The sequence below is a fragment of the Euprymna scolopes genome, chromosome 1, assembly GCF_053919585.1.
Source record: "Euprymna scolopes isolate OS-2025 chromosome 1, ASM5391958v1, whole genome shotgun sequence".
NCBI lineage: Eukaryota > Metazoa > Mollusca > Cephalopoda > Sepiida > Sepiolidae > Euprymna > Euprymna scolopes.
Window position 1 is genome coordinate 122,663,751 of NC_136482.1, and position 144,179 is coordinate 122,807,929.

The following is a 144,179-nucleotide window of genomic DNA, read 5'->3' on the forward strand; positions in this document are numbered from 1 at the left end:
ACATATAAAATGAATAAAACTTTGGAACTTAGAATGCGGCTGTATCCTTATCCATATATATATATATATATATATATATATATATATATATATGATAATGTGTGTGTGCGTGTGAGGACACTTCTCAATCTATATACTCGACAAAGTTTTGATATACAGTCTTGAAATTTGGCATATAGGGAAAACTATATATGTGGAAAACTTTTTAAGCAGTTTTCATCCGGGGGGGGGGCTGCTTAGGGGTCAAAATTGAAAAATTGGTATGTGAGGGCGTCATTGGATTTTTATCTGTTCGTCAACTGTTTCATGAATGTGCATGCTGAATTGTTTACATGACAGATTATTTAGTTTAAGAATAAGTAGGTTTGAAAACTCTTTTTAAAGATCATGTCAAGCTGGCTTAATAGTTATCATACTTGACTCACTCTTTAGGTTTCGGTTTCAATCTCAGCTCTAGTATTTTTTTTTTTTTTTTACTTACAAGAAGTGAATTGTTTAGAAAAAAATAATACTTGCATACACATATCTCGGTTTCTTTCCAGCTGTTTTTTTTTTTTTTACTTTATATTTATTTTAAGGAATTCAATCTTATTTAATTTCAATACTTATGGTATTTCTGTTTATCATACATAAGAATTCTGCATTAACAAAAATATAATATGCATATTTTACAACCAGGCAATGCCAGGCGGTCTGCTAGTATATATCTAAAATGGTAAAGCGTAAGTAACGTTATAGTTTTATTTCAAGATAATAAACGTTACATGGGAGAAATATGCAAGTATAATACAGAAACTATTTTTTCTTTCAACATAGACATTATGTTTATTTGAAGTTTTGTGTGCTCTTCAACTGTAACGATACTTTAACAATGGCAGCTCGGTTTTATTTCTAAAATGTAACAATGCTATAAAAATATGCAAGTTGCTCTTTCGAATGACACATGAAATAAAAGAAATGCTTAAGTGTCAATGAAGTTACGAACAGATGAAAATATCTAGTTATTTACGGCAGACCATGTTTTCTGGTGAAATTACACTTTAATAGCATTGACTATCCTTGTATTTTCATAGCAATTTTTGTCTTCTAATTTCTTACACAATGTAAATTCAAATCACCAAGAATGTAATGCACAGCTAACTTGTTTAATAGTTTTCAAAAAATTAGCTTGAGTTAAGTGAACCACTCAAAAGATAATTCAGCAAAGATTAAAAGTACAAGAATATTTTTTTTTTCTAAAAAGATAAGCTTAGTCAATCAAACTTTCTTACAAACCAGTTTCACAATTATATTTTATTGCTTATTTTGTAAATAACCGATATATATTTTTTAATGATAATCTTCGCTTTTTAGAGGGAGATTTCCCTCTCACTTTCCCCTCTGTACATCGCTTCTCTTTCTCTCTCTCCTCTTCATTATCCTCTACCTATTCCTTCCTCCCTTCTTTTTTTCTATCCTTTTCCCCTTGTTTCTTATGGATTAAATAGTAGAATGGACTAAACTCACAATTCTTGGTTTATGACTAGTGACGAAGAACGATAACTCCGCTTATTCTGACATTGTTTCTTGTTAGTCTGGATTTCTCCTTGTAATTGAATCCAATAAATCCTAGTTCTGCACTACACTATAGATTACCTTAAGGGGCTACCCAACCCCTTTACCAGGTCTATAGTATTTTGACCCTTTTATGGTAGCTATTCAGAATGTTTTTGTTGTTTTTATTTTCAGCTATTATTTTATTAGTTCATATTCATTTCATCCAGTAAATCGTCATTATCCCTCGTTTTCAAACAAATGTCAAGACAATGGCTAAGTGATTAATGACACAAACTGAAAACCTGAGCACCTGGTTCAAATCCAGTTCATTCCACAGAAACACTTTTATCTAATCAATACTTAACCGCATGTCTTACCTCCTGGAGATAATACTTGTAAAGTTATTTGTATACCCTAAGTCTTCCCCTTTCTCATTTTTTGGGTTTTTTTATCGGAGACTTATGTTATATTTGCATAAAAACCTAAACGTTTTTATTATCCTTTCAGGTTATGGTCACATTGCTCCAAAGACAAGATGGGGTCGGATAATAACCATGATTTATGCCATCTTTGGGATACCACTAACAATTCTTTGTCTCTCAATCATTGGTTCATCAATGGCTAGTGTTTTTAAATTTATTTACAAAAACTTTTGCTTCGGACTTTATCGGCAGTGTTGTCGCTTCAAGGCATATCTTGATTCCGACGAAGGGATACCATTGGATGCTGCAACAGCAGCAGCAGCCGCTGTTCCAAATGTCTTGGTTGCAGCTGGCGTGGCAGCAGCTGTGGAAGAAGCAAACATTGCTGCACAGACTGGATTTCCATCAGAAAAAACTGTCATCTTGGAAAACAAGAAAGATATATGGACAGGACGTGGACCTTGTACGGAAGGTGGCGAATACCGTAGAAATAGCAGTTACATGAGGTCAATCCCAGGCCGGGGCGAAGAGGAATGCTTGGAAAGAGCATACATGTCAGCAATTTCCCAGCCTGAGGACAGTGAGATTATAATGGAAAACTTAATTGCTAAAGAGGGAGATGAAGAGTTAATACAACGAGAAATTGGACATGATGAGCACCTTTCTGAAAACAGCAACGATGGCGTAATAAGAGTTCCGGTCATTGTAAGCTTACTTGTGTTTGCTGCATATATTTTCCTCGGCGCTTTCCTTTTCTCCTTGTGGGAAAAAGATTGGGATTATTTGGTTGGCTCATACTTTTGTTTTATTACTCTTAGCACAATAGGCTTTGGAGATGTTGTGCCCGGTTCCTCGGGGGATTCTTGGGCAAGTGCCAAGAAACAGGCGATCTGTTCCATTTATCTTCTCTTTGGAATGGCCATGACTGTCATGTGTATTAAGTTAATGCAGCAAGAGGTACGCTTAAAGTTCACTAATTTGGGACGAAAAATGGGACTTATTGACACAGACGATGATGAAGAAACACGCATGCGGAAAGGAAGAAAACAAAGAGAATGGACAGAAATTGAAGAAAATATATCTGGATGTAAAACTGAGAATAATGTTACAAGCTTATAGTTTGCATACATATATATATATATATATATATATTATTTATATATTATTTATACAAACATTGACTACATATGTATGTATATGTTTCAATTGAGATTTCTTTCAAAATCCAACATCGCCAATCCAAATTCTTGACTAAATTAGAATTGGTTTAATCAAGATCGTAGCTTGAGGATGTTAGATTTCAAAAGAAATAGGAAATTAAATATGTATGCATATATGTAGTCAATATTATTTGTATAAAAAAAATTATACTGAATTACTGCTCTACTTGTTGTTAAGAGCTTTTATAAACATTGGATTAACGTTTAGGAAACCAGAGGCATACAATCACACACACACTAATATATAAGAATAATTGTAATCTGTTGGGTCATCCAATGAGCTCAGTTCGGATTCTTTTATTCTGGAGAAAGTGAGTTTCCAAATGAATTTAAATCTTTAAAAAATATATATCAAAAATAATCTGAGAAATATCAATATAAAGGGAGTGGGAGAAACATCCTCACTCTCTCTATTTATTTTTCTCTTTAACTATTGGTTTAATCGTTGTGATGATATTCTCTATTGATTATAATGGACTATAGCCACCATTTAATTTATAGTCGGTTTTATTATCATTGATTGCATATAAACATACAGACGCGAAATTGTAATTAAAATGAAATAAAAGCAGTGTCAAAGAGCATTAAAATAACTGAATAATAACAAATTGAAACTTATGAGAGATTAGTTGGTGAGTACATTTCAAATTTCAGTTGATTAAAACAATTAAATCAATGTCTATTAACTGGAAAGATTTCATTTATCGGCTGGAGAACTTTTTAAATATTGATTTTTCTTACACGCTGATGAAGCCCAAGTTTGTGCAAATTATAATTTGATGAACAATCATATTCTTTCTTATACGCCAACACTAAGGCTGAAACAATTGTACACAATGTTGTGACCAATAAAAGAAAAGCTTTCCAAAAATGAGGAAATACCTGTGTATCTTTAATGAAAATATTTATATCTCTAGTATTGCACTATTGAGCTATCTAAATGAGAATTTTGCTATCTATAATATAAATCTCACCTGTCTGATTAAATGTATGTATGTATATAAGTTTGTATGTCTACCTAAAACTTTCGACAGAGGTGAGGGATTTTCATGAGATCAATATCGTTTTGAAGCTTGAGTCTTTGGATGACAAATATAGAAAAATTGGCTAAAAAAATTAATTCTTTCACACTCAACTGGGCACTTTTCTACAAGGAGGGGGGGTCACTTTTTTTTGTCAATATTTTCGAAAGTCATCCCCTCTTTTCGATTGATTAGCCTTAATTTAAACCGTTGCCACTTCCGGTTTGGCAATGGATGCAACTGCAAAGACATCACGTTTTTTTCCTCCTTTGTGGTACAGGTTCGAGCCTGCCTACCTACCACCACTTTTTTCGTTTTTTTTTTTTGCTCAACGCACGCCTCCAAACACCCGAGCAACACTGGGAACCCAGGCTAGTTTATTTATATGTAATCAATGTCCCAAGTAGTTAAATTACTTATAAACATATTAGCTTTATATATATATATATATATATATATATATATATATATATATATATATGTGTGTGTGTGTTTGTGTTTGTAAAAATAAAAGTGGTCATCCACTATTTTTTTTTTTTTTTTAAATAAACAAACTTATGCAAATTTTTCAATAGCAATATATTATATTAAGGAAACTTCCATTTCTTACCTGTTACATATATATTCTTTGTGATAAAAACAAATGTTAAGAATTTTTAATAAAAAAATAAACTTTCACCTGTAAAAAAAGAAAAGTGGTCAATTCAATTTTTGAATCCAAACTCCAATAAATGCAAGATATTTTCAAATAATTAATTATACATCATGGGGAAACATCATTCTGGTTAAATTAAAGGTGAAATTATAGGCATGAAAAGGGCTGGAAAATCACTAAGTATTTCCAGGTTTCTAAAACTTCCATTCTCTACTGTTCCAAAAATGATAAAAAAGCATGAAAAATATGGCATCAGCAGTCACTTAGGTGGAAATGGAAGGCCAAAAAAGCTGTCAAGTAATGTAATCTTTTTTTAAATAAGGAAATTTCTATATATTTTTTAATTGGAATTCATTAGGGAGATGAGTAATATTTCTTTATTGCGGATTATTATCCTCATCTCAACAACTAATAAAGATGAGGATAATAGTCCACAATAAATAAATTAAGGAAATTTCTACTGATAAATCTTCATCATTTAGAAAATTATGTATTTATGGCTGATTTAGTGTCGGTTTTAATTTTGAAGATTTTATTGCTAATTTTCGATTTTATTATTATTGCCCACAAGTCTTTTATGAGATTGCAATCCAGTGATTGTGCTGGACAGCTTTCGATGGTCACGGAATTTTCTCTAAAAAAGATATAATTTGTAAGACTGTTAGTTGGTTTGGGATTGCTGTCCTGGACTAAAATGAACTCGGATAGTGGCAATGTACCAAATTTTGTTAAGGAATTAAACAAGAAAGAACTTAGCATGTTGCATTAAATAGGTTGCATCCATTTTAACAACTATGCAAGCTGATTCTCAGACACCATAATATCAAGAACAGATCCAAACCATAATAGACCGTCCTTCAAATTTTACATTTCCACAGATATTTTTTGGGATTAGCTTGCCATGTTTTGTTTCCATCAGCATTATAGAGATTAAATTGAGATAAATCACTGAATATCATGGTTTTAGTTTCATCCTCTTCCATTTTTTATCTATCTTTTGCTTGCCTCACACCATTATTAATGTTGTGGTCTTAATGTTTTTAGAATGGATGCCAAGTATAAACCAGTATCATTTAAATAGGTTCTAATAGTGTAAAGAAAACACTAAACATTCTGTTCTAGTATTTTTGCTAATTTTATACACAATGCAATAATTATCGGCAGAGATTTCCTTATTTAGAAATTTGACATTATTACTTGTCAGCTTTTTTGGCAATCCTAAGTGACAGGGGATACCATATTTTTCATGTTTTCTTGTAAATTTTTTAACAATCTTTAATTAATTCATTAAATAAAATAAAATATTAAATAAATACGGTTATAAATATATAATAGCTCACATTGAATTAAAATTAAGATTCTTTTTTAGAATAACAATGAAAATAAACAATAGAAAAAAAAAAAGAACAATATTGTTTTTGCCAGCAAGACAACTCATCTGACAATTTATAGTATAGTAAAATGTATAGTTATAGTACTCAAAAAGCAGCAGCCGGAACTAGCAACCCTCCTTACAAAGTTGTTCAAGCATTTCCTAAAGGAGAAATGCTTCCTAACACCTTGGAAAACCTCATTGGTTCGTCCAGTATTTTAAAATACAGGAAATCAGTGTTCAGCATCTCCATACAAAACATCTAGCCTTCTATGCATCGTAAGTTGAATCTGTGTTTAATAGAGTTGTCAAGCACCTCAGCAAACACAAGCTACTCAGTGACAAGCAATATGGCTTCCATCCTGCAAGATCTACAGACTGTAATCTAATGAACAATAACTGAAGCTATCGATATAGATTCATTTCTAGAAAAATAACTTGACATATCAAAGGCATTTGATATGGTTTGGTATAAAGATCTACTTTACAATATTTCTAGCTATGAAATATCTGGAAATGTCTTTTCAACCATTGAATCTTTTCTCTCCAATAGGTTTATACAAGTAGTTCTTGATGGGACCTCAAGGATCTATTCTGGGCCTAACTTTCTTCCTTTAATGATCTCCCACATCACATTCTGGTTTATTCTTCAGCATATATGCAGACCCCACTATGATTTATGGCAACACTTCAATGGTCAATAATGTCCAAAGTCTCTCTCCTCTGATCTTGAACAAGTGGTGTTATGGGACAAAACGGTGGCTGGTCAATTTTAAAATCAAATATCTATCTTTTAACAAACAATGTTCTGTCCCACATTTGGCCCCAATTGATTTGAACGGCTCGTCTTGGAGAAGCTCTCGGTTGCAACATAATTCCAGATTTGATTATCACTACTGATCTGAAATTGAAGACTTACACTAAATCCGTTGCCAAAGTTGCTGGAAAAATGGTTGCGTCATTCTATCGCTCCAGACACAATTCTCTACTTGTACAAGAGCCAAATATGTCCTATACGAAGTACTGTCGTCACATCTGGGGAGGTGTAACTCAGAGCACCTTATCCTGCCTTGACAGCATTCAAAACTAGCTCTGAAACATAGTAAAGGATGCCCTTTTCTCCTCTCTACAATCTCTTTCCCACAGAAAAGACGTTGTGAACCTGTCTCTACTTTATCGTTACTTTCATGGCAGGTGCTCATCTGATCTTCAATCTATGGTGCCCCCTACCCTGCATAATTTTTACAAAAAGCACTCTTCTAGTTACAACCACTATCAACAATTTCATGCACTCTCTACCTGTGACAAAACCTAAACACAAATTCTGTGAACAAAACTCCTTTCCTAGAATTGCCCGCCTGTGGAACTGTTTTGCTACCCTGCTGAATACAACAACCTATCCTTTCTCCACGTTAAAAAACGACCCTGGTGTCTAACTCTGTCCCGTGGGGAGGCATAGTAAATAGGTGTACAACAACCTATGCTTAAATTGACTCGATTTTAGCATTTCTTGGCATTCGAGCGGAGATCAGAGTGTAGTATTTTCCTAATCACTGAGCATTCGGTTTCTGACTGTCATTCCTCAGCCTTTCAGGTAAATTCTTTAACTTCTTAGCTAGTCCAGTGAGTGAGCAGTCTCCATCCCCTCATCCTTACCTGCCAATAGAAAGCCTCTAAGATGCTCACTCTACATATTTTTTTATTTTTTCATCCCAGAAAGACATTACCCACCCTCCAAACTTCACCCCGTTTTTTTTCATCTCCTCATTTAGATGTTATTACCACTACTATTTAGAGATTGACCTGCATGTGATGTGTATGGTTCAGAACTAACCAGAAATCAGCAGGAAGTCTATTTTTTGGAAAGAGTTGGGAAAGTCTTAGTAATCAATTTCTTATTCTTCACACTTCTTTCCAATAAAATTATTGTATATAGACATATGTATATTTATAGAGAATTACATTTTGAACTATTTGGGAAATTTTTAAGTAGGACAGCCCAAAAGTAAATGTGGTACTGTGGTGACTGAAGATTCTAATTAAAAGTTGGATAGAGTGTTTTAGTCATTGTGACAAACAATACCCATTTCCCCCAAAGTTTGAAATGGCTTTGTGCTTAGTTTATGATGTAAATTCTCATACTTTCTGCAAATAAATATTTCAAAGTATTTTTTCATTGTGACTGGGATTTTATCTTCTAGTCACAATTCAACAGGTTAGCTGTCTTTAGATTTTATTCTGTGCAGGTTTCTCGGCATTTTTTTATACAAGGTCATTGATCTGAGGTAGACAACTCCATTTTACTAAGAGATTCATTCATTTTTTTCATCTCATAATTTAGGACGCTAAAACTGATATTTTTATTAAATCAAAAACAGAAACCTTCGGTTATTTTTTAATGTAACAAAGTTGACAACATTAATAATACAAAATGTAGTCTGTACTATTAAGAGTCTTTTTTGTTATCATGTTACAATTTACGATGCTAAAACCAACAATATTTTCATTAGATGAAAACATTTGAAAAAGAAAAAGTTGCGGCAACTTTTTCTATATTTTTTTTTTGACTACATTACAAAAAAATGAAAATGCGACGATAGAGGAATTATTTTTTCATCTCATAATTTAGGATGCTACAACCAACAATATTTTTATTAAGTCAAAACATCAAAAAAAGAAAGCTGCAGCTTTTTTTTTTTAATGTAACAAAGGTGATAATATTAATAAGACAAAACGTAGTCTTCATGCGACTCTTAAGAGAATTGTTTTTGTTTTCATATCACAATTAACGACGCTAAAACAATGGTATTTTCATTAGATGAAAAAATTTGAAAAAGAAAGTTGCGGCAAATTTTCTATTTTTTTAACTACATTTTTATTAAAAAGTAAATATTATGGTGAGAGTCTATAAAAAATTAGTCCTTAAGCTTAAAACCCAAAAGAAATGGAATTTTTACGACTACGTTTTTTTTTTTGTTTTTGTTTTTTTTTTACGTTTTAAATAAATTTGTGAAAATGAAGGAAAATGCAACAATAGTTGTAGAGGAAATTATGAATTTAACAAAAACCTCTTTAATAAAACAAGGATGAAACTTTTTTAAAGCTGTGGCAATTTTTTTTTTTTTTTTACTATAACATTATAATATTAATAACACCAACATCTAGTTTTAGCATTACAAAAAACCCCAAAGTAACAACTCTATGTTAGAATGACCTGGTCAACCAAATTACATTTCAAGCCAGATCACACACAGCACCCAAGGACCTATGATCCCCCACCCTACTGATTTGGGCCATGAAAGCAAAAAAGGAATCACAGTTTTATGTTAAAAACTAGACGTTGCTGTTATAAATATTATAAGATTTGTTCAGTAAAAAAAAAAAAAAAAAAAGCTGCAGCAGCTTTTTTTTTTTTTTCATTCTTGTTTTACTAAAAAGTTTTGTTAAAAACAATTATACTTTCCTTTTTAATTAAAACAAAAAGGAGTCGAATAAATGTAGAAAAAAGTTGCAACTTTCTGTTTCAAATGTTTTCATCTAATGAAAATATTGTTGGTTTTAGCATCGTAAATTGTGACATGAAAACAAAAACGATTCTCTTAATAGTCGCATAAAGACTACGTTTTGTATTATTAATGTTATCAACTTTATTAGATTAAAAAATAACCATCGAAGGCTTCTTTTTTTGAGTTTTTGATTTAATAAAAATATTGTTAGTTTAAGCATCCTAAATTAGGAGATGAAAAAAAATGAACAAATCTCTTAGTAAATTGGGGTTGTCTCCCTCAGTTCAATGACCTTGTATAAAAAAGCGCCGATTTCTCAAATCACTTGCTTCAAAGCTTTCCTTGCCGGCTAAACAATTTGTGATTAAAGCATCCATGCTTTTTCACAAGAATTTTTTTTTTTCCAGATAGTATCCTCCGTTATAAAGAGCTAGATATCTCTTACATAAAAAAAACCTTGCATCTAATTTTGCCCCCAAAGGGAGGTGAGTAGACAAGGAGTCCATCTTAGTCATATTGCAAAAAACATGTAAAAACATTAAACAAGTTTTGATTTACATAAAAAATGGCTTTATTTGCTCTTTTATGAGACGTGTGAGAAAATATATTTAGAAAAATGAAAGGTATGGTCATATCATGTCACTCGTCGTGGGGTTGAGATGTTGAAAGAAAAAGACAAGTCCTCATCCGTCCTGGGCAACGATGATGACAGCTGCGAATTATCCATTTCCACAGGGTTCACAGTGTTTGATGTGAATACAGCTTGCATGATACCATAGCCAAGTGTAACAATGACCAATGTGAAGATGTAACTGGGAAAGCCAAATCCGTAGGAACCATAAAGGATCAGGTATAAAATCAGCAGATGAAGAAGCGTTTGGTAGCTGGCAAGGAAGCGTAAACTTAAATGCGGGATCGTTGAGGTCGCCGAGATGCGTAACCGGTTTGGAGATTGGTAATCCCGATAACGGAGAGGTGGACTAAGATATACACGGGAGAGGCGGCCCAAAAAGTCTGGTCTATAATACAATGTGTGGATGGTTGACGCACACTGCAGGAAAAGAAAGAGAAAACATTGATAGAATGTGCGATATATATATATATATATATTGATTGAGATTGCCGGACTGACTTCCTCATCTTGGTTGGTATTGTCACAACGTTTCGGCCGTTTTGCCCTCCGGCCTTCGTCAGGTGTTTTGTATCGAACTGTGGAACCGTTTGTTAGGAGTCTCGAACCCAACCCTTTATTATTATTACGGGGGTACCGTGTTCGGACTCCAGCTAGGCTGAGGAAGGCCGGAGGGCAAAACGGCCAAAACGTTGTGACAATAAAAACCAAGATGAGGAAGTCAGTTCGAGAATCTTAATCAATGAAAACACCTCATCTCAAAAATACAGACAATTACAATATAGATATATATATATATATATATATATATAGGCAATAATAATAAATAGTGATATAAAAATATTGTTATTGCCACTTAAAACCAAGGATTCATCTTCTAGAATGCATAATAAGCAGTCATACAAGGCATAAAGCGATATTTCAGCCTCTGCTGTTGAAAACAAAATTATTCAAGTTACTGTAGATATTATGTCGATTTGACATTGTATAGTTTAAATTCTATTCTTTCCCATATAATTTGATGTTGGCCAAGAAACTGTATACCAGGTGCAGAGTTCAAGGTGACTTTTCAACTGGGTTGGAATTTTTGACTGGCAGTAATTATCATTTTCCTACACTGCAGATTGCATAATCATGTACACTATTGTCTGTAGCTATAGCTAATGATAATATATCATATATATATATAATTATTTAGTATAAGTGTGACACAGAATAGTCAATATTCTAAAATAGATACTACTTTTTACATATATTCTGAATCCGTTACATTAATTCTGGAGCATATTTGCTGCCCACTTAAATGGTAGCTTCGCTTTATTTGGGTAGAAAATAAATTATTGTCTTGGTCATTTTCACAATCTGTCAATCGACATAACTTATTTCTGGTACATCTTTTCAAACTCATCGGATTTTTTGGTTGAACATGAGAACCTATACAGAATTTTAAATTAACCTCCTTATTTAACCTTCAACACATCAATGACTGTCACTTAACGTTTTTATCCTATGCATGATAGATTAAATAAAGGGTTCAGTTCAAAAAAATTCTGTTTTAGTTCTACTATTTTGAACAGATGGACCAGAAGAAAGACATGCATATATATATATATATATATATATATATATATATATATATAAAAAGAAAAAAAAAGATGTAAATAGTCTGAATAATTCAAAGAACAAACAAACAAAAACACTACTTTCTTCAAGGCACTCCACACTATGACATCGGTAACAAACTCCTAATTATTATAAACTTTGACAACTGGCCAATTTATTACTCACTGATGTTGGAGTCTCAGTAGGAGAGTAGGGTGAATGACAAAAATGTTAATTCTCTGACAATTCATTTGACTAAGCAAAAAACTATAAAGCAAAATATGTAATACTGACAACGTTTCAAAACCTAAGCTCTATTTTTTATATACTAAAATAAAATTATGCCATATGCAAAATATTAAGTTGGAACATACATAACACTTTTGATCGAAAAAACAGAAAATTGTAAATTAATAAGCAATTATCCAATCAAACCCATTTGAAATATTTGGCATAATAGTAAGAGTTAGTTTGCTAATGGGCTGGTCAACAAGGGTTCAATCCTTGGTTGAGTCATATCAAAGACTTAAAAATGGTACTTGATGCCCTCATGCTAAACACCCTCCATTTCAAGGAGAGAATCAAGGGCAAGTGGAGAAATCATAGGAATGGAGTAGTGCACTTCCTACATCTTGCTGTAGCAGCTAATGAAAAGAGAACCTTTGGGTTGCCCTCTACTATAGTCGGCTACTTAAATTGGTTTGAAACAATAATGTTTTGCAAAGTCTGATTATAACCACTGTTATCGGTTTAATATCAAACCAAACACAATGTACAAAGTATGAAACTGTTGTGGACTTGTGGCATAGGAGGCAATGCTTGTTCCTCTCGCGTTCGGTTGTCACCATTTTGTGGTGGTGGTGCAAAATAGGGAAAATGAATTGTCTCGAGGAAGAAACGAACGACGTGTTAAATTGAATTAAACGAACAGGAATTTCTTTCGTGAAAGAAACAAATGAAAGAAAAGGGTACCACACGTGTTTAGATTGGCGTGCGTCTCTCGCTGTTAACTGGTGAGAAAGAGTCTATAGTTTGCCGTGCATCTCTCATTGTTAGCTGGTCAGAGGGAAAGTTTATTGTTGTAGAGAGAGAGAGAGTTTGTGTGTGTACGAGTGTTTCGTTCAAACACATCCATTCCATTTTCAAATAACGAAGTCACCATCTTCCTGTAGAAATAATGGATGTTTTTAAGTATAACTTTGTTCATGTTCGCGCGGGTGTAACCATCGTTTGTTGCGAGATTGGTATTATAGAAGGAAAAAGGAAATGTGTTTTCATCTCACGTTCGGGTCACTATTGTTTGTTCGCGCGTGGGAAAAGAAGTGAGTAATATAGTAGAAATGAGAATGATAGTCCAGCGTGTAGACAAAGGATAGAGGGTTGACATCAGTTAAACTGTGCGCCATGTTAGCCGTTAGCTACGTGGTGGTGTTCTCTGGCACAAGTAGTAGATAGAGAGAGAAAGAGTGATAATGTGTACATACGGTCTGTTAGCTTTTTGTCCCACATAGTAGCAAGTGGTGTAAGGTGCGCGCGTGCCGAAACGGTGGCGGCTAGTGCGCCGACTACTCACCTCGGGAGGCTAGTCTGAAAAGGGTTGGAACAGCTCGTCTCTACCTTTTATAGGTGTTTCCGGTGTGTCTTTTGTGCATGTGTGGATTTCCTTTGAAAGGAAGTGACATCGTCCTTGTGTGAGCACATGTGTGTACGTTAGCGTGTGTGTATATACACGTGAATGTGAGTGTATGTACGCGAACGTGAATATATGCATGCGTGTGGACGTGTGCGCGTATGTATGCGACAAGTGATATAGCTTGAAATGTGAACGTGTTTTTGTGTGAGACTAAGAAAGGCTCGCGCAAAACTTAACACATTTATTAAACAAATTTAAAAACTGGATGCACAACGATTGTTGTTCTGCAAGACACATTTGTTTGCATCTCCAAGTGTGATAGCGAACCTTGTGTCCAAAGGGAGATAACTTTTCAGGGAGTGCAAGGGAGATAACTCTTGCATATTTTTAGGTTGAGAATTTAACATAAGGATTAAAAAATGAGATCTAACAGAACTTTGAAGACTTGGTGATTAGAAATTCATGTCTTCTCGATTGCTAACCGTTTTTGCTGCATATTTAGAGCTCATACTGCTGGAGGGGTAATTTATTGGAGGTTAAATACAGGGTAGGGTGGGTGCTGCAAATTTATTTTCCAGTTTCTAAACTTAGGCCACAATGACTATGGATGAGCAATGAAAATCAAAGTATTTTTAACCAAAAAATGAATACCGTTCATCCTTGAATAAAAAAATTAACCCAAGTTCGAGACTTATTTAATCTTGGTGAAATTGTCAGTGTTAATTAATAAAGGAATGTTAATCATTCAAACACTACCGTGTTTGAATATAAGGTGAAGTGGCAGTTTTAGTCATTTAGAACCACTTTAAAGCTTCACTGTTCACTCATTTTTTGACCAAATTTCAAACAAATATTGCAGTTTATAGATCACCTTCTCAGCTATATTGTGAAAAAAATTTTCAATTTTCGTTCAGTAAAAGAAAAGTTATGATTAATTTTCTGGTGTTAAAAATCGTAAAAATATGTAAGAAGGTGTGCAACGCTTTTTATGACTGGTTTCCATAGCAACCATGTCGCTTCAGCAACTACTGTTGCTACTAATTCGAAAAGAGAAGTAACAAGTGAAACAGAAAGCATGAAAGGGAAATAATTAAGGGTGATTTTATTGAAAGCAGACGAGTGTCGTATATTGTTATTGCATATGTGTTTATGGGGGCTAAAAAAATAAGACTGAAATCAAACAAAGAACAAGTAAATTTATTGGAAGCCTGGAAAAATCATGGATTAGAACAAAAAAATATTGCACCATTAAGAATTTTTTTTTTCATTCAATTTATAACATTGTTACAGGGAAAGGCTGTCCCCTTTCCATGTAAATAAGAAGAATATTAAATAAGTGGAAAGGAGATTAGGATAAGCCTAGAATCGAACCCTGTAGGCAAAGTTAAGAAATGGAATGTAAGAAATTAAGGCTATTGTTAATTCTTTTAGAAATCGAAATGTTAAATATGTCAGTAAAAGAATGAAAAATGAAAATTTAAAATATATTGTTAAAAAATAGGTTAGGTTAAAAAGTATGCTAGGAGAGGAGTCTTTTGTTTGCAGAAGTGTGTTTTAGACAAACACATGCATAACCACATGAAATTAGTCACGCTTAAAAAACACATTTCTGACGTCATAGACAAAGGACAATTCTCCATTGTCTATGACGTCAGAAGTGTGTTTTACAAGGACAATTCTTCATATAGTTCTATGGGTTCGTCAGTCAGTTAGAACTAGTGAGAGAGAGAGCAAGAGAGCCAGAGAGTTGGTCAGTTAATCCCTTAGAGGCGAAGGGGTAGAAGATTAACCATATAGATACAAGTGAATTCCTGACGTTCATCGACCAACCGATCAGATGAATAAAGCAATCAAGTTTTTTTAAGTGTTGTCTCGTGTCGTCATTAAGTTACGACAGAAAAAGGTAATGTGTTTATCATCTATAACAAACTTTGTAAACCTTTCGATGTTATGTATCCCCTCTATCATCATAAGTGAAGTATCTCCCTCTCCTTTAATATGCGTTAAAAGAACTTGTACGCATCTCCAGTCAGTATATATATGAAGTCCTAAGCATCACAGAACTGTATAAATGTCTCGCTCTCCATCATCATCATCAAAATCGTTACCTCAATTTTATATGCACCCATTATATTAGTCCGCGTCATCTTCTCTATATGTCCCTAGCTACACAACAACATTATATAATCAATTTTTAATGCTGCAATATTTTAACTTATAAATGTATTATATTTTTTATTAGAATATCTTGTCCTTTTCTTTTCCAGCTTTAACAATTAGTCCTTTACTTTTCCATGTTTAAGCTTAACCATATTACTTTTCATGCTCACATTTTTCTATTGTAATATAAAGTTTTTATTTTCTAAAGAAAATACAACAGAATTTTCAAATTAAATTATTTTACACCCTCCTTACATTCCAATTATGTGTCGACTATGGATATACAATCATTTTATTCATATAAAATGATTGTATACACAGTGACCAGTTTTACTAAGATGTAACATTGTGAACACACAATTAAAAATGACACTTAAAAATCAAATTAAAATGTTTAAAAAAAAAAAAAAAAAGAAAACGGTTCAATGTCATATTAGCTGCCTTTATAACATTATTATATTTACATTTGCATATTCAGGGCGATATCTCTTTGTAAAAGAAGACATATTTTATTTTCGAATTGAAAGGGGTGGAGGGGTAATATAACTTAAGTGCCCCTCCCTCAATGTTTTCAAACAAAATAAACATTTTTTTTTATCAACATTCATTTACTAATTAATACTGAAATTTACATTAAAATCAATTAGCAGTATTCATTATTTTTGATTAAAGCAAATCATTTTACTTTTATTTCCGATCACTAGAGAAATAATGAAGCCCAGAAACCATGCCACGTTGAACTCATGTATGATTCTTTTCTTTAGTTCCTTTACTATCCATTATTTTGATGATGATGATGATGATGATGATGATGATGATGATGGCAACCGTCTGTCTTGCAAGGAAAATGGCTTTCTGTATCTGATGCACTGCAGTGTCTGCTGTAGCTATACAATTGAAACTGGATTTGCCTTCCCAGCTGCAGACTTGAGTGGATGATAAGGAGACCTAGGTTTGTCAGTTACCAGAGTCTCCCTCTCAACATAGAAGACAAAGCCCAATGGAAAGGCAAGCCAATATGGTCAGAGCCAGCATAGCTGCAGGGCTTCACCATCCACCTATTGGGACTCTAAAACAGATTTATTCTTTGCCTTGCCTAAGGCATCCACAAGCCAGTAAAACTATTTTCCTATATATTGGATATATGTGTGTGTGTGTGTGTGTGTGTGTGTGTGTGTGTGTGTGTGTGTTGCTTTTTTTTTTTTTTTTTTTTTGTACTTTGAGATGCTGAGATATGGTTGCGGTTGAAACAACAAAGCTTTACAAAGTTCTCGATTGTTGGCAAACACTTTCAATAATTCATCAACGAATTTGAGGTATTTTTCTAGATTAATTATGATGATATAAAACAACTATAGAGTTACATACCTGACACGTTTAATAAACTCAAACTACTATTGAAATATTTTATTAGATTTTCCTTACTTTTCCTTTTTCTTGGTTTAGTTGTTTTGTTTTGCAGCATATCAACCTTTTTCAGAAGTAAATAATGCTGAATCCAGTAATTTGGGGAAAAGATTTTATGCTTTAAGTTGTTTTTATTTAAATTTTTTTTTTTTTTTTTTTACATATGAATTCATGGAGGTTGCTTTGGTTGTTTTGTTTTATGGCAGATCAACCCTTTTCAGATTATTTTAAATCTGAATCCAATCATTTGGGAAAAAGATTCAATACTTCAAGTTCTTTATAGTTTAAAATATTCATGGTATTTGGTTTGCTTATTTTGGTATAGGAAAACTGTTTTGTTTTGAACTTTGCACATATCAAATTATACCTACAACAAAGCAATGAAAAATGTTATATTGATCTTTATTTACATACGTTGAATTTTGACTCTTTCTACCTTTGTTTGGAATATGAGATGTCAAAGTGTCTAATCCATTGGAATATATTATAATAAAAATTGCCTAAAAAATATATATTTTAACCCTTCCTATATACACTTATTTTTTTTTTCAGATTTTATACACGAATGATAAGTTTTCAAACTTTTTCAAATAAACAATGAAAACAAAAGCTTGTTAAATAATTTTTTTTTCTTCTATAGAGATAACTTTGAAAAACCTCAGAACTTTTCTACATACTCGTTTGAATTTATTAAACTTGCAAAGTACGTAACTTTACATTTGTTTTATGATTTTACCTTCTATAATAATCTCATATCCCCAATATTGGTAGTGTACCATTCTTATAACAAAAAAATACATAATCTAATAGTCTGAAAGTAACAAATAGAGAGACACACATCTTTGATGTTTCTACATGAAGTGTGTTTTTCTTGTTTACTCACCTGAGTGTTAATGTGACAACAGATGCTATAAAGGATCCGCACGAGGAAAGCATTCTCATAAGTTCGGATTGGTTGCAGATCCGGATCTCCTTGATATTTCACATCAACTTTTCGCAGGTTGTTCATGATCTGAAATAGAAATTTATTAAATAAGAAAAAAAAAAGTTGTCATCTCAATTAATACATGTTTATTAATTTGTGTAGACCTATCGCACAACAGATTACTATAACAATGTACAAATACATCAACTTGATTGTAGATGCTTGTACTACATGAAACTATACACTAACCCAGTACTATAATATCTTGACAATGCGAAATAATCTAAGGCTTGATGGATAACATGTGCTTAGGGTACCAACAACAAAAAAAAAATTGTGAATGCAGTAGAACCCCGGGATACGGTGACCCTACAACACGTTTTTTTCAGGTTATGATGTGGAATACAATGTTTTTCCGGCCCCTGATTATGGTATTTGCCCTGCCTTACGGTGTTATTTATAATGTTATTTGATTATATACATGTGTATTATACTATATTTTGTTACTAATTTTTAATATGTACTGTATAAAACTTTGCTTAGGCCCCACCATATAATGATTTCACCTTACAATTCCAACCCCAGAACGGATTAATGTTGTATCCCAGGGTTCTACTGTAATAGATGTCCATAGGCTGTTAAATCTTTTAAAATTTATACATATATATAAATTATGTTGAAAAACACTTTTGCAAGGGTTTAAAATATATTACCCGGAAAGGAAACACAAATAGGTTATAGTCCTTATTCCACAGAGTTTCAAAGAATGTAAGGATTCTTCTCTTCATGGAAAAGAAACTAGCAAGCAAAAAATATGTGTGTGGCTCAGAGACTAAGAAAATTAGGGTAGAGTTGTTTTGGTTTTGATTCTAGCTGATGGCAACCAATATACATACATATATATATATATATATATATATATATATATATATATATATATATTGGTTGCCATCAACTAGAATCAATATATATATAGTTTTGATGTCACTACTATATATTATGTTTCATATAGTAATCAATTGAGAATTGTCTCTATAATAATAAATATGTAATCTATATGAACTAAAATATCAAATTCAAGTGTATCTTATGACCGGGCAACATCAGGTGGCCTACTAGTTCAAAAAATGAAAAGAAAGAAAAAACTGTATAATATCCATATCAGTGACAAAACAAAAAATATCATATTCCAAAAATTGAGTAAATTGATCAAATAGTTATATTTTTATATAAGATAACAAATTTTAGGAGCATTCAAGGATGTCTTACAGATAATCTTGCCGACAATTTTGAAAAATATCTCAAAGAACAAGGCGTGTAACTTGACAATAATTCATACTTACTAGATTTAGCTTTTAATGCCTACAGATTCCCATTAATCACTTAAAAATGATATCCTTAAAAAATAAAACTACTTAATTGATTTGATTTTTGGAATATGATATTTCTGTTTCTCCACAGGTGCGTGTATCAGATTTTCTTTATTTTTTTTTTCTTTAACATAAGTGGAATTCTGAATAAGAACTGTTCCTACCAGCAGTTCTTTGGAGTCAGAACATAATCCTACTTCAAGAAGAAATAACATGGCTGCAAGATGATTACATACAGTTTATATTAATGTAACATGCTTATATTTTCTATTAAATATTAAATTCTTTTCAATGTAAAGGCATCACACATGTGTAAGCAAACCAAAATAAATTGTTTGGGACTAATTTCCCAACCTTATTTCCTTTACACATTAAACTCTGTAAATATTTTGCAATGATATCAAAGTAGTTTGAATTAATAAAATAGGAAGCTGTAGTGGATTTTACTGATATCTGATCATAAAATTTTACATCATTTTACAGAAAAAAACTATACTTTTGTGAAATTAATATATATAGCAAACTAAAAATGAAATTTGGAATATGATGATTTACGTTTTGCGAAATATATATACAGGGTGTGCAAAAAGTCATTAAAGGGTTGAAAATCTTTGTCATTTTAACATTAATGATTATTTTTTTTCTCTATTTAAGAAATTTTACAGATAATGTTTCGACTCAAAGAGCTTAATTGACAGCATTTTCATGTAAGAGATAGCTCAAGTTACAACACAATTCGAAACATTGTGCGCCAATTTAAAGACCAAGGATCTGTATTTGATCTTTTGCGATATGGCAGACCTCAAAATGTCATCACAAATGAAAATAGGGAAAGAGTGCGAGAGAGCGTGGAGCAGGATCCTGAAACACCAATTCAACGACGTTCCACACAACTTGGAATATGTTGAAGTTCGCTACACAATATTCTGCACAGTTTAAAACTCTTTATAAAGTGCAACTTGTTCAACACTTGAAGCCTGAAGATTTCCAAACAGGGGTTCAATATCCAGTTCAATTGCAAGAACTTGTCTAAAATGACCCCAATTTTCTACAAATGTAGATTATGTCAGATGAAGCCCATTTTCATTTGAATGGATTCATTAACAAACAAAATTACAGATTTTGAGGCTCTGAAAATTCAAGGGCAATTCATCAAAAGCAGTTGCATCCCATAAAGTGCACTGTGTTGTGAGCAGTAATGGAGGAGACGATTATTGGACCTTATTTTTTTGAAGATCAAGTCACTGTTACTGGAGAGAGATACCGGACTATGATTAAAGACTTCCTGTGCCCACAAATTCAAAATAGGCTTGGATTATGGTTCCAACAAGATGGAGCAATGGCACATGACGAAAGACACCATAGAGCTTCCCAGGCAACAACATTATCTCTAGTTATGGCAATGTCAAATGGCCACTATGTTCTCCAGACCTGACTAGCCCCGACTTTTTCTTGTGGGATATTTGAAAGAAAAAGTCTATGTTCGCAAACCCTAAACCCTGCAGAATTGAAAGAAGACATTAGAAACACAAAATAAGGGAGTTAAATCGCAATCCAGAGATTCTGCAATCTGTCATAAATAATGTTTTGGAAAGAGCACATCTTTTATGAATGAATTGTTATTTTAATTGACTTCATAGGATTTATTCCATATTCAAGTCTTTCATCAGCTTCTTTTCTCTTTCAATTGCAAGCTTTGAATCATAAATTCACTATGCTAAAATTTGCAAACACAGGCGACTTTCTTCACTGCCTTCAAAATATTTTATGTAATGTTAATCTTTTGTCACGTCTTATTTATATAATAGATGAAAATCTTCAAATGCCTACTTCAGCCTACATGCAATTGTAATTATTATAATAGATTTGGCACTTACCTGGTACCTGCCAAGTTCTGTGAGACGTTTTCCTTCAGGTGTATCTTTCATATCAGGGTTATTGTATTTTCTTGAAGGGCTCTTTCGATAATCAAAGGCAGCAGGATCATTGTTGTTAATGCTTTTGTTCAGCATAAATTCTGGAGTTGAAATCTAAATAAAAGTTATTTTTTTGTTTTAATAATAAAAATATAGATAAACATCCAAGAAAATAAATTTGAAAACATTTTTCATAGCAAACTTCTTAATTTCCTTTTTTACTAGTATTTCAGATATTTTGGGCAGCTATGACACAATCATGTTGGCACACCGGTTCTTGCCAGATCACCGAAGTTAAGCAATGTTGAGCCTGGCCAGTACCAGATGGGAAGGTGTGGTGCTGTATGTATCAGGAGGTAAAATACCAGGTTGAGAAACTGGCACGGTCTATCCTTCTCTCGCGGGTAGATGGAACTCTTAAGCCGTGGTAGGCACCCCGTCTAGTGATAGCATGACAATAAAAAATACTCTTGATAGCCCTGGTGAAGCATCAAGTATTCAGCTACCAACAAGATTCGAATTACACTACAAACTCGTGTAGTGAGTTCAATCTTGGCTATGGCCATGCTGGATGGTTTGACAGAATGAAACTTGATAGCCTCCACTCAGCTTGACATTATGCGGCAACATGAATTACAAACAATTACATTAAGAACATTGCTAAGGCTGCTGCAAAGAAAGTGAACTCTCTTTACCGTGCTAGATAATTACTCACATCTGAGAGTATCCTGTATCTCTCCAAAGCCACCATTTGCCTATGCATGGAGTATTGTTGCCACATCTAGGTTAGTGTATCTGCTACTAGTCTTTTTGTCTTAGATCTAACAGATCCCACACTATCAACCAAGCTCCAACTCCTGCCCAACACTACAATGTTACATCCATGTTTTACAAATGCTTGAATGGAATGTGTTCTGATGAACTCATAGTACTTGTGCCCTCTTAACGTACATACTCCGACTAACCCGTCAAGCAGTAAAATCTCACTCCTATTCCAATAGTTTCTTTCCTCAGATTGCTAGACTTTGAAATTCCTGTTCTATTTCCTGCTTCCCTGAATGTACTAACCTGCAGAAGTTTAAATGTAATGTGAACAAACATTTCACTGCTTAACTTCCTCTCTTAGTCCCGTGTAAACCTGACTTCAAATAGTAGACCCTTATATTCCAAATGGCAATATGCCTTGTTTGTGGCAAATAAGAGCTAAAAAATGCATTTAATATTGACATTTAGCGCTGACTGGATATGTCAGCTTACACAATAAATTTGCTAGTTTCAAATAGTAGCCCCTTACGTCTAAGTGGCAATGTGCCTTGTTTGGATGAACGTGAATAATTAAAAAAAAAGCAGCTAGTAATGCATAAGACTAGACTTTTTGCCTATTATAAATGGGCAAAACTTATAACCCGTTGATTTAAAAAAAAAATTTTTTATACCAAATTAATGTTTGAATATGGTTAAATTTGTGCTTAATTTCAGATTAAATACTAATCCTAATCCCTAACTGTGCATCGAACAGATATTGTTATATTTAGTTCACTGCACCTTATAATAACAAAGATCCATACAAAATTTTAACTAGATCAGACGAGTAGTTTCTAAGAAAAAGTGGAAAGGAGAGGCAGACAAGGAGAAATATACATTAAGAAGAAAAACAAGCAATAAAAAACATTGTTATAACCTGGAAGATTGTTTGAAGATTGATCTCAACATTTTCAAGATATTCTTTGGTCTTGTAATTCAAATCAGGCTCATTTGTATCGAATGTTGGGGAGTCAATCGTGAAGAAAGTAACAATTTTTGACCAAACAGATGGCAGTTTGAACTGCGAAGGTTTCTCCAATTCTTCCGCCTCAATCACCTTGTTTTTCGATTGATTCACATTAATTAACAACTTGCGGATCTAAAAAAAAGAAAAAGAACATAACCCCTTTTCTGAAAAACCAATAAGAAATCATTTTTTTTTATTATAATGTATAGAGACTTTTCTAAAGTCAAGAAAAATATGCTTGGATTGTGGAGAGAGCAATGAGTGCTTGATTTGATGTTTCTCTTACGAGCATATCAACCCTTTTGGGGTTATCTAATGCTGAAGAGACTGATTTCATTTATTTATTGTCTGAGTAGTATTTCTTTTATTTTTTTTAATCTTAATGTGATTATTGCAATTTGAACGGTGTTAGTTGTATGTTATAAGCATGTTTTTTTTTCTTTTCATTTATATTTTATTGTATATTTTTGTTGCTTTTAAAACTCTAGGAGGGTGTTAAGTTCTACTTTGTGGAAGAGGTCTTTTATGTTGTTTTCTAGGTAATATTTTAGCTAATTTGTTGGAGATTTTTGCAATCTATTAGAATATGTTTTACAATATAGGATTCTTGACATGGAATACAAATTGGAGCTTTTATGGTCTGGGATGTTCCACAAACACAAATGAAACAACAAATAAGATAAGCAGAGATAATTTTAAACTGAATAAAAATTTATTCTCATCCAATTTTAGTTTAGATAAATTTTAGGATAAAAACATAACAAATGAATAAGATGTGTTTCATTGTTTCAACCCATTTTTAAGTTATTCCATGCCCAATAGAGTAATTTTGGAAAAAACATTTTATACTTCAATTTTTTATATCTTCAAACATTTTTATAGTGTTTTGTTTGATTGTTTTGTTTTATGGCATAATGCAGAATCCAGTATTTTTGGAAAAAGGTTTTATGCTTCAAGTTCTTTATATCTACAAATATATATTCATAATGTTGTTTGTTTTAGATGAAAATATTTGTATCTTTTGCTTAAGACTTTACAGAACATGATTGAGTTTTGCAAAGAGAAAGAAAAAAAAACATCAATGCTTGGTACAGCCTGATCTGGTAGCAGCAGCCATGAATAAGAAATGAAGATAATGCAGGGAGCATCATGAAGTTTGTAGTGAAAATGGAATAAATTAATTAGCACAAAAGAGATAAACATGATATTGTAATCACTGAAATTGAACTTGTCCTTGGAAAATCTATCAACACGAATATGTATGTATATATATATATATATATATATATATATATATATATATATATAATCATTCACATACAGTACTGTTTCGCTGTATCATAGCTCATCAATGTGGCTAGACAGGCAACTACATCATGCCATGATCGAAACCCGATCGCCCGTAGGACAGTCCAGGCTTCTAACCATTACGCTAATTGGCTACTGCTGTGTGGGCTGTGAATTAACAATGTTTTGACATTGTGCGAAACACCTAAGCTCGATTTGTTTACACAAAGAGCAATTTGTATATTTTGGCAGCAAGTCATTATTCAAGCACGTCTAATTGAACACGACAGACTTATTCTTTCATCCGATTTTTCTGGATATCTTTTCGATTTGCTGAGCGGTCTTTTTTATTTCAATCAGCATGTTGTACAAAATGGCGCCCAAAATTAGACAAAGGAATGTTTTATTGTCTCTTGGGTGGAGCAATTCTTGGAATAAAAAAGTGATCAAAAAAGAGCTGACAAAACAAATAACTATCATAACGAAAATTATCCAGTTGAGAATATTAAATGTAGTTGTCCCAAGCAAAATTTAGCAGTATCAATCCAATCAGATAAGCATTGAATTGTAAAGAATTACAGATAAAAATAGAGTATTAATCCAGTCATGATCAGCAGTAGTCATCCTCTTGTGTCAAGATGAAAAGCTACAACTGAAAAATTCCAAGCAATTCGGTATATTTTATACACTGATTCTGGTACCGGATATGTTCATTTTTTATCATCCCTGTATACAAATATAATCGTCCAAATATTTGTGAGAATACCCAGTACAACAATGCCAAAAATATTGAAACATTGTCTCTTACCAAACAGCTACTTTTGGAGAAGCACATTTTTCACCACATTAAAAAACAACCTAGTATCTAATTCTGCACTTATAGAGAGACAAATAAATAGGGATACTGCACAATGAAAAACTTACTCATTAAGCACAGCATGGTGTATAACAACTGACATCCAATCAATCAGAATGCATGCAGTCCTTGCAGCATCCAACTACGTTCCACATTGTACATTTTTAACATCACCATTTGGTGCCATCATAGGATTACAAGATTATTGTAATTATTGTTGAAAAGTGGGTTTATCATATATAGCAGCTCATTTCATTTTAACTAACATGAATGCCATCACTGCAGGGATGGCTGCTACTAACATGGTCACCACTAACATAACAATCATCATTTACCACAGTTCCAACCAAAGTCATTCACTTTTGGTCAGACTTTTTGTAAATACACAGTCACAAAATTGTACTATTTGGGATTTTATCAGAAGAATGTACTTTTGTATGGCATAATTATTATAAGATACTAATAGACTTGAATCAGCTGAGCTAGCTCATTTCAAATAAATTGAATGATGACCAACCAAGCATGGCAGTTCAATGTCAATGCTTCAATTAGTGACATCTTATCCAACTTTTCATGAAGTCTCCTGTCCAGATTCAATTCAATCTTCCTCTGAAATCATCAAATTTGAGTTTGTCTTTAAGTCTCATATTATACATACATTGTAACATTATTGTATCATTTCTCGTCATGCAACTCATGTCCTTAACTCTCACTGGCCAACATCTATGTATGTTAGTTCTTGCTATTATACTAGCATATCTTCTACTCTATGCTCTAATGACATCATTAAGGTAAGAAATCTTTTAAACAACCTAAATAGCCTTGCACTCCAAATATAATTTTTTTTCTTTTTTTTTTTTTTTACATAGGCATCACCACTTATCAAGGCCAAGAAGCCACTCGAGGATAAGGGTTAAAGAGTGGAACGTCTCATTAAGAACTTGTTTACATTAGACTTGAAGACAACCATATTGTAGTCAGCTGGAAAGCAGGAGAACGGAAGACAATTCCACAGGCGTGCAGTTCTAAGAAAGAAGCTTTGTTCATGTAATCTACGTTTAGGCTTAGGCATAGATAAAGAGTGGGGGGGGGAATTATTGATAGTGGTTTCAGGTAGACAAGTGTTTCTTGTGAAAGTTTGGCCGGGGGGGGGGGACAGAGTTCTCATCCATTTTAATTGTCTTACACTTCTTGCAAACAAACTGGTTACCCCATCTCAACTCACCAGTAATTCAAGGTGGCATGACATGTTTTTTTGAGCACTTTAAAAATATTTTTTACTCTAAGAATAATAAATTGACTCAAACGTAGAGTGTAAATAGATAAAAATTATATTTAAAAAAAAGATAAATCAGCATACTCAATCTTTATCCCAAAAGCAGTATTTTTACAGTAATACGTTTTTTGACAGTATATTGTACATTTAATCATTACTTTCCAAGACCACATAAAAAAAAAGAAAACGGAAAGCCATACCATGTCAACAGTGTAGCGTTCAAACAAAGGTACATATTGGAATCCTGGTCGCTCGAGCTCAGATATCTGTAAATTGAGGGCTGCATTCATCTTGTGGTCAGCAGCCAGGTAACTACCGCTTAGATTCCTGCCAGTGCCAACTGGCCCAAGAGATGGTTGACACATTTCAAGTTCAGCTGAAAACAAAAACTTTCATGCTTTATGTATAATCTTTAGGAAACTTTAAACAAAGTCACAAATCCCAATGTCATTGGGCCAAATAGTTGGGATCAATAAAAAAGAATATCTAAATAAAACGATAGTTATACAGTTAGGCAGATTGTTGGCAAATTATAAAACTAGCAAAACCTCAGTGAAAATCCTGCAATTGTATACTTTATCTATTGTATATATTTTTTTTTTTTTTTTTTTTTAATTACATTTTCACCCCAAACAAGGCAAATTGCCACTTTGGTGTAGGGGGGCTACTATCAGGGGCAACAACTACTGGGGTACTATGTAGGGATTTGGGCAGCAAGGTGTCGGTTCATGTTACACTTGAACTTCTGCACGTCAGTACTGTTGGGGAAGCAGGGACCTGGAATGGAATTCCAGAGTCTAGCGGTTCTGGGGAAGAAACTATTGGAGTAAAAAGATCTTTTACATCTAGGGATCTCTACAGTGTGGGGGTGGGATTTAGCAGCCTGTCGGGTTTGTCGAGGGTGCACACGTCGTGGGGGCACAAGTGATTGCAGTTCGTCAGAGCATTCACCACTAAAATACTTGTAGAAAAGGCAGACGGATGCAACATTTCGTCGATGGGACAGAGGCTGAAGCTTAGATGCCAGTTCAGGGCCTATCAGGTTTGCGACTCTCTTTTGAACCTTGTCAAGGAGCGAGAGACTAGTAGCAGATGCACCAGCCCAGATGTGGCAGCAATACTCCATACATGGGCGAATGGTGGCCTTATAGAGGTACAGGATACTTTCGGGTGTTAGTAGTTTTCTAGCACGGTAGAGAGAGCCCACCTTTCTTGCAGCGGCCCTGGCAATGCCTTCAATGTAATTGTTCCAACTCATGTTTCCTGTGAACGTTAGGCCAAGGAGTTTGAAAGATGGACTCTCAGATAAAGAGTCGTTGGCCATTGCTATGGGTGGTAGAGAGGGTTTCTTGTAATTATTGAATGAAACTAGTTTAGTCTTGGCAGCATTGAACGCGACCAACCACTTTTGTCCCCATTCCACTACAGATTGGAGGTCTTCCTCTAGTGTTTCTGCCATTTCTTTAGAAATGTGTTCATTCGTCTTCTTGTCGTGCCTGCCATAGAGTGTAGTGTCATCAGCATATATACCCATCTCAGAGGCAATGTTGTCGGGGAGGTCATTTATGAATATCAGGAACAATAGAGGTCCAAGGATAGAACCCTGGGGCACCCCCGCATTTATATCATATTGTTTAGATGTACGACCGTCGAGGACAACCTGGATTTTTCTCTTATCTAAGAAGGATTTAATCATGTTAAGTATTCTACCAGTGATACCGTATGATCTGATTTTACTGAGGAGACCCTCATGCCATACCCTGTCAAAGCTGTCCTGCTTAATATTTTCATTCTTTGGACAACAAGCCTGACACAGACTTCATGATATTGTACCATCTTTGTTAAAACGGACACATATTTATCCAAGTATTCTGGCTAAGGTAGTTTCAGAATATATCTAAGTAAGTTGTTCTATAATCAAAACTTTGATAAGAGTTTGTGACATATTTCCATTTTATGGATGTCTGGCACAAATGCAGACCTCACATTACCATATTTGGATAAAACAAACAGTACACTTTAATCCTCATCCTAAAGGGCAAAAAAAAAAAAGATGTAATCTCTTTAAGAACTGAGCATATCTTTGAAATTTAACATCTTTCGTTATATATAACACAGTTACTATACAACTTAAACGAAAGGGAGGCAACTTGCAATGTAATCAGAGACAACAGCTCAGAAAATTTCACCTAGGTGATAGTACTGAGTTAACATTCAACCTATACACTCAACCTATTTCTTCAGAAGCTAAGAGTCAATTACCTTTAATGTGTTATCTTCTAGTACCATCTCTTTATGGATACAGTCATCCCAGTTCTCTCATTCAACCGCAGCACTATAACAAATCCATTATTATATGAATTTACACTGTGAAATATAACTAAACCCAACACACAAAGTTAGAGGATTTGCTAAAAGCATTAAATTTGCCCAGTATTAATGTTATCATTTGGATAAATTGATTATGCTGATAGGGTCATATGGAGCGTCTATCATACTGGATAAACTCTGGCAGAAGCATGGATGTCTTAAATTTAAATAAGATTGCCCAAACAAGGAAAATTTGGAAGCAAGTGATTAGATAAAGAATTTGGAGACAGTTAGCCCACTGATCCATGAGGAGTAGAGAGTAAGCTGGAAAAATATCAAAAATCATCAGAACCAGAGATAAGGGAAAATTAAATTTAAATGCATAGAGATTTTACAAGTATCAATTTTATTATCGCAATAAAATCATGCAATCCTGGGTTTTGTTTATTAATTAAAAAAAAAAAAATTCAGTAATGTCTGGAAAATTGTGAGCCAAGTAGAGATAAGAAAGTGATGAATGTCATCACCTTCATAGACATGAACCAACAGCCCAACCACCTAAGTTTTTGCAGCCTTAGGAAGAGACCACACCGCAGCTGTTAACAAGAGGACAAGAGAACGGTCTTCCTTCAACTAAGTAAATCATCCCCTTCTAAGATCTTACCTCCTTGCCTGAGAATGGGAATGGAAGAGGTCATCAAAAATTGCTATCGCCAGAAGGAGCTAAAAAAAACCATTGCCTCATCTCACTGTTTTTAAATCACAAAGTGGCGAGAGACACACATAAACACAAGTCGTCACACAATTTTATAATATAGATATGATGTTTACCTTTATGCAGCATATCGTTTAGGGAAGAGTTGGAGAAAACCTGAAAAGAAAAAAGAAGAGATTTAGACCAATATTATTTTTAATTTAAATCTACATTCTCAAGGTACATCTCTTTATGCAGTAGAATACACATAAGAGACACAAATTTTTAATTTAGTACAAACTTGCCAACTTAGCCCACTTAGTATTGTTTGCAATTTAATTCATATTCAATATTTGATATCAATGAAATGAAACTATTTGATAAGAAAGACTAAATTCTCGCTATTGCTATCTAAAAAGCATTCGAGGCTAAATGGTTAATAAGATGATAGATTGTCAGTTGAATGATTATGAATAGAAAAGAACTGAAATTGATTTATGAAATCAGTTTATACCAATTGTTTATTAACATTGGAAATATGATTTGGAATGTTCCAGATGTAGTTATTCTAGCAGAAGCTTTTAGAACACTTTTCATTGCAGATCCTTCAGTAGAAGTACAGGAGAACAATTAAATCTAGAAAATATGGATTGTTAGTTCAGATAAAAACATTTTGGTTCTTCTTTGTTATTATAGCAAAATTTGAAAAATAAAATATTTAATTTTACGTGAAAATAACGGTATCTACTGAATTGTCATGTAGCAGTAATGAAAATATCTAAAAATTATGAAAAACGATAGGGTAGAAAATTAATTAATAATGAAAACAGTTTTCAAAGACAATTAGTGAAAATTAAGTTTTTCTAAATTGACCAAAGATTTCAGTTTATAGAAAATATTTACCTCCCTTTTGTTACAATTAGAACTCCAGTTTCTTTTTTTCTTTCTTTTTTTTTTTTTTTTTTGCAAAACTCAGTTTTCACTAATTGTCTTTGAAAACTATTTTCTGTAATAATTAATTTTCTACCTTATCGTTTTTCGTAATTCTTGAATATGTTCATTACTATGACATGACAAATAACCGCAGAAAAAAATAAATAAAATAAATGTGTAAAGACTAGTTAATGATGCAAAGTAATCAAGGCTAAATATTAATATAAAAAACTGTAAATAATATTGAGTAACAACGCACATCCGATATTAATAAATTATACATATGAAACAGATAAATAAATTATACATATGAAACAGATAAATTAATTTCGAATTTCTGTGAACCTCCTCCATTTACAATAAAGTAACCTGCCATGCACATTTGAAAGTCAAACACACACCTGATGAAGAGAAGACATCCTGAAATATAGCATCATGGACACACCAGCTGGTCGCCTGATGCAAGTAAGAATATCCTACACATAAAATATTGTATTAAGAAAAAATAATGTTAACTGATGTTAAGAACAAATTAAGTAAAAGATTCAAAATGACCGATCTTGGCAAAATATCCTGGTTTCTGGGGATAGAATTTACTTAAAGCAAAGGACTTGTTACGATGACTCAATCGAGATACATCGATAAAATACTATTAAAATTTGGAATAGTAGAGTGCAAGAAACGCTCTACACCGGTCGAAAATGATATTAATAAAAATATACATACAGAATCTGAAATAATAAATGACACACAATATTGCGAAATTATAGGCAGTCTAGTATGGATTTAATGACTGCAACCAGGCCCGACATATGCTATACAGTAACAAAACTGTCACAAAAATTATCACGACCGACAATAAAGGATTTAAACAGAGCTAAACAAGTCCTACGTTATTTAAAAGGAACTAAAGAACAGAAGTTAGTATTTAGAAAATCAAGAAACCGCCTAAAATTAGAAGGTTTTTCGGATTCAGTTTGGGGAAACGACGAAGATCGCAAGAGTGTATCTGGATATTGTTTCAGACTCTCAGAAAATGGGCCTATTATTTCATGGAAATCTAAAAAGCAACAGATTGTATCTTTCTCTACGTGTGAAGCAGAATTTATCACGATCACACACACGACCCAGGAAGCACTCTACCTTAAAAATATTCTGAAGACTATTTTAGAGCCAGAATTGATTACAAGCCCAGTAGTAATTAATTGTGATAATCAAGCCAGTATAGTCTTAGCACAGAACATGATAATCAACCAAAGATCTAAGCATATAGATATAAAATACCATTTCATAAAACACGAGATTAAAAAGGAATCCATTATTTTTACTTATATATCATCAGAACAAAATATCGCTGATGTATTTACGAAACCGGCGACAAGGATAAAGCTACAACGTTTTTTCTCAAAACTTGTTGGGGGAATTCGACTGAATAATTTTTTTTTCTTTCACTGCCCTGTATGTATATAGATTTCTATATATCAAAAAAAAAAAAAAAAAAATAGTCCTGGACAAGACGTTAAACTGTATCCATTTTATTTGTATTAACACTTTAACCTACTAATGCGTAACTAATACTTTTGCTTAAAAAAAAAAAAAACTCTTTGTAATTTTCCTTTTTGACATTTAAACACAATTAAAAATGGCATCTTTATAAATGCTAAAATTTTAAGATCCAAATGATTTCTGATTTTTGTTATGTCTAAGTGAATATAAAAATATATATTTATTTTTGAGCAGAACAAACACAAGGGACTTCCCCATTATAAAAAAAATAGGGAGGATGTTGCAATATTTTGGACTTATAATGGGGTATGATCCCACACAGTCGGACGATTCTATAAACGACGCTGCTAAGAACTGACGAATCAAATTAATTCACGTTCTGCTACCAACCAATCAGAAACCAAAATTGCTTCATAAATATTAAACCTTTTCTGGAGCAATTTCACATGTTTTTTTCCCGGGTTTCGACACGGTAAGAATATTTTATTCTGTGAAACTGTCTACTACAAACAAGTCACCTCCCAGGACTTGTGTGTAACAGCGAACCATCTGAAACTCAAAATGGCTTACACTTCCAGTGTTACATACATCCACGTAAATTGGATAAATAGAAGTGAAATTGCATAGCTGGTTCTACCATTATATCTAAGTTGCATCAGGTTGAGTCCATCAGTCACACTTTGCAGTGTTCCATCTTCTATAAACTTACATTTCTTCTGATATAACCTTTGTTGGTTTAATAGTTAGGTCCAGGACTTATTGAGTGATGTGTTAATAATATCTATTTTTTATCAAATCATTAAAAAGAGAAAAATGGGAAAATTGAACTTTAAAAATTATTTTTATCATGTCATTGAATAAGAAGAATTTTGTTTGATAAATAAAGTGCCAACAGTTCACATTTATACAATAGTGACAATATTACAAAATTTATTTTACTGACTTTGGTGATCCGAAACAACATGTAAGCATTATGAGGTGATGTGAGGTCCATCCGGAAAAGACGAGGGAGAGTCTGATGGAAAATGGCAGCATAGAACAACAAATTATCCATCACAAAGTTGTACCTGGTAAAGAAAAAGAAAATAATGGTCATTTATTACAAACAGAGATGTGGTATCTGTCCGAAGCAGACACCATACTATTACTTCTATTGATGCATTATTGCAGACTAATGGACTGCCCATGTTCAATTCAGGAGAAGGATGGGGAGGTGTAAAATCTATTCTGTTATGAAATTATAATCCCAATCTTTTCAGAGGAGTGGCGGGGGGGGGGGGGGGGTAGTGTAGTACATATACTGATGTCATGATTAGTGTAGTACATATACTGTTGTCAGGAGAGCATCCACCATGGCATTAGTTGTTCCTTTCTGGGAGATGGGGTTTAGTATATGTGTTTTCATCATGATTCTATTCCCATTGGCATTACCTTTTGGGGAGGAGGGAAAAGTGCGGGTGAGGTAGTGAGTTACTAGCAAAATTGTTAATACTATTATCCACACCTTCCTTGTTTACTTTTTTTGTTTCGCTTACTAATCAAAGCATTTGACTCTCACTGTGGCATTTCAAGGAGTGAGAAAAATCACACTTTAATACAATCCTAGAAGAAAAAAAAAAAAAAAAAACTAAAAAAAAACTAAAATTCACTGAAAACTCTATTTATTCACACGGACTTATCTTTCAGCAAGGGTGAGTGGGGAACAAAATCAACCAGGAAAAACTTTTACACGGATTTTTATATCTGCTTTTTTTTTTTTCAGATGCTCATAGACTTAAAATTAAAAGCTCATTATTATTATTTGTACAATTTTCTTGTACGCGCTTCATCTGAAACTACTTGTTGTCTCTGTCTCACACACACGGTACTTGACAAAAGACATTTAGCCCTTTCAAAGAAAGAACACAAGAGTTAACATAAACCAAAAGTTTGTTTGTTTCCAAACCTAATCCTAACCTGATTTTATATTCATATTCTTTACCGTTTTTACATAGCCTTCAAATTTTAACTAAACTACCTTGGCCAAACATGTAATCCTATATTTTTATCTGTATCATGTTTTAAGGCATGGGAATACTCAGGACTGATGGGTGAATCTCTGCCGACACTCAGGACTGAGGCGTGAGTCTCCGCCGACGCTCAGGACTGAGGCGTGAGTCTCCGCCGACGCTCAGGACTGAGGCGTGAGTCTCCGCCGACGCTCAGGACTGAGGCGTGAGTCTCCGCCGACGCTCAGGACTGAGGCGTGAGTCTCCGCCGACGCTCAGGACTGAGGCGTGAGTCTCCGCCGACGCTCAGGACTGAGGCGCGAGTCTCCGCCGACGCTCAGGACTGAGGCGCGAGTCTCCGCCGACGCTCAGGACTGAGGCGTGAGTCTCCGCCGACGCTCAGGACTTAGGCGTGAGTCTCCGCCGACGCTCAGGACTGAGCCGTGAGTCTCCGCCGACGCTCAGGACTGAGGCGTGAGTCTCCGCCGACGCTCAGGACTGAGGCGTGAGTCTCCGCCGACGCTCAGGACAGATTAGGCAGTCTCCATTGATACTTAGGATGGAATAGGGAGTCTCCATCGATACTCAGGATTGACGTAGTATTGAAATCTTCTGGGTACACATCCTTTACAAATAGTACTTCTTTTTTTTTTTACAATCAACTATACAAAACTATTTTCAAAATATACCAAAATGATAATTATTTCTAGTGAATAAAAGTTAGCATAGATAGGGCTTGTTCATTTGCTGCATACGTTTCAACAATTTTCTTTTATTCAAATTTAACATTCATTTTAGAATTACAAAAAAAAAAAAAAAAATGTCCAAACTGACCATCTTTCATGCAATCCACTTATTTTGGAATCGTCGTCAACTTTTCCTCGGAATAGTGTGCGTTTATCGTTCCCAACATAGCGCCAGGGTTGGATGTAACTCAGCCAGGTTTCCAAGAGCTAAAAAACGAAAATATAGAAAAATCATGTATTAAATGTACAGAAATATAATGGCTTAAATCTATAATTATTTGCAGGTCACACACTGTTTGGTCAGTGATTTCATTTTAATGATAAAGACAATTGTTTATTAAATTATAAAACTTTAATGGATCAGATCAAATATAATTTTCCTATTTTTGTTCTGTTTCTTATAAACCTATTTAGAACCATGTTCGTCTGTCACATGTAAGTTATAGATAACATTTTGGTATCAGAATCGGAACATTGAATAGATACGACTTATGTTCAAACATATCTACATATCAAAAATGGAAATGATATTGAGAAACAAAGTCGATTTGAAATACGATAAATGATCAAGTAGAAAAATACATACAAGTAAAATTTATCAAATTATAGAGTTTTATTTTATGTTTTAATGTGGAAGAGTTGTGTGACCAATTCAATATGACAAATAAGGCAGATAACCCTTGTATTAAATTAAGGGTTTGCCATCTTTAAACCCAATATTTGGGAATGTAATTGTGGCCAATACTTTATTTAATATACTTGTAGCATATAATCTAAAATATCATTTTTCATAATTTTAGGAATTCACACTAATTATTCCATGACACATAAGTACGTAATAATGTTTTCACCTGAAATGTGTCAATTTAAAAAATCACTAATGTAAAAAAGCATTACTTCTTTTTACATTTATAAAAGACATGGTATTTGGAGAAACAGGTAAATTTAATGGGACAGTGAATTTTTATAGAGGAAAACTTCCTTTTAATTAAAATTTCAAATACATTACTTGACAAAGTAAAATATTAGGTTGAAAAACACATTCATTATAAACAGTTCGTACTTAAAGAAATACAAATATGCAAAAGAAAAAAGAAAAACTCACCAATCTAAAAGATGAATCTAATGGCCACCAGTCAAATGCATGACGTAAGAATGTGTAGAGACGTTTCTGGATAATTCCCAGCACTGTGTTTCTGAAAGGAATAAAAAAGGACAAAGATAATGTAACTTTTTTAACAATTCTGAAAATATAATCATTTTACTTAGTAAAAAAAACTTAATATCTTGAGTTTTCAATTCTGTGCTCGTTTTATAGCCTGGGTTAAGTTTTTCAAAATTAGACAAGATCAGTCAGATGAAGTTTTCGCAAAACAAAATCTATATATCTATAAAAGTGAAGTTGTATGTATGTGTGTGTGTGTCTATGCGTGTACATTTCCCAACCAAACTACTCTGTCAATTTTCAGTCAACAGACTCGAGATTTGACATACAGAGTATTGAGATTTGGGAAAATCTTTTTAATCGATTTTTGGCCAGAAATTTGGCTGTTAAGGAGTCAAAGTTCAACGATTTGACCTGTGAAAACTCTACCAAACCTCTTCCGTCAATTTTAGGTCTAAACATTTGAAATTTTACATAAAGGGTATTCAGACATGCAGCAAGCTTTTAAATCAGTTTTTAGGTGAAAATTTGGCTGCCAAGAGGTCAAAGTTGAAAGAATTGACCTTTGCAGACTCCACCAAACTCCTTCTAAAGACTTGAAATTTTAGATGTAGGTTACCTGGACATGAGTCAAACATTTTAATATATACATATGCACATAAAGTTATGAGCAGTACACAGGGCCCAAGTAAAGCTGGGCTGAACTGCTAGTTAATAAATAAGAACTTATATTAATCATTTATTTTCTTAAAGAATGTAAGTTTGTTTCTCAGTACATATCAAAATAAAATGTACTTATAACTTATGTTTGGCTCTTGTTTCTTCAGACTGTTTCCAAGACGCAAGATGGTTGTTCAGTTTATCCACAGTTTTAATTTTCTTATTTTAAATATAAAAACTACTTGATAAAGTCACATGTTTTTTCTGTTATAAATACATACATCAGAGTTTTCTTCATTTGTGTTTTTTCAGTGAGGTCGAGAGAATTCTTGACAAGTGTCATAAAAAATACATACATACATAGAGACAACTTACTTTTTGAATTGGTCGAGAGGCGTCAATGTTTGTTGGTAATAAGGAGAAATGACTATTGGGGCAGATGCACTATTGACAAAATAATGCAAATGTTTCACAAGCAAACGGATCATCCGGATATGATTGATGGTGGGAACATAGATCTCCTGCAAAGAAAAACTCATTACATTTTACTAATAAAGTCAGCCATCAAATAATTGTTAAAAAAGAATACATCTACAATACAATGATAATGGAAGAACATTAAAACAGTTGCGAGGCATACTAAATTCATTTTATCCTTACCTTTCATATAGTGAAAATGCTTATGTATATATTTGCATAAAACTTATTCATGCATACTTGACAAAAATAAATATTAATAATGATGAAAACTTCTTGAATAAATTTCTGTGCATATATAGTTATGAAAAATAAAATTACAGTCAAATTTAAGGATATTTTAAGTAGAATGTCTCCCTCAAATAAATGTGGCATTGAGATATATTTAGGTTTACTTCATGACTGCATTAGGAAAAAATATTGGAAAATTTCTGATAAACAACCTTAAATCATTGCCATTTAATGAATTTTCCAATAAGTGGGTCCATAATTTTTGTTTTTTTTGGGTTTTTTTTTTTTTTCCAAAATTGGTACCACTTATCAAGGCCTGGAGAACACTCAGGATAAGGGTTAATGAGTGTTACTTATATCTTATAATCTTAGATCAGTATAATGATCTCACCATTTCTCCAGTGACTTTAGCAACGGATTTGATCTACATGTTCCATTTCAGATCAGGAGTAAAGGTTAGGCCCCAGAAGCTTGTCAAAACATGGAACCTCCCCAAGATGAGAGCCATTCATTTCAATTGATGCTAGATGAGGATCAGAGCATTGATAATGTAAAGATAGAAGCTTGGTTTTAAATGCATTAAAATTAACCAGCCAGTTCTTTCCCCATTGTACCAGATGCTCAAGATCAGAATAGAAGTGTTTACTTCTTATGTTGTGGTCAAATTCTTTTGGATGCTATCATTATTAGTATAAAAAAAAAAGTATTGGAATTGTTCTATCACCAAGTTTAAATGCTTCCAAATTTCTCAAAAACGACAAAGGGTCAGGAATGAAATAATCTTTTTTCAACCATTAATAAAATGTTAAAATGACTAAATTGTTTACAAAACACGATATGCATTCTGAGAGATTCAATTTCGTTAATTATTTTTTAAAATAGAATATTAAAATTTTTTATTTTACATTATTGATTTTTTATTTCAGTAAATATTTGATTAAAAGTAAATAAAAAATAATTCATTATGTTATTATCAAAGTTATGTAGATACGAGAAATACAGACACACATTAAGTATTCTCATAATTTAATAAATAATTAATATAAAGATGAGACCCAATAAAGCATCTGATGTCTATTTAAAAAATCAGGGGAGATAACTTTTAAGAAAAGAATTCCCTGGATTTGTTTAAGAATTTTGTTTTAGTGAAAAGATGCAGATCAATTGTTCTTTAACAACGTTCCTGAATGTTTAAATTTTTACAAATTATTTTCCATATATTTCCATGACGAACTCTTTTTTAAGGCCCAGTTTAAAAGACAGTTCAATCAAGAAAGACTATGAAAGACGAACGTCAAACCTGATACGGGAGCTTTTGATAATTTGGCAATAAACTAACATGGAAATCGACTAAGGGAAATAACTCTTATTCTTTGTTTAGTTACCAGGTCTGTACACTGTTGCAACACAAGTTGAATATTAAAACTAAAAAAACTAATAACAAAACAGACAATAGCTACAGCAAAATGAAAACCTATACAAAGACAACAAAGGAAAATTTTTATGACTTGTAATGCTAACATAGATCATAGAAAAAAAATAATTTGTGATTATGATGAATTACACTTAATTAAAAAAACAAAAATACAGAAAAATGTTTATGATGCACCTACTCATTACAGAGCGAAGGTGTCATATTCCAAAAATCATAAATTGATCAAGTAGTTTTTTTTATAAAGAAAATCGTTTTTTTTTTCGATTTTTAGTGATTTTAAGAGTAAGTTGTATTCAATACAAGGCTGGTTTTGCAGAAACAAAGAAAAGAAACAAAAATCCGCCTCAGCATATTTTTTAAGAGCAAATGAAATGCATTTATTTGTGGTTTTTCTATCAACGCATTTCATTATTTTTCCGAAGTCTCTTCGCACATACATGTACTTTAAAAAATAATGTCTTTCCATGACCTCAAGCTGGCCATAGCTAGCTATTTTTTGCCTTCGACTTTAAACATCCATCTTCCCCCGCAAGCACTTTGCTTCTCTTTTTGATCACATGCTGCCCTTTTTTTCCTTTTCTTGTAATGCAAGCTCACGCACACTTGCTAATTTGCTTTAATGGCTGCTGCTGCTAATATTTTCACTAGCCATCCATTCTTCAGCTGCTACTTTCACACATGCTTATATGCACAGTGTTACAATTTGACTGTTTGGGATATGATTGATTGCTAGGTATTTATTTGCTTCTCCACATAAGCAAAATATGACACAAGGTCAGTTTTTATGTGAAGTAGAGGGGGAGGGGAAAGGGGAATGGCCTATAGGGTTGCCCCCTACATGGACCACTAATCAATTGCCACAAGGGCAATGGTATCAAAGTGCAGCATCTGCCGGAACAGATATTACACTTTGAGATATTAAATCCTTTATTCATGTTAAAAATACATTGAAAATGAACAAAAAACTTAGGCACATAGCCAACTCAAAAGGGGGGATTGTGGGTGTCGTTAGTCATCCTTGTCACTCCAGAACCAAACAAAATCAAAAGTTTCTCCCAGCTACTATCTTTCACCATAGTACCACATTCACCCTTTCATACTGCGGGACATCCTACTTAACTCCCAATTTTTTTAAAACATTTTTTATTGACGTGTAAAAACACTTTGATCTCGGCCAAAAGGCCGAGGTGAAATAAGTAAAGCACAAGTTATCTCCTCTATGAAGACAGATATGAACAAAATATATTTGGATGGCCAAAGCTACTGAAATTGTCGAGAAGTTTTGTTACCTTAGTGATACCATTATGGCACAGGTGCTAGCGTGATTTCAAAAATCAAAAGTGCGTAGAATAAGTTCATGAAAACTTCTGCCATTAGTGATCAGCAGAACGTTACCATGTCAACCAAGCGAAGTGATGATCACTGCGATGATATGAAAGTGAAACTTAGTAGTAAGAGTTGCATGAAGAGAAAAATGGCAATGATACAATGAATGCATATTGTTAGACTTAAAGAATGGCAGCTTAATTTTTCAAAGGAAGATTACATCCACAAAGTATAAAGAAATCTGTGCAGACGACTGCGATGGTATGACCGTTAAAAGAATGGATGAGACTCTTGGATTAATAGACATAGAACAGTTGAGGTAACAGGTTCAGTTCATAGTGGAAGGACAAGAAAAATATGGAAGGAAGTGATAAAATGAACCTGAGGGAAAGAGGAATAAGTAAAGACCTGGCCAGAGATAGGTTAGTTTGGGAATTGTTTTAAAGCTGTCAAATGCATGTTAACATGGACATAACACAAACATCAAACAGAATATGATAAATAATGATGATTACTACTTCTTCATTTAATGCCGAAATGTACAGGAAACGATTTATTGAACACAAGTTGCATGGATACAAATGATTTGAGAATGAGACTTAAAGAATGGATTAGTTTTTCTCGGCTCAGAGGAAGATTACATCTGAACAGTATAGGGAAACATGATTAGAATAGACTACGTTTCTGCATTTTATAAAGAACTTCAACCAGGACAGAGATTCACCAGTCAAAATCTGACAACAGTATTAAATACATAGTCTGATAATAAATTTGGAGAGATAGAAGAGACCCTGATATGAGAAAGTGTTTAGAGGGATAGAGAGAACTTACTTTACAAAAAAAAACAAAAACAAATTAGAGGACAATGGATTAAATATATGAACTCCAAGAAAGATTTGATGAGAAAGAAAGACCAGAAGGTTTGAGTTGATTACTCCTAGAAAGCAGAGCCATCCATGAGAATCTCAGGATCAAAAGATACAACATAAGTTTTAATGAAATCTAATTTTAAAAATCTGATTTAAATACAAGTATATAAAAAAAACAAACGAAAATAGTGACTCAAATAAAAATGTAAAAAGACTCCCAAGCAATGCTAGATGCATTATAATAATGTGTGATGGTCACAAAATGTTTTATCTTAACTGCAAAACGAGTTTCTAATTAAAGCTCATGGTTTTATAGAGTGACTTACCTCACTGTGATGGACAACACCAGGGGGATTGGCATTCTGGGAATTCTGATTAAGCCAAAAATCAGAAAAAACCTGGAAAACAAAACAATGAAGATTAGGAATACATTTTCTGAAAAAAGTCACAAATTTAGATTTAAATCTAATATATAAAATTATGTTGGTCAGATTTTATGTTAGATCTATAAAACATTTACGCAGACAAACTGATTCCAATTAGCCCATTTTCATCTATTATTGTTGACCCATCTTTTTCGCAATAAACTAACACATGTTAAAAGTACATGATTTAGTCTGCTAATATGGCGGTATAAATGTAAAAAAAAAAAAAAATTGACTACGAGGTTAATTCTAAGTTCTTAAATATTTGCAAATAAGAATTCAGGTGTGGGGGGGGCTGGATTTGATGTCTATTTTATTTTATTTTAGTGAGGAGAGGGTTTGGTTTGAAGAGAAAAAACTAATTTTTTCAAGAAAATATTTCGACTAGATTTAAATTATTTTTACATAGCTGCCATCTATAAAAAAGGGATATAACTCTGTAGTCATCCATACAAGGGGTACTTCCTTTTGAGTAGAATAAAAAAAATATTTTTAAAATGTTATTTTTTGGTCAAATATTATTTTTAAAATATAATCTAAGGAAAGTAACTCTGCGAGATGAATAAAGAATTACTTCCCTTGCATTTGAATATAATTTCAATCGGGATAAAAAATTTCTTTGAATTAAATACAAGCAACTTGTATAATAAGGAAACTAATTCTAATTATTTCCTCTTCATGCGCACTGAAGCTGGTGACTATCTTGAAATTCATTTGGTTTGTTTTTCTTGTGTACTCTGATTTATGTTTGTATGTTGCTTTAGTCAATGCATCGGACTCACTTTTCACTAAATTTGCTGAAAAATAGCCAAGTAATTTATGTGCAATCTTGCTAACAAACAAACGAACAACTGTTGACAGAAACATAGCCTCCTTGAATCAAGGTAAATATGAACAAGTTTGTTGAGGTTAAAAAAAACAGAAATATTAAATTTACCTGAATAAGTGTTTCTGAACGCCAAGTCTCAGTTCCAGAATGATCCATCACTGAGGGTGATTGAAAATGTTGTTTTTGTGCCATTATGACGCTGGGTTTGAGAAGACGTAATCCACTAGAAACATATTTGGATGTACTAGAACTGCCACTTGGTGAAGGAGCAGATCTGTAATTAAATCAAATAAGTAAAATTGAATAATTACCTCCGCCAAAGCAAAGATTATGCTTTTAACAGAGTTTATCACTGTGTTTTTTGGAGCACAGCCAAGTATTCATATTGGTTAATCAATTGTAACTAAACTTGGTCTAACTTAGAACTGATTTAATTTGAGAGTGTCTAAGATTAAGGTTACTCATGAGAAATGCAACACTTTTGACGATAACTTTATGTAAAAAGATGAAAACAACAACTAATAAAGATGAGAATAATAGTCCGAAATAAAAATAAATAAACTTCAGTTCTGTTCAATACAGAGACACACTAATTGGCCCATATTGTAGCCAATCAATTTAAGACATTGCTGAGATGAGGAATTATTATGTACATTATTTAAACTAGCATGCATATATGATATATGATCGGCGGGAGTTACATCCTTCCCAAAAAAAGGTCATTTCTGGGAGGATCATATAACAGAAAATATACCACACCCCATTAAGAACTGAGTATGAACAGATAGTACATTAGTCTGAAATAGTATAGTAAACTGAATTGAGAATTAAAAGATAGTAATAGCATAGTTCTAGCTTCAGATACATTGAATTGATATTTTTGTTAAAAATAAAAAGTTATATTATTTGTTCATGACAAAACTTTTTTTTTAAGTAGAGTGCATTTACAAATTTCATTTTTAGCAGATTTTCGCAACCAAGAGTAAGAGTTTTATGCATTTACACAACTTAAATTAAACTCTAAATTGATATTTTTATTGAAAATAATAAAAAAAACAAGTTATATTATTCATTCACGACAAAGTAAGATTTTTATGTAGTGTATATATTTACAAAACAAAATAAATAAATAAATAAAAAAACATAACAATCGAAAATTTAGGACAGTGGCATGAAAGACACTCAGAAAATACCTGGTCATCTTTCATGCAAGAGGTAGTGAATTCAGTGGAAGACGCTGGCTTAACCGATGCAGGGTGAATGCTGCCCCAAGACAAGATAAGACTCAAGACTTAAAATATATAAACACACTCTACATAAAGTGATTTGTCATGAATAAATACTCAACTCGTTTTTCTTATTATTTTCAATAAAAATATCAATCCAAAGTTTAATCAAAGTTGTGAAAATATACAACACTTTTATTGTTTACAAAGGCAGTGTGTGTGAAGGTCAAGGTCTGTATTCCCTACTTTTCCTAATTTTTCTATTTAAAAATTTTTTGTAAAAAAATTAATTAATTAAAAGTTTAAAAAATGACTTGGGCCTTTTATGGCAATCTCAGTTGAATCCATTTGATAAGATTAGCAATTCTTTGAGAATATAACAAGATAGTTATTGGAATGCTAACTAGTTAATAAATTTCTTACTTGTGAGGACCTTATATATTTAAAATGTCATGCAAGACATAATTAAATGCATTAAGTTAGCTCTGTGTATGTTTCTACATTCCTATGTGTAGGATTCACTGTCATCTAATTCATGAATTTTGCAGCACAGTTGTTTGACATAAAGAATGATAATGTGGGCTGTATTTAGTTTAATTTAGTTTTATGCAAACAGCTCTTTGTGAAAATTCACATAACTCCAATTTTTTAACATTTAACAACATTATAAAAATCAACTAATAAATATTCCCAAAACTTTGGTTTGAGTAACTTAAAATGCTTTTAGAGAGCATAATACAGGCACAATTTTGAGTTTGAAAATTCAAATATTTGAGATACGTATTAACTTGAATCCATGGTCATTAAACACCAATCAATTTGAAATATTTTCTAGAATCTAATTATGTAATGGATTTTGATAAAAATTGGAATAAGGATTCTAAAAATAATATTTGGTAGCAATACAGGAACGATAAAATTGTCGGCCTAGAAAAGACAACATTCAATTTCCATTTGATGAAAACCAATTTTCTTTTTACTTGCAGACCATCTAATTGGCCAGTTGTGTACAAATCCTAAGAGCAACAGAACTCTTCTATCATGTCTGAAAGTGACACAATATTCAACAAGCAAGATCGAAAATGTGTTCTGCTGTACAATTCATTCTCTCTACTGGCCCAAGTTAGGACAACAGGACTATTGCTAGCAACCTCAAAATACAAATCCAGATGGTTCAATGGTTGAGAGCAAAGCTCAAAGTTTCCAGCCATGGTTATGGTTTATGGTGTGGTTTCAAGTGAGGGCCACATCATGCCACTGCACATCTTTAAATTCAGCTTGAAACTCAACACCAAAGTGTACCTGGATGTGCTGAAGAGTGTAGTGATCCCCTGGTGCAATCAGGTGGCCACTGGCAGACCCTGGGTGTGGCAGCAGGACTTAGCACCGGCATACAAGTCCAAAGATACCCAGGCTTGACTTCAGAAGGATTGTTACAACTTTTTATCTTTCTCTCACTAGCCCTCCCCTCCTTCTCCAATCTGAACCCACTAAACTACTTCGTTGTGTCATTTTTTTTTTTTTTTTTTTTTTACACAGGCATCACTACACTATCAAGGCCAAGAGGCCACTCGAGGATAAGGGTTAAAGAGTGTACAGTAGAAATTGGACAATATAGTAATCATTAGTAATGGAAATTTGGTAAATTTGATAACTTATATGGAACGGCTCATCAGGAACTTATTTACATTAGACTTGAACACAACCATATTGTAGTCAGCCGGAAAGCAGGAAAACAATTCCACAGGCATGCAGTTCTAAGAAAGAAGCTTTGTTCATGGAATTTACGTTTAGGTTTAGGCACAGAGTGGGGGGAATTATTGATAGTGTTTTCAGCTAGACGAGTGTTTCTTGTGAAAGTTTGGCGAGTGGGGACCACAGACTGAAGCTCAGTCGAACACTTTCCATGAAAATAACGATACATCAGAGACAAACTCGCAACATCTCTTCTGTGAGATAGAGGTTGCAGGGAAGAGAAAAGGACATCTCCTACGAGGCTACGAAGTCCATTTTGAACTATCAAGGCAGAACAAGTCCTTTCTAGCAGCTCCTGTCCAGATGTGACAACAGTATTCCATCCTTGGACGTACCTGGCTCTTATATAGATAGAGAATTGCATCAGCAGTGAGATATCTACTGGATCAATAGAAAGATCCCACCATTTTTCCAGCGGCTTTGGCAACAGATTTGATGTACGTGTTCCATTTAAGATCAGGAGTAACGGTCAAGCCCAGAAGCTTGTCAAAACTTGAGGCCCCCTCAAGACGAGAGCCATTCATTTCAATTGATGCCAGATGTGGATTAGAATGTTGATGATGTAAAGAGAGAAGCTTGGTTTTACATGCATTAAAAGTAACCAGTCACTCCTTTCCCCCATTGTACCACGTGCTCAAGATCAGAGGAGAGAGAATTGGAGAGAACTTGGTCATTTACTGTCTTAGATGTGCTACCATAAATGGTAGTGTCATCAGCATAAATGTCTACAAATGATGTAAGGATGTGATTTGGAAGATTATTAATGTAGATCAGGAAAAGAGTTGGGCCCAGGATGGACCCCTGAGAGACTCCAGCATTAATACTGTGAGCTTCTGATTTTTGCCCCTCGACTATTACTCTTATGAACCTATCAGAAAGAAATGATTTAATAATTGAGAAGACATTTCCAGCTATACCATAGCTAGAGATCTTGTGAAGTAAACCTTTATGCCATACCCTATCAAAGGCCTTAGATATGTCAAGAGCAATTGCCCTAGAAAGGTTGCCTCTGTCGAGAGATTTGCTAATCCTATGAGATATAACTGTAAGCACATCTGCTGTAGATCTAGCAGAATGGAAACCATATTGAGTGTCACTAAGAAGGTTATTTTTGTTGAGATGGTTGATTACTTCTGTATTTAACACAGATTCCAGCAACTTATGACGCACAGGAGACTTATTTGCCTGTACTGAGAGGGGGATGAGTGATCACTTGAATTCTTAAATACAAGGTATACTGATGAGATTTTCCAGGGTGATGGGAAGCTATTCTCCTTAAGACAATGGTTAAACAGTTTTGTAAGTATGGGTGCTAGTTCTGGTTGAAGTTTTTTGAGTACTATAATTGGAATACCGTCAGGGTCAGTTGCTTTACTGGAATCAAGGTTTTTGATTAGCTTGGCAACATCACGTACAGATATATGTATATCACATAGCATGTTTTCTGATACAGGAGGAAATATTGGGAGTTGGCGGCCTTCGTCGCAAAGAGTAGAATTAGCTGCAAAGTTCTTGGCAAAGAGTTTGGCTTTGTCTGATGCTGACAAGATTACCTCAGGTCCATTAATGATAGTTGAGATAGAGCACACGCTTCTGTTCAAGATTCTATTTGCTATTTGCCAAAACTGATGGGAACCAAGCCGCTGCTCAGCTACTTTGGACTTGAAGGATTGAGCATACAACTCTCTTGCATTCTTTATTACTTTCTTACAATGGTTTCTGGCAGTCCTGAAAACGGCTTTAGTTTCCATACATCTATTACGTTGGAAGCAGTGGAAAACGTGATTTCTGTGCGCAATGGCAGCAGCACATTCTGGAGAGAACCATGGCTGGCTGTTAGGTTTTTGCTGGAACATTTTCGAAGGTATGAAACGGTCTATACCTACAATTAACCATTCCGTCAGGTCTGATACTATAGAGACCACATCCTTTTTAAACATGGAACGCAGAGGTAGATCCGATATAAATGTACAGAAGCTATCCCAGTCAGCCTTAGTGTATCAATATACTGTATGATGGAAAGGTACATCTGGAGACTTATTACATTTAATTTTTATCTTAATTGATACAACAGAGTGGTCGGAAGATCCAAGAGGAGACAGAAACGAAACTGAACATAGTTCAGGGCAAGTTATATGAAAAAGATCTAGTAGACTCGCATACTGGCTGTCATTGTCGGGCACACAGGTGGGTTCGTCAACAATCTGAGTGAGGTCATAAGCAATGGAGAAATCATGACAGAATCTTGCCTCATCATCGGTCTTGTTTGAGTGGGTCAACCATTCGACGTTCTGAACATTGAAGTCTCCACATACGTGAATGTTAGCTGAAGGATAAACAGATAGGACTTGGTCAATTTTCTCAGATATGCTTTTAAAGATAGTAACTCCGCTGTTGTGGGGGCGATAGAGAGTAAATATAAATGCAGTAGTGTGATCTAATGCAACCCGGAAGCACATATAGGGTAAGTTAGGATCTTCTCTGGAGATGTCCCTACCACATGGAAAGCCATCTTTAATATAGGCACACATTCCATGCCCATGGCGATCTTGGAGGTCAGATTTAGAAGTTAAGTTAGAATATCCTTTAATTGCAAAATCAACCATGTGTCACATCTTGTTATCGTGGAATATCAGGTAAATCTCAAGTCTTTCTCTACTCCATCATTATTCCCATGGAACATTCTTGACTGAGCTCTGATCTCTGGTTCCCATATGCAAGACATTCAAAGCAAGAACTTGTCTTCTACCACTGTTGCAAAGTATGTTTTTTCTTTCTTTCTGGAATTTCCATGAAGAGATTCTTTCCATGATTTTTTTATCTGAGGAACATATTAGGACAGAACTGTATTCCTGCATACTATACTGTGCGTATCTTCAAATCCAATGTTATTTATTCAATTCATTTTCAATCCTCTCATAATATTCATCATCATTTAAGCTATCCATTTCATGCTTTTAGCCTTGATAAGTGGTGACTCATTAGTAAAAAATTATTTTTTTATTTAAATTTTTATTAGATTTTTAAATTAAAAAATATGGTGGTTGTCCAGAATTCCCTTTACATTAAAAAACAAAAATACAGAAAAATCTTTATGATGTACATACCTGTAACAGAACAAAAAGATTAAATTTAAAAAATCATATAAATTGATTAAGTAATGTTATTTTTTATAAAGAAAATAATTTTCAAACAATTTAAAGCGATTAATGGGAAATCATAGTCATTACAAGGCTAATCTTGCAAGTTGTTGAGTTATCTCTATTTCTTCAAGATAGCAACACAAGATAGTTGCTCTCCACTTTTTCAGAAATTTTGATTTTCTTAGTGAAAAATAAAACTACTTAATCAATTTACATGAATTTTGGAATATGATATTTTTGTTTCATTATATGTATATACATCATACAGATTTCTTTTTTTGTGTTTTTTTAATATGGAGAGAATTCTGAACAAGAACCATAAACTTTAAAAAAGATTTTTTTTTTTTTAAGTTAAAGAAATAAAATTATGGATAAAATGAATGGGCTTTATTATGAAAATCTATATCAGCAAAATATTCATTGAATTTAATGGGATTAACATTCCTTTGAGAATATAACATTTTAAAAACTTCTTATATAAACAGTGCCATAGTTTGGGCTACAGACAACAGCTCCATTATAAACAAATAAATGATGCTTCAAAGTTTGCATAAGTTTCACACCCTCTTGGGATAAAAAAGTTAAATCCACAAATATATATATATATATATTTTACTGAAAGATAAATAAAATGAAATAAAAATAAGGACTTACATTTTGCTCTGCGGTTGAACAACCATACTTCGAACAGGAGAGGGTAAAGGTGGCAATGGGGGCAGCTGCTGCTCAAGAGGTAAGAGATAATCTAAGTAATCCTCAACTAAGGTTGGATATAAGTAATCGTCAAAATTACCCCAAAATGGAGGGTTCTGTCTGAACTTACGACTGACCAGCATATACGCAAAGTGAAACAGATAAAGCTCAAAAGGATCTACAGCATCAGTTAAGGAGAAACATTAGTAATAAGAAAGAAAAGAATTTAAAACACCATAAAGCCATTCAAAATGCAACAGACAGAAGAGAACTTAAATGCCTACTAGACACTATCCTTGCGTGTCTAAGGAATATCTGTATTGGGGGTTTGTCAAGACAACTGGCATAAAGATACTTTTCTCTACAAGAAAACCCTGATTAAATATTGAAAATCAAATAGTATTCACGGCTCAAAGAAGATCTCATCAATATTGTTAACAAACACTGGCTTTTACAAGGAATCGTACACCTTCTTCAAGTGATGTTATTTCAAGTAATAGCACGAAGATGGATACTCCACCAGACTAGATGAATCCTTGTCCTGGAATCCATAAAGACCAAGAAACCAGAAGAAAGGTATATTATATTTAAATGATCAATTGGAGAGAGGAAAATTATTTTTCAACTTCTTTACTAACTCAGTGTTTGAGAGGTAATATTCGAACATCTATGTATCTCATATAGAGACCAAGCGTTAGCTTGATCTCTATATGAGGAAGAATGCCTCAATGATTTCTGAGAACTTTGATTGAAGTAAAATGAAACAACAGAAAGCAACAATTAAACTTCATTAATGATAATATTAAAGAAATTGTGTGCAGTGTACGACAGCTCATCAGATGCGCAAGTACAGTAACATGGTAATGTACAATTGTCAGGGAAATAAACAGTATGATAAACATGATATACAATATCACATGCAGTGAAATACGAGGGTTTTAAGGAAAATCTGCAACTTGCCCAACATTTCGTGATCAAAACCAAGTACATCACAAGCAGAGTCAACATCCCACACTCGATCAAATAGTTAACTTTTATGGCAGTTGACAGTCTAAATTTTACATTAAGTATCTGTATGCATTTCACAGAAATATTTGACGAGAACATATCCCACATACACTCACCGAGTAGACTCCAAGTTGGTCCAGTACTGCTCATTGGACATTCACAGCAAATCTCCATATTTGAAGGCCTTTCCCTTATCTTCCACATCATGTTCAATTAGTTGTTTTATTTTACAGCAAATCAGGTTATTTAATGCTGAATCCAATCATTTTGCTAAAATTCTTTATCACTTCAAATATTTATTTATAGCAGTTGGTTTGGTTTGTTTGTTTGTTTTATTTTTATGGCATATCAACTCTTTTCTGGTTATTTAATGCTCAATCCCAAAATTTTGGTAGAAGTTTTTATACTTCCAGTTATTTATATCATACAATATTTATTCTTGGTGTTTCGGTTGGTTCTTTTACCTAGAGGACCAGTGGATGGGAGATAGTCACTCCATGCCAGTAATGAAACGTTGAAAAATTTTTTTTAATTCATGAAAGCAGCAGCAGAAGAAAGAAAGAGTCTTTTTTTGTTTTTAAATCCTTGAACAAAATCCAAAAACACAGCAGAAACAATATAGTTTTCTTTTATTGTTCAACAGGATGTTTAATCGAAATTGGAATCTATAAATATAAAAGTGAAAATATATGTATGTATGTATGTACGCTTTTCCTCGATGTCCACAAAAGGCTTCTTTCAGAGAAGCGCGCGCTCGCTCGCTTCACAACTTCTTAAAACTTTTTATATCATCTATAAATTGTAATATCTCACAGTTAACCACGGAGCTCGCCTGTCTATTTAATTTTATTGACTTTCAAACATTAATTATTCCACATTTCCCGCATCGGCACGCGTTACATTCGGTTTTCGGCATAAAAAAAGCTAAACTCGGACTCAATCACAGGCCCAGAGCCAGTGGTCTCTAGAGAGCTAAGTAACGTTTGGTCAATGTCGACTTCGTCATATCAGACGATAGCTTTCATTTGGAGATGAGGGAGCAGGTTTTTAAAAACAAACAAACCGATTTATTGACCTCATTAAAAACTGTCCCACACAAAATGCTAACTGCTGAATAGCTATCGCCGTCACGTCAATCAAAAACATGCACCTGTTGTTTTTTTTTTCACACTTTACTATTTTCCAACTGCGCGTTGTCAAGGCTTCGGTTTTTTTTTTTCACAGGCACCTGTTTTTTTTCACACACACCTACAAACACTCGGGCAACGCGGGGTACCCCTTGCTAGTCTATATATATATAAAAGGCAAAATGTGTGTGATCATTTTATGTATGTCTCGCAAAGGCTTTTTTCGCCGACGCTTCCGGGAGGGCTACTATCGCTTAGAACTGTTTATATACCCCCTAGATAATAATATCTAGGATTTGGGAACGCGAGGGTCGCCTCTAGATTTATTTACGTCGATTTTTACAAAATCATTGCAATTTCAGCCCGTCTTGTGTTCGTTCAGCTTTTTCGTATAAAAAGCAAAACTAATTCAAAGCTAAGGAACTGTTCTCGGCAATCGTGCAGGGAAAAGTCCAGAAGCAATCAGCTTTGTTCAATGTGAGGCCAAACTCCTTATATCAGACAATTGCTATTCAATCTGGACAATGGGGAGCTGGTTTCCCCCCTCCCCAACATCTTGGGGAAAAAGCAAGTCAAAGTTGGGTAAACAAACCAAAACGCTGCCCCGCAGCAAAAGTTAACTCTGCTGCTTCTATTTGACCTCATTAATGAGGTCAAATAGAAGCAGCAGAGTTAACTTTTATTGTGGACACATGTCAATTCTGTTTTTAATATGTCTATATATATAAAAGTGAAAATGTATGTATATATGTCTCACAAAAACTTTTGACACGGGTCACGGATTTTCATGAGATCGGTATCATTTTAAACTTCTAACCTTCGCCCGACAAATATCAAAAAATTGGCCAAAAACATTAATTCCTTCACCCTAAAGGGAGGGGTCAGCAAAAACCGTCCTCTCATGACAAGTTCGCTTCTATGCATGCGTCATACGACATCGGAACATGATTTACTTTAAATATTAAAAAAACAGACAATTTCATCGACGTCATCTTAGCTCAGTTGCTTAGAGCGTGGCCTCATTATCTAAAGGTTTTGGGTTCGAATCGTGGTGTGAGATGTCTTTTTTTTTTTCGATTTTTTAAATTTTAATATTGAAACAGGGTTATTTAAGCCATTTTCCACATGTTTTTTTGTTTTTTTTTAATTTTTCAGATTTTTTAATGAAGTTTTAACGTTCTTTTTTTGTTTTTCCCATTTTTACATTTAACATCGTTCATTTGAACGATGTTAAATGGTAAAAATGGGAAAAAAAAAAAAAGAAAATGCGAAACAGAAAAACGTTAAAGGGTCATAATAGGGGTCAAAGTTAAAAAAAATTGACCACTTGTTTTTTGTTTTTTGCTCAACATACACCTCCAAACACCCGGGCAACACCGGGCTGAAATGCAAGTATTAACATAAAATGACAAATAGTTTTTTTGTTTGTTATTAAATGACTTATAAACTTAAAAGTTATGCATCATAATAACAAATTTAGGTAAAAATCACAACAGCAGAAATGGCACAAGTGGATAAATAGGAAAAATTGGCACAAGAGAAAAAATATAAATGAAAATATTGAAATAAGTTTATCAAATCATTATTTTCAATCAATTAATCAATTATGATAGAAAGATTACAGAAAGAAATACTTTGAAATAATGATTCATGTTATGCAAGTATAGATTTATTTTTGTGAAAATATATGTACACATTACACAAATTTTACGGTGATCAGAAAATTAAAACACAATGCTATAACTAAATATATAGAAATTTGAAAAGAATCAGAATCGGCAATTGTATTGGAATCTAGGAAAATATTAGAATCATCCCATCACTAATCACAATGTATTTCTTTTTAAACAAACGAACCTCATGCTTACAACCATTAGTTTTATCTTGATAGTCTTTATTTCTATTTTAGATTAAGCAATTATTTTCACTTCAAGAAATTGAACAAACTCTCATGTCTACAACTAGTCAATCTTCTACAATGGAATTGTTACTAGTTAGCAATCTCATGTAACCTTGCTAAAGATCGCCATGCATTAGCCGTCATGATTTAGGATCAGGCCAGGGAAAAAGTTGGCTCAACCTGGCCCAGGTGAACACCATTGCAACATTAACAACAGCTGCTCCTGATGTTATATACTGAATTACTTCCCTTAGTGTTACACACTATTTTATAGATATATTGAAACAGAGAAAAGAAGTATTAGTATGGTTACCAATTAGTATAACTCACATTTACACTAACAAAATGTAAAAAAAAAAAAAAAAAAAAAAAAAAAAAACACTGAAGGATATTAAGTGATACATATGGACGTCCAGAAGCTTGGAGCTGTAGCTTGTTGGCATAAAATGCTGGAGTGTTTCCTTCTTCAATCAACTGCTGTGTTGGTGCCTACAATAAAGAAATAAACAAATACATCACTGCATAATCCAATTAGGAGTATTACATCATATGAGATCAGAAATATTGAACTATGATGATTTTACTAAAAGTACTACCTTGGCATCCAACCTATCAAATATATTTTTTTCTCTTTCTCTCATTGTTTAACAATCCAGACTACTTTACTTTTTTTTCTTTAAACTTTTGTTTGCCTAAAACATGGAATATTGCAACTGAAGCATAGAGGCTATTGTGATAGGGCCAGATTTATGGAGGGTAACCTGAGCGAGAAATTATGTAGCAAGATATTTGTTGACATTACATTTAAATCTCTGCATGTTGGCACAGTTGGGAAAACATGGAGTAAGGATGTACGTAAATTTATTACAAATCAGACAAGTCAGGGTATTTACAAGGAGCGTTCTAACAGTAATGGCTCCTATTTTTTATTTGGCCCTAATGGATCAAAAAAGATTGCAAATTGCATTGTTATGATAACTGACCTTATGTATTCATGATCTCTCTATAGCAGATATTGACGGTGTGATACTTTAAGAAAGCAACTCTGTCATTGATGTGTGTCAGAAGCAGAGATGCGTCATTGCATTCATCTTTGCAAAAGAAGTTGAATCGATCAACATTCACATAGCCGATGCAGTCGATCTCAGAAGTTGAAAGATGGATTCATCGATTTCCAAGTGGCGACAGAGATGTAAGCAACAAAAAATGTTTCAGACACCAAGGCAGAGCCATCATCTCATTATTGTCAAAACTGCATGGAGAACAGTGGTGACTATGTAGAAAAAATACATTCTGGAACACAAAAGGTTGTTTATTTACGGTACCACTCCTGTCTTCATAGCTCTTCAACTTTTTGTTTTAGTTAAAAAATAGGATGCATCACTTGAAATTATCCTCATACATTGAAAAGATACAAATGCAGAAAGTTCCTTCACGCATTTCCTATAGAAGTATTAGTGTTTCGAATGCAAGTTAAGATGTGACAGCAATACTCCATATATGAGCGAATAGTAGCTATACATAAGTAGAATAGTAGCTGGAGTGAAATGTTTTCTAGCCCAACAAAGTTAGATATTACTTATATACTTTTTTTTTATCTTCTGTGTTGTCACCATACATTGTCTTCTATAAAGATCTAGTGTGCCTCAGCCGGACAATAGGGAAATGCTGCTACTGACCTATAAGAAGGTTAATGTGTTCTGCAACATTGCTGCCCTCTTCTGGACAAATTCCCATCTACTGCATTATAACTCATGCACTAAAAGCCAGGGTAGAATTTGGGACTCTTAGGATTTGAGATCCTTTCCTTAAACAATTTTTCTTAATGGAAATCACTCTAGACAAGGCACAAAGCCACTTAATGTAAGGAATAAAATACTACTTCAAGGTCAAAAACTAAAACTAGCCAATAATAAGTATCAAATAGATAGGTTCTGACCCAGAAAACAGCTATTCTTCCCCCTTTGTCTGAAACATCACTCACAAAATGTGAGGACTAAAAGGACAAAGTAAAAAAAGCAAAAATAATAAGGATGTCAAGTAAACCAACGGTCAACTTTCTACTTTCCTTCAAAATTTTTTTTTCAATTGTAAATGCAACAGTTTGATTTTTGACTATGGAATTGTGACTGGCTAAAAAACTCATAAGATTTTGCTGAGCAAGAGTATGATCCACGATGTAGTACACACCAAGTTTAATTTCAACTGACTGCAGTGAATGCTGCTACAATTAAAAATTTGCAAAGTTAATGAGACATTATATGGATATTAGTGCAAGCATCTATCAAAGACATCACATTTAAAACAATTTGGGGATTTAAACACATCAAGGTGTTAACGGTAATGAATTTGAAAGTGAATAGCTGACAAAAGAACATGTTTTGTATTATTCATCGTAGATACCAGGGAAAATACTTTCTAAGGACTGAAGCAAACTCAGAAACATCTTACGATAAATATATGTCAAGGCGATAAATTAAAGTGCTGAGTAGGGAAATGATCAGCCTACTACAGATGTTTTAAGTAAATAACTAATGTATTTTGTCATTCAGAAGTGGGTATTTGATATTGGAAGTGGGTATTTTCGCAAACAGTTGCTTGACTTGATATTGGATCAAGTCAAGCAACAGCTTGTAAAAAATGTGCTAGTTGTGTTTTTGGTGTACTAGTTGTGTTCCTTCCTTATATGCAACTTATTGATATTTGACGTACAAATTCAACAAGATTCTTGTCAGATTTTATCCCCAATAATGCTTATTTAAGTTCACAAGGTTTTTTTGTTGCAGTGTCTTTTTGTTTTTTTTATTATCGTTCTGGTGTTTTCTGAAGAAAAAAAAAAAAAAAAAATTCCTTGTGGGTTTTCACTGCCACTTACAAGTTGCTGTGGTACCATTTTCAATTTTGTTAAACTAATGAAGAGCTCTATCTTACTATGTATGAAATTAGTCTCAATTGTTTTTTTGTTTTTTTTTTAACTAAATTTATTATCACATATTAATAAGGAAACAAAAAGCCAAAGAGACATCAAAGAATCTACTCACAGGGAGACATCGCAATGGGAATTCATATGTGAGATAAGGGTCTGCTTGAAGCCGGTAAACAAGTCTCAACAAAGGTCCTGTTGGTGAAAGAAAGGCTTGCCCATATTCATATTCATTTGGTGTAGTTTTTTCATTTATGTATTCCAAATCCCAGCCAGGCTCATTACCAAACCCAAACATGCTTTCCAAGATTGTTGGAAATAAGGTTTGAGCTTCCTAGAAATAACAAAAACATCAAGAACATGAAAAAATAATAAAATGAAATAAAATGATAAAATGGCGACAAAAGAAAATAAAAACAAAAAAATGAAAACGATGAAATAAAAAAAAATGAATAAGATGACAAAAAAGAAAATGAAAAACAAATTGATAAATTAAACAAAAAGAAATTGAAAAAGAAAATAAAGAAAATGTAACATAAAAAAGAAAATGCAAAAATGGAGGAAAGATGAAAAAAATGAAATAAGACAATGTAAAAAAAAAAAGGAGGGAAAAAGACAATGTAAAAAAAAAAAGGAGGGAAAAAGACAATGTAAAAAAAAAAGGAGGGAAAAAGACAATGTAAAAAAAAAAGGAGGGAAAAAGACAATGTAAAAAAAAAAAGGAGGGAAAAAGACAATGTAAAAAAAAAAGGAGGGAAAAAGACAATGTAAAAAAAAAAAGGAGGGAAAAAGACAATGTAAAAAAAAAAAGGAGGGAAAAAGACAATGTAAAAAAAAAAAGGAGGGAAAAAGACAATGTAAAAAAAAAAAGGAGGGAAAAAGACAATGTAAAAAAAAGGAGGGAAAAAGACAATGTAAAAAAAAGGAGGGAAAAAGACAATGTAAAAAAAAGGAGGGAAAAAGACAATGTAAAAAAAGGAGGGAAAAAGACAATGTAAAAAAAAGGAGGGAAAAAGACAATGTAAAAAAAAGGAGGGAAAAAGACAATGTAAAAAAAAGGAGGGAAAAAGACAATGTAAAAAAAAGGAGGGAAAAAGACAATGTAAAAAAAAGGAGGGAAAAAGACAATGTAAAAAAAAGGAGGGAAAAAGACAATGTAAAAAAAAGGAGGGAAAAAGACAATGTAAAAAAAAGGAGGGAAAAAGACAATGTAAAAAAAAGGAGGGAAAAAGACAATGTAAAAAAAAGGAGGGAAAAAGACAATGTAAAAAAAAGGAGTGAAAAAGACAATGTAAAAAAAAGGAGGGAAAAAGACAATGTGAAAAAAAGGAGGGAAAAAGACAATGTAAAAAAAAGGAGGGAAAAAGACAATGTAAAAAAAAGGAGGGAAAAAGACAATGTAAAAAAAAGGAGGGAAAAAGACAATGTAAAAAAAGGAGGGAAAAAGACAATGTAAAAAAAAGGAGGGAAAAAGACAATGTAAAAAAAAAGGAGGGAAAAAGAAAATGTAAAAAAAAGGAGGGAAAAAGAAAATGTAAAAAAAAGGAGGGAAAAAGAAAATGTAAAAAAAAGGAGGGAAAAAGAAAATGTAAAACAAAGGAGGGAAAAAGAAAATGTAAAAAAAAGGAGGGAAAAAGACAATGTAAAAAAAGGAGGGAAAAAGACAATGTAAAAAAAAGGAGGGAAAAAAGACAATGTAAAAAAAGGAGGGAAAAAAGACAATGTAAAAAAAAGGAGGGAAAAAAGACAATGTAAAAAAAAGGAGGGAAAAAAGACAATGTAAAAAAAAGGAGGGAAAAAGACAATGTAAAAAAAGGAGGGAAAAAGACAATGTAAAAAAAGGAGGGAAAAAGACAATGTAAAAAAAAGGAGGGAAAAGGAAAATATAAAAAAAGGAGGGAAAAGGAAAATATAAAAAAAGGAGGGAAAAGGAAAATGTAAAAAAAGGAGGGAAAAAGAAAATGTAAAAAAAAGGAGGGAAAAAGAAAATGTAAAAAAAAGGAGGGAAAAAGAAAATGTAAAAAAAAAGGAGGGAAAAAGAAAATGTAAAAAAAAAAGACGGAAAAAGAAAATGTAAAAAAAAGGACGGAAAAAGAAAATGTAAAAAAAAGGACGGAAAAAGAAAATGTAAAAAAAAGGACGGAAAAAGAAAATGTAAAAAAAAAGGACGGAAAAAGAAAATGTAAAAAAAAGGACAGAAAAAGAAAATGTAAAAAAAAAGGACGGAAAAAGAAAATGTAAAAAAAGGAGGGAATAAGAAAATGTAAAAAAAAAGAGGGAATAAGAAAATGTAAAAAAAAGGAGGGAAAAAGAAAATGTAAAAAAAAGGAGGGAAAAAGAAAATGTAAAAAAAGGAGGGAAAAAGAAAATGTAAAAAAAGGAGGGAAAAAGAAAATGTAAAAAAATGATGGAAAACAAAATGTAAGAAAATGAGGGAAAACAAAATGTAAGAAAATGAGGGAAAACAAAATGTAAGAAAATGAGGGAAAACAAAATGTAAGAAAATGAGGGAAAACAAAATGTAAGAAAATGAGGGAAAACAAAATGTAAGAAAATGAGGGAAAACAAAATGTAAGAAAATGAGGGAAAACAAAATGTAAGAAAATGAGGGAAAACAAAATGTAAGAAAATGAGGGAAAACAAAATGTAAGAAAATGAGGGAAAACAAAATGTAAGAAAATGAGGGGAAATGAAAATGTAAGAAAATGAGGGAAAAAGGAAATGTTAAAAATGATAGGAAAAGAAAATGTAAAAAAAAGGAGGGAAAAAGAAAATGTAAAAAAATGAGGGAAAAGGGAAAAAATGGGAAAAAAGAAAATAAAAGAGAAAATTAAAAAAAAAACAAATGGACAAAAAATAAAATTGACAAAAAAGTAACAGAAGAAAAAAAGTAACAGAAGAAAAAAGTAACAAGAAAAAAAGTAACAGAAGAAAAAAGTAACAGAAGAAAAAAAGTAACAGAAGAAAAAAAGTAACAGAAGAAAAAAAGTAACAGAAGAAAAAAAGTAACAGAAGAAAAAAAGTAACAGAAGAAAAAAAGTAACAGAAGAAAAAAAGTAACAGAAGAAAAAAAGTAACAGAAGAAAAAAAGTAACAGAAGAAAAAAAGTAACAGAAGAAAAAAAGTAACAGAAGAAAAAAAGTAACAGAAGAAAAAAAGTAACAGAAGAAAAAAAGTAACAGAAAAAAGGAAATTGAGTAAAAAAGTGAGAATAAAAAGGAAACTCAGAGTAAAAAAGAAATTGAGAGTAAAAAAGAAATTGAGAGTAAAAAAGAAATTGAGAGTAAAAAAGAAATTGAGAGTAAAAAAGAAATTGAGAGTAAAAAAGAAATTGAGAGTAAAAAAGAAATTGAGAGTAAAAAAGAAATTGAGAGTAAAAAAGAAATTGAGAGTAAAAAAGAAATTGAGAGTAAAAAAGAAATTGAGAGTAAAAAAGAAATTGAGAGTAAAAAAGAAATTGAGAGTAAAAAAGAAACTGAGAGTAAAAAAGAAACTGAGAGTAAAAAAGAAACTGAGAGTAAAAAAGAAATTGAGAGTAAAAAAGAAATTGAGAGTAAAAAAGAAACTGAGAGTAAAAAAGAAACTGAGAGTAAAAAAGAAACTGAGAGTAAAAAAGAAACTGAGAGTAAAAAAGAAATTGAGAGTAAAAAAGAAATTGAGAGTAAAAAAGAAACTGAGAGTAAAAAAGAAACTGAGAGTAAAAAAGAAACTGAGAGTAAAAAAGAAACTGAGAGTAAAAAAGAAATTGAGAGTAAAAAAGAAATTGAGAGTAAAAAAGAAACTGAGAGTAAAAAAGAAATTGAGAGTAAAAAAGAAACTGAGAGTAAAAAAGAAACTGAGAGTAAAACAGAAATTGAGAGTAAAAAAGAAATTGAGAGTAAAAAAGAAACTGAGAGTAAAAAAGAAATTGAGAGTAAAAAAGAAATTGAGAGTAAAAAAGAAACTGAGAGTAAAAAAGAAATTGAGAGTAAAAAAGAAACTGAGAGTAAAAAAGAAACTGAGAGTAAAAAAGAAACTGAGAGTAAAAAAGAAACTGAGAGTAAAAAAGAAATTGAGAGTAAAAAAGAAATTGAGAGTAAAAAAGAAACTGAGAGTAAAAAAGAAACTGAGAGTAAAACAGAAATTGAGAGTAAAAAAGAAATTGAGAGTAAAAAAGAAATTGAGAGTAAAAAAGAAATTGAGAGTAAAAAAGAAACTGAGAGTAAAAAAGAAACTGAGAGTAAAAAAGAAATTGAGAGTAAAAAAGAAACTGAGAGTAAAAAAGAAATTGAGAGTAAAAAAGAAACTGAGAGTAAAAAAGAAACTGAGAGTAAAACAGAAATTGAGAGTAAAAAAGAAATTGAGAGTAAAAAAGAAACTGAGAGTAAAAAAGAAATTGAGAGTAAAAAAGAAATTGAGAGTAAAAAAGAAACTGAGAGTAAAAAAGAAATTGAGAGTAAAAAAGAAACTGAGAGTAAAAAAGAAACTGAGAGTAAAAAAGAAACTGAGAGTAAAAAAGAAACTGAGAGTAAAAAAGAAACTGAGAGTAAAAAAGAAATTGAGAGTAAAAAAGAAACTGAGAGTAAAAAAGAAACTGAGAGTAAAAAAGAAACTGAGAGTAAAAAAGAAATTGAGAGTAAAAAAGAAATTGAGAGTAAAAAAGAAATTGAGAGTAAAAAAGAAATTGAGAGTAAAAAAGAAACTGAGAGTAAAAAAGAAACTGAGAGTAAAAAAGAAATTGATAAAAAAACGAAATTGATAAAAAAATGAAACTAAAAAAAATGAAACTAAAAAAAATGGAAATAAGGATAATGAAAATTTTAAAAAATGAAAAAGAAAATTAGAAACAAAGAAAATTTTTAAAAAAGAAAAAAATTTCTATAAATGAAATTGTTTTCAAGTATTGTCAGCATTAAACATGAGAAGGAAATTCAAAACTAACGTTGCTGAGTAAAAAATTTGTACAATTTTGTTCAATGAAAATTCTTACAGAGATTATTTTTTTTAATCTTTAGTTTGTGTAACAATTTATTTTTGATAGTTTTAAAATTAAGTGCAATGGAAATGTCTGACAATGGAGACGGATGAAAAATCAGATATGAAAAAGTATATCTGGATAGGAAAGTTATTGAGGCGGTTTACAAGTTTTATATCATTCGAGCACAGGGTGAAGTAGGTGGCTAGTGTAATTGGAAGTTAGGAATAGATGGAATAACCTCAGAGAACTTCTACAATTACTAATCAGTAGTGCATTACCACTGTTGAACAAGGAAAGAGTCTATTAAGAATGTGGATGCAGTGTGATGATGTATAGAAAGCCATGACCAGGTAGAAGTCCTAAACTGTATTTCGAGTATCGCCCGAACTGAGGATTGTACCTTTAAACTCTAGAAGAGTTTTTCCAATTGAATTTTTATCAAGTACTTTAGCTGTTATGCCATGGTTTCATGGCTGATAGTCTGAGAGGATGCTTTCCCTAAGGATTAAATAAAGGGTTCTGCTTGAAATTCTATGCAGATTCCCTGAGTTTGATAAGATATACATGAAGATACACCAAACGTTGTGGAAATAGCACTCAATAACATTAGTTGGATTTCATCATTATCTGTTTTTGAATTTTGAGATATCATCATTAAATTTAGTTAAACATCTGTTTTACAAGCTGCCACATATTGGACAACTTTAAGAAATTGATTTCTAAAGTAACTTATTTTGACCAGGTTTTTATTTATCTGTCAGATCCATTTTTATCAACTTACATGTTTTCCTGGACCTTCACTATGCACTGAACCTACTATCTAAACTGTTCTACATCTACTAACCTAAAAGCTCTCATCCATTCTTTTAATGTAGCCGTCAAAGTTTACTCTTCTGTACACATCTCCAGATTTAAGCTTCCTCTGAGGTCATTACTTGATTCATTTCTAATTCTTGCTTGACATCGTATTCCAATTGTATCACCAAGATAACAAAACTTTGGATAAGCATAATTTTTTTATTCACTTGATAATGTAAACAAGTACGATGCACCTGCTAATAATCTTTTGTATCACCAAAGAACAAATTGAGATTACGTACAGCAATTGCGGAAACTTGAAACATTTCAAAAGATCAGTACTCAGCTATTTTGTTTAAACAGGCATTTACATGATAGACATGTATACAGAAATATGTCAAAGTTGGAATGATCAACCTGTTTTATTTTTTGGTTTTTATGGAAATCACTTTTAGCAAGACATGAAACCACTTGATATAAGGAGCTAACAAGAATGAAAGATAATTATCACAAAGACAGGAAATGCTTATTGAACATAATCTTGAAAAGGTCAAGGTTATAGATAGGAGGAAAACAGTTGACAAAGAGAGTTCCACAAGCTGGAAGTTCTTAGAAAAAAGTTACTGTTTTACAATGAAATATCAAAACAGTGAATTGATGATGACCAATGAGTCAAATGAGCTGAAACAAAGGAAGCAGGGAATGGAGATGACAATTCTGAAGAAAGCATGCAATAATATTTAGAGAAAAGTCTGAAAGTAGCAATATTATGTCAATGAGAGAGAGGGTGTAAAGAAAGTATGTGGTTGGTTGATCAGATATGGCTTCTTCAATCACCAGTCTGGTTCAAATAGCAACCAAAATGATGTATATTGCCTTAGTTTTAAACTCTTCAACCATCAGGATTATGTCCTCAAGAATCAGTTCACTATTAAGAACTGATTACTTCATTTGGGGTATCTTAGCTCTCAGCAAAGTTTCAACTGACATATTCTCTGACAGGGCAGTAAATACTCTTTATGAATTTTTGAGCTGCAAAAGGTTGGCCACACCTAAATTCTACAAATTGCCAATCTTCACGACAAACACTCGTCTAGCTGAAACGAATGTCAATAATTTTCCCCACTCTTCATCTGTGCCTAAATCAAAATGTACATTCCATGAACAAAGCTTCTTTCTTAGAAGTGCACGCCTGTGGAACTCTCTTCCGTTTGCCTGTTTCCCACCTGACTACCACTTGGATGTCTTCAAGTCCAACATAATCAAATTCCTGATGAACCGCCCCCTTAAGTAAGACACTTTATCAAATCTCCAATACTAACGATTACTACAACACTATCCCATTGAATACTGTAAATGCAATAACCCTTATCTCCAAGTGGCTTCCAGGCCTTGATAAGTGGTGACCTCCATGTAAAAAAATGTACAAAACTAGAATAACTACACATCACACGTAAAATCTCAACCATTTCACTTCAGTTCTTACCTTTGTACTAATTTGAGTAATGATAGCAGTGACATATTCAAATCTTTTTAAAGGTGGTTTTAAAACTGCATTCTGAAATTCAGCCTGAAATTATACAACAAAATTTTGATAAATAATTTTAAAAAATAAGCAATATAAATGAAATTAAAAATAAATTATATTAAAAATAAAATAAAAATAAAATGTCAATAAAACTACTTCAGAAAAGCTCCAGAATGATTTCATTCACTTTGTATAAAACCATCGCAATGTTGAAACTTTCCCTCCAACAAGCTCTTCTAATGAGGTGTCATTGTTGGTTTGGTCACACTCTTAAGCATTAACGAGGCAGATTTAACAGAAAAGACATTGATCTGGCTTCACTTTAATGCTGGCAGAAACAACAAACAGTGAAGCAGGATCATCATTATCAAATTCGATTGAACGACCATTTTACATGCTGGCATATGTTGGACTGCTTTTGCAAATTGACTTTGAAACTACATTATCTCTGGCCATTATATCTAGAAACTTATTCCTGACAAGTACCAGGGCCCATAATCGAATCGAACGTTTCTGATGGCAATTTACAAATCAAACCGGGAATAGTCAAAGCACTTTACAATTTAAAAGCCATGAAAAAAATAATTTATTGATTTTAAGAAAATTATCAAACGTATTTCTTGGCACTTGTACAGTTTAATCAAGACATTAAAAAATGAAAATACCGAAAAAAAGTTATATTGTATGTATCCGTTTTGAACTGAGGATCTCGAAAAAAATTTCACTTATTTTGATCGAGTATGTTTTTTTGTTTTTTTACAGCGGAAAAACACGTTTTTATGAGAGTGCATTGAAAGCAGATATCTGGGATTTTTAAAAAAAAATTTGTTTGGAGTTTAGAAACGCCATGGGGAGATAACTCAGTTTAAAGCGCCGACACTCCCTCCCCATCTTTATTACTAGCTTTTCTTCCTAAAAATCGAACCTTTTGCTCGGTATCATAAATTGTTTTTTCGCTGTAAAACCAAAACTATTTGATGAAATTAAGTGAAATTTTTTTTCAGAGAACTTCATTCCATAACGGATACGTACAATTTAAACTTTTTTCGATATTTTCATTTTTAATGTCTTGATTAAACTGTACAAGTATCGTATTCTTAATAAGGAGTAAAAAGGGCGGTAACTGACCATAACCTGGAATCTGGGAAAAAATTAACATTATTTCATTTAATGTCAGTATTTATTGTTCGATGACGGTTCAGCTATTTTTATTTTGTTCCATAAATAGAAAACATCGGAGTCGATGTATCTCCGTTCTTATAAACGCAAGGTTACTTTTTTTTTCTTTTTTATTGAAATATTGGTTTAAATATAAATAAGATTTGGGGAAGTAACGTCGGAAATATACAGAAGCTTATTTCACTCTAAATAATTGGCAGATGTTTACTTCAGACGGAAAATTTAGGAAATAGGGGCTCTAACTCCGAACTGACTCAGGGGGACGAAAAATAAATAGCACCGGTATTTTATCATTGCCGTAACCAATGTTACATTTACTAGTTTCATTTTCGTTTACATGTTAATGCTAACGAACTCGAGTTAATAAGTATTTTATTTCGTATTTTTAAACAAGGAAAGAATTGTAAATAACTTTCGGTAATTGTTAACTTAATGCTAACGAACAATTACTCGAATTAATAAGTATTTTATTTCGCATTTTTTACGATAATTAAAAAAACAGTAAGAAAACAGAAGATAAAAACGGTTATCCTGACGCTCCGCACTTCTTTATTTACATTGGAAGTGACGTCACACAAATCTTATGATACGGATGGCTACAATTGTAAAAAATAATTTGTTTTATTTTTCTTTCATTTTGAGCTCCTTTTTTTCTCCCGTTTGTTTTTGTTTTCTAGAATTAATAAACCAGTTTACAAGTAAATTCAATCTTGGAAACTACTCGTTTGCCGTAATTTTAAACGTTATTTTCATTTTCAGCGACCCCGAAAACCGTTAAGAGTGGTAATTTTAAAGGAATTTGAGGGTGGAGTAATTCTTCATATTTACCTTTTTTTAATTGAATTGTTAGGTGAAAGTACAGAATAGTTACAATACACCCTCCCTTCCCCATGTTAAATAATAGGTTTCTAAATAATAGCGTTAAAAAATAGCTCGGGTCGTAAAGCAGGGCAGGACTGCAGGAGGAGTACCTATAAAAGGTGACGCCGGATCGGAAAAAGAGCTCAAAATGAAAATAAAATAAATTCTCCGCTCAAAATAATAAATGGAAGAAGAAAAAAAAAAGTTAAATTCTCCGCCGTGTTAGTAATTAAAAACTAAAACAAATTCTCAAAATGAAAAGAAATGGGGTTTGTATTGTACACATAGATTCGAGAAAGTTGTTAAAAAAGAAATATATAACAAATAAATGTTATCAACGGCAAGATAAATTACTTTTCTACCAAACTGGATATAATTTTCGTGTTTTTATTCAATTTAACATGTTTATTCAGCTCGAAAAGCATACAGTGTTTACCGATGTATTGGAAAATTTAAAATGGCGGCCGACTCTCTCTTTAACACGGTAAGTTCGGGAAAAGGTGTTATAATTAATAAACTAGACAAAATACTATTAAAAAACCACCGAATATATGTCAAGTTATGTCACGGTAACATATATTAAGCGAATTTCTAACAGTATTTTATCTAGTTTATTATTTATTATACCTTTTTGCCGAACTTACCGTGTTAAAGAGAGAGTTGGCCGCCATTTTGAATTTTCCAATACATCGGTAAACACTGTATGCTTTTCGAGCTGAATAAACATGTTAAATTGAATAAAAACACGAAAATTATATCCAGTTTGGTAGAAAAGTAATTTATCTTGCCTTGTCAATCTTTGATAACATTTATTTGTTATATATTTCTTTTTTAACAACTTTTTCGAATCTATGTGTAACCCAAAATTACTCCACTTTACAATTTGCTTTTCATATAGTTTCAAAGCCTTAAATATTCGTTTGCAATGACTCAAAATAAGTAGGAAAAAAAAAAAAAAACGGGAGCGAATTTAAAAAAAAAAAAAAAAATATTCTCCGAATTTAATTGTGATAAATGTGTTTACTGTTTGTTGGCTGCCATGTGATTATTGTTTTGTTAGATAGCGGAAGTACAAATATAAATTGTAACAAGCGTTATTATGTAGAAGGAAGAACTGTGTTACGTTGCAAGCATATAAATAAAGAATAAATACCTTACAAAATGTATGAGACATATTTAAACATAGAAAATATAAATATTTATATACTCACTAAAATTGATATGGAAGTACCGGCACTGGCCGCCATTTTCAAGTGGTGACTAATTTGTTCTCCTTAAAAGAAGATTTACAACTTTTATTTGCCAAGGGAAGTAACTCGAAATTAAAAAAACACAGTTACCTCCCATGAAAATTTTCTCGCTCCCCTCCTTCCCTCCCCCCCCTCTCTTTTGAAGTGAATATTCGGTGCTTCTACATTATTGGGACGAGATTTTGTAATCAATAAATTAAGTTTTCGGATAAAAAAAAAACAAAAAAAAACAATGATTTCAACTGATTTTTTGTCAATTTTAATAAGTTACAATAGTAGCTTCCAAATTATGCAGCCGAAATTACCTGAATATTACTGAATTATTAAAAAACTAAATTAATCGGGTCAGCAGGTGAAAAATTGCCGCCATCTTTGTTTAATTCAGACAGAAAATTACCTCCCTGTTGAACGCTTCTGTTTTCATCAAATTCTGTTTTTATTTTCTTGAATAAAAAAATGTCTACCTTATCAATTTCGTAATTTTTGGATATAATCATCTTACAAATACGAGGAATACATAAATACCATTGTTCTCATGTGAAATTCAGTTTTATAATTTCCGAAAATCTTGTCCCAATTCTGTAGAAGCGCCAAATATTCTAATAACGATTTCTTTTAAAACAATTTGGTACTTGGAAGATGCAGTGTTAGCCCTGAAAACTCAAAAAAAAAAAAAAATGAAAAAAACGAGTTGAACAACCAAAACAAAGATTACCGAAGTGGAGAATAAATTTTATACAAAATTTATTTCCTCAAAATTAAAAAATAAATGAAAAAGCTGGAAAGTTTCTCCTTTATTGAAAGTCTCTTCCTGCAACCGAGGTTATAAATGTTCTTTAAGAATGAAATTAAAACAGTTAGAATTCAAATGCCTTCTTCAGCAAAACATCAGATAAAGATAAAAATCCGTTTCCATGTTGAGAATTAAATGACAGATATATGCGAGCTTAACGTCATGTATATGTAGTATATGTAGTTTATTTACAGAATATTGGGCTGGCTTAGACTACTATTTTTGGCGCATGATGAGTTTACCAACTTCAAACCAGCTCCAGCAAAGACTGTCAGAAAATTATTTACAAAAATGCACTTTTCGAGCACCGATTGGATGAAAAGTTTACACCACTGTCATGTTTGTTGCTTTCAACGCCATTCGCAACAATTACCAAGTTTTGCTATTTATGGTGAAATATTTGCGTGGGTGTAGAAAAGCAAATGTGTGCACAACCGGAATACCCTTAATACAGCCACATGCTCAACTAGAACAATGACAGTGTACAATGCTGCATTGTGCATTGTCATTGTTCTAGTTGGTTAGCCCTCACCATTGTTTGTTAGGGTGACAGCAAAGCTAGGATATGGCCTCCTTATTAGAAAATTGATTGGGAAAATCAATTCACTAATAAATGTGCATTTTTAAGTTGTCCGGAAAGTGAACCAAATATGTTGAAGTTTTCTGTCGACGAGAAGGGGTGTATGTAAGTTTCAACATGGTTGGTTGAGAATGATCGGTGAGTGCAAGTGTGTGTTCTTAGTCTGCAAGTGCATCTGCAGAGTTTAAGTGATGTAGTTGAAGTCAGTTACATATTTTTACTTCGGGGACAAGATCAAAGTGTAGTATCTGTTCTCCAGATGCAAGATCAAAGTGTAGCATCTGTTCCGGCAGATGCTGCAAGCTATGACTAGCTATGACTAGCAAAGACCAGATGTGGGGGCAACCCCACATGCCTGACCATTAACCAGCTCCCATTTCCCACCTCTCGGGAGCTGGTCCCCTTTTTCCCTTCCCCCTCCCTTCACTCCTCACATTAAAAATTGGCCTTGTGCCTAATTTGCTCGGTGGGGGAGCAAATAAATACCATCTGTTCTCCAGATGCTGCACTTCTATTTCTTGTTCTCTTTCGGTGGAGGAGAAATCCTTCACGACTGAGACAATTTTTATTTTTGTACCTTTTCTCCATGTTAAAAAACGACCCTGGTGTCTAACTCTATCCCGTGGGGAGGCATAGTAAATAGGTACATAAAGGCTTGTAAGCGAGTCTATACCCATGTCAGTGTACGTCGTTCATGTTGATCAGGTCCCTTTGTGTTGGTTGAATCAACGAACGTATAGTTATTGAGTTTCTTTAATGTGCATGTTGCAGCTTAACTTGTTTTAATCTGGTGTGACTTCTTCTATTGTGGTTGTTATTGATGTCTGTGGATTTTATGTGCTTGACAAATATCCGTGAGGGTTTGGGCTTGTTGAATCAGATGTCGGTGAAAGTTTGAAGGTTCTGAAGAGTGTTGTTGATGTTTGCAGAGCTTGACTTTTTACATCTCGCATGAAGTCAAAAGGTCGGTGTTGGTTCATGTTCAGGGACGTGTTTGAGTATGTCAGCCATTTCGTAACCATGGTGCAGAGGGGGGGGTAATGCTTGGAGCACATTGATGAATTTCAATTGCTCAGTTGTGATCCATCTGACCACAAAATTCGCCTCTAGCTGGAGAAACCAATTCTTGGTGTTGTTTTCATTAAATGTTGCAAGTGCATCAGGGGCGCAGCGACGTTGATGGAGAGAGCATAGTTGGTGTTGTCGCCAGCCATCTTGTTTCATTGTGCAACTCACGTCGGGTCATGACTTGTTGCAAAGCTAGGGTATCAGTATTAGCCCTGCAAACTCAAAAAAAAAAAAAAATGAAAAACACGAGTTAAACAACAACAAAAAAAAGATGACCGAGGCAGAGAATAAAGTTTATACAAAATTAATTTCCTCAAAAATGAAAAAAAAAAAAAAATGAAAAGCTGGAAAGTTTCCTCTTTATTGAAAGTCTCTTCCTGCAACCGAGGTAATAAATCTTCTTTAAGAATGAAATTAAAACAATCAGAATTCAAATGACTTCTTCAGCAAAACATCAAATAAGGGTAAAAATCCGTTTCCATGTTGAGAATTAAATGACAGGTGCATGCGAGTTTAACGTCACATGGACAGAGTCTATGTAGTTTGTTTACAGCATGTTGGGCTGGCTTAGAGTGACTATTTTTGGCACTTGATGAATTCATAACAAGTTCAAACTAGCTCCAACAAAGACTATCAGAAAATTATTTACAAAAATGCATTTTTTCGAGCACTGATTGGATAAAAAGTTAACACCATTATCACGTGGGGTGCTTTTAAGGCCGTCCAGAACAATTACCAAGTTTTCTGTACTCTTTGTCCTCTCTTGTGAATTTATGGGGGAATATTTGCGTGAGTGTAGAAAAGCAAATGTACATGCAACCAGAATGCCCTTAATACGGCCACGTGCATGCAACTGGGCTTTATGGTTGGTGAGCAGACATGTGTTATGCACTGTCATTGTTCTAGTTGAGTAGCCCTCATCATTGTTTACTAGGGTGACAGCAAGGCTACGATAATATCGTTTAAAGCAAATGTTCTACGAGAATATTTTGTTTTATAATTTGATTGATTTTCCCAAAAAAACTTATCTCAATTTGATATTGGCATAATAAAAAAAGAGGAATAATTTAAAATATTAAGAAAAGTCTTCAGAGAATTAATCGATTTCAGTGGAATTGTTTGTTCTAATTATTTATTCACTAATTATTTTTATAATGGATAAATTGTTTTGTTTCATGAAAATAACTATAGACAATGTATTAAGCCATTTGATGTAAGGAGCTAAAAAGAACTAAAGATCATTAATGCAAAGACAAAAATTGATTTTAAAATCCAAACTATAGGGTAAGAGGAAAACAGTCATCAGGAAGAAAGTTCCGTAAGCCTACAGTTCTTGGAAAGAATTACTGGAATAGAAAGATGTGGGAATGTAAAGCAGTTCCTACGAATACTAAAAAGCAAATAGTTCTAATTGCAACATTCTTTCCTCTTCCGCTTCATTGGAATTTGTTTTCCACATCAATCACTACAGAAACGTAAACTCAAAATATTTTCCAACTCATAAAAATCGTTTCAAGCCCTAAAAGTAACACATACATGTGAAAATAGTAAGCCAGCCTGAAATTAAAAACTCTTATAAAGAAAACAGCAAAAAGCTAGATTAATAGTGACTTCATCAGCCGCAACTTGAACAAGATTCCAGAGTGTCCACTCAACATGTACATCCGACATTTGGTTGGAGGAAGCAGAAAGGATACAATGACCCACATATCAGCCTTATTCATCTTACACACACATTTTTCTACACTAGCAAGAGTCAGATAGAAAGAATCGAATTGCTACTGACGACCTGGATGAGGTTTTGTGTACTCTTTGTCCTCTCTTGTGATTTGTACAATCACTTTAACAACAGTAGAGGACTATTGAAAGATTTCCTGCTATTTTACATTGACTAAGACCACCTTAATATTGACCCACGATTCGTCCTCGCAGAAATTATGATAGGTCTGATGCTCTTTTTGTTTGTCGCATACTTCAATGTTGTGAGATGCAATTTTAATGAGATACTCTAAGTTATTTCAGTACTATTCTTATCTGTAAATATAAGCATATATTAATCTTAGGAAGAATTTTTGGTGCTTCTACACTATAACAATGAGATTTGGGAAATTGCAATACTGAATTTCATATGAAAACAATGGTACCTATAGAGATGAGACAATGCAATGGAGTTTCATTCTATATTAATAAACAACTTTATTTGTCATTTTCGTTAGTGGCATTTAGTAGAAGAGTACAAGAGAGAAACGGATTAGTAGGTTGAAGTGTTCTTGTGTAAAGATAGAATTAATATATTGCCGGCTTGTTAAGGAGAGAATAGTTCAGTTCCGTTTACACGTGTTTATAGCTAGTAGTCGTCGGTCCGATGGAAGCCAGTTAAAAAAGAAAAAAAGGGCAAAGACTTCAGTGTTTTACGTATGTAGGAGCGTGCATCAGATAGTAGAGACAGGGCAAAGGGTTAGTGTCTTGTGATAAGAAAGAGTAGGTGTGTGTGTGTGTGTGTGTGTGTGTGTGTGTGTGTGTGTGTGTGTGTGTGTGTGTGTGTGTGTGTGTGTGTCGGTGTCGGTGTAGTTTTTTAGCATGATAAACAATGTTTGTTAAGGTACCATACGTGGAAACAAACAAGAGTTTGAAAGGTTGGCATGTTAGCTTGAAGTACTCACGTTCTGCCGGGGGCCAAAGCTCCAGGCAAAGTCTGCTCCCAGGCAGGGTCAGGTTGAAAGAGGATTGAAAGCTTCAGATTTCGCCATTTGTATACTGTCACGTGATTGCGAGCTGGCTTGTGATTGGATAAACCACGTGGAAATGGATTTCAAATCTCGAATCATGAGAATTAGCTTCTGCCAGTGATGTAGCGAGTGACGGCTGCTACATATCTACGTACTTCTCATATTTGTAAGATGATTATATCAAAAAATTACGAAAAGCGATGAGGTAGAAAATTATTTATTAAAAAAAACGATATTATTTGCTTATGTAAGATACAGAAGAGTTAAAAAAAAAAGGGAGGTAATTTCGTCCTGATAATTCTTGGAAAACTCAGGAAAAGGTTTTTGAATTTTCCAAATGGAGCTGAGGAATTTTAATCAGTATGATATTTATTATTTTTGCTCAAATAAAATCCATATTTTTTATTTCCTGAATGCTCACGGCAGGTTCACAAATGTCTTCCTGTCAGAGAGAGATATAAATGAGACACAAACCCGATTTACATGACAAATTTTACTGGAGGTTAGAGTTAGTTCCTTGTTTATGTTTTTGTTTCGATTTATTTCATAAAAACAAAATGGCCGTAATTTTTCACCTGCTAACACAATTAAAGTTGTTTTTTCTAATAATTCAGTAATATTCAGGTAATTTCGACTGCATAATTTGGAAGCTACCATTGTAATTTATTAGAATTAACAAAAAAATTAGTAAAACCATTGTTTCTATCTGAAAACTCTATTTATCGACTATAAAGTTTCGTTTTGATAGTGTAGACGCGCCAAAGATTTATCTTAGCGTCTATTTATTTCTGTCATATATATATATATATATATATATATATATATATATATATATATATATATATATATATATATATATATATATATATATATATATATATATAATAGGATCTTATAAAGCATATATGCCGGGGGACAGATTCTGTGCACTTTGTAGATATGAAGCCCTTAAGATTTTAAAGTATAATAACAATAAAACCATTCTCTTAAACTTAAAAGACGAAATTCTTTTAGGATGCATTCATAAACGTTGGTTTAGCTTCGACAACTTTAAGTCATCATAAATCATAAAATTTTCTTATTACTAATCTATATTAAAATTTATAATTTATAAATTAATAACTATTATTATTATAGTTTTATATTATTATTATTATTATTATTATTATTATCATTATTATTATTATCTTTTCTGATATTTTACCATTATTTTCTATTTTATTTTATTATCTATTTCACTTTGAATTTATATGTTACTATTTTTATTAATATTAGTTCTATAAATATTATAATTACTATTAAAAATAATATTATTATTTATATTAGAAATTATATTATTATTTAATTACTACCAATAAGATTCATTTATTACTATTATTGATTTTATTGATATTACTATCTTTAAAACATTATATAAAAAATTAACTTATAATTAATTAGTGATTATCTACCTTTGCACAATAAAATTCTTTATGTTTCTATTTAACTATAATTATCTCCCTTTATAATTGAAATATTTAAGATGAATTCAAATATAGCGTTCCTAACGATTTTAAACTGGTAATATTATTCTATTGGGGTTTCCTTTGGAAGTTTGTATATATCAACATTTTAAAGCATTCATAAACTACATTTAACATCCCAATAAATGCATTGACGATGATACTTACGAGCTTTAACAGGCGGACCATTAAAAGGTATATATATTTTTATTAGAAATATTTAAAATATCCCCTCTTAACCTTACCTTTCCACCCGATTTTATTTTTATCTTATCTTAAGTTGTTTATCAACATCAAAAAGTAACTACTTTCGTTTATATTTTAAATATTTTCCAGATACATCTGCCTTACTTAAAAAAAGGCTAATTTTATTTTGATGTCTCTAAAAAAACTCACCCAATATTTTAGCTGATGAGGAGATTTTGTTTCAAAAAACTATATGATAAAATTATTGTCTAAGATTTATTGTCTATCTCATTAAAAACATTGTTTCCGAAACGATCGTACAATTTATTGATTTTGTTTGTTCTTCCTTGTGAAACCGATTTTTCATTTTTAATTTTAATTATAAATTATCAATCATCTTACTCAATATTATATATATATATATATATATATATATATATATATATATATATATATATATATATATATATATATAGTCATCCACATACAGTACTGTTTCGCTGTTTCACAGCTCATCAGTGCGGCTAGACAGGCAACTACCTCAAGCCAGGATTGAAACCCGACCGTTTGTACGGCAGTCAAGGTTCCTAACCATTACGCTGTTGACGGCTGCTTGAACGAGTAGTGAGTTTAACGATGTTTTGATATCTATATATATATGGGGTAAACCTTTTATTTTATTTTTCCTCTCTTGCAAACTCTTTCCGAAACCTCCAAATTATCCCTAAATTTTATCCTTCTTTATATTCTCGTACATATTGGTCCATGTATGTGCATGTGTGTGCATATTATGTACACATATATGTATGTACTTATGCGAGTGTATGTGTATATGTACAGAAATGTGTATGTACACATCTGTATATACATAGATATATGCATGCGTGTGTGCGTGTATATGTGTGGATGTTTTTTCAAAACACGTACATTTCTTTAAGTATTAATTTTCTTCATATTGCCGTGTACGTATATGTATGTATTTACAGCATCTACACCTCTTTCCCCGCCCCTCTCTCTCCCTCTCTTTCCCTACATTCGCTTATATAGGCTTGTGTATTTATGTATAGTTGTCTCTACATGTAAGTATATGCGCAAACATGTATGTGCATATGTGTATTTGTTAGTATATATATATATATATATATATATATATATATATATATATATATATACATATATATATATATATATATATTGCTATTAGGAAGGGAAGACTTTTATGATTCATGATTAAAAGTAAAGTTGTATATATATAAATATAGATATAGATATATTCCTTTAATCTTTTCTCTAAATAGGGGGAAAAAGGGGAAACAGGAGAGGAAAGAAAGAGAAATGGGGAGCAAGCTGACCGGTTTCGACCCTCGCTTCTCAAAGCTGTATGGAGGGAATTTTTAAAACAAAGAATGAAAAAGCGATTAAAATTGCGTTTTATTTAATTTACGGGGAGAAAAAAAAGTGGGAAAACGATTAAAATAAAACAGCGTTATGGTCGAATACCCTAGAGATTAATCACGTTCAAACCCATGAGACATTCCCTTTGCTTGCAAAGGGAACGTTTTCTAAGTCGAACGTGAATAGTCTCCAAGATCTTAAGGTGATATAGAGCACGACTCAAAATAGAAAAAGAGTCCGTGCTAAAGTTCGCTGCACAAGACAGGTTTTTAATTAAATAATCAGTAGTTGAAGACCCGTGTGTGTTATTAACAACGTCAGTTGCCCGGTAGGTTCCATTCCTAATTTAACTGGATACATGTTGTTGGATTCTTCCATCTAATCTTAATGTCGTTCGACCCAAGTAGTTGGCACCGCAACCACATTCAAAGGTGGGGGAGAAGTCTTTTCGAGAAGATCGTAATAAAGTTCTCGTAGAGAACACAACAGGCACATTGGCAGCAAAATAACATCCATGAACTGCTAAACTTATTTGTTTGGCAAATTTCTCACTTACTGTACCCAGCCAAGGCAAACGAAGATAAATTGGACATTTAGCAACTTTATTCTCTTTAATTTTTTCCCCTTTTTTGGAGAGAAGATTAAAGGAATATATATATATATATATATATATATATATATATATATATATATATATATATACTAGCAAAAGTACCCGTCGTTGACTGGGTTCAAAAACAGCCTACAGAAAATGGACTCTGATTTATGAAAGTATGATAGGTTATGAAAAGGAAGGGTTGTAAAGAGATAGCTTCGAATTTGGGGGGTATCAAAACCAAAGCAAAATATGATGAAAGTAAGAATAAGATAGATAAACCCTATAATTTATTATACCATACCTGTTCACACTGAAAAACTTATCACAATATTCTGTGGATCTATATTAAAAAAAAAACCTTGTTAAACTTTGTGACATATTTCCATTCTATGGAGGTCAGGCGCGAACGAACATCCCATAATTTTATTATACCATTATTTCTTCAAACTGAAACATAATTATCAAAGTATACTTACGCAGATAGATATGAAAAGTCTTTATTAAAGTTTGTGCCTATTTCCATTATATGGAGGCCAGGCGCGAACGCAGACCCCACAATTTTATTATACCATCCCTATTTAAGTTGAAACATACTTATCAAAGTATTCTTATGTACATCTATATCAAAAACAGTTGTAAACGTTTTTTTTTAATTTTTAAATTATTTATTTCCATACTTTGTGGATCAGGCGCGAATGCAGACCCCACAATTTTAATTAACCACCGTTCTGCCAGATCAAACATACCCATTCCTGTGTCTCGATACATCTTTTATCATTATATGTGATCAGCTTTTTAAAATAGTCAACCATATAGGAGTCTATTCGTGACCAGACACACACACACACACACACACACACACACACATTCAGCTTTATATATATATATATATATATATATATATATATATATATATATATATATATATATATATATAATGTGTATAACAAATATTGATTGAACGAGTTACATTTATTCTAGTATAAAATATAGTCTTCAGAGAAATTTTATGATGATGCTAAAAGATACGGTGGAAAGTTTAAAAATTAATAAGAAATATGGATGTGCCGTTGGTTCAATGGTAAACACCACAAACTGACGACCTCGGTGCACAAAGTTCAAATCCAGTTCATTCCACAAAAACTCACTTTCACTTTGAACATTGGCAACCTTCCTGTGGTCGCTTTTCTAGAAAGAATTCTGACTAGAAAAAATATCGAGGTAACCAATGCCAATAACATAATTTTGGGACTCATACGTTATGATGATGTATTAGTTTTGCTATGATACGTTTACAACTTTTTGCTCATGTTAACGTTTTGAGATTAACTTATCTGACAAAGCGCAGCGCCGAAGCGGCGCAGATGACGTTTTCTCACGGTAAAACATGATTTAAATAGTAAAAATCTACAAACTTATCAGTTTGCATTTCTGTCACATTTTATCTTATAAAACAACATTAATCACGAACCACTGTATTGTCAAGCAACTCGAAAGAAATGAACTCTACAATAATTGTATTGTTATTTATTACAGGTAAGACATTTTAGTTGTCAATGTAAATCGAAATGAGCTGATGTATTTGTCGCCGTCTATTAGACGTTAGTCCATTTGTTTTTTGCTTTTTATTTTCTCAATCTTAATTCATTAGTTATTCATGAAACTGCAATTGAAATTACATAATCTCAGAGAACTGTGGAGTTTTATGAAGGCTTGGGCAGCATCCCTTCATATAATTCTTATCGTATGAACAAATACATAAAATGAGGAATAAAGTGAAGGCGATATATTCTAAATATAATTTATTTAATCCAAATCCAGAAAAGTTTACTCTCAGTTGGATTGTGTGCATAGGTTTGTAGGGGGAAAAAGAAGTTTAAGTAAAATTAAATCTCTTTGTCCCAAACAAAATAATAACAAAAAAAAAAGAATAAAACAAAATGACACCCCCTTCTGGTTTAAAACGCACCGCATTTATTTTTTTAACAAAAACAACACGATGAATAAGCAAAGGTCCGATCGGTGAAAGTTCTTGCGAAGTTATTAAAATGTAAGATGAAAGTCCTTCGCGGAATTAATAAAAGTAGAAGGAAAAAGTCTTGTGTGAAAATAATGTCCTTATTTTAAGGTTGGTGTTTTAACTGACGAAGTTCGCCTTATTTAAAAGTCACACGAGGAAAGTAATTCGCGAGGAAAGTAATTCGTTGTTATTAATTAGAAAATGTGCGGAATGGGGGCGTGTGTGCATAAGTGTGATTTTGGAGTGCTCGCGTGGCGTATGTAATTATGGTTTTGATAGCTTTGACAGTGACGATTTTATGAAAACGAAAGGCATGTTCCCGTGTGACGTCGAAGCGAGAAGAAAGGAAAAAAGAAGGGAAGAAAGCATGTTTGATGCGTTTTTATACATTTTGAACCGGCTCCAAAACAAGATTGCTACTGCTGATATTTTGGTTTTTGGAAAAGCGTTAAAAAGACAATCTTCTAAATGTTCTCATTGGTCGCTTGTGTCACGTGATACTGTCATCAAGTACGTCCGTCAGAAATATGCTCATTTTACTTTTGTTGTTGCGAGAAAAAGCATGTGGGCGTATTTGAAATTATGCCGTTGCTAGAACTTGTTTATGTGCAAAATGCGCGGGGAAATTGAAATGAATAAACGTTCGTTTATTTGCGCACGAGCGTGTATGTGTGTGTGTGAGTGAGTGACTGCACAGGTTCAAGATAGCTTTTATATCACGCATATACACGTGTTGAGTAGTTAAAAATTTATGACTCACATATTGTGGATTTTTTTGTGTATATTAAAGTATAGATGTGTCTAGCGAGATGAGGAAGGCGAAAAAGAAAGAATTTCTTTGTTTTAGCTTTTAGAGGTGCTATCTTAGCAACTCTTAGCATGGCAAAAGGAGAGATAAGTATGTTTGAGTGAACTCTGGTATATGCACTAATGTATATATATAGATAGACAAATATTGTATAATTACTACACTGAACATGCTGTTTCAGACAATTGGTCGGTAAGGATAAAAAATTCTCATCAGGCGACGTAATAAAGTTTGTGTACCATTGAAAGCGTCTGGTTCGTTCTCAAATGGAAGAATTGAAGAAATATATATATATATATATATATATATATATATATATATATATATATATATATATATATATATATATTCTTCAATTCTCTCATTTGATAACCAGACGCTTTCAACAATGGGAGAATTGAAGAAATATATATATATATATATATATATATATATATATATATATCTTCAATTCTCCCATTTGAGAACCAGACGCTTTCAATGGAACGCAAACTGACATTTTTAGACTCCAGACATAGAAAACGAAAGCGGGAGAAAAAGGACGTCAAGACTTAACAGAATAAAAAAGAAATAAAAAAGAGAAATAAAAAGCAAAAGAAAAGGAAAAAGAAAAAGAATGAACAGAGAAACGTTAGAAGAAAAAAAAGAGTTAGTGTGATTACATTGTCATAAGAAATGGGAGAGGGTTGAACACATTTGAAATCATCTATGAAAAAGGGACTGGGAGGAAGAGTGTCAAAACACGAATTCTGTTTGTCGCAAAGGAAACATCAAGAAGGAAAGAGGCCGGATTAAGGGGTGTGGATAAAAGCTAATGTGCACATAGAGCTAACATCCAGGCATACACATACACACACACACACACACACACACACACACACACACACGCATATAGGTATTAGTACCATAGCCGAGCGCATACACACACATGCATACATGGGCGGATATATATGTATATATTAGAATGTATCTATTTTAATTGATAAGACCTGAAAAAACCTTATAATTACGTTATATTTTCTTAATTATTAGTCATATTTACCACAATGAAATTTAAAATTTTAAGTTAAAATCTCCAGTAATGATTAGAAGTAATAATATTGCCGAGCTGTAGAAAAGCTAGAAAACAATTATGAAAATAAAAATCAAAAGATAAAAAAATATATAATCAATGAAAAAATATATAAAATAATAAAATAAAAAAGTAAATAATAATAATAATAATAATAATAATAATAATGATAATGATAATAATAATAATAATAATAAAAATAATTATTAAATCTTATTATTATTTTTATTATTACACAAGGAGCTTTCACACAGGTCATCAAAGATCTCATTGACTACACCCTGTGGTGTTCCCTGGAAGCTGAGTGATAACAAGTCTCCCCAGATTTTCCCGTACTCGCCACCTCTTTCGATAACATTTGCAAATAAATTTGCCTTATCACAACAGCTGCTTGTCATTGATTTTGGTCTTTACTGGAATTTGAGTGGCAATAAGCCTCCCCAAGGTTCCAGTTGTCTTCGCACTTATACAGTGGAGGTCTGGTCAGTGCTCACTCCTAGGTCTTTCCTTCCTCCTCGACTACTTAGCTATTCGGGCTCACTCGTTTTTTTTGGCGGGGGCAGTGATGTGGTAATGGGGGCATTGGGGTGGTGTTAGAGAACTTATAGGTATGCAGCTTCAATGTTCTTGGTTCCATGGAGCGCTTTATGTTTTGTCTCTGCAGCAGTTTGTCTAGTCTGCTTTTGTGGTTCGTGTGTGTTAGTATCCACATTCAAGGGTTTTTCTTAATATTTCAACTGTTTTTATTATTGTTATCCATTGTATTTTTCCAGTCATTCCTCTGATTCCAATTTCTCCCATTCTTTTTTCAAAGTTTTTCGGAATTGTTCCTAGTGTTCCTGCTTTTATAGGTATTATTTTGATTTTCTTCATCTTCCATATCCCTTTCAGCTCTTTGGCTAGCTCTGTGCATTTGCTCCGTTTCTTCTTTTCTTTGATATTCACCATGTGGTCAGCTGGAACAGCAAAGTCTACGCTTTGACAGGATTTTTCTTTCTTGTTAATTATTACGGCATGTGGTCTTCTTGCTTGGATAGGTGGTTCAGTTTGTATGTCTATGTCTTATAGGATTTTCTGATTCTCGTTTTCAAGTACTCTTGCCGGCTTATGTTTGTACCACTTGTCGGTGCATTCGATATGCAGTTGTTTGCATAATTCCCTATGTACTGCCTTCCCACTTATTCGTGTCTGTTCTTGTATTCCTTTTGGGCCAGTTTGCTGCATTCACTTAATATATGCTTTATCATTTCGTCTCTTTATCCATAGAGTATATATTTACTGTTTTATTATGTCTTATAGGGCTTTGCTTTGAGGTGGTTGATTCTTATCGAGTTATCTTGTGCTGCAGTTATTAGGGATTCAGTTTCTCAGCTTATGTGTCCTTTTCGCATCAATGTTCAAATGTTTTCGTTATTCTCATCTTTTGTCATCCTTATGAATCTTCCATGTAGTTGTTTTTCTTCCCATTTTTTTTCTTGTCTTATCCTTTATTACTCTGTTTTCTGTTTTGTCCATTTTTTCAGTGTCATTGTTTATTTTCTGCTTTATTTTCGTTACTTCCAGTTTTGAGAGCCAACCTCTCTTGAATATCAGTCTTGCTTGGTTTGCAATCCTTTGTTCTGTTGTATGGTAGTCACTGGCCAGGTCCCATAGGTCTTTCATTCGTTTCCTATAACCTCCATGTATATATTTGTGATGGTTTCTATAATAACATTCCATAACGAGTCTATTCTCCTTCGTTGTCCATTTCTTCTTTTGGGTTCTTTTGTTTTTGGTTATCTTGGCTGTGCTCTTTTTAGTTAGTATCGTTTTGGTCCCTGGAATTGGAGATTGTACTTACGTGTTCATCGTCCATGTTATCTGTGTTTCTGAAATTGACCGGGTCCTCCATGCTGGCCACCGATGGAGCACCTGCCGATCATGACATCCAGATCTTTCTTCTGAGTCCCACGTCTGTGTAATTTGTACTAGACATTTTTCATATTGTGGTGTTTGTGGCAACATCGGACTCAGAATTGTTTCACCTGTGGTTCTGAGGCAGGGATAGTATATACCTTTCATGTATATAGGAGGTACAGTGCATTATCCCACATACATAAAAAAACATGAAAAGACAAAACACACTCAGACAAAAAAAAAAAAATGAAAAAACACAAACAAAGTATTGTACTTGGTATAAGTACAAATAAGAACGTTGTAGTCATGGATTTGAAGATGGATCTCCCTTACACCATTGAATTTGTTTGCTGGTAGTAAAGAGTGTGGACGGCTTTATATTTCAATTTTTTTCTTATTTTTTTTCTTCCTCTTCCCTCTTTCTGCCCTTCTCCTCCCTTCTACTTTTTTTGTTGGGGAGTTTCATCTAAGGTTTGTTATTTGTGTCAAGTCAAACAAGAAAACAGATTAACTTAAGTTGTCTGAAAATAAATAATTTGGTTTGTGTTTTTATATCATCACAAACAAGAGAAAATAAGTGAAGAAATAAATAACGGCTCATATTTTTACTTACAATTACATGTTAATTCTGTGTTAAAGTTCACATCGTCTTGTATTGTTTAGAATAAGCTATTCATCCTATCACAGAAAAAGCAGTGATATTGTGGCATCCATGAACACGCGGGGACAACACGTGGAAAAGGTAAATCATCTTTCAAAACTGACTAAGAAACCACAAATTCTAAAACTATTCGAAACGGATAAATTTCTTCTATTAGTTTTTTTTTTTCACAAAATCACTAAAAATTTACATTTAATGGCTATTTACTCATTGTGATTAGTTTACATACAACTATCCAAACTTTTATGTTAATATTGAATTTTTCCTTATGTATACTGCGAGAGCCTTTTCCTAGTCTCACACAAAAACACGTTCATATTTCAAGCTATATTACTTGTCGCATACATACGTGCACACAAACATGCACGCCCACATCCACACATGTACATATATTCACATTCGCGTACATACACTCACATTCACGTGTATATACACACACGCTAACGTACACACACTCCCCTTAGTCCACAATACGTTGTAGTGTACAATACACTCTAGGCAACCTACTGTTGATTTTTTAAAATCTCTTTTTATATAATGTTTTGAATTAAAGTTTAAGATGTAAAAGTCAAGTAACATGGTTCAGTTGTGCTCTAACATAAAGATTCATTTTGGATGTGCGCCTGTCTTATCAAAGAACCTATTTTCGATTTTTTTTTTATGCTGGGCCCTTTGCTCGTGTGGTGATTAAACTTCCTAAATGCATTTGCGATGTTAGGCTGTATAAAAGTGTTAACTTTGATCAAAATCGGACTGTTCCTTCTTTGATCAGATATTTTCAATGGCCTATTTTTAATACTTATCAGAGACAAAACCCACCCAATAACACTCCCAGATACATGAAGTACATTTATGTAAACTCTCCAAAAGTTGGTGCAGCCATTTTGAAACTCATAAAGAACCCTTCTCCCTCTCTCTCTCTCTCTCTTTCTCCCTCTCTCTCTCTCTTTCTCTCTCTCTCTCTCTCTCTCTCTCTCTCTCTCTCTCTATAACATACACGCGTGCATTTTATACATAAGTGAAGATATAGATTCTGCACTTCCTCAGCATTCAGGCTGAGATCAAATTAAGCTCTACTTCCGTTTTGAGACTGACCTGCTTGTTTTCGGTTCTAAACAAACTGGAAAACGGTTGAAAGGGTTGGGAGGGTCTTACTAACTTGCTTTTATTTTTTTGTGTTGAGGGTGTTTTTATTGTCTCCCTCCGTAGCAGTCATAAATAAACATATATATTCTCTTGTAGATAAAATGTCTTTTCTCAGTGATTTATTTACATACGAATCAATCAACTTGCAGGTCACATTTAATTTAGCTGTCCCTTAAAGAACTAATTTAGCCCTTTTGAAAATCCCGGTCAATCAACAGAGACAACACTTATCAAAATTGATTTGGTATGAATTAATATCTCTCCCAACAGGTTTTGGTTTCTCAACATCTTCAGTCCTTCGAAGCCCAGAGGAAAAATGTGCCTATTGCTTCTCTTTTGTTATATTTGAAGTGTGTGGTTCTGATGGCAAAACATATCCAAATCCCTGTGAACTAAGACGTGCAGCTTGTCTGTAAGTATTAATGTAATGGTATTTCCTTTTTTTTTTTTATAGTTCTGTGTTGTAAACTTGTATAAGGTTTTCATCAGTTAAAGAGCTAACACACTGGAAAGAGACTAGTATTTCCTTAACTAATTAATTAACTATCTTATTAAGGATAAATCAGCTAACAAAGATCATAAGGAGCATTTTGCTCTTGGCGATTATCAAAGTTTTCCTCTGCGTTATAACATCAGTATTGGCGATCTGTTGTGGGAATCTGTATATCAAGCCTGGTAATCTATATGGAATTTCGAACTGAACACTTTATTTTATCTATGGGATTAGATTACTCTCATTCCATCAGCCATGACTAGGTAGAATTCATTAATAATTCTTAATCATATTCTTGTACAGAGTACTCTTATTTTTCTTAACAAAGTACAAAACTAACTTTGTAATCTAGTGAGGGATGATCCCTTCTTGTTCTTACAGCCCCTTTCTCACTGAAGGGACGTTGCTCGTCTTTCTCTACTCTATCATTATTTTCATGGAAAGTGTTTGACTAAACTGCAATGTCTAGTTTCTTTTTGTTAGATATTCACATCAGAAATGTCGTACTTGTGCAGTTTATGAACTGTGCTATTTTTTTAGATAGCATTTTCAAGTTAAATTCAATTTTCACAATATACTTTGTTTGGTGAAATACAGATGAGTTAATAAGTCCACTCCTCCCAATGTTAAAAGTGGCTTTCTAAATAATCACATTATTCTAGCAACATGTATAAGCTGCACAAGTACCAAAAACACCTCTTCTACTGCGACTACAAAGAGCTTTCCTTTCTTGCCTAACATCAAACAAACTTCCATTAAGAAACTTTCTCTTGCTTCCCTGCTGACTACAACATGGTCGTCTTCAAATGCTTTGACAACAAATACTTGCTATAAACTGTCCTCATTAGTAATCAATTGTCAGTTTCAAAATTCTGATATTCTTTCTTCATCCAACTGACAATCCATCCATCTCATTAACACTTCTCCTTGAGTGGCTTTTGCCCTTGATAAAGGCTGACTCATTAGCAATAACAACTAAAAATAAAATAAAGTGTCGTTTACATTCCTAAGCAGTTGTTACTTTTATAATATGATCATAATAAATATTCATTCTCACTCCATTGACCCTGCTCCTAATAATTTAATCATAACGGTGTCAACCTTTTACATGGAGCATTACATGATGAAAGAAAATATTTAATTGAACAAAATGTATTTAAAACTTTTGCATCCTTAAGTAGAAAACAATACACAAATAAAATAATGTAGAATAGATTTGGTTCAATAGGTGCAATAATAGACAGCTGTATCAGGTATCAACTACTGATGATGAAGTTGGCAAGTAAAATGCTAATGGTTTACTATGAGTTGGCTTTTACAACTTGCAATTTCAATCTTCAACTATTAAGTTTCGCTTTCCATAAATATGCGTTAATCATAGTCACGTGGTTGAGCCATATTTCAACAAAAACTATCTGTGTATTACTCCATACTCGAAGGGACATTATTTTATATTTTCCTCAACATTATTATACATGGCTAAACACAATGTACAGCATAATCATGACGACACACGAAATCCCACCAGATCACTGAAGTTAAGCAATGATGAATCTGACCAGTACCATGTGGGTGACTATTTGAGAATACTAGGTGCTGTATATGGTGGCAGAACAGCGCTATTGTCAAAGGAAGAGTAATGCATCTCTTTCCCTCCTCATGCTTGTGATAGATCGTTGAGCTAGGTTTGAATACCCTATATATTAAGTTGCATGTCTGTAAACCAAAAACTCACAGAGGAGTTTGGTAGGGAAGATTTTTAAACCAAATATATCTACGCATACATAAATATATATAGAAAGAGGTGTGTGTATACTATTTTACACAAATGTTATGCATGTATAAATCATGTAGAATATCTGCATGAATATAATTACACATGCTAGTCTCAGTTTTCTTATGGTATGTTCATCCCATAAGAAAACCAAAACAACTAAGGAATTAATTAAAATGAATGTTTAAAAGAATATGCAAATTAGTTAAATCTTTTGCTAGTGGATGCGATTCCATGACCCATATATAACAAAGTTGTTAATATCAATACCTACTCATACTGTAACATTATCCTAGACTTAAGCTAACATAGATAAAATAAATAAAAAGGGAAAGACTCAAACCACATAATCTCCTCCCTAACAAGCCTTCTTACAATCATAGTTGCTTACACTGCATGAGCTCCACTCACACCCTTTATCCATTAACAATGAAATAGCAATGTCCCTAAATCACTTTGAGGAGTGTAACTAATCAGCAGAGATATAACCTCTACAAACTAACCCAGTAACACTAACTAACCACGCATGGTCGCAGAAATACCTGGATTAGAACCTAGGCGCGGAGCAAACCCTTTCAGTGCTGACGGACCCAATAGATCTTCCCAGATCATCCATCTAGGAGAAGGAAAACTCTGAAACTAAACCAAAGGGGAGGGAGGCCTCTTCAGTCTTGGATAACAACCTTCCTAGAGCTGGTGACTCAAACAAATTACCGGTTTGCAAACCTAAACCGCTTAAGGAGTAGATAGGCTCTGTCTATTGCCCAGCTTCCATACTCCTTCTTTGCCTATTAGTCAGGCGCAGAGACATTATCTCAGTGATTTGACGGTAGATCTTGTTTCTTGGCTAGGGCAACGAACGCTGTTTTCCCCATTCCAAGCACACCCCACCCCTAAAACTGGACATTTGGGAGTGCTTGAGTACAATATATGCCTGAGCAATTAGATTGGGTTGACCTTCTTCTAATGGGTTGAGGGTACCGGATTGACAGTTCCTGGCTGCTGTTCCTGACTGGTAGTACAGGTGCCCTAACTCTTTGGTAGCGCTTAGAGAGGCTGCTCCATCAACAGTTGAATAATATCAGGATGTTTGTAATGCCATGTCGCGCATGGAAAGGGACCCTGTACTCATCCTTGGTGGGCTTTCCTGAGGCCACAATCCTAAGTGGAGAAAGGTCAGCTGATGGTCTACTTATGATGCATGTCTGATGCTCTGCATAACCTCTTGTTTAGCTCCCCCTTACCTAAACCGAAACTCTTTAAAAAAAATATGACGACAGTACAATCTAAAAATAAGCTTAAACCAAGCTTAGGGTCAAACAAACTCAACTTGCCTCCTCCCTTGAGGCTTGCATTCACAAATATCCATGGACTTAGAACTAATTTAGCTGATGTTGAAGCATTTCTCTTAACAAATACCCCGGATATCTTAGCACTAAGTGAGACTAACCTACACTCCTCCACCCCCTCTAACTACTTTAACATGCCTGGATATCTACCACTCTGCCGTAAGGACTCTGACAGACACATGCACGGACTTGGAGTTTATTCATAATACCCTTCCCCTGACTAGAGAAACAAACCTAGAATCAGATGATCAAACCTTTATGTGCTTTAGACTAAACATGCAACACAACATTAGCTACTTTTATTTTCTCTACCGATCTCCCTCGACCCGGGACTGCACCATAATAAACAAAGTCTCTGACAGCATAAATACGGCACTCTCCCTCGACACTAGCGCACAAGTACATGTATTTGGTGACTTTAATGTCCACCACAAAAACTGGCTTGAATTCTGTACTTACACAGATGCAGCGGGCAGCACAACTCATAGCTTCACTATATCTCGCTCCCTATCACAAATTGTTACGCTTCCAACCCGTTTCCCTGACCAGGAAGAACAACACGCATCACTTCTTGATCTGTTTTTGACCACAGTTCCCGATGACTGCATAACGAAGGCCCACAGCCCACTCGGGAACGGTGATCATGCAGTGATAATGGTTGAAATCGCCCTAAACTCTAGAGCCAAAACTGAATAGCCAGTGCTCAAAACAACGAGATATTATAAAAAGGCTGACTGGGAAGCCATCAGGGAACTAATCAGAGATGCCCCATGGAGAAATATTTGTTCTCTCCCTGCTGAACAGTGTGCAAATGAGACCACTGACTGGTTCAAAACTGCAATCGAAGCGCATGTTCTCATGCGGAAATTTTATAGTAAGCCCCACTCTCCCCAATGGTTTACTTCGACTTGTGCAACTGCCATTGCTCAAAAGCAGCATGCATACCGCAGATTAAACCGACATAAGTCCAGTTCAAATAGAATGAAGTATATAGAAGCTAGAAATAACATTAAGAAAGAAATAGCAACAGCTAAGAGAGAATTTACGGAAACCACTAAAAAATGCATCGAAGCACAAAAACTAGGAAGTCGAGACTTCTGGAAAATCTACAACAGTGTAGTAAATAATGGGCAATCAACAATTCCCCCACTAACCAACAATCACGAGGTTGTCTCCTCAGCAACCAAGAAGGCTAACATGCTTGCAAGTCGGTTTGCCTCAAAATCCACACTGGACCCTTCCAACCACCCCTACCTGACTTTCTTATGCAGACAGACGCCACGCTAGACGATCTGAAAATCACCCCTGCTCAGGTGCATGCTATCATAAAAAACCTTGACACTTCAAAAGCATGTGGACCCGATCTCATCCCAGCTGTGCTATTAAAAAAATGCTCAGCCGAAGTAGCTCCAGTTCTCTCCAAACTTTACAACAAATGCCTTAATGAAGCTTGCTTTCCGGGCTGTTGGAAAACTGCTTCTGTTGTACCAGTATTCAAGAATTCTGGCAAAAGGAATGACCCATTAAATTATCGCCCTATTAGCCCCCTCCCACTTTTTGCCAAAATATTTGAGACCTTAATTAACCATGCTCTAGTCCATCACCTTACAGATGCTAAACTTCTGACTGACCAACAATATGGATTTAGACAAGCCCGTTCCACAGCAGACATCCTAAGTGTAATCTCTGAATGTATATACCATTCACTGGACAAAGCGGGGGACGGCAGAGCGGTAGCTCTAGATATATCTAAGGCTTTTGACAGGGTAAGGCATGGGGGTCTCCTCAGGAAAATTAGATCATACGGTATCACTGGTAGAATACTTAACATAATTAAATCCTTCTTAGATAAGAGAAAATCCAGGTTGTCCTCGACGGTCGTACATCTAAATAATATGATATAAATGCGGGAGTGCCCCAGGCGTCTATTCTTGGATCTCTATTGTTCCTGATATTCATAAACGACCTCCCCGACAAAATTGCCTCTGAGATGGGTATATATGCTGATGACACTACACTCTATAACAGGCACGACAGGAAGACGAATGAACACATTTCTAAAGAAATGGCAGAAACACTAGAGGCAGACCTCCAATCTGTTGTGGAATGGGGACAAAAATGGATGGTCACGTTCAATGCCGCCAAGACTAAACTAGTTTCATTCAATAATTACAAGAAACCCTCTCTACCACTTATAGCAATGGCCAACGACTCTTTATTTGAGAGTACATCTTTCAAACTCCTTGGCCTAACGTTCACAGGAAACATGAGTTGGAACAATTACATTGAAATCATTGCCAGGGCCGCTGCAAGAAATGTGGGCTCTCTCTACCGTGCTAGACAACTACTAACACCCGAAAGTATCCTGTACCTCTATAAGGCCACCATTCGCCCATATAAGGAGTATTGCTGTCACATTTGGGCTGGTGAATCTGCTACTAGTCTCTCGCTCCTTGACAGGGTTCAAAAGAGAGTTACAAGCCTGATAGGCCCTGAACTGGCATCTAAGCTTCAGCCTCTGTCCCATCGATGAAATGTTGCATCCCTCTGCTTGTTCTACAAGTATTTTAGTGGTGAATGCTCTGATGAACTGCAAGCACTTGTGCCCCCACGACGTGAGCACCCTCGACAAACCTGACAGGCTGCTAAATCCCACCCCACACTGTATAGATCCCTAGATGTAAAATTCCATTCCAGGTCCCTGCTTCCCCAACAGTACTGACGTGCAGAAGTCCAAGTGTAACATGAACCGACATCTTGCTGCCCAAATCCCTACATAGTACCCCGGTAGTTGTTGCCCCTGATAGTAGCCCCCTACACCAAAGTGGCAATTTGCCTTGTTTAGGGTGAAAATTTAATAAAAATAAATAAATAAATAAATAAAACAAAGTTGTATTCACTTTTTAAATAGAAAAAAAGAGTTTTTAAAATGAATATAAATACATAGAGATCCCCAAATTTATAGAAGTATAGATTACTATTGAATATTAACACTGTTTTATTTTCATATTATTAAACTATCATAAAAACTGTTTTATTTTCGTATTACTAAACAATCATGGAAACAGTTATGTTTTCATATTCTTAAACAATAATACAAACTGTTATATTTTCATATAATCAATAATGTTTTATTTTGATACTACTAAACAGTAACGGAAACTATTTTTATATTACTAACAAATTAATAAAATTGTTTTGTGTTCATGTTACTAAACAATAATAAACTTTTGTTTTTAGTTACTAAACAATCATGAATACAGTTTTATTTTCATATTATCAAACAACCATGAAACTGTTCTATTTTGATATTACTAAACAATATGAAACTGTTTTATTTTGATATTATTTAGAAACCATGAAAACTGTTTTATTTTCACATTACTGAATAATAAAACACTGTTTTATTTTCATATTACAAAACAATAATGAAAACTGTTTTATTTTCATATTACTAAATAATAATGAAAACTGTTTTATTTTCATATTACTAAACAATAATGAAAACTGTTTTATTTTCATATTCCTAAACAATTATGAAAACTGTTTTATTTTCATATTACTAAACAATTATGAAAACTGTTTTATTTTCGTATTACTAAACAATAATGAAAACTGTTTTAGTTTCATATTACTAAACAATAATAGCACCTATTTTTATATTTTTCAGTGCGAAAATGAAACAGCAAGCGACAATATCTCAAATTCACATTGGAAAATGTTATGATATTTTGGGTTGATCTTTCTTTCCATAAATATAAGTAACTGAAAAAACATTGACATGCGTATTTGTTATTTCATTGAATGCATATGATAAAATGATATGTAAACCAAAAAAGTGTTAGATCATTATACTACTACTACTACTGTTACTGCTACTACTACTGCTACTATACTACTACTAATGAGAAAAATATATTTAAAATTAATTAACTATATTCATAATGAGAAAAATATATATCCATTAAAAATTTGTAAATCAAGAAAAAAGTTTCTTAATCTTAAATATATTGTGATAAACAAGTCTGTTTATTATTTTCTGAATTAGAATAAAAGTAAAAAGGAAAAAAAAAAAAACACAATCGCTTTAGTTGGGCAATCAACAATTCTCCTACTATTCAACAATCATGAGATTGTTTGCAGGGCAACCGAGAAGGATAACATGCTTGCTAGTCGGTTTTCTTCAAACTCTACATTGGACTCATTCCCTCCCTGATTTTCCATTTGTGGACCGACACCACACAAGATGATCTAAAAATCACCCTTTTCAGGTGCATGATATCATAAAAAAACCTAAACACTTCAAAGGCATGTGGACCCGATCTCATTTCGGCTGTATTATTTATGTCCTCTCCAAACTTTACAACAAAAGCCTTAATGAATCTTGCTTTCCTGACTGTTGGAAAACTGCTTCTGTGGTACCAGTTTCCAAGAATTCTGATAAAAGAACTGACCCATCAAATTATTGTTGCATCAGCCTCCTCTCTCTTTTCACCAAAATATCTGAGTCCATAATTAATCAAGCTCTAGTCCATCACCTTACAGTTGCTAAACTTCTGATCGACCAACGATATGGATTTAGACAAGTTTGTTCTACAGTAGTTATCCTAACTGTAATCTCCGAACATATATACCATACACTGGAGAAAGCAGGGAAGGATAGGGCCGTAGCCCTAGATATATCTAAGGCTTTGGACAGGGTATGGCATGATGGTCTTCTCAAGAAAATCAGATCATACAGTATCACTGGTGTAAAGTTTCCGAGTCGACTATCGTCGTAGTCGTAGTTTTTCTACCGGTGTGTGCGTGCGTGCTCTATTTATACTACTCCTCAGACGACGGTGTCACTCTTTTGTGTGTCCCGTCTTAATGGTCGTTCCTATTCTCTACATGCCCTCCCCCCACCATGTGACCACACTACCGTCGTTTTGTGGTCATGTGACTGGAGAATTTCGTGTAGTAGTGAGTTGGTCCTTGCATTTGAGGGGAAAGTGGCCTTGGTGCTCGTGTTACCCTCATGCTGCGTCGTGGGACCGGACTCGTCTGCATTGGCTTGTGGTTGATCGGATCTTGGTCCACCTCCATATCTGTTTCTGATGTGTCACAATCAGCTTCTTCCACCTCCATCATCTCATGCATGTTGCACGGTGGTTTGCTGTCCTCCCTTCTTGGTGTTTGGGGAGGTGGTTGATGGGGTTGTTGAGTGGGTGGATACTCCGGCGTATCCATGACCGGTTTGATTTTCCTGAGGAAACGGCGATTGCGTAATGTGATCCTGCCGCTACCATCCAACCGTATCCTGTACTGCCTGTTACCCATTGTCTCGACGACTCTCCCAGTTTTCGCCCATCGTCGTGGATTTGGTCCCTCCTGATTCTGCACCTGCACAGACTCACCGACTCGGAGCTGTTGGAGGGGGCGGCTGTGTATGTCGTACTGTTCTTTGTTAAGTACATGCCTTTTCGCCATCGCCCTCTCTCTCAAATCTCTGGTCTCCGTCCAACGCTTGTGGATGCAGTATTTTTTGCGAAGTGCGGGGAGATGGCCCCTTACTGTTCGACCATATAGCATTTCCGCCGGCGACAATCCAAGGTCCTGACTGGGCGTATTCCTATGAGTCATCATCGCCCGTGCTGCCCGATCATGATGTAGGTGTCTGTAGCCATCAACGCAGTCCATCAGCATTCTTTTGGCCGTTTTTACGGCCAGTTCAGCTCGGCCATTACTCTGGGGGTAATGTGCAGATGATATGCGCCTTTTTACGCCCCAGTCTTCTAGGAACGATTTGTATTCTAGTGAATCGAATGGTGGCCCTCCATCAGATGATATTTCCTCCGGCATACCATACGTGCAAAACCAAACCCTCAGGGCGTTACACACTGCTGCAGCCCTTCCTGATAGTAGTGGTGTGACCTCAATCCAACCGGTATATCGGTCCGCGTATACCTTGTAACTTTTCCCGTGCATATCTAGCAAGTCAGTGACTGTCTTTTGAAATGGGAATTCCGGGTTTATGGGTGGCATTAATGGTTCCCTAGGCTGGGATGGGGCGATCGAATTGCAACTCCGACATTGCGCCCTTGTTTGTCGGATGCTGGCGTCTAAACCAGGCCAAAATAACCGTTGTCTGGCGTTAGCCAACATACCATTCGCCCCTTGATGGGCGGAGTGTAATGCCTCTAACACCTCGGCTCTAAGCCGTTTTGGTATCAAAATTTTGTCCCCTTTTATGGGTACCCCTTCCAGACAATATAGTTGGTCTGCCATCGGCCAGAATTGCCGGATTTCTGGTGGTAGTTCGTAGCGTGACCTTGGGAACCCGTCTTGAATGTATGACGCCAACGTTCGGCACTCCTCATCGGTGGCTGCAGCTGCGACTATCCTATCCCAGGTGATCGCTCGGAACTTGGAGTCATGTGCGTATGCAGCTATGATGGATGCTTGTATACTCCCCTCGATTTGCTGGGAAGTGTCAGTGCCCTTTAGTCTGCTGTGTCTTGACAGCGCCGGGTATCGGGATGTGCAGTCCGGTGCTGCGTTGAGTTTCCCGGGAACATGCTTAATCTGGAACCTGTACATCAACGACCCTCCTTGAATGAGAACAGGCGGGGATTTTTTATATTCTCCAGGATCTGATCCGAGAAAATTTTCACTAGGGGCTGGTGGTCCACGGTGACCAATAGGTCTGGGGATCCCAGGATGAACATCCTACAAGACTCCAAGCCATAAATCAGCGCTAGAGCCTCCCCCTCTATAGGGGAATAACGAGATTCTGCATCTTTCGTGAAGCCAATTCTAAGGACCTGTCCCATAGGAGTGTGTCGTCTATGCACCGGGTCTTTCGAGGCATGTCAACTGTGATGTCATCGAACCGGCGCGTGTACCCGTCCCCGGATGCGTGAAAACCCTGGGGAGCCCTGAGATACCGATAACGGCCCCATTCCGTTATGAACGTGGTCGCGTCCCGGGCTTTTGGGGAGAGTGGCAGACTATGGTACCCATTCCATGCGTCCAAGACAGTCTTTTTGGTTTGGGCAGGCACCACGGACACCTGATTAAAAAGGGACGGTGTGTGATGAGTCTCTCTCATCGTTGCTGCATTCAATTTTTGTAGGTCTACCGTCCTTCTTGGTGACCCATCTTTCTTTGGAGCGACTACCATCCTCGAACACCAGATCGTAGGTGTGCCTGCTGGTACCGGTTCGATAATACCCAACGCAACATCTCAATCCAAATCATCCTTTACCCTTTTCTTCCAGTGATGAGGGACTGGAATGGGTGTGTGTATGGCCGATGGTTTCATCCCCGAGGTAAAAGTTATATCCAGCGGCCTCCCTACCATGACTTGTAACGGTTGATGGGGGCAGGTGTTGAATGCGCTGGACTTAAAGTGTTCACGTAACCACTTCTCTAACCGTTCCCTATTATCTTCAGTGGGGGTAAACGGGATCCTCGCTGGCTTATCTGGGACGGATTCTCTTTTTGGACATCCACACGGTGCTGTCCCACTTTCTGAAGCCGATAAATCGGCCTTTGATACTCAATGCGGGAAGTCGCGATTGATTACTCCTAGGTCTTTGAGGGCCGATTCTGACAAGTAGAATCCTGACGTGTTTTCTGAAACATAGACCACTTGTCGCGTTTCCTTCTGACCGAGCTTAATCTGAGTCAGGACCACCCCCTTGATATCTAGGGGTTCGTCTGTGATTCCTCGTATCCTGTGGGTGGTAGGTATCAAGATCCTGCTGGTGCACCCTAATATTTTCAATATTTCTGGGCCACTCGAACACGTCTGGGCACCGGTATCTGCAATGGCCTGGATGTGGTGTTTTCGACAGCTTACTCCCTTATCCAAAGCGCACCCGAATTTAGCCTGGGACTCTGGTATCAGGGACACATCGACCATTAATGAGGGTGGTGGCTCAGGGGGACTTCTCCTGAACCCACCATTGCTCCATGCAAGGTGTGGCACTGCTGCTATTCTACCTTTTTGATTGTAACATGCCGGTGCCCCCTCCATTCTGCTGCCGAAAATACTCGATTGACGTGTGGCATCGTTTGTTGACTCCACCGTCGACCTCTCCTGTTTCCGGCACACTCTTTGTAAGTGGCCTGTGACGCCACAATTAAAACATTTCAGCCCCCTCGCCGGGCAGTTCTTCCGCCCTTTTAACCCACTGGGGTGTGAGGTCCTCCCACACCCTTCACAAGGATTATTCTGAGGGTTTTTGAGCGGCTGCTCCTTCTGAGCTGGTTTTTTTTCGGTTGTTAATAGGCCAAAAGTTGAGTGTCCCTCTGAGCCTCGTTGCAACTGAGGAGCAGACGTCTCTGTAGTTTCTAAACTAACCAGCCTGTGAAGCTTCTGCTCCACAGTGGTTAGAATATTTGCTTCGGCCAGCAATTTACACTGGTACTCCGCATTTGCCAGACCAGCTACGAGTTGGCCAGCTACCATGTCCTCCGAGTAGTTTACGGCTTGCCGGCAGTTCTCGTTGAGGCACAGAACCGTGAAATTGCAAAACCGTACCTGGGACCGAAGCTTTGCCAAGAACTGTGTGGGTCCCTCCCCCGTCTGTTGTCTGATGTTATGAAATTTATGTCTATGCACCTCCGGGTGTAGACCTTTCACCGCAATGAACTGTATATGCCTTAAGAGTTGTTCCTCTGTGAGAGAATGAGGGTTCCAGGCCCAACTAAGTCAAATAAAAGTCTATTTACCTCATTTGAGCAGGCTGTCCTTAGTTCATTGCGGATTTCCACGGGGTCGGTAAGGCCGCACATTTGTTTGTATCGGGCCCACGAGTCGATGAAAAGCGCCCAGTCCGCGTCGGTGAATCCATGTTCGATACGTGGCCGGTCTGGTTTCTTGGTGTTAGACCGACTCAAGGCACTCCCTCCGCGAAGCTCATTGTTTTCTCTTTGCAGATTTATTAGTTGTTGAATCAACTGCATGTATTGGCCGTCCTCGTGTTGTCCTGACGCCATTATACTCCAAAAATCGTGCAAAAGAAATTATGTTGAAAAATAAATCCTGTTCGTAGCGCCATGTAAAGTTTCCGAGTCGACTATCGTCGTAGTCGTAGTTTTTCTACCGGTGCGTGTGTGCTCTATTTATACTACTCCTCAGACGACGGTGTCACTCTTTTGTGTGTCCCGTCTTAATGGTCGTTCCTATTCTCTACAACTGGATGAATACTTAATATAATTAAATCGTTCTTAAATAAGAAGAATCCAGGTTGTCCTCAATAGTCATACATCTAAACAGTATGATGTAAATGCGTGTGTGCCTCAGGGGTCGAACCTTGAACCTTTATTATTCCTAATATTCAGAAATGACCTCTCTGATAAAATTGTCTCTGAGATAGGTATATTTGCTGATGACACAATGCTCTATAACAGACTCGAGGGGGAAACAGATGAGCACATATCTAAGGCAATGACAGAAGCACTAGATAAAGACCTGTAGTCTGTAATGGAATGGGGACAAAAATGGATGGTCACATTCAATACTGCCAAGTCTAAGCTTGTTTCTTTCAATAATTACAAGAAACCTTCCCAACCAGCAATAGCTATGGCTAACAATACATTATCTAGAAATACTTCTTTCAAACTCCTTGGCTTCAAATTCACAGAGAACATGAGTTGGAACAGATACATTGAGAGCATTGCCAAAGCTACTGTGAAGAAGGTGGCCTCTCTCTACCGTGCTAGAAAGTTACGCCTAAAAGTATCTTGTACCTCTACAAGGCCACCATCCATCCATGTAGGAAGTATTGTTGTCACATTTGGGCTGGTGAATCTGCTACTAGTCTTTCACTCCTGGACAGGGTTCAAAATAGAATCGCCAACCTGATAGATCCTTAACTGTCATCTAAGCTTCAACCGTTGTCCCATCAACAAAATGTTGCATTCGTCTGCCTGTTTTACAAGTCTTTTAATGATGGATGCTTTGAAGAACTATTACCCCCTCAACATAAATACTCCCAACAAGCAGCCAAGTACCACCTCTACACACTAGAGGTCCCTAAATATAAGAAAGCCTTCTTCTTACTCTAATAGTTTCTTCCCCAGAACTGTTAGACTTCTGGTTTCCTGCTACCCCAACTGAACTAACATGCATAAGTTCAAGTGTAATGTGAACAGACATCTTGCTGCTCTCTATCTGTAAAGTATCCCTGCAATAAATGTCCATGATAGTAGCCCTTACAGCAGAACTGTGCCTTTTTTGGGGTGAAAATGTAATTAAAAAACAAACAAACAAACAAAAAAATCATGCATCATTTGAACAAGAAATTTATTTTTAAAAAATGAGAAATAAAAGAGATATTGCATATAGATCCAAATGCGATTGATAAAAAGAAATATTCAACACAAAAAAATCTACTCACAGTTTTGAGATTTTTACAGATTTAACAATTCAAGATCAATACTTTGAGTGTTTTGTGTATTTTATTTGTTTCGTTTTTTTTGTTTTTTTTTTGTTAGAAGCAGACGACATTTTCTTTTAGCATAAAGATCTCTTTTTTGGCTTTGAAAAGCTTTACAAAGAAGGATGCAAACAATTTTTTTCATAAAGAGTTCTTATTTACTTTTCTTTTTGAAATTTGTCAGAAAGTCTACTGAAAATATTTGTTTTGTTTTTTTTATTTGTCTTATTTTCGGAAATATTGTCAGACTGAGGAAACTTTAAGAAAAAGAGTTCAGTAGTGCGCTTTACTCGGGGAAACTTTTTTTAAGAACCTGAAAAGGAAAAATGCAGAAAAATATTGCCTAAAATAGCTTTTAATATTCTTTTTTTCTTTAAATTTATATCATGAATTAAAGATCATTTGAGCTTAGGAAACTTTTCATAACCCTTTTTTTTTTAGAAAATACTCTGAAACAATCTTCTTGCTTCATTCTCTTACATTTTTTATTATTATTTATCTTTACAATAAATAATTAATACTTTTTTCAATAATTTAGTCACACAGACTATAAACCTTCAGATTTTATCTGAAAAATAAGAGTTCCCTTTAGGAACGCCATTCAAGTTTTTTCTGAAAATATTTTTAATATTTTGGATCTCTTCCAAAATATTTTAAGACAAATATTGCAATATTTCAATTTTTCTTAATATTTTGACTCTCTGTCAAAATATTGAATTCTTTATCCAGATTAATTTCCTGGTAGAAAGTTTTTTAAGAAAAGATATCACAAGCTCAAATAAATCAATTTTGATATCAATCGTCTCGACTTTTTAATATATTTTTTATTTCTTCTCGATATATTGAGTTTACTTAAAAGGAGAGAAAGATTTTAATGGAGAAACACTTTTAAAAAGTGGAAATGTTTCTCTGAAGACTGGAAAAATGGCTAAACTAATTTGCTCAGAGATATTTTCCAATCTAACACTATTCGTGCAGTTAAATGGGCTGGTAAACAGCAAAACAAAATAAAATAAATACAATAAGCAAAAGTTCAGCTAGAATTCGTCACTGCCAACTTTCTCTCTCAACTTCCAGCACGTGTTCTCCCCACCACCTCTGCCAACAGGCATTTTATTAGAAAACTGATCCCATTCCATTTGCATACGTGTGCAGTGAAAGATGAGATCTCGTGAGATTCCACGAGACTACACCTTATAAATCCATGGCTGCCATCTTTAATTTCTCTTTCTCTCAGATCCCATCCTGAAGATAAGTTGTATAACTGCATAATACACACACGCGGGCGTTTCTTCTTTGATTATTACATTCAACTGTACAATTCGTTAATTTTACTAATCAAGACATTATCAATGTTCTTGTTTACATCATGTAACCTAAACAACCAATGAAAAGATCGTCTGCTGAATTGAATAATCCATCAAAAATCACACATCTTAAAAAAATCTTAAATCCATTAAAAAATAAATTTTACAAACTTTCCTTTTTTTACTGAGCCCTTTTATTTTGGATGAAATAAGCCACTTCAAATAAATTCTGAAGGTATCAAAATATTCAATTATTACAAAAAAACTAGCAAAGTTTGCTCACAATATTTTAAAAACTTCAAATATTAAAAAAAGTGATCCTTCATGGATGTAATAAGCCATTGTTTATTTATTATTTAAATTAAATTCTGAAACTACTACTACACATGTGCCAATTGATGTTTGTCACAGTTTCAACCAAAAGAAACCGCTCATAAAAAAGGATCCCAATTCAAAACGTAAAAACACAGCCGACGACCCTTCAACAAGTACTTTGACGTGAATAATTATCCCATGGAACTCTGAATAGTACAATTCCTGCTAGAATAATGTTCACAACTTTCCCAGCTTCAATTTGATATGACACAACAATATAAACTTCAAACAGAAGACTCCCTACAGTACGTTAAAAATGCAAAAACAAACACATATCAAGAACAAAATGACGACCAGCATTGCAAGCAGTTTTTGTCTACAACCACATCCGCCGGCTGAGTATAAATACAGCGTTTTTTTTCAACAAACAGTCAGTCGTGGCTAGATCGCCGCATGAAGAGGTTGGGCCCATCAGCGGCCCAATCCAACTTAGCAGCAGCAGCAGTCATGTCCACACAGACTACATCCTCGACAACGGCTGGACCCAGTAGCAGCAGCAGTGGCCACTCGCTGTCAACTCGCTCGATTTCCAGCATCCAAGCATCTCAAAACAGCACATAATTTCCTGTAGCCACTGGAGACAACCTTGTAGCTGTACCAGTTCAAACACGAGCTGGACTGCAACTCTCAGCCTGACCCCCTACTGCCATTCAGTTTCTTTTTGGAAAATATACCTGAACAGATTTGTATTCGTTCATGATGGTACCTACTGCATTTGTCATCGCTTCTTTGCCATTGTCGGTTTTTTGTCTTTTTCTTGCCTGCATCATCTTTTAAGTTGTTTGCCCCGCAACATGTTAATTCATTTGCTCATATTACATCTCATAAAGAACGTGAATAAATGATCTTAGTGCTTCCCTATATGCGCCGTCTTGCTTTTTCACTCACCAATACATAACAGAACATATATCCTCTATAATCTGTTAGTTGTTGTTCTTTTTGATACTGAGCTATAGCAATAAAGTTTGTTTAGTCCCTGCTTAGGATGATCACAGACTTTGTCTGTATGAAGGCTGATTTTACAGAGATCATTGTGTAGGCCGTCTGCCCACCTCATAATCAGCCTTCCTCTGAGTTCTTTACTGGTAACTTCAAATTTAAAAGTTAGTTTAGTCTAAAAAGACTGACAGAACAGGCCTGGTGGGCGGGATATGGTGTCTGCTCTGATGATGCACCCAAGTTAAATTGTTCTTAGTTAATGGAGGCGAAAACCTTTTTATACTGAGACGATTTTATTTTTGCACTCCGTCAGAGTGCCCCTTTTATTGTGGGGGAACTGGTTTTCTCCTACATTAAAAATGCCTTTGTGTCACATTTTGTTTTCGTGGGGAAACAAATGAATAACCAGTTTAATGGTGTTGTGATCGTCTATCATGGTCACATGTAGGAATCATCTGAATTGAAGTTCTCCATCTTGCTCATGATCAGTACGATGTTGGTGTCGTCATCAGACATGGATGTGTACAAGCACTTTAAGTTGTTCTTAGAACTCATTGTCTGCAAGAACTTAGGACTGAAGAAAGCAACGGTGCCTTCAACTTTCAATGGTCATGGTGTACTTGATTTTTTTTGTAATGTGCAACGGCTATTTCTCCTGTATTTTATCATCCGAAAATATTCTTTAAAAAGTGTAAGATACTAATTGAATGAGTTTTAAAAAAAAATTCATTTTTCTCTGACTGAATTATGAGTCGAAACTGAGTTGAGGAAGAGAGGCAGCAAAAAAAAAAAAAAAATAAATAAATAAATAAAAATAAATAAATAAATAAAAATAAATAAATAAAATTATATGTGGGCAAAATTGAAAAAGAGCATGATTCTGTTCCTTATTGAATTGCATGTAATGTCAGATGTTCCTACTAATATATCCACCCGTCACACATAGGTTAACAAGTAAAACACCATTGGACGAATTGATATCAAGTGTATAGAACGGAGAAAACAAATAGCAATCAGGCAACTAACGACAGCCTTAAATGAATTCGGAAAGAAAAGATTCACTCTATTTCCATAATGAGATTTTTTCTTCCTTTTGTTTCCTTTCTTTTTTCTACGAAATATGATGATGTTTTTTCTTTCTTTTTTAAAACCTTTCAGTTTGAGAGTATTTTTTTAAAAACCTTTCAGTTTGAGAGTATTTTTTTTCTTTCTGATTTATCTTTTACCATTAACACCGACTGAGACGTACATTTTATACGACTTGCAAAGCATAATATTTTTTTGTCATTTTTGACTGAGGGTGTATAAAATAAAGCAATTATAAGCATGCACCAAAAGTTCATGTCTTTTCTTTTCTGATGAAAATATAATTCTTGAGAAACATTTTTTTCAACCAACAAATTTAAAAATGTCTTTATTTGGAATCTCAGGGAGTTGGTTGTTAGTTGTTTTTGTTTTATGGCATATCAACCCTTTTCAGGTTATTTAATGCCGAATCCAGTGATTTTGAATAAATTTTTTTTAATAGAATATATATTTTTTTTTTCAAGTAGGTTTCTATTTAACCCATAGTTGGGACCCTAACAGGTACTACCACTCCGGTTCAGAGTGGACCTGGGAGCTATGACAATTAAAGGGTGGCTCCACACTCCCCAAAGCCCACAAGCTGGGGCCTCACCATCGGATATAGTTTAAGGTCATATCCAGGACCGGAATCTCAGGAAGAGCAGACTGAAGAAATAGTAGCAATTAAAAGACACGATTAGAACCAATCTTCAGTATGGTGCATCATTAATAAATCAATGTCAGAAATTTAATTTCTTTCCTTCTTTATCTCTTTCCTTCTTTCCTTCCCTTTCTTGTTTTTTTTTCGTGTTGCATTAAGAAGCTGCTGCTGATGACTTAAGATCACGCCATCCGTCATGACGTTTTATTGGCTAAGGGTTTTTACCGCCTTTTTTTGACAAGAAATTGAAGAACGAACAACCAGTTTCAAACAAGAATTGATGCACGTAACACGTCATTACAAAAGTCTCGAGGAACTCAGACAATACCAGTCTTTAAAATGGAAATGCATTTCATTATTCAGATGAACGAATAATGAAGGTATGCTGAAGTCTTCAAGGAAGATGCCCCAAAAAGTAGACCAAGCTGTAGTACCTTGGTAATGCGAAGAGAAAGAGAAAATCGATTTTTTTCAAGTTAGAATCTGATCGCGGAAAGCAACGCACGTGTGGCAATTTAAATATCATCTACGAAGCAGTCGAGATGAAAGCTGAATTATAGTTGTCGCGGCACTTTAAAGGATATACCTACTGAAGAGTTTTTTGCAGACTAAGGATTTTACCTAATAAGTGCTTGTACTCAGATTAATTCCTTCGTCGAAAATGAACTTTGAAAGAGTTAAAGGATTACACGTTTTCGGAAAGGGCGAAGAGGATATATGTATATAAGATACACATTTAAAGAAAAAAGGATGATTATTGAACGATAACCACACAGTAAGTTTCTATACTTTTCAAAACCTCTAATTTCTAATTTATCTCTCGTTTGTTAAGTCAAGCTTTGCGCTTGCCTGAAGAACAATTCTAGGCAGCTACTTTACAGTCGTACTGGTGAACATTTGAACTTGAGTATATTTTGATAATTGAACTTTGCAGCTTTGCAGTTTTCCTTTCTCCCAACCCTCTGTGATCTTTTCTCCCTAATAAATGTTAATGCTTTCATGTTCTTGAAGTATCTCTTTGTTATTCATTTAAGTCCTGTTAGTATTGCATGCTATTTCCTTTGTGTTTTCTTTAAAGCTTAATTGACGTTCAACTCGTGGGATAACCTTCGCGGGACGTAGCGAATAAATTTCCCACATCAAGTCTGTTGAGGAAGTTCTTTGTGGAGGTGGGGCAGTCGCTTCAATCGCCTCCACAATAATCAGTTGGAATATAAATCTTTTAAGAAAACTTTTCCGTCCTTCACTGACACTAGTCTTTTTGTTTTTAAATAGTTTTTTTTTTACATATGTATTCTTTCAAAAATTGACATTAAACAGACACTCGTTTCTGTTTGTTTTATTTTTCGTGCTTGTGAAGATAAAGTCTCCAGATTGATTTTTTGATATTTGTACGAGCCCTTTCTAGTCTCGCACAAAAACACGCGTTCACATCTCAATCCATTTTTCTTGTCATACACATACGCGTACACAAACATACGCACGCACGTACACACACGTAGATATATTCACATTCACGTACATACACTCACATTCACGTGCATACACACACATGCTAACGTACACACATGTACGCACACATACGCGCACACGTACACACACATGGGCAACGTTACTTCCCCTTTAAGGGAAATCCACACATGCGCAAAAGACCACCAGAAACAACTATAAAAGCAAGAGACATAAGCTGCTTTCCTCTTTTCAATTCGGCTTCCGACCTGAGAGGTCAATAGACCAACCGGTCCCTTTCGAGGTGTGCGTGCCCGCGCACCTCACGTCACTTGCTACTATGTGTGGGGCAAGAGCCAACAGATAGTACGTACACTTTACACGCTTTCTATCTCCATGAACTGGATTGACTTTTTCTCTCTCTCTCTACAACAATAGACTTTCCTTCTCACCAGTTAACAGCGAGAGACACATTGACTTTCTCTCTCTCTCTCTCTCTCTCTCTCTCTCTCTCTCTCTCTACAACAATAAACTTTCCTTCTCACCAGTTAACAGCGAGAATCATCGACTTTCTCTCTCTCTCTCTCTACAACAATAGACTTTCCCTCTCACTAGCTAACGGCGAGAGACACACGCCAAACTGAATTGACTTTTTCACTCTCTCTCTCTCTCTCTCTACAACAATAGACTTTCCTTCTCACCAGTTAACAGCGAGAGACATTGACTTTCTCTCTCTCTCTCTCTACAACAATAGACTTTCCTTCTCACCAGTTAACAGCGAGAGACGCACGCCAAACTAAACATGTGCTGTACCTTTTCTTTCATTTGTTTCCTCACAAAATAAATTCTAGTTCGTTTAATTCAATGAACGCGCTGTTTGTTCCTTCCTCAAGGCAATTAATTTTTCCTATTTTGTATGACTAGGGGATATGTATATAATACATCCACCACACCACTACATATGTCTTTTTAAGCAAAAATAATATTACTTACTTAATTGTTATGTCGCAAATAATAATATATCCGAAAATTACGAAAATTCATTGAGTAGAATGTTATTTATAGCTAAAAGTATATTTTACTGAAAAATTAGGTAAAATTACATTTTCTTAAATCTTATAATATAGACGGTAAAAAGTGCCCACGGGGGACGTAACTCGGAGCACACATTGTAGATTACATGTTCAATGGCGTACAATATTTGTAGTCTACAGCAATAGATTCTTTTAAAACTAAAAATACAATAACAGTTGTTCTAGCAGTGTCAGAATCTTTGGGAAAATCGCCATTGCAAATTTGACACCCCTAAGACAAAACTGCGAATAAAATTTAAAAAAAACTCGTAATTTCTGTTTTTAAAGTGGGTTGTTTATTTTATTTATGGAATATACTTCCAAAATAAACTATTAAAGTTGTTTCAAACATAATAAAAATATTATTTCTTATTTGTTAAAAAACCGTGTTGACAAAATATCCGCTCACGGTGATTGAATACGCGGATATTTTGTCTACACGGTCTTTTAACAAATAAAAAATAATATTTTTATTATGTTTTAAATAACTTTAATAGTTTATTTTGGAAGTATATTCCATAAAGAAAATAAACAACCCACTTTAAAAACAGAAATTACGAGTTTGTTTTAAATTTTATTCGCAGTTTTTTGTTGGGGGTGTAAAAAAATCCGCCAAAATTCTAACACTGCGACAGTGCACTTGCACTACTGCACTACTGCAGTGCACTACAGTACTACAGTAGCAGTGTCAGAAATTTCGTGAAAATAGTGAATAATTCCACCCCATCTTTCCAAGCTTATAACTCCTCGAAAAATATAATTCAAGCCCTAATTTTTTTTTCAATTAAAGGAGCAAGGACCAAGGTTTTATTAAAAACAAAAACAAAAAAAAAACAATGTGTTTTTTAAAAAAAAAAAGGTTTTAAACTTCGGACTTTACAGGTAAATTTCTAAAAAAGCGATTTTTTTTTGTTTTAAATTTGAATATATTATTTATTGACCTTTTCTCTTCAATTTGTGATATATAAAACTCCCCGATATAATTAATTATTTACTTTTTAATAGACATTTCAAAATGAGAGGCGTGAATTATTCGACCCCCTGTCTTTTCAAGCTTATAACTCCTCGAAAAATGTAATTCAAGCCCTAATTATTTTTTCAATTAAAGGAGCAAGGACCAAGGTTTCATTAAAAAAAAAAAAAGACAAAAAAAAAAAGACAAAAAAAAAACAATGTGTTCTTATAAAATAAGGTTTTAAACTTCGGACTTTACAGGTAAATTTCTAAAAAAGCGATTTTTTTTGTTTTAAATTTGAATATATTATTTATTGACCCTTTCTCTTCAATTTGTGCGACATAAATTAATTATTTACTTTTTAATAGACATTTCAAAATGGGTGACACTTGGGGGGGGGGCGTGAATTAAAAAAAAAACGTTTGTCTAAAATATTATATTCGGTTTATTGGAAAGAACATAAAATTTCACATTGACCCTGAAAATATCGTAAAAATAGAATCAATAGAAAAATTTTGATAGATTTTTAAAGTTTAAAAATTGAAAAATATTGAGTTCGGAAAATTCATTACTGTTTAAAAAAAAAAATATTTCTATTACTTTTAAAACAACTGTAATAGTTTATTTTGGAAGTATAATCCATAAAGAAAATAAATAACCCACTTTTAACAGAGAAATTACGAGATTTTTATATTGTATTCGCAGTTTCGTGTTTGGGGTGTCAAAAATTCCTACAAAAATTCTGATACTGCTAGTGCTACAGTTGTTCTACTGGATGAATTTTCGTAATTTTTGGATATATTACTATTTTTAACATAACGATTAAGTATTGTTTTTACTTAAAACGACATCATTTTAAATATAATTTTAAAGTATTCTTTTCTGATTTTGAAAACTTTCCATTCAATATCAGCAGTCCTGAATATTTGAATTGACAGTGTCAAGATTAATGGTACAAGGGAAATAACCCCCCTTTAAAAAATGCGCAGTTATCTCCCTTGAGAATATTGCAGCATATTTAGTACTTTTGTTTAGAATATAAACCGCGACATAATGTATTTATTTTGTAATAATAAAAGTAATAATTTGATGAATGTTTAATAATATTACTGCTTTGGACATTTTTTTTATTTAGAGGCAAATATTGGAATTTTTAAATACAAATCTTGATGTGAGAAAATAAAATGTCTCAACAGCATTGTTTTCTGCTAACACGTATAATTATTGTACTTTTCGGGTTTGTATTGCTGTACACATAGATTCGATAAAGTTGTCAAAAAAACAAATATATAACAAATAAATGTTATCAAAGGCAAGATAAGTTACTTTTCTGCCAAACTGGATATATTTTTTTGTGTTTTTATTCAATGTAACATGTTTATTAAGCTCGAAAAACATACAGTGTTTACCGATGTATAGGAAAATGCAAAATGCCGCCCGACTCTCTTTTTAAAACAGGAAGTTTGGGAAAAGGTGTTATAAATAATAAACTAGACAAAATACTATTAAAAAACCACCGAATATATGTTAGCTTATGTTACGGTAACATAAATTGAGCGAATTTCCAACAGTATTTTGTGTATTTTTTTTAATCGTTATTTATAACACCTTGTAATAATAATAATAATAATAATAATAATAATAATAATAATAATAATAATGACGATGGCGGCGACAATACTGGTGAAGAAGAAGAAGAAGAATAAGAATAAGAAGAAGTAGAAGTTGTATCCCACCCACTGTATTCTATTTAATTATTAATAAATAATTGTTTTAGCTTATTTTTTCAGGAAATAAATTGTCAGTGTAATCAGTGATTTTAATTGATATTTTTACACTTACCATGCAGTTTTACTTTTATTAATTTACTTTATCGTTATAAAATGTTGTGGGAACATGCCAACCGGATGCTAACGTCTCCAGCATAAGAGATAAAATAAAAAATCGTCGTTTGCACATGGCTCCACGCATCGCTTCCGTTTGGAAAAAGAAAAATAAGAAACCATAAAAAGAATTATGAACCAATGGCAGAGCTCCCCGCCGAAAATAAAGGCCTAAATTATCACGGCCGCTGGAAGCCAGTTTACGACTATAAAAGGAGGGGACCAGAAAGAAAGAGAGGAGAGATTCGCCTAGCTGCGTCAGTGAACGCACGGACAGTCTTCCACCCGACCTAAAGAAATGAAGAAGAAAAAGAAAAGAAAAGGAGATTCGCCCAGCTGCGTCAGTGAACGCACAGACATTCTTCCACCCGACCTAAAGAGATGAAGAAGAAGAAGAAGAAGAAATAAGGCACCAGTGAACTGAAGCCAACTCCGCTCTCACGTTATAAGCCGAGACGCCTTCAATTCTAACAATGCCTATCTTACACAAACCAAAGAAGAAAAAGAAGAAAAACACAGGAGGCAAAAACGCCGCGCCGCTAGGTTGATAAATGTAGTCGTCGCTCTCCAGTTAAAAGCCTGACACATATCACCGAAGTAGCACGACTGGCCACCACTTACCACCCCCGTCGTCTGAAAGGATAAGTACGCTTTGTTTAATTATACTACCCCCACAAAAGTTAATTCCTTATCAATGCATACACACGCTGGACTACTATTCTCAATTTTCCTACAACAATTATTTCTCTTCCCACGCGCGAACAAACAATAGTGACCCGAACTTGAGATGAAAATACATTTCCTTTCTTGCAACAACACCAGTCCTGCAACGAACATTGGCCACATACGCGCGGACATATTGTAACTAAAACGTTCATTTCTTTCAATAGCAAATAAACCACGTTTATCTTATCCATTAACTGAGCCTTTGTTTCCTTCAATTCCTCATTCGTTTCATTATTCTCTTGTAACGGGATTGGGGTATTTATATATATCCTAGTCCCCTACAATGTTTAAGAATAAATCTAGTCATCGTGTAATTATAACTAAATATTTTAATTAAACAACCATTTCCTTTTTATTATATATATAATTAATTAGATTAATGAATATTTTTACAATGTTCAAAAATAGAGAAACGAAGATATAATAATGTTTTAATTCCTATATAAATTTTAAAATAAAATTGACTTTTTGACATTTTGGGCTTCCATAGAATTTATGCATGACACTATGTTATTTCCATTGCATGAAACTGGATCTGTTACTAAACTCTCACTTTTGTGGGCTAATTAAACAATTTTGTTTTTTTTATAATAGCTGTTTTTTTTGTTTTTTTAATTTTTTATTCAATATCCTTAGACTTTACGTGATTAATTATTTTTGAAATTGTTCCAGAAAACTAATTTTTATCTTTCAAGGGATTTTTAACACAAATTTATTTAACTTTCAAATTTAAGTGAATTTTCGCATTTTCGAAGCCATCGTGAAAATATTTTTCATTATAATTTTCTTTATGTGTAAAAATATATATTTTTCCTTTTTAGAGATTAATTGCAGTCTTTAATCTTTCAAACACAATCAAAAAGTAATCGAAAACTTACAAAAAAAAAAAAAAAGAAAAAAAAGAAAAAGAAAAATTATAAACCAGTGTTAAAAACCATGGACCCTATCAGGTTCCACTATTAAATTGTATGTATCTAATGCATTCGCATCTATATATCTATAAAAAGATACGCGTTTCTGTGACAATCGGTTTAAATGGAAATCTGTTAAGAAGAAAGGTTTATTTTGATTGTTTAGTCATTCGGAATTTCAATCTATTGTTCTAAGGGAGATAATTATATTTTACTAAAAATTCTAAGAAAAAATGATTTTTTCTAACTACATTATTTAATGTCAGGAGAGAAGTCAGCCTGCTTTCGATGTTGAAGCCAGCAAACACTCCACTTTCTGACCGCTACTAAACCAACCAAAAGGAATAAGTACACCTTACAAACATTCTTTTTCTTTTTCATTCTAACGACTAACTTTGTACTATTTTAAAAACTGATGGCATATAAAAATGAACCTTTTTGAACATGCCCATTCAATCTTGTCTTTTGTTGATGATAAAAGTTGTTCAAACCTTAAATGCTCATAGTTTGTCTTGTGTTAAATAGTTTGTCTATTTGATGCTTTTCTTATGTTGTTATAAATACAAACAAAATCTATATGTTCTTCCCTGCACCCTCTTTCCCACAGAATCGATGTTGTAAGCCTGTCTCAGCTCTATCCTTATTTTTATATCAAGTGCTCGTCTGAGCTCCAATTTATAGTCCCTCCTTGCCAAACTTTCACAAAACAACACTAGATTAGCTAGACTAGACAATCACTATCAACAATTTCCCCCACTCTTTATTTGTGCCTAAATCTATCTGAATCCATTTTTTTTTTTTTTTTTACATAGGAGTCACCACATATCAAGTCCCGGAGGCTACTCGAGGATAAGGGTTAATGAGTGTACAGAAGTCAATGGGATAATATCGTGGTAATCGTTAGTAGTGAAACAAGAATTTGTTTACGTTGGACTTGAAGATGACAACATTGTAGTCAGCTGGAAAGCAGGCAAACGGAAGAGAATTCTACAGGCGTGCAGTTTTAAGAAAGAAACTTTGATCATGGAATCTACGTTTAGGTTTAGGCACAGATAAAGAGTGGGGGAAATTATTGATAATGATTTCAGATAGACGAGTGTTTTTCATGGAAGTTTGGCAAGGGGGGGGGGGATAGATTGGAGCTCAGACGAGCACTTGCCATAAAAATAATAATAAAGCAGAGACAAGCTTGCAATGTATCTTCTATGAACAAAATGTTAAATGATGGTTGGGATAAACCACATGCTTCTGTTTAAGATTCTGTTTGTTATTTATGAAAACTGGTGAGAACCAAACCGCTGCTCAGCTACTTTGGACTTAACAGACTGAGCATACACCTTATTATTTACTTATCACTCATATTATCTCTCATATTATTTATTATAGTGATTGCTGGCAGTCCTGAAAGTGGCTTTAGTCTCAGTTCATCTATTACGTTGAAAGTAATGGAAAAAGTGATTTATGTGCACAATGGCAGCAGCACGTTCTGGTGAGAACCCCAGCTGGCTATTAGTTTTTTGCTGGAATTTTTAGATAGTATGAAGCTGTCTATACTTACAATTAACTATTCCATCAGGTCTGATACTATAGATGACACATTCTTTTTAAACGTGGAATACAGATATAAATGTACAGAAGCTATCCCAATCAGTCATAGAGTATTAATGTACGATGGAGAGGTACATCTGAGGACTTATTACATTTCGTTTTTATCTTAACTGATACAACTGAGTAGTTGGAAGATCCCAGTGGAGACAGAACGGAAGATGAACATAGCTTAGGGAAAGTTGTGAGAAAAAGGTCTAGGAGACTTGCATACTGACTGTCAGTGTCAGGCACACGGGTGAATTCGTGAACAATCTGAGTGAGGTCATAAGCGATGAAGAAATCATACCCCCCCCTTATTGTCTGTTTTGTTTGAGTAGTCTAACTATTCCACATTGTGAATATTGAAGTCTTCACAGACATGAATGTTAGCCGAAGGATGAACAGACAGGATTTGGCCAATTTTCTCAGATATGCTCTTAAAGGTAGTAACTCCACTGTTGTGGGGGCGATAGAGGGCAAATATAAAAGCAGTGGTATGAGCAAGTGCAACCCAGAAGCACATATAGGGTAAGTTAGGGTCTTTTCTACAGATGTCCCTACCACATGGAAAGCCATCTTTAATGTAGGCACATCTTCGTGCCCATAGCGATCTTGAGGATCATATTTTGAGTTAAGTTAGAGTATCCTTTAATTCCGAACTAATCTAGGGAAATAGTCCAAATGCCAGTTTTGCTTAGGAATAATAGGTCTTGTTTAGTCTCCTGTAATTGGATTTTAACCTCTGGAAGGTTGGAGAAGGAGACATGGTAGTGGGGGTCTACATTGGTAAATACCATGAACAAAGTTCCTTTCCTAGAACTGGCCACCCAAAGAACACTGTTCCACCGGTCTGCTTCCCGGCCTACAATATGGTAGCCTTCAAGTCCAATGTAAAGAAGCTCTTGTTGAGCAGTTCCCTTAAATAGTTATGACTATAATAAAGGCAGAATTCTCGACTCCCATAACAAATAATAACAGTAAAAACTTGTAAAATTAAATTGATTCATTGTAATTTTTGCAGTATTCTCAAGAAGAAAGATTCTTAAAAAAATCTCATATTTTTTTTCTCTGTAAAACCGATGAGTTTTGAAAAAATTCCCGATTCTATCCAATCTACAACTTTGACGATTACTACGCTACCACCTTACATTAATTAACCCTTATCCTCGAGTGGCCTTTGGCCCTTAATAAGGGGTGATTTTTGGTGCTAGGGCATTTATTGATCCGCCCTATTTTTAAAAATAGTATTTTTAAGTTTAATTAAAGTTTTACATGTATTCTTTTATTAAATTGTAAGGTTAAAGTACAGAATAGGTACAAAACACCTTTCCCTCCCCAATAACGGTATTATTTCAGTCCGATTCAATAAGTACACTAGTACCTGATTGCATTGTAAAAAAAAATGTAAAAAAATAAAGCCATTCAATATCAGCAGTCCCGTTTATGCCGTCCGTGTAATGCGATGGTGAAAAATGCAAGTTTTTAGTACGTGTCTATGACCATTAGTTCAAGGGAAATAACTCAATTACAGTGAAGTTCTTTCCCTTGATGACATTAAAACTTTGTTTAGAATATAAGCTACGACATAATGTTATTTTATATTAAAAGTAACATTTTTTTTCCCCATTTTACTTCAGGCGAACTTCTAAAAATTTAAGGGGCTCACACTTGATCTCTATATGAGATAAATAGATATTCGAATATTCCATTAAATGTACTTTACGTGTCCAAATCTGAGTTAGTAAAGAAGTAGGTACGGGCAAAAATGGGCGGGCAAAAATAGGGAGACCTAGTTTAGAAAGCCGATTTATCATAATTTTTTGTAGGTGTCCGGGTACTTTTTGATTGTATTTGAAAGATGTAAGTTACTTTCCTAAAGGAAAATAATATTTGTACACGTGGAAAAAAAAAAGTTATGAAAAATGTTTTCACGGCGAGCTAACCAATTCAGCTAAATTTTGAAGTTAAATAAATTCATTGTAAAAATCCTTTAAAAAATAAATATTAGTTTTCTGGGTCTATTTCAAAGATAATTAGTAAAGTCCTAAGATATTCAATTAAATAATAATAATAATAATAATGATAATAATGATAATAATAATAATAATAATAATAATAATAATAATAATAATAAAAACACACCTTGTTTGTGCAAAATGACCTAATTAGCCATCAAAAAGCAAGTAATTTACCGTTTGCCAAAAAAACGCAACAAATAAAGATTTCTAAACACGATTATAAGGAGGCCAAAAATTTCAGCCAATCGAAACGCTGTTTCAAAATGAAGTCATGAGAGTAAAAGGAGGTAAGGGTGTCAGATTTCTTTTTTTTTTTTTCCAGACGTGCATCCATACATTCCTATTCTGAACGTTTGTATCAATTTTATCATTTTTTAATTTAATTATTTTTTTATGTTCCTGTTTTTAAATTATTTTTTTTTAAATTATTGTTCGAGATTATATAAAAATTATGTTACGCCGATAGTTTCACATTCTTGTGAGCAAGCAAATTATTAAAATCTTGCATATAAAAATTATGCCAAATCTGTAATTAAAAAAAAAGAAAGAAATATTTTTGCTATTATAATTTTTTGCATGTGAAAATATTAAATAAACAATGCTTAATTCAATGGTAATATCGGTAGTTCAAGAATTTTTTTTCTTTGGGTTATATCAAATTAATTAATACGGACTTTAGGGGCTTTTTTCGTAATGTTCATGTAAAAATTATTTTATTTTATTTTATTGTTACAAATTACGATGCTTTATTTACATAAACCAAGTAAAAATAAATTCTTGTGTTTTTTATTTATTACTGAAAAACATAACTTTAGTAAAGGTATTTTTTGTTTAAACAAAATAATACATTTCCACTAGGATTTAAGTAAAAATAATGAGTTCATTATATACCGTGATCATTATTTGATAAATACTGATAATTTCATTAAAATTGGTTAATTTTCCGATTTTTGGTGAATTTTTAAATAAAGAAAAGGGTCAAAATGTTTATACATTTTGAGCATCGGCATTCATTTTGCCCGTACCTGTAAAGAAGTCAAGAATAAAGAAGTTTACAATATTAATTGTCCTCTCCCCAATTCACCATGTAAATATGTTATAGTATATATTTTTGTGGTCTCATGGTCTTACCAGATTCCAGAACTCGAATTCATCTAGTCTGGTTGAGTATCCTGCTTTGTGTTGTTATACTTGAGTTAACATGTGGGAACATGATGAGAATTAGCAGCAAACCGGATGTGAACGTATCCACCATGAGAGACAAAATGAAAAATCATCTTTTGCACATAGCTCCACGCATCGCTTCCGCTTGGGAAGAAAAAAATAAGATAACCACAAAATAATTATTGACCAATGGCAGAGCTCCGGGCCTAAAATAAACATCTCAAATATCACAGTCGCTGGGAGCCGGTTTGCCACTATAAAACGAGGGTATTTGAGGGAACGGAGAGAAAGAGGGAACAGGAGATTTTCGCCCAACTGCTTCAGTGAATGCACGGACATTCTCCCACCCGACCTAAAGAGATGAAGAAGAAAAAGAAATAAGGCACCAGTGAACTGAAGCCGAATACGCTCTCATGTTATGGGCCAAACGCCTTCAATTCTAAACGATGCCTAATTCACACAAACCAAAGAAGAGAGAGGAGGAGAAAGACGACGAAGACGCCGGGCTGCTAGAGCTGATGAAAGAAGTCCCTCGCTTTCCAGTTACAAGTCAGGACACGCATCACCGACAGCAGGATGACCGGCCTACCCTGACCTTCTCCATCGTCTAAAAGATAAGTTACATTTTACGAACATTCATTCCTTGTCAATTCATACATACCTACAAACAGTTTACGAACATTCATTCCTTGTCAATTCATACATACCTATAAACAGTTTACGAACATTCATTCCTTGTCAATTCATACATACCTACAAACATTTTACGAACATCCATCTCCTTTGTTAAATCACATTCCATCCTACGAACACTTTGCCTCTCCTAATACAAATTGTTGGTAGTAATAAAATCGGTTCTCAACCTTCAATATTCGTTTGTCTTTATATGGAGTCAGAATCTACACACTTCCAACGTTATTCATTTCAGGTAGTCTTGGTTGTGGCCTCTTTGGCATCCTTTCCCACCCCTAATCCTTCTCATAAATACTCAGGCCATAAACATCAATTGGAGAGGGTATTCCTTGTAAAAGCCAGTGTTTATTAGTCATATCGAGATCTTAATTTGGGTCTGAATGCTATGTGATTTTAAATATTTAATCAGGATTTGCTTATAGGGAAAAGTATCGTCATGCCAGGAAAGAGGTATATACCTATTTCTTGACCTTACTTTATTATCTTTCAATTATATTACATTGGCTTTCCCTCTACTCACCTCTTTTTCATATATTTAATCCCTCACTCCATTTTTTATTTTTTATTTTATACTTTATTTCATATGACCTATTTGCATCATTATTATTAGCTCACAAAGAGCTTTCACACAGGTCATCAAAGATCTCTCCTTGAAAATACCCTGTGGTGTTCCCAGGAAGCTGAGTGACAACATGTCTCCTGAGGTTTCCAGTACTCTCCACTTCTTTCGGTAACATTTGCAAATTAATTTGCGTTATTGCAACAGCCGCTTACCATTGATTTCTCGCTGGCAGCGGCCATTGGTCTCCACTGGAATTTGAGTGGCAATAAGCCTCCTCAAAGTCCCAGTTATCTTTCCACTTGTCCAACGGTGGTCTGGTAAGTGCTCTCTCCTCGTTCTTTTCATCCTCCTTGACCCTTCTTGGCTTTTTAGTATCACTCTTTGGTGGGGTGGGGGCGATGATGGGAGGAGATGGGAAAGGGGATAGAGAACGTATAGATATGCCGCTTTAATGTTCTTGGTTCCATGTAACGTTTTTTCATCTGTTGCTTCTGCAACAGTTTGTCTGGTCCGTTGATGTGGCTCATGTGTTTTAGTCTCTGCATTCCAGGGTTTTCCTTAATATTTTATCTGTTTTCATTATTGTTATTCGTTGTATCTTTTCAGCCATTCATCTGATTCCAATTTCTGGCATTCTTTTTTCAAAGCTCTTCTGAATTGTTCCTAGTCTTCCTACTATTATAGGTATTATCCTGATTTTCTTCATCATCCATATCCCTTTCAGCCTTCTGTCTACCTCTGTCTATTTGCTCTGTTTTTTCCTTTTCTTTGATATTCACCCTGTGGTCAGCTGGAACAGCAAGGTCTATGATTTGGTAGGACTTTTCTTTCTTGTTAATAATTACGACATCCGGTCTTCTTGCTTGGATGGATTTATCTGTTTGTATGTCTATGCCCCACAGGATTTTGTAATTCTAGCTTTCAAGTACTGTTACCGGCTTATGTTGTACCGTTTGTCGGTGCGTTTGAGATGCAGTTGTTTGCATAATTCCCAGTGTATTGCCCTCCCTACTTAGTCGTGCTTTTTTTTGTATTCCTTTAGGGCTAGTTTGCTGCATTTGCTTACTGTATGGTTTATCGTTTCATCTCATTGTCCACATAGACTGCAATTGCTATTTTCTTATCTTTTGTCAATCCTTGCTTTAATGTGGTGGGTTCTTCTCGAGTTATCTTGTGCTGCAGTTATTAGAGATTCATTTTCTTAGTTTATGTGTCCTTTTCGCATCCATGTCCAAGTGTTTTCGTTATTCTCATCTTTTGTCATCCTTATGAATCCTCTGTGTAGTTTCTCTTCCCATTTTCTTTTCTCGATTTATCCTTTGTCTCTCTTTTTTCTGTTTTGTTGATTTTTTTTTCAGTGTCTTTCGCTGCCATAATTATCCTTTCAGTGTTCAGCATTATGTATTTTTCTAGTTCCTTTTTTTGTATCCTTCACAGTCTTCTATACAAACCAGTCTCCTTCTGCCGTCTTTCCTTTTCACGTAGAGTCTGTCAACATCGCCCTTTGGGTTTAGTGCATTGTGCATGGTCATGAGTTTCCTGGTCTTCTGATCGAACTGTTTCAGATCTTCTTTAGTCCACGCTGTGAACGGCCCAGAGTATCTTACTAGTGAAACTGCCTATGTATTTATACCTTTTATTAAGTTTCTGCTATATAATTTAGTTTCCAGAAGTTTTCTTGTTCTTCTAAGGTATTCCTTTCCAATTCACTCTTTCATTTCTGTTGCTTTGATGAGGTCTGCTTCCAGAACTCCCAGGTATTTATAGGCCACTTGTTCCCCTAATGTTCTCATCTTCGTTTGGTTCAATGTCTTCTGTCATCTCCAGTTTTCCCTTTCTTATAACTAATAGTGCGCACTTTTTCACACCAAACTCCATTTGGATATTCTGAACGAAGATGCTCTCATTGCATTTTCAATCACGTTGATGATCCTGCTTGATATTTTATACATTTTTAAGCATTTTATTATTCAAGCTTGGGTGATTCTGTCGTACGCTTAGCTAACTTTTTTCTCATCTTTTTTGTTTACTTCCTTTAGAATCTTTTGATCTATATATAGCAGATCATGTGTTCCTCTTTTTCTTTTTTGACATCCTTTCTCTTCCTCTGGGAAAAGTCCACTATTATTCAGGGAGTGGTAGATTTGTTCCCTCAGCTGTATTATTATTATTATTATTATTATTATTATTATTATTATTATTATTATTATTATTATTATTCTAATTATTATTATTCTAATTATTATTATTATCATTATTATTATTATTATTATTATTATTATTATTATTATTATTATTATCATTATTATTATTATCATTATTATTATTATTATTATTATTATTATTTTTATTATTATTATTATTATTATTTTATTATTATTATTATTTTATTATTATTATTATTTATTATTATTATTATTATTATTTTTATTACTATTATTATCATTATTATTATCATTATTATTATTATTTCTATTTTTATTATTATTATTATTTATTATTATTATTATTATTATTTTTATTATTATTATTATTATTTTTTTATTATTTCTATTATTATTATTATTTATTATTTTTATTATTATTTTTATTATTATTTTTATTATTGTTATTATTATTTTTATTATTATTATTATTTTTATTATTACTATTATTATTATTTTTATTATTATTTTTATTATTATTATTATTATTATAATCATAATTATTATTATTATTATTTTTATTATTATTATTATCATTATTATCATTATTATTATTTTATCATTATTATTATTATTATTTTTATTATTATTATTATATAATTTTTATTATTATTAATATTATTATTATTATTATAATTATTATTATTATTATTATTATAATTATAATAATTATTATTATCATTATTATTATTATTATTATTATTATTATTAAAAGCACTATCGATGATGAAGGTCGCTGGAAATGTTATAGGGTTTTTGGAGACAAGTATGGCTCAATGGAAAACAGTTCTGACATTGAACAGAGAGGTGCTTGGTGTTGGCATTAAACGATTCGTTTCCACTTTTTTTGTAATGGTGATGATGCCATTAAGCATCCCCTTGAAGAGAAAGAAGCTGCGATATAGCTTTGGGTCTGGCGGCAGATGCCTTGATCATCTACTGTTTATGGATTATTTGAAGATATCCAGTAGAAATCATAAGGAAATGAAGAAACTGGTAGAGATCATCAATACATACTCAGAAGACATCAGGATTTTATTTGGAATTATTAAGTGTGTGGTGTTGGTGATAAAAGGGAGTAAATGTGCATTCAAATGGAATAGTGTTGCCAAATGGAGAAGTTATGAAAAAAATAGAAGAAGCAGGGTATAAGTATTAAGAAGTGCTAGAGGATGTAGGCATCATGAACAGAGAGATGAAAGAGAAAATCAGGGTGGAACTAATTGCGAAGTCAAAATTGTATGGAGGAAATCTGATAAAAATGCAATGTTTTGAAGTGTGGGAATTTTAGTCTGACAAGGATTTGCATGTCATGGATATTAAAACAAGAAAGTTTTAGCAATGTTTGGTATATTCCACATTCGAAGTAACGTCGCAAGGCTGTATCAAAAGAAGAAAAACGGTGGGAGAGGATTGATAAGTGTGAAAGATTGTGTTAAAGCTAAGGAGACGTCGTTGAAGGAGAATGTGGTTTGGTTAGAAGTGAGGAGTGGATGCTCAAGGTTGTGGCCAATGAAGTGTAGGTATTTGAGACCAAGGCTGATTATGTGAAAGGTATGGATAGAGAAATGGCAGAGGAATTGGCTGGGAAGAAAATGCACGGAAAGTTTTTCTAGCATATTGCAGACATAGCTTGATGAAAGATCATGCACAATGACTTAGAGCTGGGTATCTGATAAAAAGTGCTGAAGTTTTTGTTTGTGTAGCAAAGCAGGCATTACGAACACCACTGTTCAAAAAGTGGTTCTAGGAGAGGATGTTACTGCAGAATGCCGGATGGTTTTCAAAGTTTTCAAAGTGTAGCAAGGTGTAGTGGATGTGCTCAGAGAGAGAGGGAAAGAGAGAGAGAGAAAGAGAGAGAGAGAGAGAGAGAGAGAGAGAGAGAGAGAGAGAGAGAGAGAGAGAGAGAGTACCGCAAAAGACACAATCGCATGGGGCTTCAGATATACTGGGAGATTTGTAAGAAGTTTAACTAAAGTGTGCTGTAAGGTGGTTTGAGGAGGTAGCTGATGAAGTGAGAATAAGTGACGATGGCAATGTACAGATATAATGGGATAAAAACGTCATGACGACCAAGCAATTGGAACAAAATCATCCGGATTTGGCATTCATTGACCAGGTCTCAAAAAAGTGTCAAATTGTAGAATTCTCCGTTTCCTTTGGCAGGAATGTGAGAGAGAAGCAGAACGAGAAGTAGAGCAATTATGCTCCGTTGGCCTTGGAGATAAGGGGGTATACATGGGGTTAAATACAATTAATCCCAGTCATAGTTGGTACGCTAGATGTAATATCAAGTCGTTGGGAGGACATTTGAAAAAAAAAACTACGAATCCCTGATGGTTTGAGTGGCTTTCAGACCTCTACTATTATCACTACTATCACCAATATCCTTAGGAAAACTGTTGATCTTTAAAGCTCCTGGTTTGGAGCCAGCATTAAGGAAAAGTCATCTGAGAATTTAATTTTTTGCAAGCAGGCACAAAATTGCGTATTGTTTTCACTGGTCGCCACGTTTGTTGTTTGCGCATGTATTCAATTTTTACGAATTTCTACATTAATTCTGTGTACTCACTATTTCATAGCTAGCTATTACTTGTACTTGTACTTGAAACGACATTCACCCTGGAGGAGTTGAGTCGGCTTCATGAAGATGCACATCTCGTATCGCTGCGGCCCAAGCCCGGCGATCGGAGGCAAGATCCTGAGTGAGCAACAGCCAGTCACGTCTCCAACGAGACAGGCCATAGATGAGCGGGCCCGAAATAAGCTCAGCGTCGGCTTTGATAGTCCCGAGCCACGTTCTTAGCTGGCCACCGACACGCTTTTTCCAGCCGGGTAGAGGATGTGGGGAGATAGCCTCGTGGATGAAGACCCCTGCATCACAGCGGGAGGCATGGCCGAACCATTGAAGGCGTCGGGCCCGCAGTAGGTCAGTAATTGCCTGGAGATTGCAGCGACGGCAAGGGACGGACATGGAGAATGCGGCGGAGATTGTAGTGGTCGAAAACTTCTACGCGTTGCAGATCCGCTTTCCCACCGGATGAACAAGACCGTCGGCTCCCGCGTACGCCGTAGTAGGGTCCGCAGTTGTATAATTCTGCATATTTCTCATGACGTTTCTTGGCGGTAGTAACCACAGGCGGACGCAAGTGTACACTGTGGGTGTGTGCCCAGGAACGGATATCCTTGCCGCTGATTGTAGCTATAACAAATACTGACCCAACGAGTCACGTGAAGTCTAGTATTTTATAGATATTTATACATACATATATATACATACTAGCATTTCAGCCCGGCGTTGGCCGGGTGTTTGGATGTGTATGTTGAGCAAAAAAAAAATGTGGTAGTGGGAAGGCAGGCTCGAACCCGTACCGTACCCGTAACGTTTATGCTATTAAGACCACCACGAAACCGGAAGCGACATTTTTTAAAATTAAGGTTAGACAATCTAAAGGAGAGGACAACTTTAAAAAATATCGGCGAAAAAAGTGACCTACCCTGTAGAAAAGTGCCTAGTTGAAGGGGAAGATATTAATGCTTTTAGCCAATTTTTCGATATTTGTCGTATGAAAGGTCGAACTTTAAAACGATACTGATCTTGGTAAAATCTTTCGCCTCTATTGAAAGTTTAAGGCAGACATGCAAACATACATAAATACATACACACATACATACATTTATATATTGGTAACTAAACATTTTCGACCTAAACTGATGAAAAAGCTTGCCCTATCTCTGAATACCTTTATGTAAAATTTCAAATATTTAGACCAGAAATTGTCTGAGTAATTTGGAAGAGACCGCAGTGGTCAATTTTAAAACTTTGACCCCTATTATGACCCCTTAAAATTTATTAAGTTAGATACATGTCCAAGGAATCTATATCTAAAATTTCAAGTGTGTAGAGCCAAAATTGTCGGAGGAGTTTGGTAGAGTTCTCAAAGGTCAAATCGTTGAACTTTGACCCCTTACTAGCCAAATTTCTGGCCAAAATCCAATCACATCGATTTTCCCAAATCTCAGTACCCTGAATATCAAATTTAGAGTCGGTAGACTAAAAATTTACAGAGTTATTGCGTAGGGAAATGTACACAGACACACAGATACACAGATACACAGACACGTTCACTTTTATAGATATATAGATAGATAGACATATTTATTATATATACATATATATGCACACACACACACACACACACACACACACACACACACACACATATATATATATATATATATATATATATATATATATATATATACGTATATACACATAGGTATTGTTTTTAAATATAATTATCAAAAATTTATATAAAAACAATACATATGCCGCTTCCCATTTGGTCAAAGGGAAAATTATTCCCAACTCGCATTTAGACAAAAATGCACTTTCGTACAGATAATTGAAATTATTAAAAAAATATCACAAACAACAACATATATATATATATATATATATATATATATATATATATATATATATATATATATATATATATTTTTTTTTTTATAACAGTAATCTACGTACATGCATGTTTCGGGGCCCTACCCCTCGTCAACGTGGCTTGACTGTTATTTAGGGATCGAACCCTGGACCTTATGTGTTTCACTCCAGCGTCTTATCCATTACGCTATGACGCCATAGACGACCTATGGTTTAGTTTTTATCGTTGATTTTTAAAAAAGATATTAAGATTAGAGTCTTCACCTTGAAGATCGGATGTTTTATTTAGAAACTGCCCATTTTTTATTTTGGACATAAACAAATAATATTTGTATTTATATTTATATTTAAAACAGTAATCTACATACATGCATGTGCCGGGGGCCTAAGCCTCGTCAGCGTGGCTTGACTGTTATCAGGGCTCGAACTTCTTTTGAAATTTGACCCCTTGGCAACTCAAATTTTTGACCAAACCCGATTAAAAAGCTTGCCCCATCTCTGAATAGCCTTTATGTAAAATTTCAAATGTTTAGACCAGAAATTGGCTGAGTATTTGCTAGAGACCGCAGAGGTCAATTTTTTCCAAAATTTGACCACAATTTTGACTCCTTAACATTTATTTTTTTGGGGCTCAAATCAAATTATAAAGTTTGATTCCTGTCCAAGTAACCTACATTTAAAATTTAAAATGTTTAGACCCAAAATTGGCGGAGGAGTTTGATAGAGTTCTCAAAAGTCAAATCGTTGAACTTTGACCCCTTAACAGCCAAATTTCTGGCTGAAAACCGATTAAAAAATTTTCCCAAATCTCAATACTCCTTATGTAATCTGTAGGGGGAAAATTTAAGAGAAATTAAATTCCTCTGCCCCAAACAAAATAATGCTACTAAAAACGAAATAAAACACAATGACACTTCGTTCTCATTTCGGTAAGAGTTCTTGTGAAATCATTGAGGTTAGAATATTCAAATTAGGTGAAAATCCTTTGTGGAATTACTAAGATGAAAAGGGCATGTTAGATGAAAGTCCTTCATTAAAATAATAAAATTGGAAGATGAAAGTCTCTTGTGAAAATAATGTCCTTATTTCAAAGTTTGTGTGTTTAACTGGCGAAGATCGCCTTATTCGAAAGTCCCACGAGGAAAGTAATCCGTTATTAGTAATCATTATAAAAAATGTATGGAATGGGTGCGTGTGTGCATAACTGTGGTCTTTTTGGATACTCACGTAACATGTGTAATTATGGTTTCGACAGATTTGAAAACGACGATGAGATGAAAACAAGGGGCAAGTTGGAGCGAAAAGAGAGAGAGAGAGAGAGAGAGAGAGAGAGAGAGAGAGAGAGAGAGAGAGAGAGAGAAAGAATGCTTGTTGCGTTTAAATACTTTTTGAATCGGATTCCAGCACAAGATTGCTGCTACTGATATTTGGTTTGGGAAAGCGTTAAAAATCAATCTTCTAAAATTTCTCATTGGTCGATATTGTCACGTGGTAATGCCTTCGCCTACGTCCGCCAGAAATATGTCCATTTTGTTTTTGTTGTTGTGAGAAAGGCGCATGGGCGTATTTGAAATTATGTCGTTGCTAGAAGAACTTGTTTTTGTGCAAATGCGAGCAGAAATTAAAATCAATGAACGTTCGTTTATTTGCACGCGAGCACGCGCACGCGTGTGTGTGTGACAGCACAAATCTCGAGTCTGCAGACTGAAAATTAACAGAGTAATTTGGTTGGGAAATGTACACACACACACGCACACGCACAGAAAAGAAGTAAAAACAAAAAAGACAAAGTGTATGTTTCTTATGTTTATTTTCTCAATACTTGTGGATACACAATATTTTGAGGCGTCCTTTTTCTGTACAGATTTAGGGAGTTCTTATTTGTCGACGGTAGAACACGCAACATATACTTGTTCATGTGAGAAGCAATCAGGTATAAATATAAGTCACACAAACGTAAAAAAATGTCCTCCTGAATGGTTATTGTAAACGCCAAGCAAATTTTGAAATTCAATATCTTAAATTAAAACGGTATATCCATTGAAATCATTCAATGCACGTTCGCTGTCCGTTCTTCTTGAGGTTGACAGAAGGGAAAGCATGAGGGTTTAATTTTACTATGTACATGTATGTGAACATGCACTGGAAAATCTCGAAAATTAAAAAAAAAAAAAGCCGATTTTCTTTTTGTATGAAAGTATAGTTTTTATAAATAATAAATCGATGGAAAAATTTTAAAGAAAACTGTTTAAAGAATAAACCAACAAAGTAAGTGGGAGATCGATGATAATTCAGAAGAAAGGAAGAAAGGAGAAAAGAATGGGAAAATGTTGTAGGATGATGTTCAAGTAAATATTCTTATTTTCGCACATTTTTGGAGAAAAAATATCGCTTTCAATGTAATTTATGAGACTATTCGTACACTTTTGGTGCTTCTTTGCTATTGTATCGAAATTCGGGAATCTACATATTAATTTTCAAGTGAAACCAATAGTATCTACTGAATTGCCATGCCGCAGTAAGGAAAATATCCAAAGCTCCCGAAAAACGATAAGGTAGAAATTAATTATTAAAGTAAATAGTTTTTGAAGAAATTAGAAATTTTAATTATTTTCTTTGTTTTTACGTCACATGTCAGGTGACAAAACAAACATAGCCGAAATCATTTTGTCGTTTAATGATGGAAGACTTACCTAATTGTGACATGACAATTAGGTAGATGACATTGCTTATTGTTGAAATTGACAGAAATGCAAGTAGTTATTGTTTTAAAATTAAAAATCAACTTTTCGGCTGTCGGATTTTGCTGATTACGAGGAAACACCCTTTTTATCGGCCAACCGCTGCATGAACACCCCGCATACATTATTTGGTACTCTTGCAGATTTTGACCTGGATTCTTAGGATTTTCCGTCAATTATGGTTCGGGCTTGATCGGCAGTCATCGGATTAAGCCAAACAAAGAACAGACGTAAACGAATTTCAAAACAAACAAACCGGAAAAAATAGAAATACATTAAATAAAAATAACAAAAACCTACTGTAAATTTACTGAATATATATATATATATATATATATATATATATATATATAAAGAAAAATGGCATTTTGTATTGTAAATTTACTTTTATTATTTTTTTGCAATGTTTTTATCAACATTTTTTTTCAATAAAATATAAATGTTTTAAAAATTGTCAGTAAACATTTTTTTTGTAAACAAAAGTTATTTTTTATAAGAAAAAAAATGAATGCTTTTTATGAAAACCGTAAATTGTTAGGTGAAAGTACAGAAAGCTTTTACAAGAAAATTTACAAATTATCATTTGTCAGCAAATGTATCTAAAGAAATGTTGTAAAAATTAAGCAGAAAAATACTTCCCCAGCACTAAAAAAAATAATAAAAACAAGAAATATCTTGATTTAACGTTTTATGAGAAATTCTACAATTATAAGCAAGTCCCTCATTGACTGATTTGGCAACACACTGTGTTTGTTAAGACCAATCAAATTAGTCGATGTTTTAACCGCCAGCGATGAGATTGGCGGGCCTTTGAATGCCTTTTCTTTTTACAGGCAGTTCCAACAGAACAGCCGAACCAGAAGGATGGAACTCAACTTTCTCTGGATAGGAGACATTTGTACGCCTCTAACATTTCGTCTCCTGGAGAATTTATTTTAAAACTTAAATAATTAGGTTAAGTTATTATTATATGTCTTCCAGATACTTTTTTAAGGTCAGAATTATTGACCTGTCACTAATGACTTTTCCTTCAAATGAACTTTAATTAATAACTTCTGTAATGTCGACTCAAGTCGAGAATTGAATCTGTTCATCAGAAGGCATCATACCAGCCTGTTCAACGGATGTAATTAATCTGATCTTCGAACAGTGCTATACCCGGATACCAGTCCCTAATGAAGATAAAAGAACTATTACCTTTCATAGTTGTTACCAGCTCTATTCAGAGGCAAATCAGGCATGTCCTTTTATGCAGCGAAGAACGAATAACATTTGCGTCGAATTTTATAGGTACGCTTTGTTGTAATTGTTATGTTAATTTTTTTGCCACTGCCTTGGAACAAAAACAGGTAAGATAAAATATCTCACAATTTCAACATAATAACAACGCTCGGCTTAATCCGATGATTGCCGGTCGCCCCGAGCCATAATTGATGAAAAATCCAGAGTATCCGGATCAAATTCCGCAAGAGTACCATTAAAAAATAATTTTTTTTTCAAGTTTCTGAGCAGATTATTGAGATTACCAACTAACAAATTAAAGCAAAATGCAAAAAGTCCAATATTTAAAGATTTTTCAGCGGTGCTCAGTTTATAATACAAAATTCTAGTAAATCGACCCCCCTTATTAGAAACACGCAACGAAAACACGAAACAGAATTCTTGCCAGCATGGTTGGGAAATCTTCTTTTCGTTTTCTTTTTCAGTACTTTCCACAGATTATTATTGATTAGATACTCAGTTACCAGATTATGCAAATAATTTTTTTAAATGGCAAAAATTCAATATTTAAACAGTTTTAGGGGCTGCTTAATCAGTCCTGTTATTTTCTTAAGTAAAAATAATATTTATGCTTGAATATTAATTCCAAAACTCATTTCACTGTAAATAATTTAGGTGACTGAAATAGGAATCAACCACAATCAGTAAAATTCTCCGCAAACAATGACAAACAATTAAACAGACTCTTCAATAAATTAGTTTTCTGTATCCGTTAAGTGGTTTCAACGTAGAGGATAAATTTACCAGATTTTATTCGAAACTGAACTCCTAAGTCATTAAATATTGATTTTTTTTGCATTTTCTTTCCCTAGATTAAGAAAATTGAAAGAAGACGAAAAAATATAATTAGTGTGTGCATTGCACAGATATAATCGATGTCACGTGACAAGTGAATCACCGGCGGTGATAATTCCCCATACAAAAAGATGGCAACATTGTTACACAGAAAACCACCTAATTTATTAAATAAAAATTGAGTAGAATGTTATAATTAAAAATGGACATATAAAAACACTAATAGGTACGATGAAAATGCGATACCGAAATGTCAAAGCAATCGGCTCAGTAGTTTTTAGATTATCGGCATATATATATATATATATATATATATATATATATATATATATATATATATATATATATATATATATATATATAAATACTTAATTTACTCACATAAATTAATATACGAAAGTATAAATTCATGCGTAAACTTTAAGTATTTACTTCAAGAGTGCTAAATACATAGGTAGAGCTAGTTAGTAAGTTCTAAAATGTATATGACGATTAAGCTACACTGAATATTCCGCGTTTCATCCACTCTAGGACTCTTCAGGCTTATGCGGAATATTCAGTGTAGCTTCATCGCCATATACATTATATATATATATATATATATATATATATATATATATATATATATATATATATATATATGAGAGAGATAGAGAGATAGAGAGAGAGAGAGAGAGAGAGAAAGAGAGTTAGCTATGAAAATATATATGGCAATTGAGCTACACAGAATCTTGCGCATTTCATCCTCTGAGAATTCGTCAGGCTTATATATATATATATATATATATATATATATATATATATATATAGATATAGATAGATAGATAGATAGGAAGATAGTGAGAGAGAGAGAGAATAAAAGAGAAATCTGTTTTTAGACTCAATCGACTCATTTTGCACATACCTAAAGAAAAAGTGTAGAAGCCATTTGCGAAATTTCTGATACTTTCGACTCTTGTGAAATAATTAGCAATAAGTTATGGCGGTTACCATAAATTTTACCGACGTTTGAAAAAGGGTCACCATTTCAGTCGTTCCCCTTTTTGGGGCACCTCCGACATTAGAGAGAGAACAAGAGTGCTGAAAAAAGAACGGAAAAAAAATCAGTTATAATTAAGTGCGGCGAGACTTTAGAATTGATGATGTTTTATAAAAGTTTCCAAGATTTAGAGGTACAAAGAGAATGGTACATTTTCTTCGATAAAAGTCTTTACCCAGGGAAACTGGTCCGTTACGTGTTGATGCTTCTCTCGTTTCCGCATGTCTGAGACAGATTTCTTCTTTGTATCTCCCTCCAGGACAGTCCTCTATTCCGATTGGCTGAAACCTCTAATGACGTTGAGAGAAGAAAGGAAGGGGAAAGTAGAAGAGTAGAGAGAAAGAGAGAAATAAGGGAAGCATGCCGTAGCAGCATCATAGTAGTAGTTCACTACACGAGTCCCCCTCTAAATAACTGAGTTAAGTACCCTCCACAGAATTATTAAATATGTGTATTGCCTAAATTTGTTTAAAAATAAAAGTACTCATTTTTCTTTTTCCATGTTACTTTCCTATCAGATCTAGTGTCAGCAATTTTATCTTCAACTTTGTCGTATCATCTGTCTTAATAAGTTTATCATTAATAGTACCGTCATTTGTCTGTGCCTTCTCAGTCGGTCTAATTTTATTAGTACTAGTTGGTTCTATGTACGGCTTTAATCTATCTATTGATACGTGTGTATGAGTACCGTTGTTCATATTGATCTGATAATGCTTATCTGATGGAGTCAAAACTTTACAAGGGCCTGAGTACGGTGCTTCTAATGGTTTCCTAACTTGATCAACTCTGAGCAATACTTTTTCACAGAAAGATAAACCTTTCGGTATAAATGTTTTGGGACTGTCATGGAGATATCATTTCCCGTTCCGGCAGATGCTGCACTTCTATTTCTTGTTCTCTTTCGGTGGAGGAGAAATCCTTCACGACTGAGACAATTTTTATTTTTGTACCTTTTCTCCACGTTAAAAAACGACACTGGTGTCTAACTCTGTCCCGTGGGGAGGCATAGTAAATAGGTACATCAATTTGGGACATCCATTCACACAAATTATGTATATACTGGTTATTAACTGGAGTTTCTCCTACTCTCTGCTTGTGTATCAACTGCTGAGGAATCAATATCGGAGCTCCAGTAACAGATGTAAAAGGGGAAAAGCCTGATTCATTAGGGGTGCTACGTATACCCAGCAGAATCACCGGTATCGCTTTCATCCATGATTCTTTTCGAGCCATCATTGCCGCTTTAAGCGTACGGTGTGCTATTTCGATCATCCCGTTATTTCAGTGGGGTATGATGTTGTCATCAATCGGTAAAAACCTACTACCTTGGCTAATTCCTGGAACAATTCTCTCTCAAACTGACTACCTCTGTCAGTTACAACATGCAGTAGGACTCCAAATCGAGATATCCATGCATTGATAAACGCTTCTGCTACCGACTGTGCAGTTATCTCAGTCATAGGCTGCACTTCAATCCAACGAGTTGCACGATCGATACAAGTAAGCAAATATGTGTAAGAGCTCAGATAAGCGCTGGACTCATTGCGCGTAAAGGGCAGGGGTCCAACGATATCGATATGTACCGTCTGGAAACGTGCAAATGGTAACTCAAATTCTCGGACTGCAGACTTTGTGTGTGTGAATTTTTGATTGTTGACACACTACACATTCTGCACAGAATTGTTTAATAGTTTTATCTAAACTAGGCCAAAAGTATCTGGACTTGACCAGTTTTATAGATGCTCCTATACCAGGATGCGCTAAGCTATGTAAACTGTTGAAAATAGCCTGACGAAGCTCTTTTGGGATAAATGGTCTGGGGTACTTAGTTGAAGTATCGCATAGGACGGAGCCGACTTCGCTTGACACACAGTATTCTTTCAAATTAGTGCATGACTTTATTTCGTCATCACCTTTTTGTGCCTGGGCTATTTCAGCCAAGTCGCATGCATCTGTCTGCACAGCTAATGCAGGCCGAGGCATACAGTCTGCAACTATATTCTCAGCTCCTTTAATGTACTCCACGTCAGCAATATATTCGACAAGCACTGATAAGTGTCGCTGTTGTCGATCTGACTTTGCTGGTTGTTGTGAGTTTAGAGCGCTAGTGCGCATGCGCTACAGATATTTACAAATAGAACGAAATTGGCGCCTTTTCCCAGCTTAGTCGTTCGTTACCGACCATGTTGTTGTACCTGCTGAATTTTATGTTGAATAAAACCTTTCTAATATCTTAAAAGGTCTTTATTTTTCATTACAATTTATTCAACATAAAATTAAAAATTAACAGCAACAATGGATGCTATGCTGAGACCTGGTAAATTCGAAGGATCGTCAGATACAACCGCTGACGAATGGAATCATTGGTATCGTACCCTCATCAACTGCATCGACTCTCTCACAGTCGCTCATCCTCAAAATCCTCCGAATAAGTATTCTGATTAATTTCATCTCACCGAAGGTCTATTCTCTTATATCTCACTGTTCAACATTCGAGAGGGCTATTAGCATCCTTCAGGCAACCTATATAAAACCGGTAAATTCTGTGTTTGCTCGTCACCTTCTCGCCACTAGAAAACAACACCAAGGTGAATCTATTGATCAGTTTCTCCTAAAACTAAAGAATCTTTCTAAGGATTGTAAATTTGAAGATGTTACTGCCTCTCAACATGCGGAGCTAGCGATACGTGACGCATTTATCACAGGTCTCACTTCCTCAACTATTAGGCAGAGATTACTTGAAAGTTTTGAAATTAACCTAGATCATGCCGTAGCAACTGCACGAAGTCTAGAAATGGCCCAACATAATGCAGCAGCTTATGACACATCAATTGTAGCAAAGGCATCTATTCATGCAGATGAATCTGAAAATAACATCTAGTTTAGAACTAACTAATGAATGTGCTGCTGTTTCCAGAAATAATTAGGCGACTCACTTCGCCAGATGCCAATTCTGTGGACGAGAAAATCATTCTCGAAATATTTGCCAAGCTCGGAATGCTGACTGCCTTAAATGTGGAAAGAGGGGCCACTTCTCTAAAGTCTGCCGATCTAAAATAAAACAAACAACTTATAATACCAGGACTAGTTCTGCATATATTGCCCTCACTGCGTCATCCCAATGCACTCCATGCACACAATATTCTGTAGCAAATGCAACAATTAATAGTACCTGTTTGAAAGCTATGGTAGACAGTGGAAGCACTCATAACTTTATACGAATGAACATCGTGAGATCACTCGGCCTTAGTATATTACCTTCTAATGATACGGTAAGCATGGCTTCCTCGAATCTCACGAGCAAAACCTTAGGACACTGTGTTGCGTCTATCGCTGTTAATGGACAAATTTACACTAATATGCGTCTATCTATCCTTCCCAACTTGTGTGCTCCAATAATACTAGGACAAGAGTTCATGCAATTGCATAACCGGGTGGAATTCCGTTATAACGGAAAGATACCATCTTTACAGATTTGTAACGTCACTCAGATGAAAATCGAGCTACCGTCTCTTTTTGCTAATTTAGCAAAGAATTGTAAACCCATCGCAACAAAAAGCAGAAACTACTCAGCATCGGACCGCGAATTTATCCGGAATGAGATACAAAAATTATTAAAAGAAGGTATCATAATCAAATCGAATTCCCCATGGAGAGCCCAAGTACTAGTAACTAGAAATGAAAGACATAAGCGTCGCATGGTCGTTGATTATTCTGCAACTATAAATCGGTTTACACTTTTGGATGATTTTCCGCTTCCCAGAATTTCGGATATCATACGCCAACTATCACAGTACAAAATTTTCAATAAGTTGGACCTGAAGTCTGCATATTATCAATGCCCTATACGTAGAGACGAGAGAATTTACACAGCATTTGAAGCTGATGGAGGACTATACGAGTTTTCTAGGTTATCTTTTGGGCTAACGAACTCAGTAGCTGTGTTTCAACGTATTATGCATAATCTGATTCAAGAACATTAACTCCAAGGTACATTTGCCTACATTGATGACATTGTCATCGGAGGAAAAACTAATAAAGAATTAAACGAAAATATGGAAGCTTTTAGAAAGGTTATCAACCGTCTTAACTTGCAATTAAACCCTGTAAAATGTGAATATGGTATAACCAAACTAAAGTTTCTAGGGCACTTATTGGAAAATGGAACAATCAGTCCTGATCCAGACAGACTTACACCACTAAAAGAATTACCGATTCCGAACTGCAGTAAGTCACTCAGGCGGGCTCTAGGTCTTTTCTCATACTATTTACCATGGATAGAGAATTTCTCAGATCAGATTTCACCTTTATTAAACATTACGTCCTTTCCTATAACTGAGAAACTAAAAAATCAATTTCAAGCCATGAAAGATGAAATTTGCAAGGCTTCGGTTGCAGCCATTGAGGATGAAGTTCTTTTACGATAGAAACTGATGCATCTGCGACAGCATTAGCAGCCTGCCTTTCCCAGAATGGACGTCCAGTAGCATATTTTTCCAGAACCCTAACGCAGTCAGAGCGTTGACATTCAGCAGTGGAACGTGAATCGGCAGCCATTGTAGAATCTGTGCGTAAATGGCGTGACCTCTTACTCGGTCTACACTTTACCATTATTACTGACCAACAGGCTGCATCATTTATGTTCAACACGCAGACACCAGATCGTATTAAAAACGATAAGCTGCTTCGGTGGAGACTTGAACTTTCAAACTATTCTTATGAGATAGTATATAGACCAGGTTCTCTTAATAACTCTGCAGATACCCTTTCTCGATCATGCTCTGCTTCGCGCTCATTATCACTAAAGGACCTGCACGCAGCACTTTGTCATCCTGGAGTAGCAAGACTCTATCACTTTGTGAGGCAGAAGAATCTACCATTCTCCATGGAAGATGCTAAGCGCACCTGTGCTGAATGTCAAATATGTGCTAAACTAAAACCAAGGTTCTTCAAACCTCCATCAGGTCGATTAATCCATTCTCGATCCCCCTTTGAACGTCTTTCAATAGATTTCATGGGACCGAAACCATCTACGAATAATCTCAAATACCTACTCGTGATTGTAGATGAATATTCATGCTATCCTTTTGTCTATCCATGTCAGGACATATCAACAAAAACTGTTATAAATTGTCTCCAGAATTTATTTACCTTTTTTGGCTGCCCAGATTCCATCCATAGTGATCGAAGAAGTCAGTTTATTTCATGTGAACTAAAAGAGTTTCTCTGGCAACATGGAGTTGTGATTACCCACTCAACTCCATACCACCCAATCGGCAATGGACAATGCGAGAGAGTAAATGGCACAATTTGGAAAACGATCAAACTTGCACTCAAAACCAAGCAATTGGACGAACGTCACTGGCATGAAGTACTCGACATAGCTTTGCACTCTATTCGATCGCTACTTTGTACAGCAACTAACTAAACCCCACACGAGAGAATGTTTAACTTTTCCAGAAGGTCGGGCACCGGATATACCTTACCCGAGTGGCTGCAAGGAGGACCGACCCTCCTTAGGAAGTTTGTCCGCCAACACGTCAGATCCCCTAGTGGAACCAGTAGATATAATATCGGCAACTCCCAATTTTGCCAGAATTCGTTTCCCTGACGGCCGTCAGTCAACAGTCTCAACAGAAGACCTAGCCCCACTCCTGTCACTAACCCCTCCTCTACAAACTTGGAATCTCCTGTCTCCCCTGATCATGGTACATCACCAGATTCTACTACTCCATCAAACATCCGCGAACCAGAGTTGATTGATCAACAGGAGACCCCAAAGAATAATACCTCACCAAATGGAGAATCTTTCTTTTCAGCCGACAAAACGAAGTGTCTAGAAATAGAAGAGCAGTAGCAACAGTCTGACTCGAAGAAGGGCGTTTTCAAATTTCTTCCAGAAGCAACAAAAAGGGGAAGGAAGATCACCTGCAACCCGAAATATAAATAAAATGTGGTGGAGAGTGTTGTGAGTTTAGAGCGCTAGTGCGCATGCGCTACAGATGTTTACAAATAGAACGAAATTGGCGCCTTTTCCCAGCTTAGTCGTTCGTTACCGACCATGTTGTTGTACCTGCTGAATTTTATGTTGAATAAAACCTTTCTAATATCTTAAAAGGTCTTTATTTTTCATTACACTGGTGTCTGACTATAAAAGGCCCCGCATAATGGCTTATGATCAGTGAATAATCTCACGTGATAACCTTCTATGATGTGGCGGAAATGTATCACTGAAAAATAAGCTGCTAGTAGCTCTCTGTCAAACGTGGAATACTTGGCTTGGGTTTTAGAAAATTTATTGGAAAAGAAGGAAGGGAGTATTGTGGGAGTTGAACACTCTCAGCCCAACTCGATTATCGCCTTTTAACTCAAACTTTTGTATTCTGTTCTCCGTCATAATCGAAGCAAAATATGACCTCGAGAACCTGAAAGGTCAAATTTTCCTGTTGCCTTCATTCTTAATAATCAGTTCGTTCAACAAACTATTTTCCGAGGACCAGTTCTTGTTTACCTCAGCCGAGAAATCACTTCGCACGAAGAGACATGATTACGCACATGTAACGAGCACCTGCAACGAACGAACGTCACACTATAGCACAGACGTAACTCCAGCGACATGTATCCACTGCTACAACGAACGAAAATTACTTCCAACAACTTCAATAGCAATTTCAACGTATTTTCAACGCCAGATTTTATATATGAATTCTGCTGTGGACGACGAAGTCTCAAAACATTCCGTCACACACGCGTTTTACCTACGTATCAAAACTTTAAACCGTCTTCACTTTACCGAAATATTTTTTTTGCCATGTGTTAATAAAAAAAAAATTTTTCAACTTTCAATTTCATGATGGAGAACATGTGGCAACAAGCCCACTGCAAAACTCAAATAGCAACTCTCACGCTATTTCAACTCCAGTTTTCCACAATTATGGAAAGGAAAAAGCGACAACAAGTCTCTCCAGCGTCATGTTACGCGCATCAAGCCTCTCCACGGCATATCAACCCTTTCCAGCAACACCTCACAGGATATCAACCTTTTTTAGCAACAAACGCGACAACCAACACAAAGATCTTCACCAAACACTGTACACTCCTGGATTTCACAACGATTCACCTCACCTCAACGAAGTTCTCCAGCTAACATGAGTAAGCTGCATCATGCACACTGATACTCATCCTGGACGTTCAGACCGTACCGACTCACTGAGTACGCCCGAGTACCTGAACAACGTTGACACCGCTCTCTACGGACGGACAAATTTCCTCGCAGACTCACTTGTGACCGTAAGCGTGTAGTCGACACATTCGCGAGCAACGCGAACCAACTTCAACCCACCGTGCTGACCCTTGCGCACGCTTCATAGACTCCGCGGCAATACAGTCTGTGACCACAACACTTGCACTCAAACTCATAACATCATTCCTGTGACCATCCGCCAGTTGTACAAGTTTGAACATTTTTTTCTGATATTCTTTAACGTCGCAACTCTATCCTTACACCCTGCTACTTAATAAATAAAAAAAAAATCTCTCTCGTTCTCTATACAGTGGAAACACACGCAAAAATATACATGCATGCTTTTTCTCCAATTTTCTTTTCTCTAGCTTCCAGCTAACTAGGAAGGAAGTATTGTGGGAGTTGAACACTCTCAGCCCAACTCGATTATCGCCCTTTAACCCAGAAGAGCGACCTACCTACGTCACTTCCTGTTTCTCTTATTTCACCCTCTTTTCTGCGGAACGCTCAAACAATCAAGATGTGACGAACCACCGCTCCGGTGGGAGCCATGAGCCACCACCGCGTCCTGACTAGACAGTCAACCGCAAGTAACATTACTTAGCTCTCAATGAACTCTTATTCTTCCTATCACTTCCTATATCTCTTTCCTGCATATATTTATGCAAATAAATTGCATTTGTTTCGTTGATATATAGCGGTATATTTTCGTCTTCATTATGCGACCTTTCGCCTTTTCAATTTCTCTACCATTAAATACAACAATTTCACCATAATATACATGGGGACGGGATCGTCTAACACACGGCAGACCGTCCTGTCCCTAACAAACCTATAGGTACTGGTTTCTTATCAACTGGTGTAATGCAGCACCAGCGGCGTATTGACTAGCATCTGTAACTAAGTGGTATTCTGTAACTGAAGACTGTGGATGAGCTAACGCCGTAATTTCCGATAATTTGCTTATTATTGTTTTGAAGGCGTTAATTTCTTCCTCATTAAGCTCGGTCTTTGCTTCAGGATCCAACCTCATCCGTTTGGATAGTGGTAAAATTATGGACGCATAATTAAGGACTAATTTGCGGTAAAACCTGTCATCCCCAGAAATCTACGTAAGCTTTTTGAGTCGTTAGGTATCGGAAAATTTTCAAACTCTTTGATTTTCCTTAAAGTAGGCAACAAGCCTTCTTTGCTTACGTGAAAACCTAAGAAATCTAACTCTGGTACTCCGAATACACACTTATCTAAGGAAATCCTTAAATTGTTATTACTAAGGATCCTAAATATTCTATATAAATCTTCCTTGTGTTGTTGCTCACTTTCGCTAAAAACTAGTATGTCGTCTAAATATATAAATATGCAATTTAATTTTAAAAATATTTTATCCATAAAAGGCTGAAATGTAGCCGCAGCATTCTTTAAACCAAATGGCATTTAATTAAACTCAAACAAACCAAAAGGTGTCACTACTGCTGTCTTAGGCACATCTTCAGGGTGTATGTACCTTAATTTGATGATATGCTGCAGTTAAATCTATTTTGTAAAAATATTGTTTATTAGCTAACTGTGTGCAGAAGGAATTTATATTTGGTACCGGGTAGCGAACTGTTTTGGTAATGCTATTTAACGCACGGAAATCACCGCACGCTCGATATGACCCATCCGGCTTCTTCACCAAGTGCAAAGAGGTTGCCCACTTGCTACTGGAAGGCTGGATAACTCCGGTATTTAGTAACTTTTTAAATTCTGACTGTGCTGCGTCTAACTTAGGACCGGAAAGTTTTCTGTCTTTAGTAAAGACTGGTACGTGGCTGCCTGTATCAATCATGTGATACACTCCACCATAGTCTTTGTGTCGCTATGTGGTGAAAGCACATTATTATAATTATCTATTACTTCGGTAACATAATCTGCTAGGTCTATTTTGTTAATCACTACAGCATCGGTTCCCGTTGCTGCATTGACTGTAATTTCACGCTCCATTACGTTATCACTGATGGATCTATTTTACAATTCACTATAATGTTAACTTTTTTTAAGAAGTCAAATCCTAACAAAGGGTTAGTGACATCTGCGATCACGAAACTCCATTGAAAAGATCTTCTCAAACGGGGTATCTTAACTTCGAGGTTTGTCTGACCATAGCATTTTATGCTTTCACCGTTACTGGTAGAGATATGAACAGGAGTTGGCTCCAGAGTAATTCCATTTACTACAGAATGTGGTAAAATGGAAACACTGGCTCCTGTATCTATGATAAAATTTACTTTAGACGCTCCTATTTTAGCAGAAACTTATAATAACGGCGGCACTACTGGAGCAAACGCAGTCCGCCTTTCGCGTTTTCCGAATCACTAGGGGCGGGAGAGGAAGGGCACGAGTTAGGCAGAGTCTGTAAGCTACTCTTTTTCTTTGGCCACTTACACCATGGTTACATGTACGAGCCTCCTCCGCGAAATATATATGGGCTCTACATATCTTCGGCCGCTGTTTCCTTCTATATGGACATTCCGGCTGGAATGGTTTCGCTAGACTGTCTATTGGTAATATGGTCGTTTGTCCGAGCTCGACTCTCAACCGCCTGAAATACTGACGTATTTATTATTAACAGCATCAAGTTGTCGGATAGTCGACCCAACTCCGTTAACGGCATTTCAGTGTGGGCTGCTATTACTGGGGCGATTTGCTTCGGAAGTGCGTGTGTGAATTTATGTCGCACTATCTCGTCACTTGCCCCTATTCTATGTGCGACCGTTACCATCTCCTGGAGGTATAATGACGGACGACCAGCTAACGCAGTGGTCCTCATCAACTTCTCCAGGAGTTCAGGTCTGTTTTTTTCATATGCAGACAACACAGACTCGTTTAACTTCGCATAGTTTAGCGACTGCGGAATTGCTGGAGGTATATTGTTACCACGTCAGGCGACAATGCGCTGATAACCGTATAGAACTTAGTATAATCGCTCGTAATGTGTCTGAGATGGAATTGAGCTTCTATTATCGAAAACTATCCCTGGACACTCGTCTCCATAAATTGTGGGGGTTTTACGCTAGCCTGTTGTGCGTCCATTATTATTATTACTAATTATTATTATTAATTATTATTATTACTATAAATACTACTATTAATTATTATTATTATTATTATTATTATTATTCCTATGATTATTATTAGTTACTCTTATTATTATTAATATTATTATTATTATTATTATTTTATTATTATTTATATGTAGCTGCAACTAAAGGAAATGGCTGGAGGGTGATAAGCAAGAAAAGAGAAAAGCGAGTACTCACCAGAGGTTAATTTCAGCATGTGCTTGTAGAAATAGCGTCAATTAATTTTATATATATATATATATATATATGTGTGTGTGTGTGTGTGTGTGAATATATAGTCATTATTCTTAAAGAAAAAAAACTGAGTTCGTCGATGCACACACGTGTTCCAAAATTGGTTTCAAACACGTGCGTCTGGAAGGTTCCTTTTTTTGTGTGCGGGTGTGTGACCACACCTGTTCCAAAATTGGCTTCACACGCGTGCGTCTGGAAGGTTCCTTTTTCTGTGTGCGGGTGTGTTTCAGAATAAAATTTGGGATTCTGTATTGATTCTTAAAGTCACTTTTTTTGTTGTTACAGAATAGTTTTTGGACCAGATTTTATTTTAGTCATTTATCTGGTGAGAATAAGTTTTTATTTCTTTTTTTGACTGCTTATTTTTCTTGTTTGTTTTTGTCTTCTTTAGCGTAAACCGTTTCACAAAAATAGCAAAAATATATATATTATCGGCATTTCTTGGAAAGCGGATTTATATATACTTTTTTGTAAGGTTTTGCTGTAATTTTAGAAAGGCTTTTTCTTCTTCTTTTTCTTTTTATTTTACTCTGTCACGTTCTCATCGTTTTCGTTTTTTTTGTTCTTTGAAGATTGCGTGCATATACGCACGTCGGGCGTTCACCAAATTATGGCGGTTACCATAAATTTTAACGACGTTTGAAAAGGCTCACCATTTCGGTCGGTCCCCTTTTTGGGGCACCTCCGACATTAGAGAGAGAACAAGAGTGCTGAAAAAGAACGGTTGTGGAAAAAAACATCGGTTATAATTTAGTGCGACGAGACTTTAGAATTGATGATGTTTTATAAAAGTTTCCAAGATTTAGAGGTACAAAGAGGATGGTACATTTTCTTCGATAAAAGTCTTTACCCAGGGAAACTGGTCCGTTACGTGTTGATGTTTCTATCGTTTCCGCATGTCTGAGACAGATTTCTTCTTTGTATCTCCTTCCAGGACAGTCCTCTATTCCGATTGGCTGAAATCTCTAATGACGTTGAGAGAAGAAAGGAAAGGAAAATTAGAAGAGTAGGAAGAAAGAGAGAAATAAGGGAAGTATACCGTAGCAGCATCATAGTAGTACTTCACTACAAAGTATTAGGCACCAATTAATAAATATTTCCCAAAATTCAGTTATTTTTTATATTTTAATGGGGGTTTAAGGGCAAAATATGGAGATAACCATTCATTTGAAAGTATACATATTTTAGAGTTGCGTTAAATTTCATTCATAATCATTAAACAACTATTAAAAAAAAAGAACCCCCTTAATTTTAATTTCTTATTAAGACTCATTAATCTTAAACCTTATATTTAAGACATTTTCTAAAAGCTAAATCATTTAAGAGATTTCAATCTAAACAGAAATAAAGATTTTTGACATAAGGTTTAACATTATTATGTCTTCGTTTGACTCTTCTTATATTTAATGTAATATGACGGAAGAGAAATTGAGTGCCTACTGGAAAGAACTTGAACGCCCATTAGACACTACCCTCGAGTGTCTTCGATGTATCTGTACAGGAGTTTGTCAGAGACCCTGACATGAGAATACTTCCCATTTGAAGTAAACCCTGATAAAATATTAAAAAAACAACAACAATAGTATGCTATCTCCTCAAGCCATCCAACACGTCCATGCGAATAGTGGACGAAGCACTCTCTATTAATAGAGGGCAGCTTTTAATAAAAAATAAAAATAATAAAAAGCTGTAAACAATGAAGAACTCATAAGCATATGAATGAAAACAAAAATAAAGGCTGGCAAGCCGGCATCCAGGATAAAAGGACCCCGTAATCTGTTTATACACCAGGCGGAAGGGGTAAATAATAGTGTAAAACTTCCTATTTCTGGAGATGACACTCTAGCCGTGACAGAGGCTAACCAGTATCAACCGGTCCTGGTCTACTAACTCTTAAAAGCCCGGCTGCGGTCTGTTGCACAAAAGAAGGTATCTAACATTGTTGATTTTTCTAACGTACCGTCACGTCGGCCGACTCTCAATACACGGCACCAGACACAGTTGGCCCTCAATATACCGCATCAGGTATAACTGGCGGACCAGCCGGCTAGTTTTCGAAAGGGTAAGAGAAAGAGACTAATGTGCTTGTTGAGTGTAACTTTCAAAACACCACGCGTCTTTTTATTTATCTTTTCTCTTTCCTTCCAGTCTTTTTGCTATTATATGCATTTCATTCCGTGACGTCACGCTCATGTCACGGCTTAAAATGCTTACTCTTAAGGTGAGTCGTCATTTAATGGAAGAGCCAAACTAAGTTAGAGGTATTAATTATTATTTTGCTACACCTACTTGAAGTTTGAACAGTAGAACAATACATGAAATCCCCTCCCCCTAAAAAAAAACAACAACAACAAAAAAAGGCCGATAGCCATTAGTCGCGTGCTCTCGTGTAATGAATGAATGCGTGAATGTAGGATTGACATGAAATTCTTAAAGATAAACTAAAATGACGAAAAAATGGGCTGAAATGACTTAAATAAATAAAAAGTAAATGACTTAGAATGGCTCTAATGAACTTAAGGATGAATTGAATGACCTTAAGAATGACTTGAATGCTTAAAAATAACTAGAATCATTCAAAAACAACTTGAATGATATGGAAAATGACTTGAATGACTTTGAGACTAACTGGTTGTAAAGCGGATCATTTGACATTAAATTAATACAGAAAAGTGATCTCCCAATTTATATCACAATAAGTACAGCATGTAGTAAGAACAGATGGTATTTATTTGCTCCCCCACTGAGCAAATTAGGCACAAGGCCGTTTTTAATGTGAGGTAAAAACCAGCTCCCCTAAAAGTAGGCAAAAAGGGGGCACTCTGGTTACCAAAAATAATAATTGTCCCAGTATAGAGGGTTTCCCCTCCATTGACTGGTACAAATTATCTTAAGTGCAGCATCTGCCGGAACAGATACTACACTTTGATCTTGACCAAAAGCCCAAGAAAAGGGTATTTATTTGCTCCCCCGCCGAGCAAATGAGGCACAAGGCCGATTTTTAATGTGAGGAGTGCAGGGGAAATAGGGAACAACTTACTGGGGAGTAGGGGAGCTGAATAGTTACAATTGGTATGAAGGGTAGCCCCTACATTGACCAAGGTCTTATATGTGGGGTTGCCCCCACATATGGTCTTTGCTTGCAGTATCTGCCGGAACAGATACTACACTTTAATCTTGGTCAAAAGTTCAAGAAAAGGGGTATTTATTTGCCCCTCCCTCCACCGAGCAAATTAGGCACAAGACCGATTTTCAATGTGAGGAGTGAAGGGGAAATGGGGACCAACTCCCAGGGGTGTAAGGGAGCTGGATAGTGACAATTGGTATGAAGGCTTGCCCCTACATTGACCAAGGTCTTATATGTGAGGGCAACCCCACATATAGTCTTTGCTTGCAGTATCTGCCGGAACAGATACTACATTTTAATCTTGGTCAAAACTGCAAGAAAAGCGGTATTTATTTGCTCCCCAGCCGAACAAATAAGGCATAAGGCCGATTTTTAATGTGAGGAGTGAAGGGGAAATGGGGACCAACTCCCCGGGGAGTAGGGGAGCTGGATAGTGACGATTGGTATGAAGGGTTGCTCCTACATTGACCAAGGTCTAATATGTGAGGGCAACCCCACATATAGTCTTTGCCTGTAGTATTTTCCGGGACAAATACTACACTTCGATCTTGGCCAAAACTCCAAGAAAAGGGTATTTATTTGCTCCCCCACAGAGTAAATTAGGCACAAGGCCGATTTTTAATGTTAGGAGTGAAGGGGAAATGGGACCAACTCCCCGGGGAGTAGGGGAGCTGGATAGTGACAATTGGTATGAATGGTAGCCTCTACATTGACCGGCCCTGTCGGTGGGGCATTAGAATACGCCGACTGCCCCCCTGCAGAGGGTAAAAGTCTCTCAATGGGGTCCTGGATATGACCTGAAACTATATCCAGTGGTGAGGCCCCAGCTTGTGGGCTTTGGGGAGTGTGGAGCCACCCTTTAATTACCATTGCTCCCAGATCCACTCTGAACCGGAGTGGTAGTACCTGTTAGGGTCCCAACTATGGGTTAAATAGAAACCGACGTGAAAACAACAAATATATTCTATTAAAAAAATTTTTCTTCAAAATCTTTGGATTCGGCATTAAATAACCCGAAAAGGGTTGATATGCCGTAAAACAAAAACAACCAACCAACCAATCCTACATTGACGAAGGTGTTATATGTGGAGTTGCCCCCACATATGGTTTTTGCTTGAAGTATCGTCCGGAACAGATACTACACATTGATCTTGTCCAAAACCCCAAGAAAAGGGTATTTATTTGCTCCCCACCGAGCAAATAAATACCAGACCGATTTTTAATGTGAAGAGTGAAGGGAGACTGGGGACCAGCTCCCCGGAGAGTAGGGGAGCTTGATAGTGACAATTGGTATGAAGGGTTGCCCCTACATTGACCAAGGTCTTATATGTGGAGTTGGTATTTATTTGCTCCCCCACCGAGAAAATTAGGCACAAGGCCGATTTTTAATGTGAAGAGTGAAGGGGAACTGGGGACCAGCTCCCCGGGGAGTAGGGGAGCTAGATAGTGACAATGTGTATGAGGGGTTGCCCCTACATTGACCAAGGTCTTATATGTGGAGTTGGTATTTATTTGCTCCCCCACCGAGCAAATTAGGCACAAGGCCGATTTTTAATGTGAGGGGTGAAAGGTAAATGGGGACCAACTCCACGGGGAGTAGGGGAGCTGGATAGTGACAATTGATATGAAGGGTTGCCCCTACAGTCGCCAAGGTCTTATATGTGGGTGCAACCCCACATATGGTCTTTGCTTGCAGTATCTGCCGGAACATTTACTACACTTTGATCTTTGCCAAAACTCCATGAAAAGCTTAAAAAGCTAAAAACAGCATCTATTAACAACAGACCTTTGATTTTAACCAAAAAGGCCAAGCACAAAGGTTTTACGGACAGACCGACCGACTGACCGACCGACGAAGTGACTGATAGAGCCGTTTGCACGCGACTAAAACCGTTTTAAGCGGTAAATTACTTTTATTCTTCTAGTAAATTTATTGGTCAGGACTTGTTACATTATTAAATTTGCAGACTGTTGAAATATTTTATGTGTACAACCATTTGCAAATAAAGAACCTTTTAAATGGTACTTATGCATTGTATTATCCGCGATTTCACGGAATTGGTTCGGGCTCGCTCGGCAGCTGACAGAAATAACCGAAAAAGGTTGACCGAGCGTCCGCAATTTTTAAAACGTTATGAAAACAAAAAATTTCTAACACCAACCGTAAACCTTAACCATAAATCCTAAACCTAAACCAAAAACGTAACCCTAATCATAACCTGCGCGTTTAAGATTCAATTTTTATTTTCACTATTTATGAAAAGTCGCCTGCTTACATTCGCATTAGTTAAAACCGACATAGCATTCGTTCATAACATTGTAATCGGACTTTTCCGGTTATTGACATCAGCTGTCCGGCGAACCCGCGTAATTTCCTGGAAATCTCGTCTCATACAATGCACCAAATGTAAATAAAGTACACCTGAATTAAGGTAAATTGCTTTCTTGCTTCTGTGTCACCGTGCACATTTAGTTACGCGTAGAAGCCTTTTGCAAGTAACATTCATCCTTTATGACGCCATAAGCAATGGATGTCTTTTGCAAACTATCATTCATTTTTATGACGCCACAATGCTAATAGTCTACAATGTGACCTTTTTGTGGCACAGGAAGAAATAAATAGTGTACGCGTTCATCTCGATCTAATGTTCGATTTAAACTCATCTCAGTTAGCAAAGTCTCTTAGCTAGTTTTATGAATAAGTCCTACCCCTTTTCCTTTATTGATCAGATAGATTCTCGAAAATGCTGACTCCCCAGATTTCTTTTGTCCTTACCCAACTCCAAAATGGTACTTATCTCAGAAAACGACATCCATGTCCACGAATCGCATCATGTTTTCGACTATTCTCCCGCAATAATTCCCATCCCCACAAAACGAATGACTTGCTCGTTTGCGGCTCTTAAAACAGTCTGGAAAACTGTAAACAGCTGATAATTAGAAAGTTTAGATAGAACTACAAACCATCGAAACCGCACTTGGTATTTTATTTGGCTATTTGCTGTAACGTTTTAATAGTTTATTTAAGCATACCATTTCCCATGAGTAATAAAATTGTACATTTTTTATACATAAAAATCATTCAAATCATCTGGAGATTTTTAGAAAAGTATTAGGCTTGTGCAAAAACAATATCGTTTTCTCACATATGTTAGTTTTATATATTATTTCTGAATTAATTCATTGATATATATATATATATATATAATTTTGAAACGCGTTTTTTGCTTTATCGAATCATGTTATTCGTTACCGTTCTCAATCTCTATATTTATTTTTTGCAGGTTTTTCGACAGCATAGACAAAATTCAAATCCGCACGATGTTCTTGTTCTAGTTAAAACTAGGCCGAAATCTACCGTGACAGCTCATAATATCAATTATCCGTTTTGTCCAGGAACCACTACTGAACGTGTGGCACAACGGTGTTTCAAGAAATTTCACAATGGTGACGGAAGCCTCAAAGATGAAGACGGTCGCGGCCGGCCGACTGCAGTTGATAACGAACATTTGAAAGCCTTAATTGAAGCTGATCCTCGCAAAACCATACGAGAAGTTGCTATTCAACTCGAG

General features: G+C 34.7%; 3 protein-coding genes across 3 annotated transcripts; 2 read left to right on the top strand and 1 right to left on the bottom strand.

The window, feature by feature from the left end:
• Positions 1-1,968: 1,968 nt before the first annotated feature.
• LOC145283563 (potassium channel subfamily K member 18-like) lies at positions 1,969-4,662 on the top strand. The gene has a single exon (XM_080132466.1). The coding sequence runs from the start codon at positions 1,998-2,000 to the stop codon at positions 3,075-3,077; it is 1,080 nt and encodes a 359-aa protein (XP_079988592.1). The 5' UTR covers positions 1,969-1,997; the 3' UTR covers positions 3,078-4,662.
• A 5,618-nt stretch (positions 4,663-10,280) lies between these two features.
• On the bottom strand, positions 10,281-66,599 carry LOC145268390 (sphingomyelin phosphodiesterase 4-like). Its single transcript, XM_080123959.1, has 17 exons — positions 66,471-66,599; positions 63,178-63,261; positions 56,055-56,270; positions 53,404-53,502; positions 48,940-49,154; positions 42,270-42,435; positions 41,234-41,305; positions 36,945-37,090; positions 35,850-35,940; positions 34,833-34,951; positions 32,954-33,077; positions 29,709-29,748; positions 26,768-26,943; positions 23,059-23,280; positions 21,339-21,491; positions 18,050-18,178; positions 10,281-10,784 (listed from the first exon to the last, which is right to left on the bottom strand). Exons 1-17 carry the CDS (start codon positions 66,504-66,506, stop codon positions 10,368-10,370), a joined length of 2,505 nt encoding a protein of 834 aa, XP_079980085.1. The 5' UTR covers positions 66,507-66,599; the 3' UTR covers positions 10,281-10,367.
• Positions 66,600-76,798: 10,199 nt separating this feature from the next.
• LOC145283569 (turripeptide Ici9.1-like) lies at positions 76,799-90,359 on the top strand. The gene is made up of 3 exons (XM_080132480.1): positions 76,799-76,896; positions 83,234-83,375; positions 90,250-90,359. Exons 1-3 carry the CDS (start codon positions 76,860-76,862, stop codon positions 90,317-90,319), a joined length of 249 nt encoding a protein of 82 aa, XP_079988606.1. The 5' UTR covers positions 76,799-76,859; the 3' UTR covers positions 90,320-90,359.
• Positions 90,360-144,179: the final 53,820 nt, after the last annotated feature.

Coding starts and splice junctions, on each gene's coding strand:
- LOC145283563 (XM_080132466.1), top strand. CDS start 1,998: ATGTTATATTTGCATAAAAACCTAAACGTTTTTATTATCCTTTCAGGT.
- LOC145283569 (XM_080132480.1), top strand. CDS start 76,860: ATGAACTCTACAATAATTGTATTGTTATTTATTACAG. Junction 76,897..83,233: donor TGTATTGTTATTTATTACAG/GTAAGACATTTT, acceptor CTCTCCCAACAG/GTTTTGGTTTCTCAACATCT. Junction 83,376..90,249: donor CTAAGACGTGCAGCTTGTCT/GTAAGTATTAAT, acceptor TATATTTTTCAG/TGCGAAAATGAAACAGCAAG.
- LOC145268390 (XM_080123959.1), bottom strand. CDS start 66,506: ATGGCGGCCAGTGCCGGTACTTCCATATCAATTTTA. Junction 56,271..63,177: donor TTACTCAAATTAGTACAAAG/GTAAGAACTGAA, acceptor TGTTATTTCTAG/GAAGCTCAAACCTTATTTCC. Junction 29,749..32,953: donor TGTTGTTTCGGATCACCAAA/GTCAGTAAAATA, acceptor TTTTCTTTTCAG/GTTTTCTCCAACTCTTCCCT.